Source organism: Bubalus bubalis, chromosome 12, assembly GCF_019923935.1.
Source record: "Bubalus bubalis isolate 160015118507 breed Murrah chromosome 12, NDDB_SH_1, whole genome shotgun sequence".
NCBI classification, from domain to species: domain Eukaryota; kingdom Metazoa; phylum Chordata; class Mammalia; order Artiodactyla; family Bovidae; genus Bubalus; species Bubalus bubalis.
The window spans coordinates 104,406,003-104,545,541 of record NC_059168.1 but is presented as its reverse complement, the minus strand read 5'-3'; the positions used below and the strand labels follow the sequence as shown (position 1 = coordinate 104,545,541).

The 139,539-nt window shown below is 65.0% G+C and overlaps 2 protein-coding genes across 4 annotated transcripts; both read right to left on the bottom strand.

Annotated features, from left to right (window-relative positions):
• Positions 1-15,863: 15,863 nt before the first annotated feature.
• Positions 15,864-17,223, bottom strand: LOC112578237 (protein app1-like). Its single transcript, XM_025262478.2, has 2 exons — positions 17,193-17,223; positions 15,864-16,909 (listed from the first exon to the last, which is right to left on the bottom strand). Exons 1-2 carry the CDS (start codon positions 17,221-17,223, stop codon positions 15,864-15,866), a joined length of 1,077 nt encoding a protein of 358 aa, XP_025118263.2.
• Positions 17,224-24,321: 7,098 nt separating this feature from the next.
• RXRA (retinoid X receptor alpha) lies at positions 24,322-117,819 on the bottom strand. Of its 3 annotated transcripts, none has more exons than XM_025262069.3 (10): positions 117,701-117,819; positions 52,478-52,743; positions 45,745-45,895; positions 45,022-45,201; positions 37,730-37,899; positions 34,383-34,512; positions 32,919-33,051; positions 30,831-30,922; positions 29,275-29,380; positions 24,322-27,638 (listed from the first exon to the last, which is right to left on the bottom strand). In XM_025262069.3, exons 1-10 carry the CDS (start codon positions 117,726-117,728, stop codon positions 27,491-27,493), a joined length of 1,404 nt encoding a protein of 467 aa, XP_025117854.2. In that variant the 5' UTR covers positions 117,729-117,819; the 3' UTR covers positions 24,322-27,490. The 3 variants fall into 3 exon arrangements, with proteins under 3 accessions (XP_025117854.2, XP_006062517.3, XP_006062516.3); XM_006062455.4 differs by lacking the exon at positions 117,701-117,819 and adding an exon at positions 108,722-108,857; XM_006062454.4 differs by lacking the exon at positions 117,701-117,819 and adding an exon at positions 77,364-77,562.
• Between the last annotated feature and the right edge of the window lie 21,720 nt (positions 117,820-139,539).

Sequence of the window (139,539 nt, the reverse complement as noted above, 5' to 3'; positions counted from 1 at the left end):
CCTCATGATCCAACCTCAGCCTCACTCTGGGTCCCCTGAACAAGGACTCGAGTTTCCAACATGAAACAGGAGCTCCATCTCCAGTGGGATTGCCAGGGCCGAGGTGGCTAGCCTAGAACCAACTGGCCGCCCAGGCCCCCGACTGGCTGGGCCAAGACTGAGGGAAACAGGGCTTCATTTGATCCAGGCCCCCCGCCCGCGCTACCGACTCACAGGCCCGGGGCAGCTCCACGCACCCCGACCCTCACCTCCACCTTCACGAAAGGGGCGCATCTGAGCTGTTTCCCCTGGACACCTGCACTGGTCAGACCGGGGGATGCTGACCAGGAGAGGCCCCCTGGGAGCCTCAAAGAGGCCACGGCCCGAGGGTGGAAGTGGACGGCAGCTCTGAGCCGCTGGGGGCACCAGGAACAGAGGCGTAGAGGATGGCCCCCAACCCAGGCAGATGTCTCCAGGGCCTCGGGCTTGCGCTGAAGGAGAAGGACGAGAGAACCGGGTAAGGAGCCGGCAGGGGAGCCTGCGGCGGGAGGGACTCCGGGGGGGTCAGGGGGCCGGGGAGGCGAGGTCCAGCCTGACCCTCGGCTGGAGAGCCGCCTTCGCGTTTGGACGCTGAGCTTTACCTCGTGCGTCTTCGGCGGAGGGGAGAGATGGTCAGATCGGGGTGAAGACAGAGGACAGATGGACCTCCGGCAGGAGGGGGTGACCCGCACCCTGCTACTGCTGGGTCGGGAGCCGGCCTCGCGTGGAGGTGGCCATGGGCGTGGAGAAGGACGGGCGGGACAGCGGCAGCCCCCAGGGCCCGCTCCCCGAGGGAGCCTGGACGGCCCAGGGCAGAGACCGCCTCGCTCTCTCGCCTGTGGAAGTGGAGGTCGGGCGCAGAGCAGACTTAGAGCCTGAACCTTAGGCCCTCCTCTGAAAACGTTTTTAATTTAAATGGAGAGGAGTGCTGAGTAACAGGCAATGGAAGCTGCTATTACAGGGAAGTTTGGGACGGTCTCCAGGCCAGTGACCTGCGTGAACAAGGGACCTTCTGGAGCCTGGGGTGGGGCCAGGGCCACACACCCGTGGGCGGGCACCAGACGGCGGGACAGCAGGCCCGCCCGTCTCAGCCTCCAACCTGCGGCCCAGCCGGCCTTTGCTTGGCTGGAGTTTTTATTGCCGAGTTGTTGTAAAGGTTTCTTTTCCTCCCTTGCTCCTGCAAAATTGATGGTCTTGCCCTCCAGACGGGCTTCAGGCAGAGAGCTGCGTCTGGGGGCGGGGGTGGCTCTGCGGCTGCCTGTTTGCCTCCCCGAGGAGAAGTCACAGGAGCTCAGCTGCGATAACAGAGGCAGGAGACGCGGGAAACACAGCAGCTGTGTGCTCCTGAAGCACGTGCCCGGCTTCCCTGGCGGCTCAGACTGTAGAGTCTGCCTGCAATGTGGGAGACCTGGGTTCGATCCCTGGGTTGGGAAGAACCCCTGGAGGAGGGAAAGGCAACCCACTCCAGTATTCTTGTCTGGAGAATCCCACAGACAGAGGAGCCCAGCGGGCTACAGTCCATGGGCTCACAGAGTTGGACACAACTGAGCGACCAACACTTACTTTGGGACTGAGGCCTCTCCTCTCTGCCCAGCGCTGCCCCTTTACAGAGGGTCACCCCCTCCACCCGCCCCCTCCCTCAAAGCCAGATGCTGACTCTCCTCCAGCCAAGCCCGGGGTACCCTGGCATATGAGTGCAGGCCCATCTCTTCCCCAGCTCCCCACCAGCCGTAGCCACTGACCACAGCCTCCGTCCCACCTCTACCCAACTCCACCAGCAGGCCCAGCCCAGCAGAGCCCTCCAGAGGTGGATGCCCAGTGGATGGACACGGCACTCAGCCCAGCTCCGAGGACACCGCTGCTGGGTCAGCCCCCATCACCCTGGCTCATAGCCACGTGCTAAGCCAAAACCTCTATGCCAGAGGAGGGGGCTCCTCTTTTATCCCCATTTGACGGACAAGGACACTGAGGCCGGGAAACCCAGGGACATGCCTGAGGTCAGGCGGCCAGAGGTGAAACGCATGTCCCTCTCTCTGAACACACATAAATAGCCTGCACAGGCCCCCAGGGCCCATTTAGCTCAGGACAGACGGCAGACAGGGAGACCTGGGTCCTGGCTCAACTCAGACACAAACAGAACCCGTCCTGCATATCAGACACGGGCTCCCGTCGAGGAGAAGAGCCAGGTGATTGAGGAAAGCAGCCTCAGGATGGTCCCCCAAGGGCTCTTGAGGAAAAGGACCAGGGCTGGGACCTGGCTGAGTCGAGGGGCCACTCGAGGGCCCGGTGACCAGGAGGACCCCGAGGAGTGAGTGTGTGACCCCTCAGGGGCCCGGGGACCAGGAAGACCCTGTGGAGTGAGTGTGTGACCCCTCGGGGGTCCGGGGACCAGGAAGACCCTGTGGAGTGAGTGTGTGACCCCTCGGGGGTCCGGGGACCAGGAAGACCCTGTGGAGTGAGTGTGTGACCCCTCGGGGGCCCAGGGACCGGGAGGATGCCATGGAGTGACTGTGTGACCCCTCGGGGGTCTGGAGACCGGGAGGATACCGTGGAATGGCTGCATAACCCCGGCCATGGCCACACACACTGGGAAGCCAGCCGCCCTCATCTCCCCAGCAGGACTCTGAACACCGGCACTTGACCCTCAGGTGACCAAGACGCTGTCTGAGTCCTGTCAATGCGAGGATGTGAGGGGAAGCTCTGGCCGCGGCCCCCACACTTCCAAGAGACGTCCAGGAGGCCCGGGGTGCTTGCGGTATCGGCCAGCAGGGTCCCAACCAGGAACACCCCAAACAGCCACCAGGCAGAGTGCAGGGGGCCCGCGAGGAGGCAGGCAGCTGGCCACAGGACGCCCAGGACAGCTGTGCAGTGTGTCTGCGGTCAGACCCAGGACCTTCTGGAGGGTGAGCCCGGCGAGGGACGCCATCCTTCACTGCGCTCTGCAAGCTTCTTCCCCCCACATGCACACACCTGTCCACACAGGCATCGAGACGCAATGCCCTGCCCCGGCCGCAGACCGGCAGATGGAGCTGCGGCTGACGCCTGCCCTCCTCTGGGCCTCAGGGTCCCCTTTGGTGCCCAGCAGGCCTCACGGGACCAGGCCCCCAGGAGCTGGTGTCAAAGCTCCTGCAGCAGGAGCCCACCTGGCCCCAGTGCCCCAGGCCAGGACCGCAGGGGCCAGGCCTCCAGCGGTGAGGACCACAGAGTCGGGAGGGAAGGGCCCATCACAGCAGCAGCCCAGGGGCAGGCCCACGTGCAGGGCACTCAGGCAGGCCTCATAGAATCCTCTTGACTCCCCCACCAGATGGATGCTCACATCAGAGATGAGTAGAAATGCTTGATGACAGAGAATTGCAGAGAACCAGGGCAAGCTTCCTGGAGGAGGCCACACCTGAGCTGGTCCCAACCCCACTTGACTCAGGACGGAGCTTCTTTCTCTAAGCCAGGGGTTCTCAAATGGGGGCATTTTGTCCCCCCCTCAAGGAACACTTGGCAATGGCTGGAGACATTTGTGGCTGTCATAGCTGGGGTGGAAAAAAAAACCTTACCAGAGTGAGCTGCCTGGAGCTCCCAGAGCTTAGATGACGGGCTGGGGTGGGCAGCCCAGGAGGGCCTCCTGGAGGAGGCTGAAGGAGGAGGCACTCAGCTGGAGAGGAAGGCGCATGGTCTGGGAGTTCTGAGTCCAGGGTCCCCTCAGCCTGGTCCACCCTAGGGGTCCCCGACCTCTCCAGGTGCCAGACCCTGGGCTGGGTGCTCACGGCTGTCAGGCCCTTAGATCCTTCCAGTAACCTGAGGAGGCCAGCGCTGCTAAGATCCCATTTCACAGAAGGAGAGACTGAGGCTCAGAGCTATGGGAGGCCTGCTCAGGGCCCTAGAGGTCACGGTGGCGTAGCTGAAAAACAGGTGCCCTCTCGGGGCCCCCAGGCCTGGCACCACCTCCCCTTGGTCAACACAGCCAGCGTTTGTGGAGAGCCCTGCACCAGCCAAGCCTTGGGCCGGGGCCCTGCCCCTGGCTCTCCCAAGAGACAAGACTTCTGTTTGTAAAACAGCGAAAGACCCTAAGGTCAGACTGCAGGGTCCATGTGCTGAACCCAGCAGAATCCAAAGGAGCAAGAAGCTCAGGAGGGCTTCCTGGAGGAAAGGGTGGGGTCAGGAATGGCCTCAGACTGCTCCCTGTGGAAGCCCCCGTCCCACGTTGCTGAGGCCACTTGGGGATAATGCAATCGGGATCTACCCCAGGCTGCACTCACATCCAGCCAGGAGGCCCCCATGCAGGCCGCCCCAGATGGCCCTGCCCCTCCCGCCAAGCTGGGGACAGAGCTGCATCCCGAGTCCACCTCAGGCCAGGCGCACCGAGCCTTCACTATCCTGGCGGACCCCTTGGCCCCTGGCGAGGCCCCTCTGTTGGTGCGTGGTTCTTGGGCTCCCAGGGTGCCTGTGTTTCCCGTGGGGGGATGAGTCCTTCAAGGGGCTCCGAGGAGGGTTTCTGATTAACTAGTTGGCGTCCTGTGTCACCCAGGGGCGAGCCAGCCTTGGTGCCCACCCAGGCAGAGAGACGCCTCAGCACCAGTGCCGTGGAGGGGTTTCGGGGTACCCGCTCCCAAGATCAGGAGCTTCAGTAAATACTCCAGCATCTGCCACGTCAGCTGCCCCCCACCAAGAGGACAGTTCACCTCCTGTACTTCCTTGCCGCCCCCCAGCTTCCCCCAAAGAGCTAACGCAGGAATCGGGTCTGTCACCCTGCAGCCAGACCCTGATGGTCATTATCTCATCCCCCCTCTCAGCCCGAGGTCGCACAGGCCAGCGCCTTCTGGGGACTGACCAGGCAGCAGGACTGCCCGACTGACCCCTTCCCAGTGCTCCCACCCCAGCCCAGACCACGGAAAGTCCAGCAGGGAGGCTCGGCCCGACGAGCGGGCAGCCCACTGCCAAAGGCCCGGCCGGCGGCGGGAGGGGGCAGAGAGCTCCCTGCTCAGCAGAACGCTAGCAGCTACTTTCCATGGAAAAAATGTCTTCAGACCCCCAGAGGCCGGGAGGCCCCAGCGCATGAGTCAAGGCTCTGCTGCACCACGGCTGAACCGCGGCCCAGACAGGCAGCCCCGCCCCGCCCCCACCCCGTCCTGAGCCAGGCTGTGCCCCACTCCAGTCACAGCATGGGTCCCCTCCAGGCTGAGCCCCACCCCCGGGCACTGTGGCCCCTGGGCCTCCAGACCGCCCAGCCCCAGCGCCCCGTGCAAGTCCCCCGCACCCCAGGATGCCCACCTCCTCCCCGCAAAGTGGGCCCCTCAGAGTGGGGCTGCTCGGGGGCGACCTGGAGGCTGGCCGCGGGCCCTGGGCCCTTGCCCTCGGGCCTGGCACCGTCGGCTGCCAGCAAATGCGGGTCGATTGGAATCTGCCTTCCTCCAGCCGGCGTCCGCCCAGCCTCACCGTCACCAGGCTTCCCTGCAAGGTTTCTTTCAAAACGCACTTGGGAGAGCAAATGCGGAGACGACAGCTAAGCCAGGCCACCGTGCAGACCCCGGCGGACTCGTGGGGGCCAGGGCATGTGCCCCTGGGGCTCTGCAAGTGGTGGGAGGCCCTTCCTCCCTGGGGGGCCCCACCTCTAGGGACCGAGGGCTCTGAGGCTGCGGCGACCTTGTCCTGAGGCCCAGGTTCTGTCAGGGTTGGGGAGTGTCCACGGAGCCCCTAGAATTGTGGAGAAGGGGGCCTTGTACCCTCTCTTGTGGAACCAGGGCCACATCAGCTCCTGCCGTGTTCCGGGACCCCTGGAGCCCCATCTGGAGGGGCAGGGCTCTCACCGGAGCAGCCCCAAGCAGGAGGGACGGGGTGGGTCTTCCTCACTCCCCCTCCAGCGCCCACGGTAGCTGGGAGTGGCGGACAGACACCGTGAGGGTCCCAGACGTCGGCCCCAAGCTGCAAGGCTGACTTTGCAAAGTGCGGGGGCCTGGGCTTGTCCGGGGGGGAGGGCCCTGAGGCCCAGGACACCCCCACAGCCCAGGGGACACTCCCGACATCGAGGCTGGAGGCCAGCAATGCCAGGATGTTTCTCCATCCCGGGCCAGCAGCCCTCCACTCTGGGCAGGGCTGAGACACACCGAACTGTTCCAAAGGGGCCCAGGGCCGTGTCACGCGGGCAGTCCCGTGTCCAGAGGTCCCTGGACGTCTTCAGATGCGGGACACTGTGCAGGGCTCCCTCTGACCTTGACCTCTCTCCCATTCACGGTCTCACTATGCCCTCCTCCTGCTCCCCTCCCGTCCCCCCGGGTCAGGCCACGGAGCTGAGGCCGGACAGCCCGGGACGCCCAGAGCGGCGGACCTCGGCCCCTGCCCCTGCGGCTCCTGCCTTTCTGCAAAGACCCCCGTGGGCCATCTGCTGTCCTGGCTCGCGGGCTGGGAGCTTGCTGGGACCGACTTCATGTGGTGTGTGTCCCAGAACCAGGGCGAGCTTCATTTTTTCCCACTGACGTCACCCGGCACGGTTTGAATCCGAAGTGACTTCGAAACCCTCGGAGACATAACTGCAGTTGTCTTTGCAAAGTGGAATCAGATGGTTTTTCCAAACCTCCCCAGCCCCTGCCTCCTCCCCAACTCCCTCTCACCCTCTCTCTCTTTTATTATGTTCCTTGGACGGCGGCCAGATGTTTCCTGCAACAGCAGCCCTCCAAAACGTTACAGAAAGAGCGCGCGGCTTCCTGCCGCTGGGGTGGAAGCAGCGACGTGGCAGGGCGGGGGCGGTGGCCAGGCTGCAGGCTGGGGGGAGGCGTCAGTCTCCAGCCAGGCCCCGGGTCCCAACCCACAGGGCACCGGGGGCAGCGCCCATCCCCGGACATAGGGCCTGGGCCAGGGCGGGGGCCAAGTGCAGGCCACGGCCTGGGAAAGAGCAGGGCGCTAAGACCAGGCTCTGGGCAGAGGCTGACCCAGGGGCGCTCCCAGCTCCATGTCTCCATGGCGCACGGGGACCTTCCTGCCCAGCAGCCTCTCCCAGGGCGGGCATCAGGGCCGGCCGCACCTGGACCAGCTCACCTGAACACAGGCGCACAGGCCCATGGGGCGGGCGGTGGGGCCTGGCAGGAGAGCCAGCGTCTGTCCCAGATGGAGGCAGAGGCCGAAAAGCATGGGAGCAGCAGCCTGGACGGATCCAGCGTTGGGGCCTGAGGCACGTCTGGGGGAACTGGCACACAGGGGCCCCCGGAGGGAAGGTCGGGCCTCCCTGATCTTCAGGCTGCCACCAGAGCCTTAGCACGGGCAGCTCAGAGCTTCCCCTGAGCTGGGAGGGCACCCAGAGGCGCAGCCCCGCTCAGCCCCCACCCCAGACAAGGCAGAACGCACACTTGTGCGCGCACACACACACACGGAAACCTGCACACACACGCGTGCGCACACACACACAGAAACCCGCACACACACGCGCGCACACACACATGGAAACCCGCACACACACACACACACACGGAAACCCGCACACACACACACACACACACACACGGAAACCCGCACACACACACACAGACACACACGGAAACCCGCACACATGTGTGCATGCACACACACACACGGAAACCCACACACACACAGAAACCCGCACACGCACACACAGACAAACACGGAAACCCGCACATATTTGTGCGTGCACACATACATGGAAACCCGCACACATGTGCGCACGCACACACACACACACAGAAACCCGCACACACACACATGCATACACACATGGAAACCCACACACACGCATGTGAGCGCACACACACACGGAAACCCACACACACGCACACACACACACAGAAACCCGCACACGTGCACACACACACATGGAAATCCACACACACACACACACGGAAACCCGCACACACGCACACACACACACAGAAACCCGCACACGCACACACAGACACACATGGAAACCCGCACACACGTGTGCGTGTGCACACACACGGAAACCTGCACACACGTGCGTGCACACACATGGAAGCCCACACACACATGTGCACACACACACGCGGAAACCCGCACATGCACACACACACGCGGAAACCCGCACGTGCACACACACACACACGGAAACACGCACGCGTGCACACACACACGGAAACCCACACACGCACACACAGACACACACGGAAACCCGCACACACAGGCACGGGCTCACACACACGGAAACCCGCACACAGTGCGCGCATGCACACACACACGGAAACCCGCACACACGGCGCGTGCAAACACACATGGAAACCCGCACACATGTGCGCGCACACACACACGGAAACCCGCACATACGTGCGTGTGTACACACACACACACGGAAACCCGCACACACACACACATGCACACACATGGAAACCCGCACACAAGCGTGCGCACACACACGGAAACCAGCACAAGCACATGCATGCACACGTGCGCATGGAAACCCGCACACACATGCATGTGTACACAAACGGAAACCCCACACAGACACACACGGAAACCAGCACACACATGCGCGTGTACACACACGGAACCCCACACACACACACACGGAAACCTGCACACACATGCGCATGTACGCACACGCATGTGCACACACACACACACGGAAACCCGCACACGCATGCACACACACTGAAACCCACACACGCGTGCACACACACTGAAACCCGCACACACATGCACGTGTACACACACACGGAAACACATACACACACACGGAAACCCGCACACACATGCACATGTACACACACACAGAAAGCCACACACGCACGCATGTGCACACACACACACATGGAGCCCGTCTTCTCTGCAGCCCCCCGTCATACTAGGTGCCTCCAGGTTCAGAATGGGGGGGTGTCAAGGCTGTGCCCCCACCCCAGTCAGCAGGATCCGCACCCAGGGAGGATCCCCCGCCACCAGAAACAGTTCGGTTCTCCCTGGGGAATGTAGGATGCCATGTGGATGCCCAGTGGGCAGAGCTGAGAGCATGGACAGGAGAGAGGAGTCAAGGTCAAAGGTCGAAGAGCCCCAACGTCTGAAGACGTCCTGCTGGGGCCTCTGGACACAAGACTGCCCACGTGACCCGGACGGGACAAGGGCCCCACCTGCCTCAGGGCCAGTCAACAGGGTGGCTGACCCTGCCCCCCAGGGCTCCAGACCACCCTAGGCTCCCAGGAGCCGCTGGAGGGACTCGCAGAACTCAGCCAGGCTGCCGTGCTCATGGTTAAGGGTTATTAGCCCAAACGGACAGAGAAAAACCAGCCCAGGGAGGGTCCGCGTGGGGCAGGTGCCAGGGACACCAGGCACCAGCCCCTCCCAGGGGACGTGTGACATCATGGGAGGGGTGCCAGCCAGGGAAGCCCCCCTGAACTTTGGTGCCCCGGTTCTCCTTGCAGGTGGGTCACGAAGACAAGCCTGGCTGTCCACGTAGGTGACTTTAGCTTCCAGCCCCTACAGAGGTCCGGTTGATACCGGGGACCCTGATGCACCCCCCCATAAACCCCATCATTTCACAGACTCCCTGGCATGGCCTGGAGCAGGTAGACAAAGATGCTTTTATCAGCAGGACGTCCCGAATGTCCAGAGGTCCCTCCCGGGAGCTGAGCCAGGGCCTGGCCTCCCTTGGGCATGCAGGGTGTGGGCAACCTGAGTCTGCTGAGTCTCAGCTCTTTACTGCACAGCGACCCTGACCCACCACGTGCCACCCGGGGAGGCAGTGTGCCCAAATGAGCCCAAGCTGAGGAGACGGAAAGGGAAAAAACCCGCCAGACACAGCAGGTGTGAGGGCAAGGATGTGCTGCTGAAACCTCATCTCCCGGGTGAAAATGAACCAGTGAAGTCGCTCAGTCATGTCCGACTCTTTGCGATTCCATGGACTGTGGCTACCAATTTCCTCCATCCATGGAATTTTCCAGGCAAGAGCACTGGAGTGGGTTGCCATTTCCTTCTCCAGGGGATCTTCCCAATCCCGGGATCGAACCTGGGTCTCCCGCATTGCTGGCAGATGCTTTACCGTCTGAGCCACTCAGGTGACAGGACAGAGGCAAATCCAGGCTCCCACGCAGCCCACCTCTCAGCAGAGGACCCGGGCCCATGTCTCAGGGGCCACATAAGAGGCCAGGGTTGACCACCCACAGGTTTTTCCCTCAACTTCCCGTGCCAGGAGCACCCTTCACAGTGGTCCCTGCCCCAACCACCCCAGGACCCCCGAGGAGAACGACAGGGACCGCTTCAGTGCCGGAACATGCACTGAGCCTCTGTGAGGGCGAAGGGTGATGCTCAAAAGCCCCAGGACGAAGCCCAGAAGCTCGATTCCAGACAACACAGGAGGGAGGCTTCAGGAAACGGGGGCCTTTCTGCTCCCCCCATCAAGTGGAGCCACAGAGCATCACCCCAGTGGACCCCCTCTCCCTACAGGAAGGAGAGCAGGGGGAATGTGGCTCTGTTCCCACAGAGCTGCCCCACACCGGTCACCTCTCCAGAGATCCCCCCATGAAGGCTCAATCTTTTGACTCTTTGCAGACACATTTGGAAGATTCACTTCTAAAGGTTTTCACAAACACGGCAGCTCTCCAGGCTGGTCCCTGGGGATAGCTGTGGGAGAGGCGGACTCAGAGCAGTCCTGCAAAGCAGCCTCAAAGGGACCCCAACAACAGCAAGAGAGATTTCAGTTAGACCTAAGGAAGACTGCCCGAGTGGGACCCAGGGTTGGCACCTGGTTAGCCAAGTTTCAGGAATCCCCACCTGCACCTCCTTCCCTGTGTGAAGCAAGAGGCACGTGCACCATGGCTCCATAAAGCAGAGGGAGGGCCAGGTAACACCGTCTCAGTGGCCACTGCTGTCTAAGACCTAGATAAGATTTATGTCTGGCCTATTACCCACCCTGGCTTCCCAGGTGACGCAGTAGTGAAGAATCTGCCTGTCTGTGCAGGAGACACAGGTTCCATCCCTGGGTGGGGAAGATCCCCTGGAGGAAATGGCTACCCACTCCAGTGTTCTTGCCTGGAGAATTCCATGGACAGAGGAGCCTGGGGAGCTGCAGCCCATGGGGTTGGAAAGGGCCAGACGCGACTGAGCACACAAGCCTCCTAGTAGCTGAACCTCTAGGCCTCAGGGTTTGTTACTAGAATATGGAAAAATATCTGCACTGGCCCAGAGGCAGAAAGAAGCGGATTTTTGTTTAATGTTTATTTATTTGGGTCTTAGCTGCACAGTGCAGGGTCTTGGTCCCTGATGAGGGACTGAACCCGGCGCCCTGCACTGGGAACATGGACTTACCCACCAGACCACCAGGGAAGTCCTGAAGTAAGAGGGTGTAAATCAGTGGTTCCTTTAGGAGAATCTGCTGGGAAGTCATTGAAAGTCCTTGATTTCTTCAGACCGTATCTGGGGAACCAGGAACGAAATTAGAAGATTCTTTCCCCTCCTTTGTACATGAAGAACTCCTCTTTACCCTCCCATGCCCAGCCCCAATGCCTCCTCCTCCTGGGAGTCCTCCAAGCCCCTCCCCACTGGCTGTTCCTCCCTCTGAGTTCCCACAGTCCTGTGACCCCTTCCTGGCACAGATCAGCCCTCACTGGCTGCCTGCATGCAGCCCCAGAGCGTGTTCTGGACTCCACTCTCCAGTACGCCAGCCTGGCTGCTTCTGGCTTTTGAGAGCTTGACGTCTGACTTACACAAGCGGGGAAGTGCTGAAAGTGTAAAATACCTACCAAATCTCAGACTTGATAGTAAATGAGTGTAAGATAGCTCATTAATAATTTTTAGATGGCTCGCATGTTGATATGATAATAGGTTGACACACCAGGTTAAATAAAATATATTAAATTTATAAAATTCACAGTTTTTAATGTGGCTACTAGAAAATTTCCAGCCACGTGTTACATTGTATGGGGCAGATGCCGCCCTCCCCAAGCCAGTCCAGGGCAGCGACTGCCGAGCAAATGAATAGATGGATGGGTACTCGGGGCTGACCGCCCTTGCCTTTGCCCTGGAGTCTCATGACCCAGGGACCCATGACCATCCTGTCGAAATACAGGCGTCGTGAGAAGACTACTGAATCACAGCTCCCCTCTCTGGAGTCTGCACCCAACCCCGGGTCACATGATGGGCCCCACTGGGCACCTGGCCCTGCACTGGGGTCGCGGGGCACCCCGGGCAGAAGAGGGGGCGCTCCAGGGAGCAAGGCCCATCTGAGGTCTGCAAGCTCGCCCTCCGCCATTCTCACAGGCAGCCCAGCGGGCGGTGCAGGCACAGGGAAGGCTGGGTGCCCGCCTCCCGCTCGGGGTGCGCGTCGTCCAGGCCAAGCTGGCCAGGGAAGCAGGAGGCCGGGCTGTCCTTCCCCAACTTCTCACCGAGGTCCGCCCTGACCGCGCCGTCCAGACAGGCTCCCCACCCACCTCTCACCCTGACTCCTCAGAGCCAGCTGAGACCCATGGCCCTGACCCCCAACCCGATGCAGGTGCTCGACCCCTTCTATGGCTCCTGTGTATCCGTGGCCTCCCTTCTCCCTCTGACTCACTCTGAACTGGGAAGGTGCCCACCTGAGCCTTTCTACAGGCCTCCGGGGACGAGCCTGGGGTGTCATGTTGGGGTCCAAGGTGGTCAAAATTCATCATCACTTCCCGCTGCACAGTCTGGTCACAGAGGGGCTCCCACTGGACAAGGTTCGGAAGCAGCTGGGGTCCCAAACACGCGTGGTCTTCTGCCCGTGGTCCCTGCACTCTGCACCCCCACTCCTCGCCAGCCAAGGCCCCCTCCCCAGCCCACTCCCCTCCACGGGCTGTGAGGGGATCACTGCCTTTGCACCTGGCCCTGAAATCTCCCTCTCCAGAACAGGAGGTGGGGAAGGCAAGCATTTGGGGGGAAGGAGGGCCCCTCGGCCAAGAGGAAATCAGAGATGCTGTTACTGGGCCCCGGCTGCGTCCAGCACAGTCCATTCGGGCAGCTCCGCTGGCTCAGGCACAGGGAGAGAGAGCAGAGCGGCGGCCCCTGTCCATCACAGAGCAGCGCTCTGCCGGATGCGCGCCGGAAGAGGGAGGGCTGGAGACGGTTGCCAGGGAGACGGCAGGGCTTAGCCAATCAGCCCCGGCCAACAGGCTTGGCGGTGGAGGGCGCTCGGTGGGGCAATGCTGCCCTCTGGTGGTGGACGGGGAAGATGATGGCCCGGCCCCATCTCTGCCATCAAGCCAGCTGGAGGCACCGGTGATGTTTCCCCTTCATTCCAGGTAAATGAAAGGCACCCAGGCCTTTGATGAAATGCATCTTTCCTTGATTCTGACTTAATTCAAAGTTACAATCCACAAAGTTCTGTGCACAAATAAAGGCTTTACTGAACTTGATCAATCAGTAAGTCATTTTGGTTTGATAAATGCTCAAGTTGCAGAATCGAGGAATTTTCCAAAATTGCTGCAGACGGTGACTGCAGCCATGAAGTTAAAAGATGCTTGCTCCTTGGAAAGAAAGCTATGACAAACCTAGACAGCCTATTAAAAAGCAGAGACATCATTTTGCCAACAAAGATCCACATAGCCAAAGCTGTGGTTTTTCCAGTAGTTATGCATGGATGTGAGAGTTGGACTGTAAAGAAAGCTGAGCACCGAAGAATTGATTTGGTGTTGGAGAAGACTCGAGGGAGTCCCTTGGACTGCAGAGATGAAACCAGTCAATCCTAAAGGAAATCAGTTCTGAATATTCATTGGAAGGACTGATGCTGAAGCTAAAACTCCAGTACTTAGGCCACCTGCTGCAAAGAGCCAACTCATTGGAAAAGACCCTGATGCTGGGAAAGACTGAAGGCAGGAGGAGAAGGGGGTGGCAGAGGATGAGATGGTTGGATGGCATCACCGATTCAGTGGACATGAGTTTGAGCAAGTTCCGGGAGAAAGGGAAGGGCAGGGAAGCCTGGCGTGCTGTGATCCATGGAGTTGCAGAGTCTACACAGCTCAGCGACTGTTCAACTACCTGGAATAGTTAGAGAGTGCCACCCACTGTTGACTCAGAGAGCTGCAACCCAGCTTTACCAGCGGTTGTAACTCTTCAAACAGAGGGGCCAGGGGTTTGGCGGGAGTGACTAGAGGAGTAGCAGAGGGTGTCCAAGAACTGGTGGGATTTCTAGAGCCCTAAGAGGTCCTGGTGGGTCCAACAGAAAGAAACCACCAAAGTCGGAGGGAGAGCAGCTGCAGCCAGCCAGCCCCACTCACACACGCTCCGCTGACCCGCTGATGCAGCTACACAGAGGCGGCTCTACCTGGCTGGTGGCCGCGCGGGCTCCAGGCTCCTAAAGCCGCGGCAGAACCAACACTTCACGCCTCTGAATCCTCAGCACGCGCCCCAGGCAGCGTCCACCGTTGGCTGCAGAGGACACACAGCTGGCCCTGGAGAGGAGCCGCTCAGAACAGACCGTCCATCAACTATCTGCTCTGAACTCATTTTCAGTTTTGTCTTGGCTTTTCTTTTAATCAATTTCTTTTTCTTTTAATCAAAGTGTCACTTATTTCTTATACCCAAAGGTCACCGAGTTTGAGCTCACTGGCAAATTCCTAGACCTTTTCCTTCAAACTGTCCTACCCAAGGCCCTCTAAGGCCTCAGGCTCCTCCAGAACCCGATATCCTGGACTTCTACACCCTGGATGGCCACCTGCAGCCCAGGAGGGCCCCACCTTCCATGCCCCCCAGGACATTCTGCTCGGGGGGCAGGGGTGAGGGGGAGCTGATGTGTGTGACTCCAGGGCCCACATTTGTATTCCCAGGGGTGGGGTAGGGGGAAAATAAGGCCCCAGACTGAGTTCCCCGGCTACACCAGCAGCAGGGCACCGGTCTCCTGGCCCCTGGCCTCACGCTGAGACTCTGATAGAGGCTCTGAAGACCCCACTACGGGTTCCATAAGGATACTCCAAGCTCCCCTCTCACACACAGCCCCATCCAGCCCTAGACATATCAGGAAACCTCACCTCTCTATTGGGAAAGTCTCTGGTCCTGAGACCTCCAGCCTGGGTTCTGCTGACCTAGAACTTGCTGGGGAGGGGTGGGGGTGATCTACTGGAAACCTGGAGCTCAGCCCACAAGGGGTAACACACAGTGGGGCCTGGGGGTGCCAAGCTGAGCACCCGCCATCCCCCACGTGTCCACAAACGCCAGGCCACCGGCCACCCGGCGAGCATCGGCTATGAGACTAGACTGGCCTCCGCCGCGGCCCAGCCCTCACCCAAGGTATCCAGGCTGCTCCTCTGTCAGCTGGCTTTGGGGCCTTTCTAATCAAAATACAAAAGCTGAGCTACCGGACGAAAACCTGCCCATGAGGCTCTGTAACTGGGGTCAGGCCCAACTCTGGGGGGCTCTCATTCCTGGGGAAGGGGCTCAGGCAGTACAACAGGGGCCTAGAGAGACCTTGGTGGGGCGGGGAGAGGTGGGAGAGACAGTCAGCCTCCAGGCCAGCCCTTCAGCCCCACCTCAACCCACCGCGGCCCCGCTAGGCTCCCCTCCCCTCCCGCCCTCCCTCGCTCCCCCCATCTCTCCTGAAAACGGGATGTTCAAGACAGGCTGCATGTGCAATCTCTTTAGAAAAGAGCGTCCTATTCACCACAGCTGGGCCATCTCACAAGAGGCCTTCAGTAAACACACTGGTTTCCAAAAGTTAGTGTTCATGCCACAGCTTGCGACATTTTTTTTCTTTTTACATATCCATGCTGCTTTAATTTTCTCCATAAACTCTTTTATTTCAGAATCATATTAGATTTACCAGATTTGCAAAGATAGCACAGGGAGTTCCCACAGACCCCTCAGCTAGCTCTCCCCAGTGCTAACATCTTACATTCATCTGGTATGTGTCGTGACTAAGGAACCAGTATGAAAACGTCATCATTAAAGGCAACAGTTCAGAGGCACAGCAGGGATGGCAGGGACGGCAGGGACGGCAGGGACGGCAGGGACGGCAGGTATGGCAGGGACGGCAGGGACGGCAGGTATGGCAGGGACGGCAGGTATGGCAGGGACAGCAGGGACGGCAGGTATGGCAGGGACAGCAGGGACGGCAGGGACAACAGGGACGGCAGGTATGGCAGGGACAGCAGGGACGGCAGGTATGGCAGGGACGGCAGGTACGGCAGGGACAACAGGGACGGCAGGTATGGCAGGGACAGCAGGGACGGCAGGTATGGCAGGGACGGCAGGGACGGCAGGTACGGCAGGGACAGCAGGGACAGCAGGCACGAAAGGGACGGCAGGGACGGCAGGGACAGCAGGGACAGCAGGCACGAAAGGGACGGCAGGGACGGCAGGGACGGCAGGGACAGCAGGCACGAAAGGGACGGCAGGGACGGCAGGGATGGCAGGGACGGCAGGGACAGCAGGTATGGCAGGGACGGCAGGGACGGCAGGCACGAAAGGGACGGCAGGGACGGCAGGGACAGCAGGGACGGCAGGGACGGCAGGGACAGCAGGAACGGCAGGTATGGCAGGGACGGCAGGGACGGCAGGTACGGCAGGGACAGCAGGGACAGCAGGCACGAAAGGGACGGCAGGGACGGCAGGGACAGCAGGGACAGCAGGCACGAAAGGGACGGCAGGGACGGCAGGGACAGCAGGCACGAAAGGGACGGCAGGCACGGCAGGGACGGCAGGGACGGCAGGGACAGCAGGGACAGCAGGCACGAAAGGGACGGCAGGGATGGCAGGGACGGCAGGCACGAAAGGGACGGCAGGGACGGCAGGGGCAGCAGGGACAGCAGGGACAGCAGGCACGAAAGGGACGGCAGGGATGGCAGGGACGGCAGGCACGAAAGGGACGGCAGGTACAGCAGGGACAGCAGGGACGGCAGGGACGGCAGGGACAGCAGGGACAGCAGGCACGAAAGGGACGGCAGGGACGGCAGGGACGGCAGGGACGGCAGGCACGGCAGGGGCAGCAGGGACGGCAGGTTGGCTCCAGGGCATCGCAGTACGTATCACAGGAAAGCCACTCACAGGAGAGTTTTGGTTCCCAGGGCGATAACGGTTCTGTTTACACAGCGCTGTAGTCGATCGGGGCTTCCCTGCTGGCTACAATAGTGTTATGTCTAAGGAAACAATGTACAAATCTCAATTTAAAATATTTCACTGCGAAAACATGCAAACCGCACCTGAGCCGCTGGTGGGACCCCATCTCCTCGCTGGTGGAGGCTGTTCCCTCTACACCGAGCGTCTGCCGTCTAGCGTGGCTCCCCCACGGATGACCTGCTGCGGCTCCTGCGTCAGCATCGCTGCTTCGCCTGCACTTGCTCGTTATGAGACGGCTTCTCCCCCGAACCCTCACGAGCCAACCCAGCCGGGTTCAGAGTTTCCTTCTGCAGCCCCCTCACCCCGCTCAGTCTTCACAGAATTGAAGAGATTAGGGCCCTCCTCTGGATGAGGCTTTGGCTTAAGGGAGTGTTGGGCCAGTTTGATCCTCTATCCAGACCACCCGAACTTTCTCCGTACCAGCAGGAAGGCTGTCTCTCTTTCTTACCATCCGTGTGATCCCTGGAGCAGCACTGTTAATTTCCTTCAAGCGCGCTCTTTGCCTTCACACCTTGGTTAGGTGTTTGGTGCAAGAGGCCTGGCTCCAGGCCCGTCTCAACTCTGACATGCCTTCCTCACTGAGCTCCACCATTTCTAGCTTTGATTTAAAGTGACAGATGAGCAGCTCTTCCTTTCCCTTGAACACTCGGGGGTCATGGTAGGTTCTTAATCGACCAAATGCCACTGCTCTTGCGTCTCGGGGAAAAGGGAGGCCGGATGAGAGGGGAGAGGCGGGGGATCGGCCGGTCGGTGGAGGCATCAGAACACACGTTTGTCAGTTCAGTTCACCGTCTTACGGGGGTGCAGCTCGTGGCTTCTCAGATAATGACAAGAGTAACACCAGAGGCCACAGGTCACCACAACGGATCTAACAATGATGAAAATGTTTGAAACACTGGGACAATTCCCAAAATGCAGCACAGACACACAAAACGAGCAACCGCTGTTGGGGAACAGGCACCAAGAGATTCGCTAGACTCGGGTCGCCACTGACTTGCGGTTTGTGAGAAGCACAGCTTCGGCAACAAAGGGAAGACAACAAAACGCGCTCTGCCTGTTCATGTCCACGACGTGAAAGGGTCAGTCACTCAGGCGTGTCCGGCTCTTTGCAGCCCCAGGGACTGGAGCCCGCCAGGCTCCTCTGTCCGTGGGATTCTGGCAAGAACACTGGAGCGGGTTGCCATTTCCTCCTCCAGGGGATCTTCCTGACTCCGGGATCGAACCCAGGTCTCCCACATGGCAGGCAGTGTCTCTACCAGCTGAGCCACCAGGGAAGCCTGATTTGTTCCACTCATCCTGCTTTCCCCCCAACATCCTCCTCTGACCCGGGACCCCACCCAACCCTGAGTTCTCACATCTCCGTGGGCTCCTCTGGGCCACAGTTTCTCAGACTTCCTGTGCTTTGATGACCTTGACAATTCTGAGGAGGATTGCTCAGGGATTCTGTGGAAGGTCCCTCAGCTGGGATTTCTCTGGTGGTTTTCTCATGGTGGGCCTTGATGGGGGGGTTTGGGAGGAAGACCCTGAGGGAGGTGCCCTATTCATGCCACTGTGCCGGGGTGCAGGCCGGCACCAGGACGCATCACCGCTGGCGCTGGCCTTGACCCCTGGCCGAGGTCGGGTTTGCCAGGCCGCACCCCTCCCCTGGACCGTTCCTCTCTGTCTCCCTCCCCCGGCAGCCTTCTTTACAAGGCGGTCACTGGGCACAGCTCGCATTCGAGGATGAGGGCTCGGGTTCCAGCTCGTGGAGGGGAGCACACACACAAACCCTCAGGGACTCTTCTGCAGGGAGAGTCGTCTCTCATCCACCACGTGTTTATTTATGCAGTCGTGTGTTTATGCGAGAACAGGCTCACGGGTATTCATGTTGTCCTTGGAGTCATACTCCAATCCGACGTTATTGTTTCTGTCCCAGCCCCGGGTGTCCCGGCCTCGTCCGCAGGGACCGTGCTGGTCACACCCTCTGTCCCCGACGACTGCTGGCGTGCTCCTGTGGTTAATGCATCCCTTCACTTTCACTTTCTAGCACAAGAAGATGCTCCTGGCTCATTCCGGCCGTGTCCGCCCAGCCCTGGCATGGTCCCCCGCAGGACCCCTGGTCCTTGCCTTCGAGAACGGTGTTAGAAACCAAGATCTGGGTGCCGGGGTGCTCAGGGAGCAATCCGGCACTCGCAGTGTCTCCCGGCTGACAAAGCAAGGAAACCGCGTGCACGCCACACGGGCTGTCACACGTGATCCCACGTGTTGCCACGCAGCCGTCTGTACTGAGCTAAACCTGAGTGCACGCTGGGTCTCCAGCTCTCATCCACCACCACGTGGGTCCCTCTCAGCCCAGCAGCGACACGCCAGGGCCCTCCACCCAGCTGCATGGTCGTCTCAGTGAAGACGAGCAGCACCAGAGAGCAGAGCCGTCCGCCTGCAACCCCAGAAACAGCTTCATCACCCCAGGAACAGGCTCCCACGGCAGCACCCTTCACGGCCAGTTTTACAGACCCCAAAGCTGCTAGCTCAGCCGCTGTTGCCTCCACTCCCTCAGGAAGGTTGCCCTGCCAGTCTGCAGGCCACCCTGGGATTCTCCTGACCTCCCAAGTAACTCTCTTTGCAGACAGTAAGGCTCACTGAGCAGAAAGGCCATGTGGTTTGGACAAGTACAGCGTCAGGCTCCCGCCAGAAGAGTTTCACTGCCCTAAAAGCCCTGCATCTCCCCCACTCGCAGCCCACTGGAACCGCAGACTTGTTTACCATCTCCAGAGTGACACCTTTTCCAGAATGCTGCATAAATGGAATCGTGTAGTTTCTCTCTCAGGCTTTTTCACTTAGCGATATGCATTTGTGATTCATCCGTGTCTTTTCGTGGCTGACAGCTCATTTCTTTTTATTGCTAAGAGTGTTCCACTGTCTGGAGGAACCTCAGTCTGCTTATCTATTCAGTTACTGAAGGACATCTTGGTTGCTTCCCATTGTCAGCAGTTATGAATAAAGCTGCTATAAAGGTCCGTGTGCCAGGTTGGGGGCGGACATACATTTTCAAATTGGCTGTATCAACACCTATAGCTGCGGTCACCAGGTGCTGCTGAACTTTGTAAGAAACTGCTTCCCAGAACATGCGACCTCCACTCTCAGGGTGCAAGGGAGGCCCCCCCATCTTGAGAGCCCTGTTGCGGCAGCCTCTCCCCATTCTGCACTCTCCAAGGGCCTTGGCAGCTAAGAGAAGAGCATGGGCCCCTCGCCTAGCCCGGGCCCTACCCCGCCTCCTGAGGGCTTGGCAACGGACGGAAGGGAAGTCCACAGGCACCTCCACCAGTCCCCACCAGCCCCTGGGGCCCCACCTGTCCTACTGGGCAGCCTGGAATCCAGGCAGGCGTCCGGGTGGGCTCACACCTGGCCCTCCCCGGCAGGCACCCGGGCCAGCTCAGGCAGGAGCGCCACCCGGACTTCAGGGGCCTGAGTCCCACTGCTGGAGCTGAAGGTGGGCCGCCACCTCTTCCCCTGGCCTGTTTCCTCCCCGAACAACGGGGCTGCTCATCGTCGGTGATCACGGCTCTGTTCCGCGCCTTCATGGCCCATACTCACTGTGGCTGTCCCCCGTCTGCAGAGGTGAGGCTGAGGCCCAGGAGGGAAACGCTCTGTCCACCCACGTCCAGCTGGGGGCGGACTCCGGGCCCAGTCTCCCGAGCCTCGGGCCTCCCAGATGGCCCCGGCAACCGCTGCACCGAGAGGAATAGGAGGACGGAGGCCCGACCTGGGGGGCAGCTCAGAGACCTTGGGCGCCCCAGGCAGAGTGGGCTTCCGAAGCTGGGTGGGCCCTAACCCGGGGGCAGGGGACCCAGCAAAGCCAAGCCCGGTGATCGTGCCCCTGCCTCCGCCACGAGCCCCTCGGGGCCGTGGGCCAGGATTCCCTAGACGCTCCTGACCCACGTGTGTCTCGGAAGCATGAGAACCAACAGCACTCCTCTGGCGGGACTGGGTTTTTTCCAGCCTCGCTCGTTGGGTGCCGAGCGCCGGTTCCCAGGCTGAGTTGGAGTCTGCAGCCAGCCCCCAGGTTAGGTCAGGGCCCAGGGGCCCTGGTGGGATAGAGAGCCTCTCAGGGTGGAGCTGAGGAAAATGACCCAGGAAGTGGCGACCTCAGGGTCTTTTCTGGATGACTGAGGTCTCGCCCACCTCGGGACAACAGCCCTGGGAGGTGGGGGTGTCTGTCCCTGCCGGGGGGACGGGGAAACTGAGGTCCAGAGAGGACAGGCCCGTAAGTGTGGTCCGTGAGTGTCCGTGAATGAATGAGGAACCAAGGCCCCCACAGCCCGGGATTCCCACCCCCACTGGAGGCTCTGACCTCCCTGGGACTTTCACCGTTAAGGGCATGAAACGCTGACCCTCCTGGTCCCCCGGCCTGGAACTGGCCCACAGCCCCGACCTCCTCCAGATGTGGCCCCAGACTAGAGGTGGAGGGCTCCAGACCCCACGCCTGCCAGGCCTGTTCCCCAGGTGACGGCCTTGTCGTCCCAGGAAAATGACCCAGGAAGTGGGGACCTCAGGGTCTTTTCTGGATGACTGAGGTCTCGCCCACCTCGGGACAACAGCCCTGGGAAGTGGGGGTGTCTGTCCCTGCCGGGGACGGGGAAACTGAGGTCCAGAGAGGACAGGGCCCGCCCACTCCCAGTCCGGGCTCAGCGCGCAGTGGGCTCGGCTGCCCAGCGGGGTGGCCCCACTCCGCCCCAACCCCGACCCTCTGACGTAATCGGACGGGGGCGTGGCCTGGGCCGCGGAGTTCCGAGGCTCCCGGCATTCCAGGGGCCGGGAGTGGGGCACCTGCCCTGCGGGACGCACCCGCGCGGCCTCTGCCCTGCGCGTCCAGCAGGGGGCACTGCTGCCTCGCACCGGGGGCCACCTGCGCGGACGCGTCTGTTCCCCGAGCTCCTCCAAACGGGGGTCGGGGGCTGGGCCGGCCCTGCTTCGGGCCCTGCCGTCCATCCGTCCTTCCGTCTCAGGACTCCTCCCCGGGGGTGCGGCCCCTCCAAGCTGCTCTGGGGCCCCCGCATCCTCAGATGGCTTCTGAGGCTGGAGGGCAGCTGGGTGAAATGGCCAGTCCACTCCAACTCTCTGAGCCCTCGAGATCGTCCCCGCCCAGGGACAGGAGGGATGGGAAGTCCGCGCCCAGCCAGGCCGGAGGGCAGCAGCAGCCCGCATTTCAGCTGGGGGTCAGCCCTCGGCACAGCAGAGGAGCCCCAAGCGCGGAGGCAGAGGAGACCGCGTGGGTATTAGGGGGCAGAGGACGAGAATTGCCCTGTGCTCCGTTTCCTGACGCCCTCCACGCTCCAGCCCTTCCTGCCTGAGGTCTCAGCCCCGCTGGCCGCCTCTGCTCAGTTCTCATCACTTGCTGCTGCCGGGCTCAGGCCCAGTGATGACCCCCTGCTTCTGCCCTCTGCGTCCCCTGCTGGGTGTCAGGGCCTCTCTGGGGGCTCACCCCCTCTTCCTAGGACTCCCTCCATTTCCCACACAGGCCCTTTCTCCAACCACACCGCTTGCCTGGCAACAGCAGGGCCCACTCTCTCCTGTCACCAGGCCCCAGCACCCAGCTTGGAACCTGCCATACGGGGATGCCTTGCACAGTCCCGTCCAAATGCCCAACCTCGCCTCTGAGGTACCCCAGCCCTGCTCGCTCAGCCCGTCATCACCGGATCCTGAGGCAGATAAACTTATCAAGCCCAGCATCTGTGGTCCAGGGGGACTGCCCTGGGCCGGGGTCACCATGGCAACTGAAGCAGCAGGGGGGCCAGGAGCCAGATTGCCTGGCAGTGGCCGTGGGCAGCTCAGGGCCTCCGCATGACTGGGGCCCTCCAGGGGCACAGCGCTTGGCAAGAGGTCGGGTGTGAGCCCTGCGCCCCGGACTCCTCCTCCTCTCGGACCCCTGCCCACTGGCTCCTCTGCTCTGCTCTTCCAGGATCGGCGCTCCAGCCCAGGGGTGCTACCTCGGGCCTGCATCCTGGACAACATGTGGGGGGCCCTCAGCCTGGGGAGGTCGTCTCAGCCATGGCCCTGCCCTGGTCTTCCCCAGAGACTCCAACAGCCCCTCAGGCCCTGCAGCCATCAGAGGCAGCCCTCCTCGGGGTCCACTTACTCCTGCCAGACGCCCCTGCAGGGTCTGCCCATGGAGACTGTGTCCAGAGCTGGGCCAGGGCCTGCTGAGGCCGGGGTCAATGGCCAGGGAGCCCCTGGGCCAGGGTCCCTCACTGGCGAGGCGACCGTCTGGTTCTCCAGGCCCCCGGGGCTGACTACACTTCCTAGACCAGAAGGGGTCCCCAAAGTGGTTATGTTTCGATTTTTATGACAGGAAACCAGAATGGGCTGGTCGCAGAGGTTCGTGGGGGTCTGTCTCCTATGCCCACCCTTCCAGGAGGTACAGGCTGAGCTTCGTGGGCAAGGCCACGCCTGACTCCGCGGGTAGCAGGCCGTGAGGGCTGGGTGTCAGCACCCCGGGCACCGCCTGCAGCCAGCCAGGGCCGGGACAACTGAGTTCGGGTGAGGCCGTGCGTGTCACACGTGCAGGGGCACATTTGTATGTGTGTAAACATGCAAGTCCCGTGCGTACTGTACGCCCACATACAGCGAGTCTTCTGGGGGGCCTGGCTCTCGGGCCGCAGGACTCATCAGGTTCACGCCCGCCCCCGGGAGCCACCTCCGCCCTCAGTACGACATGTCCGTCGCCACCAGGCAGGGCTGTGGGCCTCAGGGCTTCCAGCCCCAGGATGCCCCGGGCCCCAAGACGGTGCCGGCTGGACGGAGGTGCAGGAGAGGGTTCGGGCACCGCAGGCACGCTGCGGCCAGGCCCCGTCTAGCCCCCAGATGGCATGGAGACAAGTGGGAGCAGGTGGGTGCCACTACCTGCCCGTTAATGGGGCAGCCGGATGACACCACTCATCCTGGGGCCATGCGAACCGCCCGCCCGTCCGGGCTGATGCGGACCCAAGGGCCGAGCTCAGCCCACGCCCAGCGCCGAGAGGGCTGAGGGCACCCCTCTTGGGGGGCTTCTGGACGGAGCCCAGGCACGGAGGGGGTGAGTCACCCAAGAGCCCTGAGATGCAGAGCAGACCAGGAGGACGGGCCCAGGAGCCCCAGGTCAGGGTCCTGCTGCCGGTGCCTGGCCGCCACCCGAGTCGGAGGGCAGCTGGGGCGCCTGCTGCGGCCCTCAGGGTGGGGTGAAGGCGGCAGGCCCACCCCCTCCAGGGAAGCCGGAAGCCCCCCGCATGGCCGGCTTCCAGCCCCGTACAGGAAAGCCCCCCGAACAAAGGCAAGCTGAGGGGGTGTTTTTAAACGCTCATGTTTTGCTTGTTTCTCCTCTCACGTTTTGCTCCGAGTCTCTTCTCCACAATTCTGACACCATTGTTCGCCCGGCACCTGCGGCCGCGATGTTTTGAGAACAGTCCGTGGGGGGAAGTAATTTCACAGTCAGTCCCGGGAAGGCCAGCTGGCCACGGGGAGAGCGCAGAGCGAGGTGTGAACGTTACTCGGAAGGGGAGGAAAACCCTCGAGAGTTCCAGGCCCACCTTCCCGCCCGCAGCAGTGTTGTCCGAGGCCCGCGCGCCCGTCCGAAGTCCGAATGTCGACTCAGAGAGCCTCCACCTCTAGAAGCAGAAACAAAACAAGTCCCCCCTCCCCGCCACATCCTCCAAGTTATACATGAGGGATAAAATTACATTTGTACAAAAATAGATTTTTTTTCTACCTTTCCCGATGCTTTAAATGTCTCCTCTTTTTCTCCGTATGTCATCTCTGTGAGCTACACGTCCCGGCTAAGGCATTGCTAAGGACTGGCAACGGCTAAAGCTGTTTGCTCCAAAGCATCTTAAAATAGATGCGTCTCCTTGCCTCAAGGTATTCATTCGAACCCGGATTTCACCAAAGAAGGGGTCCTTACATACTTGCTTACAACAAGCAAATTTATAGGAAAATGGGGTCGGGGGGAGTCTTGATTAAAAATAAACAGAAAACGCTGGTAACTGGTCTGTGTGTCTGGATGGCGAGCAGGTCTGTGCACGCGGGGTCTCTACAGCACAGGTGTTGTCCACACACACCTGCGTGGGCAGGGACCAAATTCCATGGCGGGAGCAACATCAGCCCGTCACGCTCCGGCTGGACGTTCCGTCTGGCCCCAACCAGGGCCTCCGCGGAGCAGGGAGTGCAGCGTGGTCTCCAGCACTTGCCCCGGGGGGTCTGCCAGCCCAAACCCTCCTGGGACGCCCAGGGCCGGGGGCCGTCCTCCCCCCGGGGTGATGAGGGCCAGCGGCTGACGCGGGTGCCCTCTGCACGGACGTCCCCGAGTAGGCCAGCTTCCAAGGAAACGCCCAGTGGGGGACAAGCCAGAGGCTGGCCTGGCCAACAACTTCCGAACCTGAAAGGCAGTCGTCTTCGCTCCTTGGCCTCGGGAGCCCTGCCTGATGACCGAGCGGGAGGTGATGCTGGGGGGGGGGGGGGGGGGGCTCGTGCCGGAAGCATCCAGTGAGTGGGGACGGCACAGGATGGCCAACGAGCTGACGTTAGTGCTATCTTTAGAAAATTAAAGACTGTCCCACCAAAATAATAATTACCAAAAAAATCACCTTAATTGAACCAGATTGGTCTACTGAAGGTCTGGTTAAAGAAAATGTTTATCTACCGAATAACGTGCCATGTCCCCACCATCACCTTTTCAAACACAGCAAGGACGTTGCGCTGACAGCGCCCGAGGAGAAGGGGGGCGTGGCCCCAGGACGCCACGGGCCTGGCGACGGAAGAGGCCGGGGGCGGGTGCCGGGGCCCCGAGGCCAGACCCCACAGGGCCCCCTCCTGGGCTCCAGAGCGGTTCAGGGCAGCGGGGCGGGCTGGGCGTGGACGGGGTGTGTCCAGCTGCAGAAGGCACTGGGTGCGGGGTGGGGGGCAGACCTACAAACCCACCACCAGGGGGACCCCTGGGGGAGGACCACCAGGGTGCCTGCGTCACTCTGCTGACACCACCATGCCCCCAAAGGCGGCCAAGACTTCCGGGGGCACTGGGCAGGCCCCAGCTCGCCCCACCTCTGCCACAGAGGGCGGATGGGGCAGGTGCCGCGGCGGCTGGGGACGCATCTCCTGGGGGCGGGAATGGGGGGCCCCCAGAGAAAGGAGATGTCTGTGGCATCCTCCACACGGTTGGCCCAGGTGCCTCACGCTCAGCCTGGGCTGGACCCTGGAGGGCAAAGAATGGACACCCTCTTCCCCACAGAGGCCGGAAGGCCGGCCTGTCCTCACCCAGCCTTGGGGACACCCCCGCACCCCCCCAGGGAGACAGGCTTGGGGGAGCAGCCACAACGCCGACCCCCGACTCCTGCTCCGGGGCCGCTGACGGGGGCGGCAGGACCCCACGCACCCAGTTCCGGCCCCCCCAGCCGACAAACGCCGGGTTTCGGGGCGTGAGACGGAAAAACGGACCGGAGGGAGTGCGCGACGGTGCAGAGGCCTTCACCCTGAGAGACCCGGCCCAGGACCAGAGCGGATGCGGACGGACACACGATGACAGCCCCACCTCAGGGGCCCACGAGACGCCTGCCACCCAAGGGGCCTCCCTGCCCACAGTGCTGCAGGCCCCGGCCAGCTGTCCGCTCCCCGCAGCAGACTGCCCACAGGTCCCGCCAGCTCTGGACCCCGCCTGCCTCCCTCAGCGTGCACGGCCGATTGAGGACCCTCCTCCCCTCCCGTCACCGTGGGCCTCCTGGGTGGGCAGCAGGCCTCCGGTCCACTAGAGATGGGGCGCGCCCTGCAGGAGTGGGGGCCAGCCTCAGCCCTCTGCACAGGCTGGAAGGTTTGGAGGCGGCCTGGACAGGACCACGTGGGACAGGAGCTGAAACCAGGACAACGCAAAGACAGCACGCAGGTGGGGTGGGGTGCGCGGGTGTCCCTGCAGCCTTAGGCGACCCCCAAACCCAGCACAAAGGTCGGCTCCCAATCTGACCAGCCTGGGGAGCAGGTTGAAAGTCATCTTTGGAAAAAGGGGCTGCTCACCCTTCACTCTGAGGGACCAGAGCCCCTCCCGTCCTCCCAGGAGGCGGGTGGGGGTCTTTGGCAGCCCCCCCCCCACCTGTCCCCTCCTCCCAATCGCGGGTGTTGGGCGGGCAGGGCGCCAGCCAACACAGGAGGCAGAGGGATCCGTGCAAACAGAGGACCTCGCATGGGAGATTTCCAAACCCAGCGACCACAGAACGTGACGGAGCCCAGCCGCCCTCTGAACGCTGCGGCTCCAGGGGCGGCAGCGTGTACCCCGTGAGCCCGCCCGGGTTCCCCCCTCCCGGGGCTCACACCGGCTCCTGCCGCTCCGGCGGCCGCCCCGGGATGCCCGCTGCCGGGTCCAGACGAGTCGTGTGGAAAACGAGGAGGGCGGCCTGCAGCACAGACTCCGCAGCGGCGGGCCACGCCCCCAGGGCCAGGCGGGCAGAGGGCGGGGCGGGCCGGAACCGCGGGCCTAAGTCATCTGGTGTGGGGCCTCCAGCATCTCCATGAGGAAGGTGTCGATGGGCGTGTCCCCGATGAGCTTGAAGAAGAAGAGGTGCTCCAGGCACTTGAGGCCAATGGAGCGCAGGGCGGGCAGGCGCAGCAGCAGCTTGGCGAACCTGCGGATGGAGCCACGTGAGCGCCCGCGGCGCTCCCCAACCCGAGCCCCGTGGCCTGACCGCCTCACCGCCCCAGCCCCCGAGGCTGCCACGGCAGGGGACCTGCCTGAGCCAGGGCCCTTGAACGGGGAGGGGTCTCTCAGGCAGAGGATGGACGCAGAGCGGGGCCAGGGCCCAGGGGCAGAAGACCCCCAAGAGGACACCCCCAGGGCAGAGATTCAGAATAAAGGGCCGGTGGCCGGGCAGGGGCAGGGTGATCAGGGCTTCGAGGGGGACTTTAAAAGGCGGGGCAGGCTTTCTCCAAGGGCAGCAGGAGTCGCAGCAGGATTTTACGCGGGAAGAAAGGCTCTGACGGCAGATCTGAGCACCAGCAAAGCCCCTGGCCACCGGGCGACCCTCCCTGGGGATGAAGCCGCTCCTGAGCTGGGGGGCAAGTCTGAGCTCCAAGAGGCCTCCAGGGGGGCTCACGCCAGCACCCACCTCGCCCGGAAAGAGCTGCAGCACAGCAGCCCGATGTCGAACAGGGCGGGTGCAGGGAGGGGGAGGGGCTCCTCGGGCTGCGCCTGCCCCACTGCAGAGTCTCTGGGAAGGACGCTGGGCAGCAGAGGAGCAGGGGAGACTTGGTGGGGGGGGGGGGCGCCTGGAGCAGGGATGCCAGGCTCCTGCACTCTGTGCCAAGGACAGCTGCCGTGTGGGGACAGGGCCCAATGCCCCACCCGGACGTCCACATCCACCCCTCCCTGGACCCCAGTCCCCACCCCGGGTGCTTCCAGGCCTTCTCCACACGACCCTCGGGGGACCCTGGGACCTCACTAATTATTAACAATGTCTTATTTCAGGGGGAAAGCCCCGGGCTTGGCTGCAACACAACCCACGTTTTAAAGGCAAAAATGCAGCTCAGAGGCTGGAGCGGGGCCAAAGAACGCGCTGTTTTCTGCTGAGCTGGCGAGATGGGCCAGGGCGGGGAGCCAGGAAAAACAGGCGGGCCTGCCACCCCTCCTCCGGGAAGTTTCACTTTAAACCAGATGAGGCTGGTCAGACACTTAACCGTGTGTGTGCCGGCTGGCGAGGCAGGCGAGGGCAGAGCCAGGCCTGGGGTCCTGGGGCCCCACCCGCTCCGGGCAGACAGAGGCCGGTCCCGGAAGAGAGGAGGCAGGAACCTGGACAGCCGGTCTGCAGGCACCTTCTCCCAGAAATCCACTGTGCACCCGGCTCGGGGGACCCGGCAAGGAGGCAAAGCCAGCCCTCCCAGGCCCACGGTCGGCAGGGAGAGAGCCAGGCAGACTGTGCTCAGATCACAGCCATCTGCTCCGCACACGTTTGTAAAGCACCTACTATGTGCTGGCTTTCGTCCCTGCCGGGCAGAGCACAGCAGGGCCCTGCCTCGAGTGGTTTCCTCTGGCGGCAGAGGAAAGCACCGCCTTGGTTTACGCGCTCTAGAGCCACGCGTGCCTACTGTGCGGCAGCATAGGGCCCATCTGTCTGGTGGGGCTGCAGGGAACTGTGAGTGCGCGCCTGCTAGGGTAGAAGAGTGCCTGGGTCCCCCGCTGCCCTGGGTGGGGGAGGGCAGCTGCCCTCTAACCCACAGGAGTGTCTGAAGGGCTGGGGCAGGCCTGCCGCAGCCCCCGAGGCCCACCTTCCTGGCTGCTCGGGGTACTTGTGTTTGCAGTACGCCTCCAGGGACGCATAGACCTTCTCGCGAAGCGCCTCCACCTCGGCTGGGTTTGAGAGCCCCTTGGAGTCTGCAGGGGAGAAGGGGCCACAGGTCAGAGCCCGGCCCTGGGAAGTGGGGACCCAGAGCCCCGGCCCGGATGAGGCGGCCCCGTGCACGCACCCTGCCTGCTGCGTACCGGCCACTCGACCTTGGGCCTGTCCCCTAACCTCTCGCCACCCCACTACCCCATCAGGAAGGTGGAACAGGCCTGCTTCCCCCACCCCTGGTTACCACAGCAACCACGTCACCTCCAGAGGCCTCAGTGCACTGGGTCTCAGCCCCTCTGAGCCAATGTAGGCGCCAAACCTTCTCCTGTCTGAAACAGCCAAACCCACGCTGTGGGGGCCGAAGCCACCCTGAGCCCTGGGACCCTGGCAGCAGCAGCCTGGTCTGGAAGGGGCTCTGCCTGTGGACAGAGATGCCTGGGACCAGGGCCACCAAAACCCCAGGGCCCAGGGGTGAGGACTGAGGTGCACGGGCTGCCCTGGGTCATCTGGGCAGCAGTCACAGGCCTCCCTGAGGCAGTGAGAGCTCTCCAGTCGGGCAAAGCTAAGCCCCTCTCTGCTCCTTCGTCTTCGAAGTCACCCCGCAAACTGACACCTGACAAGCCTCTCTCCACTGACCCCCAACAGCAGCCCCCTTTGGGCACTGGGATTCGGGTCCCTGCCCTGAGTGCGGCCCCAGACAGGCATGGTCCACCCTGATGGTTTAGGGGGCAGAGGCTGGAGCCCTCCTGCTGCCCATCTGAAGCCAGGGCAGCCCTGGGGACAGGCCTGCTCTTGGGTGGCCTCTGAGCCCTAGGCCAGGGGCCCCCACACCAGCCCTGCCCCGGCTGTCTGACATGCCAGCAGGGGCACCGTGCCCAGCGTGAATGCCACAGTGGCCTGGGGTCCTGGGCACCTCGGGAAATGCAGACTCCTCTGCAGCTGGGCCCCCGGTCCCCCTATACCTGGGCCTGTGCCAGCTCTGGCCACCTCCCTTCTGCCCCTGGCAATCCCAAGTCTGGGCCCCAGCAGGTAAAGCAGTGCCGGCAGCCAAGTCACGCTCGACTTCAAGGGGCCCCACCGGGCAGGGCTGTGTTGCCAGGGTCATGGGCTCATGCACAGGCCTGGGGACAAATGCCCCTGGAAACGGGCTGTCTCCACTAGGGGACCCCATCTTCACCCCAGCCTGACCCTCAGCACTGGAGCCTACGGAGGGTAAGGACTCAGGAGCCCTGCCGCTGCCCCGCCCTCCCACCGCTAGCACTTCCCCAAGAAGGCTCAGAGCCCGCCCCTGCCCCGGTGCTCCCCCAGCACCCCCAGACCAGCCGGGCTCCAAATCTCTGGCAGCGGAGCCCATTGCAAGGGAGAGAGGCAGGCTCAGAGGAGGAGCAGGGGGCCGACACCGCCCTATCAGTGGGATGTGGGGCTGCGGTGGGCGCCCCGCTGCCTTGGCCCCTTGGGGGGCAGACACCAGGCCTGGACGGCAGGCAGTACCGGGGTTGAAGAGGACGATGGCGCGCAGGCAGCCCAGCTCCGTCTTGTCCATCTGCATGTCCCGCATCTTGGACACCAGCTCCGTCAGCACCCTGTGTGCGTGGGGGGAGGGGGGCAGGCAAACATCAACATCCAAGCCAGACCGTGCCCTTCCCGGGGCCCCCCAGAAACACCCCCAAAGGACTCTGTGCAGGCCTGGAGGGCAGCTGAGAAGGGTAAGGCGATTCAGATCGGGTAGGACAGTCCCTGCGCCCAGCCAGTCCCCTCCAGCCCCTAGCGGGGAGGGGGGCTCCTCTCCTCCAGCTCCAGGAGCTCAGCGTTGTGGGATTTTATTCCAGGAACCCGGAGACTAAAGGGGCACCGCGTGACAGCAGAGTGAGCCAGGGTCCTGGACGTCAGGGGCGAAGTCCACCGGCACACGTCCCTGCTTGGCTGCAGACCAGGCCAAGGCCCGGACGCACATCCCTGCCACTCCCTACGTCCGCGGAAAGGCGCCTCCCCAGCTCTTGGCTTTCCTGCTCCTGGCTCGCTGCCAGAGGGGGCTCCGTGCCACTTCCCATCACCAGGCACCTCCCGAGCACCTGGGCCCCCGGAGCTGTCAGCTGGGCGCAAGGCCGGGGAGGGACAGGCTTGCTAAAGAAGCCATCTGTGAGCAATACGATCCTCTGGAGAAGGAAATGGCAACCCACTCCAGTATTCCTGCCTGGAGAACCCCACAGACAGGGGAGCCTGGCGGGCTACAGTCCATGGGGTTGCACAGAGTCGGACACGGCTGAGCAGCTAAGTATGTAAGCAATAAACCCAGCACCCCACAGCCCCCTCTCCAAGTTTACTGAACAAAGACACGCCCTACATTGTCTGCATCAGGGCCTGCCCAGGGCGCCTGGTGCAGGCGGGTGGGGTGGAGCAGTCAGGAGCCGCCCCAGTTCTTCCTGCGCTGTCCCACGTGGCAGCATGCTCCGCATTTGTCCCCAGGGGGCTACAGTAGGGGTCTCTGCTGCTCCCCTCCCTCCCACTGTAAGGCTCTTGTACTCAGGGGCTCGGGCTTCCCCGGTGGCTCAGTTGGAAAAGAATCCGCCTGCAACGTGGGAGACCTGGGTTCGATCCCTGGGCTGGGAAGATTCCTGGAGAAGAGAAAGGCTCCCCACTCCAGTATTCTGGCCTGGAGAATTCCATAGACCGTATACAGTCCATGGAGTCGCGGAGTCAGACACAACTGAGCGACTCTCTTCACTCAGGGGCTCACCTGGGACCCTGCCCATTGCCTCCCCTCCCTGGGGTCCACTCACCCTGTGCTGAAGCCCCCCCTGCCCAAGGGACCCCCCCACGGCCCTCCCCAGCCCCTTCAGCTCTGGCTGGCTGAGCTGACACCCCGGTCTCCAGAAGGCCCAGGTGCTCTGACCTGGGCTCACAGGCAAAGCCAGCCAGGGATGGGAACAGGCATCCCAGTGACCCTGCCAGTGGAGACTTGACGAGTCGTGATTTTGGAGCCTGAGAAGAGTCGCCTGACCACCGCCCAGCACCGGCCGCCTGGGTGTGTGCCGAGAGAGGCGGGAGCAGAGAGCAGTGTCCCCACCGGGGACAGCCCGGAGCGGTGCTGGGACGTGGCCATGCGCCCGGGGCCAGGCCGCACGCAGGTTCATGGAACCACAACACGTAAGAGGAGTCCTCGCCAGCTCCCATGGAACAGCACCACCGTCTACTTCTGCTTTAAAGATGGGGCCGCTTTCCTTCCCACACACGGATGTGGAGGGAAAGACACCGCAGTGGGAGCTGGGGTACACGGGCGGCCCCAGGGATTTTAATCTTAGGGAAGTTGCTTAGTTGTTGTCCGACTCTTAGCGACCTCATGGACTGTAGCCCACCAGGCTCCTCCGTCCATGGGATTCTCCAGGCAAGAATACTGCAATGGGTTGCCATTCCCTTCTCCAGGGGATCTTCCCGACCCAGGGATCGAACCCGGGTCTCCCGTGCTGCGGGCATACACTTTACCCTCTGAGCCACCCGGGACTTAGTCCTGGGGCCCTTCTGCTGTCTCCACAAGCGTAACCTCCATGCACAGCACAGAGGCCACGCGGGGGGCCCCACCTGTCGAAAATGGCGCCCACGCCCGCGCTGTGGGCACTGTTGCGGTGTACGTGCAGCCCGGTGGCCAGGAGGATGCCATCCTTCACGGCGATGGAGCGGTGCGAGAAGGAGGCGATGAGCAGCTCGTTCCAGCCTGCGGGGGCGGGGGCACAGGGTCACCGTGGTCTCCAGGCCCCGCCCGCCTCCTCACCCCTAGGACCACCCTCCCCCACTGAGCAGGAGCAGGGACTCGTCCACCTGCAGGGCTCTGGGGCCCTACCCCACCCCACCCCGCCCCGCCCCGACCCCCACCAGGCCCCCCCGGAGGCAGCTCGCACCCTCTCAAGGCAGGGCCTCCATGGAACCCCGAGCCCGTGACCCTGCCACAGAAGGGTGGTTCCCGAGCACTGACCCTAAAGTCCTGCACAGAGCAGCTCCTGCAGCTGCTTCACCCGGGCCCTCCACACTCAGGTGCCCGGGAAGTCCCTCTCTCTACGCCACTGGTGCCAAAGAGTGCGAGGGAGCCCCCAGAGCCTCTTGGGCAGCCCCCAACGCAGACTCCCAGAGCTGACGTTTTGGGGGTGCCACAAAACAGTACATGATGGAACCCAGGAGTGTTGGAGCCAAAGGGAGACTGCCACTCTCTCTCTGAGAGTCCCTGGCACCCGCGGCATGGGCGCAGGGCTGAGGGAGGGCAGAGAAAAGACCCCGTGCGCATGCACTCCTGCAAACCGGACACGCGAGCCATCTCCAGAGCGTCGCTAGCGACCGTCTCAGACCCCAGCCCGGAGCCCACGGAGCACTCGGCAGTGGTGGCTGTGGCCGTCACCGCTGCCCCAGAGGCTCCGGGCTGGTGGCTGTGACCGTGTCACAACGGTGATCCTGTTCAGTCATGACTCAACCCCAGGAAGCTCGTATTGGCCTCACTTTACGCAGAGGAAAACTGAGAGCCCGGGAGACAAAAGGGCTGCCCGCTCAGTGCGAGGACCCAGGGCCCCGCCCCACCCCGCAGGTCGGCATCTTTTCCTGTCGGCTCTGGGGTTGAAGTCTGTGCCCCAGTCAGAGTGAAAGCTCTTCCAGGGACCGTCTCCCCTACCCCTGGGCCCATCGTGGACCGACACCCGCTGGCCAGACACCAGGGCTCAGGAGGCTGAGGAGGAGACCTCATCAAGGGGCAGAACCGGGCCCCCAGCAAGACTGCCCTCCTCTGAGGCCCCGTCCCCAGCCCTGTGTCCCCAGGCCTTCTCCCCAGCAGCCCCCCGGCCCTTCCCCAGCAGGGGCCCCCACCCCCCTCCCTATGCCCCGTGCCCCGTGCCTCTAGGACCCCACTGAGCAAGAGCAGGGCCCCGCCCCTCGCCCCGCCCCGCACCAGGCCCGCCCCTCAGGCCCCGCCCCTCGCCCCGCCCCGCACAAGGCCCGCCCCTCAGGCCCCGCCCATCGCCCCTGCCCACCCCTCGCCCCGCCCCCACCAGGCCCGCCGCTCACCTGCTCGCAGCAGGATGACCTGGTCGTCCAGGGGCAGCTCGGAGAAGTGCGGGATCCGCTTGGCCCACTCCACCAGCGTGAAGAGCTGCTTGTCAGCTGCTTGGCAGATGTTGGTGACGGGGTCGTTGGGCTGGGGAGGGGCACCGTGGTGAGCACCGTGCATTGAACAGAGCCCCTGATCAGGCCCCCACACGCCCGACCCAGCAGCGGGGGCTGACCAACGCCCCCACGACCCCCACGATCTCAGCCCCCGAACCCCAGCACAAAGGAATCGGCGAGCACGGCTGAGTGAAGGGTTCTGATGGGAGGTGACCCTGGAAGGTGTGGGTGGGCCCGGGGTCATCACAGAGCCCCTGCTGGGGGGGAGGACATGAGGGCCGAGGCCAAGGTCAAGGAGGGAAGAGCTGCCGGCAGACGTGGAAGAAGGGCCGGAGCCGGGGCCCGGGGCGCCGCCCCCACCCCCACGCCTCCGAGGGCCAGCCCTGCCGGTGCCCTGACTTAGCCCAGGGGCACAGATCTCAGACTTGGGCCTCGAGAAGCGTGAGGTGGTGAAATCTGGGCTGTTTTAGGCCCTCCGTTTGCTGTCACCGTGTCATGACCCATTCGGTCCCCACCGCGACCCTTGGGCCAATGCCGGGTGACCTCGTGTTGCGGACCAGGCGTGGGGAGGGCGTGGGCAGTGCCAGCTCCTCTGGTGGTGGTGCTTCCTCCTAAATTTGGACGTGGCAACACACGAGGGAGCACCCGAAGCCCTTCCGGAAAGTTCCGGTCAGAAGGGGCGTGCGTGCGTGCTCAGTCATGTAGTCGTGTCTGGCTCTTGAGACCCCATGGGCTGTAGCCCACCAGGCTCTTCTGTCCATGGGATTCTCCAGGCAAGAACACTGGAGTGGGTTGCCATTTCCTCCTCCAGGGCATCTTTCTGACCCAGGGATCGAACCCATGTCTTCTGCAGTGCAGGCGGATTCATTACCACTAAGCCACCTGGGAAGCCCCTAGCCAGAAGGGGACGCCCAGGCATCCTCACAAACGGGGGAGCCCCGGGCAGCCTCAGTGGCTCCAGGCTCCAGCCCACGGGGCTCCGATGGAGAACCCGCCAGGCCCTGGGGGGTGGGGCCGAGGCAGCGTAAGCGGAAGCGCCTCATTCCAGGAACCACGTGGGCCAGGCATTCCCCACCCCCCCCACCGACGGCGTGGGGAGGCTGGAGGAGCTTCCCTGATAGAAACCATGTGCCCTCCTGCGGCGCGCAGTCTAAACAATCCAGCCATGAAGGGCCGGCTGAGGGCTCTCTTGGGAGGCCTGTGACAGAGGGGCATGGAGGCCGGCGTGCAGAAGGAGTACCTGGGGCCGCGGGAGAAGCGGCTTCCAGGGCGCACAGCCAGTCAGGGGAAAGGGGTGGAAGGCACCAGCGCCCAGACGCCCCCAAAGTCACCGTCACACCGAGGCCCCAGGGGGCCAGCCCCACAGCATTCCCGCCTCCACCCAGGAGCACTCACCAGAAGCCCAGCACTCAGGGCGCCCAGACGCCACGTGCCCAAGCCCAGCACACCCTCTGGGCATCGCACACCCATCCCGGCCGCCGGATGACCGCAGCCACGAGCAGAGCCAGCCTGCACCGGGGACCCGGCTCACCCGAGCGACACACCCAGCGCCTAGCGAGCCAGAGCCTGGGGCCAGGCTCCAGTCCTCAGGGACTTTGCTCCGAGCCCTTCCAGCCCACAGCTGGGAGGCCAAGCTTGACGGCGGGGGTCCGGGGAGCTGCACTGAGGGGGGCAGAAGGCGTGGGGAAGACCGACAAGTCCCGGGCTGAAGCCCCAGAGGTCGGGCCTTCTCTAGTCACTAGCGGGAGCCCCCCCAAGCCCCCAAGGGGCCCAGCGCAGGCCTGGTGGAGTGGGCCAGGGCCTCGGAGGCAGGTGCCGGGTCATACCTAATAAGCTGGAGGCAAAGGTTACCTGCACCAGAGGTGCGGTGCTGGCCTGGAGGGAGGGGGTTCCCCCGGGGGAGGAGCTCGAACTCTACCAGGCTCCATCCTCTGAGCCTCATTCCCACAAAAAGACAAAACAGGCCTCATTCAACAGCAGTTTCCTGAGCTCTGGCCCCTTGCCGGAGAGGGCAGAGCCTTCCCTGTCCTAGGAATGGACCGCGGGGCCCCCAGGCTGGGACCTGAGGCTCCCCCGGGACAGACAGGTGTCCCTGGTCTGGGGGAAGGGGCTGAACGAGCCAGCCCCAGAGGGGGACCCAGGCCAATCCACCAGGAGCGGCCACAGCAGGGCAGAGCCCCCGCCAGCCAGCCCACCAGCCTGTCCCCTAAATCGCCCGCCTGTTCTGCATTCCCGGAGCACGCAGAGGGCAGACTCGTTTCCTCCCAGATGGTGTCCTCACTGGACAAGAGTAAAACCTGGCAGATGGCTGTCGATCCCTGACTTTTCCTTCAGGGTTTCTGCTCAATCGTGAGGCCCTTGCTGCCACTCTGGCTCCCCACTGGGACTAGAGAAGCCATCAGGTGGGGTCGGGCCACAGACCAGAGGGACTGTTGAGGGTCAAACTGGCGGCGGGCGGGGGGTGGTCACTGCACACAAGAGGCAACACGGCGGGGCAGCCAGCGTGGGGGTCTGAGAGGGGCTGCAGCCTGGGGTGCTCCATTGCAGGGGGACAAGGAAGCAGGGTGTCCTGAGACCGCAGGCAGGACGGGACCCCCACGCTCTGAGACTGGGGGGCCGTGAACAAGCACCTACGGGCGGCAGGGTCCTGTCCCTGACCGCAGCCGGGCACGGGGAACCGTCCGACGGCCAGGATGGAGAACAAACCACCACACTCGCCGCGCAGTGACCCCCAAGCGTCAGGGGCGCTGAGCCCCCATGATGGGGGCACAAGGCAGTCGAGAGGGAAAGGGCTCCCTGAGGAAAGCACACTTTGCAAGGCTGAAGCCGGAGGAGGAACGGTGGAAACCAAACGAGCAAGGGCCCTGGGGCGGGGGTGGGCGGGGCGTCCGGGCCACGTGAGGCAGGGACAGAACGGAGGGGAGAAGCCAGGAGGACCCCCGGGCCGCCCTGAACCCACACGGGAGACACAGATCATGCTAAGACCCAGTGTTGCCCACAGGCCTGGCTGCACGATGGGCCAGAGGTGACAGGAAGCTGGAAGGGAGCCGTAAAGTCCTGGGCTTTGAGCCCAACAACCGAAAACTCGCCCACCTGACTGGCAGCAGAGCCTCATGGAGGTGCAGGGGCATGGGCGGGTGACAGGGTCCCCCTCCAGGCAGGGGTGTGATGACGGGGCCCCTCCCAGGCGTGCTCCCAGGGCCTCCGTCCCCAGAGCAGAGCAGATGGACATGGGCGGGGGCGCTCACCGAGCTGGGGTTCAGCCCCACGTTCGCCTCCACGTAGGTCTCGGTCTTGGGCTCGACGGCCAGCTCGGCCTCCAGGATCTTCTCCACTGGCATGTCCTCGTTGGCGCTGCTGGTGGACTCCACCTCGCTCTCGCCCCGGTCCTTGCCCCGCTGCCGCTCCTCCTGCACGGCTGAGGCGGGGTAGGGGGTCACTGGTCAGCCCGCAGCTCCCGCGGCAGCCTCTGCCCCCGGGACCCAAGCAGCGCGCCTGCCAGCCAGCCAGGGCCAGGGAGAGCGAGGCTGCTCGGGGCCGGCCAGACCGCAGCCCCGTCTCTGCCCCAAGCCTGGCCTCCCGCTCCCGGGGCGGGGCTGTGCACTCTGAGAACAGAGCGCGCCGCCTCTCGCTAATTCATTCAACCACGGTTCACACCAGGACCACCCAGGGCCAAGGCAGACAGGGCCCCGCTCTCAGGAAGCCAACGGCTCAGCAGGGATCCCGAAGTGGAGTGAGAAGGGCTTTCATGGGCTATGGACGCAGGCACAGCCAGGATGGCTTCCCGGAAGAAGTGGCAGTGCAGTTGAAGAGACAGAAAGGCAGGGACGGCAGCTCAGGCAGGGGCAGGGCACGTGCCGAGGCAGAGGGGGTGTCCAGCATGAGGCTGGAGGACTGGGCAGATGGGGGCAGCCTGGTCTCTGGGAACCAGGGAGAGAGGGAAGGGTTTATTTCAACACGCCCCAAGGAGACCCACGCGGAGGAAGGCCGAGGGGACCAGGCACCCCACGCTGGGCGTTCACAGACCCTCGATCTCAGAGCCCATGTAGCTCAGGCCGCCCTCTCCTAAGAGGGGCTGAGACCTCCCTGAGGTCACCCCGCAGGCCAATGGGACACTGAGCCACAGCCCAGCTGTGGACCCCACCCAGAGCCCCGCAAAGCCCCGAGGGGCTCCTGCAGTCCTGGGCTGACCCCACCACCCCAACTCTGCTGGGGACAGCAAGGACCCCGGACCAGAGCAGCAGGGGGAGTCCCCAGCGGGGAGAAGCCTAGTCCAAGGCCAGAGGGGCTGCCACAGAGCCCAGCACCCTCACAGCGGAGCCCTGGGCGTATCGGGCAGAGCCCCACGGACGGCCAGACAGCCCTGGGGGACAGCAGGAGCACCAGGACTGGGCGGCACCCCCGCCCGCCAGCCCCATCCCACCCTCCCGTGGTCCTGCCCTGCTGAGCCAGAGCGGGCCCAGGCATCCCCTTGACACCCCAGGTGCCCTCAGCACCCACCTCAGACAGAGCTTCACAGGGGCCCTGGGGACCCCAGCACAGGGGGGAGCTTGTGCAAGCCCACTCCCGGGCGCCGTGGTGCACACATGGCCGCCGCGCTGTGCGGAAGGGCCTGCTCGCAGCCCCTCACCCCAGGGGCCAGGGGAGCCTCCGTTCTCGAGCCTGGGGTCCCCGGGCCCCACACAGCTCCGTAACAGCCCACGTCGAGCCCTCTCCACCACGCCGACCCCTCTCCACCACACCAGCCCCACCGACGACCGTTCGGAGATGCCAGGACCCAGCGGTGCCCTTCTCCGGGCCATGGGGCGTCCTGAGGGCCAGCCTGACCTCCTTCCTGCCTCCACAGACGGCTGCTCACAGCTGCCCCCCGCCAGGGGCTTCACTCTCCGAGCCCAAATGCTGACTCAAGTGAGGGACTTTCCGTTGGTGCAGCCGGACTCCAGACGGGCCGGCCGACGCTGCGGACCGGACCAGCTGGGCCACGGAGCCAGGCAGAAGGCTTCGGGCCAGAGCTTTTGCAAGCCTGGCGCTTCTGCAAAGTCTGACAGCTGGTGGGGCTGGGTGGGAAGCTCAAGCTGGCTGGCCTGGTCCCCGCTACCCCCACCCACAGCGGATGCTGGGCTGGGCCGGGCACCTCCTCAGGTCACCATCTGTGCAGGAGACTGGGTCACAGGCCAGAAGGGTGGACCCAGAGCGAGGCAGCCACACGGGCCCATCTGGACCACAGCCAAGTGATGGGAACTCAGAACCCTGGTGAGCAGTGTCCCCGAGACCCTGAGAGTAGGGTCCCTGGGGTCTGTGCTCTAGACAGAGCTGAGAGGCCCGTTTTACCAAGTGGGGAAACTGAGGCCCAGAGCACCCCTCATGGCTGAGCCCTCAGGAGAGCAGGCAGCTCAGGAGTCAGACCTGCTCTGCCTCGGGTGAGCCCCAAGCCTCTCTGGGCCCCAGCACCGCCCCCCACCCGCAGTGAGACTGACGACACCCGCCTCCTGGGGGTCCACAGGCACTGTCCTCCATCTGCTCATGACTCCCGCCCCACGCCCCCCACGCCGTGGCCCAGTTACAGGGATGCCCGCACTCGAGAAGGCCCTGGGCACAGGGGTGCCGACCGGGGGGCCTTGGGTGTGGGGCAGGGGGGGCAGAATTAAGTAGCAAAGCTCTGTGAGCACCCTCACTATAAATATTACGGTTTTACTTACAGACAGCGGCGGGAGGGGGGTGGCTAGGACTCTTGCTGGACCAGGTCAGCCGTCGTTTACACGTGGTTGGCGGGAGGCCTCAGGCAGGAGGGGCAGCCAAGACAGGGCCTTGTCCTCCTCCCAGCCCAGGGTGGGGGAGGGGGGCTGCATGGCGGGGGGTGGGGGGACGTTGCCATGAGAGCAGAGCTGGCAGGCCGCCTGCTGGGATCCCCAGGAAAACCCTGGGGCCAGCGCTCCCCAGCAGTCAAGCCAACGCCTGGAGGGGCGCTAAACACCCCAACACGGCCAGGGTCCCCGCAGTCAGCGACTCCGGCCTGGGACCCCTCTCTGGCACGGTGCTTGCTGCCGGCCCCCTGGGGAGCCGAGAGGTCGGAGGGGGCATCTGGGTAGGGGAACCCAGGCCTGCTGCCTCCTTCGCTTTGGGCACTTCCCCTGTCCCTTGCAGGACCCGAGGGGCAGGAAGGATGGGATTTCACCAGCAGCCCTGGCCCGGCTGCCCCTTCTCAAGGGCAGAGGGGGTGTCCCTGCCAGAGGCCACAGGGCAAGTTAGGTGCCTCCAGCTCAGAGGACCCGGCCCTCCTTCCCCTCAGTCTGCACACGAGAACGGTTATGTGCATATAATCACACATGCACACAGGCTCACACCCATACATGCACATCAGCACTCACACAGACTCACACGCACACACACACACGCACACACACACACACATGTGCACACAGGCTCACACAAAGACGCACACACGTGCACACAGGCTCACATGCACACCAGTACTCACACACACACACTCACATGCACCCACACAGGCACAAAAGCTCACACCCACACATGCACACACTCACACATGCACCCACACGGGCACACAGGCTCACACACAGGCGCACACACACATGCACACAGGCCTACACCCACGCACCTGCACCAGCACAGACTCACACGCACACGCACACACATGCACACACACACACATGCACGCACACACACGTGTACACAGATGCACACACACATGCACACAGGTTCACACCCACACATGCACACCAGCACTCACACAGACTCACATGCACACACACGCACACGCACACACACACACGTGCACACAGGCTCACACACAGACGCACACACACGTGCACACAGGCCTACACCCACGCACCCACACCAGCACTCACACAGACTCACATGCACACTCACAGACACACCCACACGTGTACACAGGCTCACATGCACACCAGCACACACGTGCACACACAGATTCACACACACGTGCACACAGGCTTGCACCCACACATGCACACCAGCACTCACACAGACTCACGTACACTCACACACTCACACACACACAGACGCACACACACACGTACCCATCTTGTGGCCGCCAGTTTCTCCCCCGCCCCCCATGCCCCCCACCACATCCCTCCCTTGGGGGAGCTTGCCAACACCCCCATGCACAGGTGAGGACACTGAGGCTGGGAGAAGCGAGGCCACGCGCCCCAGGGGACGGGGTGGGGGCCCGGCTGGGGCTCTCTCCGCAGTGACACCTAGTGCCACGCCCGCCTGCACACACACGTGCGCGCACACACACACCAGGCACCGTCTCCACACCCCTCGCTCAGAGCCAGCAAAGGGACGCAGGCAGGAAGCAGGGAGAGGCCTTCCCAAGGGAGGGGGCCGAGCAGGGAGGTGGGGCAGCGGGGCGGCCCCTGCAGCCTGGGGCTCTCACCCCAGACGGGGGCCGCGTCTCCCCCTCAGTCCGCGAAGCCCCGCGCACTGGCCTGTGCCCTCTTCAGACGGAAGTGCCCACAGGCCCTCGAGGGCGGCCGCACACCCAGCGGACAGGCCCAGCCCAGCTGGGGAGGCCTAGCCCGCGGGCACTTCCCACCCGGGGCCCCGGCCCTGCGGGCCCGACACGAAGCCGTCACCTGCCGCGTCACTCGCTAGCCAGCCCTCCCTGCGGTCAGCCAGTCAGGTGCCAGCCCCGAGCCTGCATCCCCACTGCACCAGAAGCGACCAGAAGCCTCTCACGTGGGTTGTGTCGTGTGGGGCCGGCTGGCATGGCTGCCCACCACCGGGCAGCACCTAGGAGGGCTCGGGCTGGCCCTGGGGGCCTACAGCGTACACGCTCCTGGACAGGGCTGGGGTGGCACGCTGGGCACCCATCGCAGGGCACTGCACTGCCCCAAGTCATGCTGCTAAAGCCCTGCCCCCGCTGGGGAGCCCTCCTGGCAGGGCTCACACCCCGGGGTGGGGGCAGAGAGGAAGGAGCCTGGCGTGCACCTCGCTGACCCATAGAGCCCTCTGCAGGGCCGGCACCGTGGCCACACAGGGTCTACCACTCACCCCTCCGGAGGGCAAGGCGGTGGGGCTGCCCCCGCAGCAGCGGGGGGCCAGACGACGCTGCACCCGCGGCCAGACGGAGCCGCCTCCCACCGCCCCGCGGCTCTCAGGCCAGCGAAGAGTTCAACGTTGTGTTGGGAGCACGAGGGGACCGTGTAGGAGGGTTTTTACTGCCTGCTCGTGACTTATAAATCCAGCAGGAGGCGAGGGGAGGTGGGTCCTGATGGAATCAGGTATTTATCTAATGGCCCATAAATCAGGCCTCGAGGGCCGCGGTGCCTCAGGACGGCGCCCAACGCTCCAGACTCATGCATCAGATGGAGAGCGCGGGCATACGGCCCTGCAGGCTCGGCCCCTGAGGCCTCCTCCCTGCCCCCGAGCCCCCTCCCTGGCCACCAGGCCCGCTTCCTACCCCCAAGGCCTCCTCCCTCCCTGGGGGAGCTGTGCGGACAGTCATGGCACCACGGGTGGGTGAGTGTACGTGACCAGCAGGGACCCCAAAGAGGCTCCGGGCACAGCAGGCGCCCCTAACAGCCACTAGTGGGCAAGCGCAGGGGGGTCAGAGCCGCTGGCCCCAGACCGGAGGCTGCAGCTGCATTGGGACAGGAGGCGCTGTCCCCACTCTCCCCAGACCTTGGGGGTCAGATCACTGGGGTGTCCCCCAGGCCCACAAGCAGAAAGCCTGAGACGACCTTAGGAGAAGGCCAGTGTTTACTGGACTGGACAGCCCTGGGGACCTGTGTTCGGTCACTCTGTGGGGCCCCCAGGTCTCGGCCTCTGCACATGCTGTCCCTGCCATCCAGACACGTGGTCTGCTGAACACCCCTCCACTCTTCAGGGGTCAGCTGGACACCTGTCCACCAAGTGCTGTCCAATGCCCACAGCAGGGCCGGGGCCTCCTCTGGGTTCCCACAGGCCCCAGGCTTCCCCAAAGGCCACACTGACCACTCCCAGGGGGCCCTTCCTGGCTGTGAGATGGTCACTTTCAATGGGCAGATGGCCACGGCTCACTGACCCACACCAAAGTGCAGACTGATCTGCCCACCACGTGCTTGCCCCCGCTCAAGTTTCCATCCTTCAGGAACAACACTGCACTCACCACCTCCAGGAAGCCCACCCTGACGACATGGGGCAGCCAGAGGAACTGGGGCCGGACACAGGCCTCCCCACACCAGGCATATGCTTCCTCTGGCCTCCTGCTGGCCTTGAGGAAGAAGGTCAGCACTGGAAGCCAGAGCCCGGTTCCAGCCCAACATGTGACTGTGGCCGAGCCCCAGACCCTCTGGGCCTCAGCTTCTCCACCCGCACACAGAAGGGGGGGCCAATGTCTCTATGGAACATGCGCCCTCATCAGGAAGGCTGGGTGGGCAGACCAAGGCCTAGGCCGGCCCCCCAGCTCACGCTGGAGCCCAGGAGGCACCGCTCTGCGGGGTCCATGGGCACACTGCCCCTCGCCAGCGCCGAAACTCCCAGCCCATCACTGCCTCTTGGCCTCAAGGCACAGATCCTGCAGGACCACTGGCCCAGCTGAGGTCTCGGGTTGTCAGCAAGAAGGCCTGGGGCCCAGGAGATAAACGAAGGAGATGGAGATTGCAGACTCCACAAGAGGGCAGTCCCCAGGGACGAGACAGCTGCCGGCTCCCCCATGGGATGGTGTGGGGGAGGGTGCGCACACACCAGCCTGTGGGGGCCATGGAGCAGATACAGTGCAGGAGGGACATGCAGACCCTCACCCCAGGGACAGAACCTCCCAGCCAGGAGCCCCCAAGCCTGGGCCAGGGAAACCAAGGCCCACAGACAGCACGGGGCTGTGAGGAGCCCGCCCCAAGCCCAGGCCCTGGCCAGCGGGACAGTTTCAGTGACCCCCTGGGAGCAGCCTTCCATGTTCCCTGCCCCACCGCCCGACACACACCTGCTGTCAACGAAACCCGGCCCCAGTCCCAAGGCCGAGAGGCCTGCAGCCCAAGTCTCTCTACTCTGAGGATCTGGGTCGCGAGGCACCCCCACCCCATCTGCGGGAGGAAGCAGAGCCCAGGACAACCCAGCGCCCAGCATGCTTCAGTTGTCCTGATGGTCTCCAGAGCTCCTTACCCGCGCCCCCCCAGCCCCAGGTCTCCTGGACCGTCCTACTGAGCCGCAACAAGCAGGCCCCAGGACCGGCCTGTACACTCCCTGGGGTTCGTTCCAGGTGGAGCCCCCACCTCCCACCGCAGCCCCCAAGAGCCCACGTGCTCAGCAGGGCCCACCAGGACCTCGGAGAGGTTCTGATGGATGCCTGTCGCCAGTGGGGCTGGGAACTGCCAGCAGGCAGGACCAAGGGTGTCCCTCCCGTAACCCCAGAGCCTGCTGCGAAACTGGTGCTCAGACAAGTCAGCGAGTGAGAGACCCCAGCCCCCAGGGATGAGTGCCAACGCAGCAGCGGCGGAGGCCTCTGGAGGGAGTGAGAGCCCCGTCATCAGAAGTATGCAAAGGAGCTGCGAGCAGGGAGGGCCGCGCGCCAGCAGCCTACCTTCGCGCTTCATGCCCATGGCCAGGCACTTCTGGTAGCGGCAGTACTGGCAGCGGTTGCGCTGCCGCTTGTCAATCAGGCAGTCCTTGTTGTCCCGGCAGGTGTAGGTCAGGTCCTTGCGCACCGTCCGCTTGAAGAAACCCTTGCAGCCCTCGCAGCTGTACACCCCGTAGTGCTTGCCTGCGGGCGGGGCGGCCGTGAGCGCCACGCGCGGCCTGCATGAGGGGCGCGCGGACTCGGACACAGGGCCCTCGCCCTCTCCAGGTCCGGGCCGGCGCCCCGAAGGACTCAGCCGACCTGCCAGCGGGGCTGCGGTGCTGCCGGGCTCGGGGGGGAGGCGTGCGAGGGGCCCTTGGCCCCGGGCACAGCACAGCGGCTCCCTGGCCGGCGTCTCCACTGGAGCCACCCGCCCCGCTCCCCGGCCACCATCTCCTGGACTTGGAAGCGCTAAGAGGTCCAGGGTGAGCGGCTGGGAGCTCCGGTGGCCCCTCGCTGGCAAAGCCGGGCTCCTGCCACCCCCCACCCCAGCACCCGCACGGGGTCCTGCAGCCCCGCCCCGCCCTTGGCCCCGCCCCGCCCCACCCCGCCCCTCCAGGGGGTCCTGCAGCCCCCGCCCCGCCCCTCCGGGGGGTCCTGCAGCCCCCGCCCCTCCGGGGGATCCTGCAGCCCCCGCCCCGCCCCTCCGGGGGGTCCGGCAACCCCGCCCAGCCCTCGGAGGCCCACCTGAGGAGCGGTCCCCGCAGATGGCACAGATGTGCTTGGTGAAGGACGCCATGTTCCCTGAGGGGTGGGCCGGCACTTTGAGGACACCATTGAGGCCCAGTGGGGGCTTGATGTCCTCGCTGCTGCTCACGGGGTTCATGGGCGAGCTGAGCTGCGGAGGGAAAGCGGGGTCGGCCCTGGCAGGCGCTGCAGGGCATCCGCGGGGCAAGGAAGGCACTGCCACGCCCCCCTCCACGGAGAGAGAAACCGGGGCTCGGAGGGGGCCTCGCTGACCCCCAGCCCTGTGGCCCAACAGGCCCAGCCCCACGGAGCCCGGCAGGATGTCCACCCGGTCGGCCTGGCCAGGCTAGAGGAGGCCGTCCTGCCCCCAGGGCCCCAGCTCCCACGGAACCCCAGGCTCGGAGGACCCGGCTTCCACCCCTATCCCTCGTCCGCCTAAGTGAGAACTGCCTGCCACCCCGGGTGCTGCCCCCAGCGGTCAGCCAGAGCTCTGGGACCCGCTGGTGTGGCCGGCGCTTTAGGGACCCCAACCCATGGATGGACACCGAAGCCTGACCCCAGAGAGGAGGGAGGGGAGAGGGAGGAGACAGGACCCCTACACACACACACACACACACACACACACACACACACCCTCACACACACACAGACACACACACACACAATCCTCACACACACAGCCTCACACACATCCTCACACACACACACACAATCCTCAAACACACACACACACACACGGACACACACACACACGGCATGGTGGCGGTCTCGGATCCTGCAACCCGAGGAGAGAGGGAGGAAACGGCACCCCTACACACACACACATCCTCCACCATCACACACACACACACACACACACACAATCCTTACACACACACCTCACACACACACATCCTCCGCCATCTCACACACACACACAATCCTCACACACTCACCTCACACACATACACACACAACCTCCACCATCACACACACAATCCTCACAAACACATCCTCCGCCATCACACACACACAATCTTCACACACACACACACACACACACCTCACACACACACCTCTCACACACACACATCCTCTGTCATCACACACACACACACAATCCTCACACACACCTCACACACACACATCCTCACACACACACCCCCTCCGCCCCTCCCATCACACACACACACACACACATCCTCACACACACACACATCCTCCGCCCCTCCCACCATCACGCACACACACACACAATCCTTACACACACACACACACATCCTCACCCACACACACACCCCCTCCGCCCCTCCCGCCATCCTGACGCTGCGCCAGGAGGAAGCGTGGGAAACTCACCGGTCACCGTGGCAACAGCTGCCGGCAGTGACACAGCAGTTTTGGTTCCGCTGCGCCCACCCCAGCTCTCCCCTCAGCGCCCAGGGCCCAGGGGTGCTTCCCACCGCACCCTGCAAGCCAGCGCACCCCACAGGCGCCAGGGCGCCAGCTGGCAGCCCCCCAGCACCCTCACTTCTGCAAAGCCCTGACCGAGGCGGAAGTCAGGTCCTGCAGCTCCTCTGGACGGACCGCGGCCGCTGCGCTGCCCCTGGGTCTCCCCGGGCTGGGCTCCTCCTGCACACGGGAGCCTCACCCCCTTTCCTCCCTGTGGGCCCCGATTCCCATCCCCCTCCTCCCAGGACAGGAGGAGCTGGTGCTCAACGTGCACAGAGCACTCGCTGAGCACCTGCGGGGGCTCTTCCAGCCCTGGACGTCTGGGCTCGCCTGCCCAGGTGGCCACCTGGTTCCTTGAGGACGCTGAAGCCCATGGGACTCAGGGGGCTGCAGGGAGGCCGGGAGGCCAGCTCCGGCCATGTGGGGCTGTCAGGACCCAAGGGGAGAGGTGAGGGGTGTCCAGAGGACCCCACTGCCTCCAAGAATACCCCCCACCCCCCAGCACAGTCTGCAGGCTTCAGGAGCATCTCCCAGAAGACGGTCAACTCAGCGGGGGCCCCAGCTATTTGCTGAGTGCCATCGGGCTGCGCCCCATGGGAAGCCCTGAGTGAGCGGGGAGAGCCGCCCACCCACCTCCAGAGTGGATGCAGCGGCGAGCCAGGGGCACACGGCTTTAAGGGGTGACGCAGGTGTGAGCTCGGGCCTCTGGGAGTCTGAGGGACTCCCTGCATGCTGCAGAAAGAGTGTCCAGGGCCCCAGGAACAGGCCAGCCCAGAGCCGCGAGACCGTCCACCGAGCACCCGGCCAGGCACCCAAGGCCACGGAGAACACCCCCTGCCCAGCCCGTGGGGCTTGCCAGGAGGTGGGGGGGTCGGCCACAGCTGACCATGAGGATTCTGCCTCCTCCGTTCCCTGAGTGACTTTGGGGGAGTTATCTAACCGCCCTGGGCCTGAGGCTTCTCGTGTAAAAACCAGAGAAACAGGAGTGCCTCCGTCCGAAAGTCGCCGTTGGGATGATAGAGCAATCTGGGGGCCAGGCTGACAGCAGAGCCCCTGAAGCCAGCTCGGGGCACAGCAAGCGGCCTCTGCACGAGCACCGGGGCCTCCGGGGCCGGCCCCAGGCCGGCTGGGCTGCAGATGACGGAAGGCAGCTCCCAGCCAGAGGGCGCCGCTAAGCACGTGCTTGGAGAAGGGCACACCAAAGGACTGCTGGGAAAAGGGCAGGAGACCGGGGTGGCCAGTCAGCAGCAGAGGCCAAGGGAGGGCCCCAGGGGCCCCGAGGACACCGTGTGGGCCAGAGGCTGGGCCCGAGGCCTCCCGCGGGCTGTGGGAGCCCGGCTACAACCCTGAACAGCTGGATCCGCTGGGCGGCACCCCAGAAAGGAACTCGGGCACTTCCTCTGTGGCTGTCCAAACCATGCTGGGTGGGTAGGGGCCACCTGTCCTGTCCCCCAGGCCCCCACAGGCAGGCCCTCGGGACCGGTGTCCACCCTCCATAACCTGAGGCGGGCCTTAGTACCAGGGACAGAGCCCTCAGGTACGGTCAGCGTCAGTGGCGGCTCCGCGGAGTGCCCAGGGTGGGGGCCCATCCCATTTCCCCTTTCACATCCTTGGCATTCACCTCAGTTTCCGCGGAGCCTTCAGGACTCACTGAGATAACCACCCGGCTCCATCGGGGCCCCAGATCTCCAGTCTCTTGCCGCCCCTCGTCCACGCCCACCACACCCTTCCTTTCCAGCCCTCGCGGGTGAGGCCAATCACCCCCGTCAGCATGGGGTGGGAGGCCCCTGGACCCCACCGGCCTCTGCCTACCCATCGAGGCTGGGGGCAAACCCCTACACGTGGCCTGGTGGACGTAGCTTCACGGCCGCGGTGCCCACAGCAAGGACAGGCAGGGCCCACGCGGGTCCTGCCCAGGGAGGCTCATCAGGGTGGCGAGGCCAGGGCGCCAAGGTGCCCATACATGCCCAGCACTGCAGGTGAGCTCTGGGCCGAGGTGGGGAACACCCCCTGGGCTGATGGAGCCCCTGAACCAGGGGAGAGGAGGGGCAGCTCAGCCCACGGTGCCCGCGGCCCGGCCCAGTTCTGCCCAGAGCCCCCAGCACCGCCCGCATCCACTTCCCTGCAGGGCGCGGTCGAGTCAGGGGCCATCCCCGCCAGCAGCAGGAGTCAGACCACCTCAGTGGTTCCGGCCCCATGACTCCGCGGTTGTGGTTTTGAGGCGGAGGTGGGGGGATGCCCCCCCGAACTCCACCCATACTTCCATGAATATGGGGAACCCCAAGTTTTTAAGACAAACTGCTGAAGCTTAGAAGCTGAACTCGGCTCCCGGGGAAGGAGTTATGGGGGGCAGGGTGGTGGGGACTGAGGCCTTCCCAGGAATGGTGGCCAGAGACTGATCCCAGGGCTCGGACCACGGCTAAACCACCTGCGGCCCGACTGACCTACAGAAGGACAGGCGGACAGCTGAGCAGTGGGTCGCGGTGAACGTCCGGGGACACACCCGCCCCCTCCACTCCCTGAGCCCCGGCATCAGGCTCGGGACCTGCGGCTCCTCGCTCACAAGCACCTGCACTCAAAGCGCCCATCGCGTGCCGGGAGCTCGCTGTGTGCCGGCGGCAGCAGAAGGGGACAGACAAGGCCACGAACCCCCACCCCCAGCACCGCCCCCCCAGACAGGCTAACCCCAAGGCTTGGGGGGCATCACCGCACCCCCCAGCACCGCCCCCCCAGACAGGCTAACCCCAAGGCTTGGGGGGCATCACCGCACCCCCCAGCACCGCCCCCCCAGACAGGCTAACCCCAAGGCTTGGGGGGCATCACCGCACCCCCCAGCACCGCCCCCCCAGACAGGCTAACCCCAAGGCTTGGGGGGCATCACCGCACCCCCCAGCACCGCCCCCCCAGACAGGCTAACCCCAAGGCTTGGGGGGCATCACCACACCCCTCAGCACCGCCCCCCCAGACAGGCTAACCCCAAGGCTTGGGGGGCATCACCGCACCCCCCAGCACCGCCCCCCCAGACAGGCTAACCCCAAGGCTTGGGGGCATCACCGCACCCCCCAGCACCACCCCCCCAGACAGGCTAACCCCAAGGCTTGGGGGGCATCACCGCACCCCCCAGCACCGCCCCCCCAGACAGGCTAACCCCAAGGCTTGGGGGGCATCACTGCACCCCCCAGCACCGCCCCCCCAGACAGGCTAACCCCAAGGCTTGGGGGCATCACCGCACCCCCCAGCACCGCCCCCCCAGACAGGCTAACCCCAAGGCTTGGGGGCATCACCGCACCCCCCAGCACCGCCCCCCCCAGACAGGCTAACCCCAAGGCTTGGGGGCATCACTGCACCCCCCAGCACCGGCCCCCCAGACAGGCTAACCCCAAGGCTTGGGGGCATCACTGACACCCTCGGGCCCTACCCCGCAGAGCCCCCACTCCAGACTCGCACCCAGGCTCCTCCGCACAGGAGCCCTGGAGGCGTGCAGGGCCGGTACCAGGCCAGGGGGCAGCAAGGAGCTTCGCAGGCCTGAGAGCCAGCAGGTGCTGCCTCTGGCCCGGTTCCCAGGGCACAGGTGCAGGCCGGGCCTCGTCTGCCTCTCGCTGAGCAGCAGGCACCCTGCAGCCAGCGAGGATCGGGGTGTGCTGGTTACGCTCCAAAGAACACGGCCAGGCCCGGGAAGCTGGGACCCCTCACGCCAACCCTCCAGCCTTCTGTCTGTTTCTGGAAGGCCTGGGAAGCTGGGACCCCTCGCACCAACCCTCCAGCCTTCTGTCTGTTTCTGGAAGGCCAGGGGACACAAGGGAGCACGGGCTCCCCAGGAACAAAGGGGCTGATAAGGGGCCTGGAAGAGCCAGAGGGGTGCTCCACCGAGACCAGCTCCGGACAGGCCCAGCCGACAGGCAGGGGGCAGGCTCCAGACCTCAAAGGCATGCCAGGAGTGGAGAGTCCTGGAGGCAGGGCCGCTCCCGAGCAGCAGGGAGCCCGCAGGACACGCTGACACCGTTAGCCACACGTCTCTGGGCAGGGGGGCCTGTGCTGGAGTCCCTCTCGAGACGGCTGTCCTGCCCCCCTCAGGGAGACAGCTCCCAGAGCTCCTGTCATAGGGCCCTCCTCTACTGGGGCCTCCTTGATGGACAGGCCTTCGTCCACAGGGGCCTCCTCTACTGGGGCCTCCTTGATGGGAGGGGCTTTCCTCTATGGGGGGCCTCCTCTACTGGGATGCGGGTGCCTTCCTCTACTGGTGGGCCCTCCTCTACAAGGGACCTCCCTCTATGGGGGCAGTGCTTTCTCTATGGGAGGCCTCTCTCTATGGGGAGCCTCCCTCTATGGGGGCCTCCTCTACTGGGGTGGGGGTGCCTTCCTTTATGGGGGGCCTCCCTCTGTGGGGTTGGCCTTTCTCTTCCGGGACCTTCCTCCACAAAGATGACAGCTGATCCCAGACATGAATGACACGCAGCAAAGGGGAACTCAGCTCTGTCAGGAAGGACAGTCTGAGCCCCAGAAACAAGGAGAACCCTTGGGATTCAAGCAGAACTCCCAGGCATTCAGCAAAAAATCCCACCAGGAGACCATCAGAGCCAGGAGACAAGATGAGCAGCTGGGGCCCTGGGCACCCCGGGCAGCTCTGTCGGGGTTCAGACAAGAAGCACCCACATTGGGCGGGTTGGTGGAGGTGGGTGGTGGACCAGGCCTCAGGGGTCCCCCAGACAAGAGCTGGCTCTGCCAGGTGCCAGCTGCCTCCTGATCTGGACACAACCCCAAAAGACAGACTGTTCCGAGAAGTATCTGAGCAAACTGGACCATGGAGACCACCAAGCCCAGGAGGTCATCTCTGAGACGGCTTCCAGAGACAGAAGGTTTAAGTGATGGCACCTGCTTCCCAGGGGCCATAGAAACTGAAAGTGAAGTCGCTCAGGAGCGCCTGACTCTTTGCGACCCCACAGACAGTAGCCTGCACTAGGCTCCCCCGTCCAGGGGATTTTCTAGGCAAGAGTACTGGAGGGGGTTGCCATTTCCTTCTCCAGGGAATCTTCCCGACCCAGGGATCGAACCCAGGTCTCCCGCACTATAGACAGCCGTTTTACTATCTGAGCCAACATAGAAGGTGCAGGTAAAGTCAGCCCCTGCCCCCTGGTCCGGGCCCCGCCCCCGGTCCGGGCCCCGCCCCTGGCCCGGGCCCCGCCCCTTAGTCCAGGCCCCGCCCCTTAGTCCAGGCCCCGCCCCTGGCCCAGGCCCCGCCCCTTAGTCCAGGCCCTGCCCCTGGCCCAGGCCCCAATCCCTGGTCCAGGCCCCTCCCCGCACTTACCTGGGGGCTGCCGGTGCCAAAGCCCAGGGTGGGTGTGGTGGGCACCGACATGGAGTGCGGGCCCATGGGGGAACTGATGACCGAGAAGGGCGGGCCCATGCCGTTGATGGGCGAGCTGAGGGTGCTGATGGGTGAGTGCAGCTGTCCCGGAGAGCCGAGCGAGGAGCCGATGCTGGGCCCCAGGGAGGGGTGCAGCGAGGGGGCGGCCATGGAGCTGCGCGCCGTGGGGGAGCTGAGGGAGGAGGAGTTCACCTGCGTGGAGAAGTCTGCAAGACAAGAAGCCACAGGAGGCCGGTCAGGAGCCCACAACGGCGACCCGCTACCCTCTGGGCCACGGCGACCACGCCAGGTTGTGAATGGCAAGGGACGGCCCTGGGCAGGGCCCCACCCGCCAGGGAGGCCAGGCCAGGCACGCCCGGAGCTCCCCTCCGGGCACCAGCCCCACCTGGCCCAACTCTGAGGTTCAGGCTGGGCCCGAGGCAGACGTAGGAAGGGCAGGCTGACAGCCTACCCGGGCAGGGAGGCCAGATGGCTGCCCCTCGAACCCGCAGCACCCCAAGCCCATCCACCTGGAATGCCCAGTGGTCTGGAGTTGCCAGCCTCTCTTCCCATCTACTCAAGGGGTCAAGGTGAAAGCTGACGTTTCCACCACACCCACTGTGCAGCAGAAACAGTCCATGTCCTTAGTGTGGATGAGCGAGTGAAGTTGCGAGGTAAACGGCAGGTCCCCTGACCCCATTTTACAGACGGGGAACTTCCGAGGCCCCGCGTGCTTCCAACTGCCCACGCACGGTGGGCCCAGCACACTGCACAGGCCTGCTCAGGGACCCAAGCAGCGGTGGCCGAGACACCACACCTCCAGGCCCTCTAACACATGGGGCCCTGGAGAGGTACACTTCCTGTGTGCCCGGGGCCTGGTGGCCTGTGGCCCGGGGGCGGGGAGCTTCCTAGTGGGCCTGGTGGAGGGGCCCTGGCGTGCGCCAGGCCTGGACACAGGCAGCCTACAGAGGCTGCAGTGAGAGACCCAGACCTCCCACACGCCAGTCTTTCATCCCAGGGTTTTCCAAGTCCCGTCAAGCACTAATTGGGCCTCCCTTCCCCACCCCGAGGGCTCAGCGAGAAGCTTCCACAGGAGGGAGGCTCTCCGGGGTGAAACTGCCGCCCGAGGGCCTGAGCAGACCACGGGAACTCAGAGAGGCCCAAACAAGGCCGCTGGAGCCAGAGCTGCATGCCACAGCAAACCCTGCCTCTGTCTGGCAGGGTCCCCTGAGCACACCAGGACCCCACCCCCCACGCCACCCGGGCCTCAGCCTTCCCATCTGAAAATTGGTCTCTGGGTCTTCCAGCCAGGCCTGTGGTGATCACACAAGCTTCTGGCAAGTCGAGCAGGCCAGGGGTGCAATGCAGTGACCCTCTCCAGGCACCCCCAGGTTGGGGGGACACTCTGCGTGGACCACCCAACAACCCCAGGAGGATTCGCGTGCCCGAACCTGAGAGCAGCCGTGCCCAGAGCGCCAGGCTCAGAGCAGGAAGAAGCCTTGTCTGGGCATTGCCCCCAAGTCCTCCCCCCACATCGGTCACCAGTACCAACAGTCCTGGGGTCACGCTGCAGGACACTACCACCTCCAGGCACGGCCAGGCAGGCCTGACTTTGGCCAGAGCCGAGCTCTCACCCAGGGCCTTCTGAACTTGTCCATGGAGGTGCTGGGCAGCCCACAGAGTGGGGTGGTCCTCCCCCCAGGCACACAGGAGGCTCTGCCAACCCTGAGGACCCCCTTCTCTGGGAGCTCTTACCCATTTCCTTCCCGCAGCCCCCAGCTTGCTGGGCACCCCGTCCCTCACTTGCCCTCTGAGGGAGGAGGGGCATGACAAGGGGGCCTTGAATTCCACGCCAAGGAGTAGGGGCCCATCTGCCACTGCACCAGCAAGACAGCCTCATCAAAAACCCTTGCCATTCACAGAAAGGAGCATAAACCGTTTCACTGAAAGTAAGAGCTTATGGAGTCCAGGTCCAGATGGCGGCACCTACTGGCATAGATGGGAACTGCAGTCCAGCCCTATGAGCCATTAAGCTTCCGGCACCCACATCTGGGGGCTTCTCTGACAGCTCAGCTGGTCAAGAATCCACCTGCAATGCGGGAGATCCCGCTTCCATTCCTGGGTCGGGAAGATCCCCTGGAGAAGGGAAAGGTTACCTACTCCAGTATTCCTGGGCTTCCCTTGTGGCTCAGCTGGTAAAGAATCTGCCCACAATGCAGGAGACCTGGGTTTGATTTCCGGGTCGGGAAGATCCCCTGGATAAGGGATAGGCTACCCACTCCAGCAGGACTTCCCTGGTGGCTCAGGCAGTAAAGCATCTGTCTACAATGAGGGAGACCTGGGTTCGATCCCTGGGTTGGGAAGATTCCCCTGGAGAAGGAAATGGCAATCCACTCCAGTACTACTGCCAGGAAAATCCCATGGACACAGGAGCCTGGTAGGCTACAGTCCATGGGGTTGCAGAGTCGGACACGACTGAACGACTTCACTACCCACTCCAGTATCCTGGCCTGGAGAATTCCACGGACTGTACAGTCCATGGGGTCGCAGAGAGTTGGACACGACAGAGCGACTTTCACACACGACCCACAAGACGATGCCTGCAACCTGTGTGTCCAGAGATCTTCCCCAGGGGTTGGCGAGAGCAGGCAGGCTGCAGGAAGGGAAGCAGACACGAGGTCTGGCTGCCCGCCCTTGACCTCAGTGAAGGCCCGTGACCTTGTCCACCCACCTGTGACAGACAAGCAAACGCGCAGCAGGCACGCTCCCCCAAACCTGCAGCTGCCCCCAGGCCCACGGTCACTGCTCTTTCCCCACGGCCCCTGGGATGCCCACTTCACCAGCCCTCGCCACCCCCTCCCTGCGTGAGAAACCCTGCCTCAGCCCACGCTGCAAGGTGCAGGCTACCACAGGCCCCTCCCCATCACTGAGTCCCAAGAAGCACCTTTCTGACCTCTGGGGGACGGGGGCGGGGGGAGCAAGATGGACATTACAACATCCATTTTGCAGGCATGGTCCCCAGAAAGCATAGCAGCTACCGCTGGGGCCACAGATCACGTGAGCGTTCCGACCTCCACATCAAGAAGCCCGAGGGCCTGGCCTCCTGAGGGGAGCCGCCCACTGTTCTCCTCTGGAAACGAGACGGGGGTCTGAAGCCAAGAGGGAGACATCACCCCGGGGTTCCTGCAGTTTCCCCACCTCCACTTGGCCAGCCTGGGGATATGGAGAGCTTCAGACTGGAGGAGAAGACAAAGGGGCTTCTCAGAGGTGGCTGCCCGTAAGGGGCGGAGTGCAGACGGCAGGGTCGGGGGGTCCCCTGCTGCTGGCCGGCCATGCCCGCGGGGCAGGGCCGCAGAGCTCCCCACTCCCACAGCTGCAGACACTTGCGGGTGTGAGCTGGGCCTGCCGGGCCTGAGCCGCTGGCTTGTTTGTTTGTTTGCTGCTCCCTGGCAGGAAGGGGCGGGAGAGGCAGGAGAAAGCTCTGGCCGGAAGGAAGGAGGGAAGTGGCCTGTTTGGCTGCCAGCTGCCAGGCGGCACCCCAAGTATGAGAACCGCGAGGAGGGGGAGCCAGGCGGTGGAAAACTGGGCAGGAGAGCCTGGCACCAGGAAGGGGGGCACTGGGAGAAAGAGGAGACGGGGGAGCAGCGGTCCTGGGTACAGCCCACCCCCCAGATGTGAAGGGAGGGCCTGGTTCCCCAGGCAGGCTCCCAGGCTCACGTGTACACCAACCGCTCCAGGCCAGGGGGCTCCGGCCCCGGGGAGGGGCCACCCCAGCCCAGGCCCACCTCGGCAACCCCCAAGGCCCCCAGACTCCCACTTAGGGCCCTTCCTGTTGACACACAACGCCCACAGTGGACACTTTCCTGGAGCCCGGGTGACAATGCCCTGGGTGTATCTTCTGGAGTCTTCTAGAGTCTCCTGGAGTCTGGCCAGGCAGGGAACATTAGAAAGAAAAGTGCCTGAACACCCCCTGCTCCACGTGTATGGAGCCTGTTTCTTCCGGGCCAGTACGTGTCCCACCCTCTGATAAGCAGTGGCTACGATAAGGGCTCTTCTTGAAGTCACACTTTGGACTTGCAGGGGCCTTGCCACCAGCGGTCACTACATGCCTATCTGATCCTGGGCTGCAGGGCTCAAGGCTCAGGCCCAGACCCCACCCTGGGAGCTGCTGACGCCCAACCCTCCCACCCACGAGGACCCAGGCCACTCCGGGGGAGGGACAAAGCCCAACTTCCGAATCTCCCTGCCCAGAACCTGGGCCGGGCCCAGGACCGCCCTCCGCTGACACCCTCCCAGCCCCTGCGGACCAGCAGCAATCCGTGAGACCAGGCCTCGGAAGGAGGCCGGGGCCTGGGAGTACACAGGGACCTCCAAGAAGAGGCAGGCAGCTCCGACCCGGGCAAAGGGACAGAAGAGCTGCCAGGTTCGGGTCAGGAAGGCCTGCCTGGCAGAGTGAGGGACCGACCTCCTTCTTGGCACAGAAAGCGTTTCAGGCCATAAAACTGATGCTAAACGCAAACATCTGAGGGCCAGAAACGGATGCCACGGGGCAGAGACGAAATGCCCAGAAGGCTCAGCGTCCAGAGCACAGCAGTGCCCACAGGGCCCCGGGGCAGGGGTGCAAGGTCACACTCAGCAAAGTCAGAAACTGTTCCCACGGTACAGGCACAGGCCACTTCTTGAGGTGGTGAGCTCCCCGTGGGAGCTGTATGCAAGCTCGGGCATGGCCGAGCAGGAGGCCCTGGGCTCCCTCTGGGGGCCGGGGGGCATTCCCCCAGCTGACAGCCCCCAACTGCATGGGCTCCCTCCTCCAGAAAGCCCTCCAGGACCCTCCTGCCTCCCTCCCCGCCCGGGCCCTCCAGAAGGAAGCCGGGGAACCCCCACCAACTCCCTTCCGGCCTCTGCCAGGGAAGGCGGGGGAGGCGACAGGAAATGCCAGCCCAAGGCGAGCCTCACAGCCTCGCGGCCAGTGGACCCCCAACCCTCGGAAAGCAGAGCTGGGGGGCTCCACCACTCTCCCAAACCTGCAGGGCCCAGCAGGGCAGGGTCCGAGCAGGCCCCAAGCTGGGGTCCAGAGCCCAGGCCGCATATCCTGGGGGCCAGGAGGGCACCAGGCCCGGCCAAGCAGGAAGCCCAGCAGAGGCAAGGGAGCGTGGGGAGGGGCCCCGGGCAGGAACTGGGCAGGGGGCAGAAACAGACGGGCACGGGGTGGGGCGGGCAAGAAGAGCCCCAGGGAGCCAGCCCCCGACCCGACCAGAACCAAGCCAGGCTCTGAGCACGGGTGTCCGCTCCCCCACCCCTGCCCGAGGACCACCCTCCCCCAGCCCCCCGGAACCGAAACCCTTGGCGGGGAGCTGGCAGGCCCTCCGGAGCTTCCTGGGACGCCCACCCCCAGCCCCCGCCTTCCGGAAGGACTGCTTCCCCTGGCACCCGCGGGAGGCAGAAGTGGCAGCCGTGGGGCCTGTGGCAGGACCACGGCGCGCCGGGGTTTGGGGGAGGCGGGGGGCAGGGAGGCAGGAAGGTCCACAGGCCCCACGGGGATGAGGCTCTCAGGAACGGGGGCAGTGTCCCTTCTATAAGTGGGCGCACCTGCTGTGCAGAGAGCCCCTGCAGGGCAGGGTTCCAGTCCGAGCCAGGGGCCTGCAGAGGGTGGGCCAGGAAACACGACCAGCCCATGGCCTCCGCCCCGGGGCTCAGGTGGCCTGGACTGCGGCTGCTCTGGGGTAACATGGCCCCTTCCCCAACAACGCCCCAAACCTCAGCTCCAGCGTGGAGGACACGGGTCACCTCGGCCTCCACCTCGGGGCCTCAGAGGAGGGCCGAGCCCAGCAGGCAGGCGGCCTCAGGGGCCCTAGGGAGGGGCCTCCCCACCGGCCAGAAGGGTCCCAGGCCCAGGAGGCCATCGACGTCAGGGGCCACACCAGAGCCCAGGGCAGCCCCGACCCTCCAGACCCCGGAGGAGACAGGCGCGGGGACACAGTGATCCAAGACACGCGTCTCCTTCACCCCTCGCCCACCACTCAGACACCCCCGACACCCGACAGGGCTCCACCCTAGCAGGCCGCGTGGAAGGCAGGCGGCTGCCAGCTGCTGCTTCCTGGCACTGCCCTTCCCAGCCTCTGTGACACCTGGGGGAGGGGGAGGAGAGGGCAGGCAGAGTGGACGCTGAGGGGCCAGCAGGACGCTGCTGAGTGAGGAGCAGACAGCACGACTGCACCGGTGTCAAGGCTGCGCCAGGGCCCAGAGGGGCCGCTGCGGACTCGGTGGACGGAAGCTCCAGCCTCATCGCCTCCATCGGCCTCACCACCACCACTGAGGCCAGCATCACCACCATCAGCACCACCACCCAAGGCACCACTTGCCCTGCCCCCCGAGGCGGCGGATGCTGACCCTGGGTGGCTTCTGCCACGAGTGACAAAGGGAAGACGCTTCGGGGTTCTGACGGCGGTCCTGAGCCGGCCGGGGCTGGCCAGGGGCAGGGGAGGAAGGGGAAGTGGTGGGCCCGCCCTCGCCGGCACACTGGCCCAGTCTGGGGGTACTGCGGTTGGGCCCAGTGGTGGCAGGTGCGGCTGGAGCCCGGCCGCCATGGTGGAAGTGGGGAGCACAAGCGGGAGGCAGGGGTGGGGCAGACGGGGCTCCCGGGGCTGGCCAGCCGGCACCTGGACCTCCAGGTCCACAAGAGAGCTCAGGCTAACAGTGCCAGGGCCCTAGGTGGGGCGCTCGGGCCAGGGTCTTGGCAGGAGGCTGCCCCCCAGCCCCACCCCCGGAAGCTCACAGTCCCAGGGGGCTGGGGTCCAGCCTGCATGCCAGGCCAAGCAAGAGCACCAACCCGGCCTGTCTGCGCCAGCTTCCCCCCAGTTCCTGCAGCACCCGGACAGGCACCCATGGAGGGCACTCCTTGGGGGCACCCTAGGGGCTGAGGGGCATGCTGAAGCTGGAGGGAGCACTGCTCCGGCTGAGTACCAGAGCCCCGTTCACCCTAACTTTCCATGGCTCGGGGAGCCGGGCTCGCCGGCGCAGGGAACACACCTGGCCAGATCCCCAGGATGCTGGGGCCAGACCACAGCAGAGCCCTGCAGCTCTGGCCCAGGCCCCTGGCTGCAAGACGCCCCCTCTGCCAGGGTGCTAAGACCACCACACAGGCTGCTCAGAGCCTTGGAATAACGGGTCATGCTGCACGGATACCACCCCCCACCCCTCCTGCACACTGCAGGTGCCCTGAAGGCTGGCTCCCGAAATGCCAGCTCGCCACCCTCCTGTCCCCTGCCCCCATGACTCCAGGGCCTCCTGGACCTCGGGGCTCTGCCGGTTCTTCAGCCAGGTGACCCCAGACGGACCAATCCCTAGGTCAGCCCAGCAGGCGGGCCTGTCCCCAGAGCCCTTGGTGAAGTTGGGGGTTGGGGGCGTTTAGGGTCAGGGCTGGCAATGACTGGATGGCGGCCATGGCATTCGGAGACCCCGCCCAGGGCCAGGCTCCTACCCGGGCACCATTTCTCCATCTGCCCAGCAAGGTGCCCACCCCACGGCACAGGCCACAGAGCCACCAGCTGGGGCCCACCCCGGAGATGGCTGGGGACGACGAGGATCCAGGTGACCTCAGTAACAGGGCCCCCCGCCCACCCTGGGGTCATTCCTCCTGCTCAGCGGCCAGACAGGAGCTGCCCCGGGGGGAGTCCAGGGAGGGGCCAAACCCGAACCCCCAGGCCTGCCGGAATCCCCGGGAGGAGGCACAGAAGCGGGGCGGGGAGCCATAGGGAGGGGGCCACGGGGCAGCTGAGGCTGTGCTCAGCCCCTCAGTCTGTCGAGGACTGTAGCCTGCCAGGTTCCTCTGTGCATGGGGATTCCTGGGCCAGAATACTGGAGTGGGCTGCCATTTCCTTCTCCAGGGGATCTTCCTGATGCAGGAACCAAACCTGCGTCTCCTGCACTGGCAGGCGGATTCTTTACCACGAGCACCATTGAACCTGCGTGCGACGCCGTCACCGCCGCGGCCTCTGCAAAGCGGAGATCCCCAAACACAGGGCCCGCTGGCGGACGGTAGCCTGTGCACCTCCCGCTCCTGCCCCCGCCCCTGCCTGAAATCAGAGCATCCTCGAGGCAAAGCTCAAGTCTGGGGAACAGCCCCGGTGGCCGCCCTGCCCTCTGGGAGCCTGGGGACTCGAGCAGCCCGTTGCCCCACCCGCGGGTGAAGAAGGGGCTGGGAGGGCGGGGTGCTCCCCTCCCAGCGCCAGAGCCAGCTCTCCCCCGGACGCCCAGCACCCCTCACTCTCACGCAGAGACCCCAGGCCAGCCCGGGAGGCCAGCCCCGAGTTTCAGGCAGGACCTGCTGCCGGCAGGGATGCCCACCGTGGGGACGACGAGCGCAGGCATCTGGGAGCACGCTCACCTCTCCGGGGCCCGGCAGGGGCTCCCAGGCACCACAGCCTCCCGTCCAGGCAGCACCCCTGAACCTTCCCCAGCACCTCCGGGGCGCCAGCCCGGACGGCGGAGGAGGGGACACGGGGAGTGGGGGAATTCCTGATGAAACCCCGCCTGCCCCATGGCCGTCTGGGGGGCAAGGGGGCCCCCCAAGCCCGCGGGCAGGCTGAGGCGGTTTCTCTTCAACAGGAAAAGAAGTGATGCTTGTTTCATTTTGAGCCACACCGCTCCGCAGGCTCAGGGGCCGCCACCCAGCTCTGTCGTGGAACGCGGGTGCCTCCACCCCCGGCCTGTCTGCTGCTCTGCATTTTCCGCAGCCCCGCGGCATCGGGGACACCCAGCAGATACTCAGGCCTCCTGTGCTGGATACGGGGGCAGCCGTCCCAGTGGCCCTCCCGCCCCAGGATGCCGGGCAGTCAGGGAGCAGGGCAGCTCCTCGGGGCCCGACGTGGGCTGGCCTCTACCGGGACGTCCCCAGCCCTCCCACCGCCCTCAAGCATTGCCATTTCTCGGCACCTCGGATGCTCGGCACCTCCAGAGCCACGCGAGGGGTGCGGCAGGGCCAAGCTTGAGACCTGGGGGTGCAGAGAGCCAGCTCGGCACCCAAGGGGCTCCTGGGGGGCTTCTGGAGACTCCACCACTGCAATGTGCTTTGAGCCTGGCCCCTCGGTGTCCTCCCAGGGCAGAGGCTCACCCCCACCCCCGACACTGACTCAGCCGGAGTCACCAGGCCAGTGCTTGTCATGAGCGGAGGCGCGGGCGGCAGGGCCTCTGCAGACGGAGGCAGGGCTGCTCCCGTGAGACAGACCGAGAACTGGAGCGGGGCTTCCCCGTCTCCGCCGCGGCGGGGGCACCTCCCGCCTGGGCCAGCACGGTGGCCCCCACATAGTCCAGCTCGTCACCCCACTCACCCCTGCTAAAAGCCTGGTGGGAGGCTCGCACGGACTGCACCTCGGCACCCCCTTGGGCTACGTCCCACTGAGCCGGCCCACCTGGGGCTCACGAGCTGGTAGGACTGTCCCCAAGCTGAGATCTGACCTCCACCCCGGCCACCCCTTGGGGACCTGCTGATGCCAGGCTGTTTCTCCAGTCCCCGCCCCAGGCCCCCAGCAAGTGCAGGGACAGGACCGGGGGGTCCCCACTCTGCACTGGGGGACCAAAGCCCTGGAGGCCCTAGAACCTCATCCCGTCCTCACAGAGGATCGAGCACCCTGACCTCACAGAGCACCCTGCCCTAATGCCTCGCTCCTGACGCACCTCGCGGGCCAGCGGCCAGGAGGCCGAGACCCTCCACAACCCGCAGAGGAGAAGCTGGCGGAAGCCCCCCGCAGTGAGGGTACGCAAGAGACACAGGGACAGGCCGCATCCGCACCCCATGAGCCTCGGCAACCTGCACAGCAGCGTCCAGCCCAGCCACCCAGCCCACGGGCCTCCAGGCAGGGGCGGACGGACCGGCTGGCAGCTGGAAAGCCTCCCTGGGCCTGGATGACCGTGACCTCCGTGAGGGCCCCATCAGCCCCTCTGTACAGACAGAGCCTCAAGCGGCCACGCTCGGATCTGGCCGCGGCAGGCCCCAGTGGCTGGCTCAGCGTGCCCTCCCCACCCTGCGGCAGCCCGCGCACTGGTCACTCGGCAGTAGGACCCCCGCGCCCTCAACCACCACCAGAGCCTCCCACGATGCCCACCACGCCCCTCAATCCCAAAGCCCACCCTCTCCTCGCCTCCCCAGCACCCCTGCCTTGCTCTGGGGCCCTGGGGCCGGGGCCTCTGGCCCTACACCCGCTGCCTCGGTGCCCCTTCCTGGCCTTCTTGGCCTCGCCAACAACCACAAACAGCCTCCAGGAGGGGCCAAGACCAGGGTTGACGGTGTGGGAGGGGGACCTGGGGACTGTACGTTTCCACCGCTGGTGCCTGCCCTCGGGACGCGGGCAGATAGCCTCCACGAGCTGCGAGCCCCGGGCAGCTCTGGACGGGAGGTGGGGGGCGGGGCTGCTGATCACCATCCAGCCAGATGGCTGACACGCACCCCCAGGGCAGCATCACGCCGAGGGGCCGCAGTGACCAGACCCTGGCCCAGGGCTGCTGGACTCCAGGAGGCCCAGCTTCCGGGGCGGGGCCACACCAAGGCCGGGGGCCGCAAGCCAGGCAGGGGTCTCCAGCTCTCACGGCTGCCCGCCCGCCTGCCTGCCCAGCACATGACACAGAGTAGCAGGGACCCAGAACCATGCCTCTGGAGGCTCCAAACCCATCCTGATTCCCCAAACCCACACGCCGTCCACAGAGCTTGTGGGTCCCCTCCGCCAAGGAGACGAGCAGCGTGCCTGCTGGACACTCAGAATGTCCGGCCCAGCCACCAAACACGATGACACCTTGTCACACGAGGGCTGCAACAGAAGTGCCCGCCACACACACACACACTCACTGCTTCTACGTAAGAACTCCGGACTAAGGGTCAACACATCCCACACCCTCTACGAGCACAGAGCCACCCAGGCCAGCCCAGGACATTTTCCGTGTGAAGGTGGCTTCACGTGACTTTGAATGTTCTGTCGCATCAAGAGACAAACCGACCTGGAAAATTCTCTTCCCTGCACCCACTTTACAGACAAGAAAACCACAGCCGCGCTGAAGAGGCCTGTCCAGGCCAGCCTGTCGGGCTGCCCAGTACTTGCCCTCGAGGGACAGCTGCTGGAGGGGTGTGGACACAGACCCCCACCAACGCCTCCAGATCAGGAAGGCAGAGCCCCCTGCTATGCAGGGCTGTCCGCTGCAGGACGCGGCCTTCGAGAAACCTTGGGCTCGGAGACCTGGACCTGGAGCCAGCCTTCGCAGTCACTCGGCAAGGGTGGGCGACGCCAGCCCCAGGACGCGTGCATGGCACCAGCACTCCTGGGTGCCCACCGCTGAAGTCCTGACTGCGCAGAACATGGGCAAGGCTTGTAAAGGGCAGGGGAGGGCAGGCAGCCCCCAGCCAAGGCAGCCCGGTACCCCGCTCTCCAGCAGGCTCTTGTTTCAGATGCCCACTCCAACACCGTGTGGCTGCCGGAGGCGGCCTGGAGCAGCCTCGCCTGGCACCCACCACCATCCAGGCCGGCGAGACACCCTAGACGTGGGGGCAGGACCCTGGCCAATCACAACAGCAGGGACTCAGGAGGCCTGGACAGGCAAAGTGCTCCTGGCTCCCCCGCGTGCCGCCAAGTCCCTTCCCTGAACCGCCGTGTGGCTCTGGGACAGTCACATCATGTCTCTGGACCTTGGCGCCCCCTCAAAACCGGGCACAGAGAAGCGAGTCCTTACAGGAGCACTGGCAAAGTGTGGCGAGTGACCACGGCGGGCCCTGGCACAGGGTGGGTGTGACAGAACAGAGCGCCTTGCAGCCAAAACAAAGGCAGGAGGCCGTGAGGTGGGCCAGGCGGGAACGGGTGCTGGCCCGCCCTGCACGATGCAGGGGCTGGGACCCCCTGGGATTCCAGCCTCCTCCAGGCCTCCCTGCCCACCCCACGGGAGCCGAGACACAGGGCGGAGCCAGGGCCAGGGCCAGCTGTCCATCCCAGGCCGGCCCTGGGCAGCCCAAACCCCACGGAGCTTCCTCGGCGGGTCCAGGGCCTCCCACAGCTAGACAAGCTCTGCCCGCCACGGCCTCAGTTTCCTCGTGTGAAGAAGGGCCAAGCCACACCCCAAGAGGCCTTCATCCAGGGAGCCTCGGGGCGAGGAGACACAAGAGGCGGTCCTCCTCTCCTCCCACCCAACACCTGCTGTGCAGACACCAGGGGAAGACTCAGGACCCGACGAGAAGCCCTGAGCACGCCCGGCTCCAGGCACGTGCTGGATGACCACGACGGGGCCCGGGAAGGTCACGGGCTGCGGGGACACGCCTGGCCCCCACCCAGCTGTCCTCACCTGCCCCTGCCTGGCCCAGACACCCGCCAGGAACGCCACACCCCTCAGGGGAGACCCTGGCCCCTCCCAGGCCCCCAGCGCCCCCCACCCACCCCAGCCTGGCCCTACCTGCCAGCCACCTGCGGTCCCCCACCCACCAGGCCAGGCCGCCTCCAGAAAGAGAGGCCAGCAGGTGCAGCCTCATAGCCAGGGCAGGCGAGAGGTCCCACCACGGGGGCGGCCGCACCGGCCCCCGGCCGGCCGGCCTGGGGTCCCGCGGCCCCTGGCGCTGCAGTGTGGAGGCGAGCTGGCCGCGGAAGCCTGGGAAGGGGCCCAGGAGGCCAGCGTCTCCGCCAGGCAGCTGGGAACTCGCCAGAGTGGCCAAGTTCCCCTTTCCCAGGACCGCCCGGCCCCCAACCCTCGCCCAGACACCTGTGACCACAGGCCACTCCCATTGGCCGAAGCACAGGCTGCTTAGAGGAGGACGGGGACCCCAGCCTCGTTTCCTCAATCTGAGCTCAGCCTCGGCCTGCACACAGCACCGTGCATGGGACCCGGGCCCAGCCAGGGGCCAGCAGAGGCCGAGGGCAAGGCCCGGGCCGCCGTTCAAACCTGCTCACGGCTGCCAGCTGCCGGGGTGCGGGCCGGCCAAGCGGGCTGGCTGAGCCCAGCGCCCGAGCTGCAGGCTGGCATGAGGATGCAGGGATGGGGCGACAGCTCCCGATGCGGGGCCGGCTGTTGCCCCCGGACACTCAACCCCCCGGGTGCACTGACCTAGCCGGGGCGCTGGAGCAAGCCGACACAGCCTTCATGAGGGCCACAGACCCCCGGCCACCGAACCTCAGGTCTCCACCTGGCCCAGCTGCTCGCCGGCAGCGAAGGTCATGCAGGAGGGGCAGCAGAGGCCCAGGCTGAGCCCAGGACGGGCCAGAGGGCCTGGAGAGGGCGATGGGTGGACAGCAGGACTCTGACTGCCGGGCGGCGGGGGGAGCCACAAGGCGCCCCCGGCCTGGAAAGCAGAGCCCTGGCAGGAGCAGCTGGGCCCCAGGTGGGGCTCTGCCCCCAAGAGGGGGGCAAGCAGGAAGTTGGGAAGGAAGGAAGCCATCGTGGCTCCCGGCCACCCTCCAGCCACACAACGGGGTCATTCTTCCGGGGCACAGAATGCCTTTTGTAGGCCAGCGGCCAGCGGCCCAGCCCCGGGGACGGCAGTGGCGGGAGGGGGCGGGGGGCGCGGGGGCTGCATCACAGGGCCCCCTGCTGCTCCCGCACAGGCGCGTGCAGGGTCCTCAGTCCCGGGCCCCCGCCCCCGGAGGCCTGAGGTCCAGCCAGCTGTACACATCCGGCCACACAGGCCGGCTGCCCCGGCGGCTCTGGCTGCACACGCTGCGTGCACACTGCCTGCTCTGCGGCAGCTGGTGGGCACACTGGCAGCCCTGCCTGCCCGTGGGCACATGGAAACCCTGCTGCCCATGTGGGGCCCAGGCAGCCTCCCTCCTCTCCCAGGACTCCTCCAGAAGGGCCGGGGTACCCCTGCCCAGGCTGACCCAGCAGCAGCCCCCTGCCCGCGTCTCCCGCGCACCCCACACCCTCGGGCACACGCTGGCCCCAACTGTAGTTTCCACCTGAAACCCAACCTACCGTGGGACCGGGTGGGAGGTGAGGGGTCCATCCCCATCCCACCCCACCCTGCCCGAAAAGGTCCATGCTCGTGGGAACCCAGCCAGGTGGGGGCTCGGCGAGGAAGAGGGGGCTCCCCGGGGTCAGAGGGGCAAGTGGAGACTCGAGGTCGCTCGGCCGTGGGGTGGGAGGTGGGGCGTCCCTTCCTACCTCGCCTGGCTCGGGCGTCTGCCAAGCGCACGTGGTGTGGTTTTCACGATAAGGACACAGACAGCCTCTGCGGAGGCGGGTTTTAGCAGGATCCTGGCCCAATGGGCCGAGGCTGCGGCCGCCCCTCCTCCGCATGGGCTGGGATTCCCCGCTTCGCTCCTCCTTGCGGCTCCCTGCTCGTCCGGTTCTGGACCTGGGAGCGCGCCGCGCTGAACTCGCCAGGTGGACGGGGGTGTGGCGGGGCCTGCCTGCCCGCGGCGAGGATCCCAGCCCAGCCCAGTCTAGGGGCAGGCCAGGCCAACTCAGCTGTGGCTGGTGGTCAACCGTGGCACTGCCTGACGGCCCGGCCGGGCAGCCGGGGTCCGGGACACCCAGGACGCGGCTGGGAGGCGCCTGTGACGTCCACAGGGCCCTCGCCCAACTGACTCAGTTCGTTTGCAGCCAACAAGCCCCGTCACGTGAACGCTACCTCCAGCCACCACCCCCAGGCCCGCTCACGCTCAGCCCCACAGGTGGCAGGCGGGGCCGCCTCTCAGAGTCACCGCAGACTCACTCCCAGCAGCGCCAGTCGAGCCCAGGGCACCGTCTGGCTGGCAGCTGGCCCCCACCCGCCACGCCCCTCAGCCCCAGACCGCAGCAGCAGCCCGCGCGTGGACAGTGCCCGCTCGTGGCCTCCCCCACCCAGTGCATCCCCCCACGCCCTCAGAGCAAGTGGGGCTGGCCAGGCGCTGGGCCGCCCCACGGGCTGGGGCCTCGGCCGTGATGCTCCCTGCACAGGTGACCCACCTGTGCAGAGACGCCCGCAGGGCTCTCGCAGGACCGGCGTTCACAGGGCTCGACTCTGGCCACCTCACCTCCGTGCGCACACACGAGCCACACCTGTGGGTCCCCTCGGCCTGCAAGTCTGAGCGGGCCCTGAGAGTCCCACCAACCAGGCCCTGCCCCTGGCCAGGCCCGGCCAAAGGCGCCCAGAGTGTGCGGGGCTGAGCCCAACCCCGAGCTGCAGTGCTTCTGGGTGGGCAGAAAAGGAGGGGCCCCGGGGAGCCGACCCACAGAGGCTGAACCAGCCGGGAGCAGCCCATGGCGCTCACGTCTCTTCCCCAGCCACGCTCATCAACATCACATCTGCGGCCTAGGCCGGCCACAGCGGGAGAGTCTGCCCCCCGGAGAGCAGAGCAAGCCACAGACCGCAGGCCCCCAGCCCCGAGCCCCAGGCTGCCCCCTGCTCAGCCTCGGCGTCCACCCAGATGTAGCTGGAGTGGGTCAGCAGGGGGCCTGAAAGGTCCCTCCCCTCGCCCCCAGCACCCCCACCCCGAGACCTACTGTTCCTTCCCAGCACTGGGGCCGGTCCTGACCTCGCTTCTGGGCCGCCCAGCTGGTCCAGCAACAGTGAGGACGTTCGTTGGTGCGGGGCTCGCCCCGGGGGCAGCCTCTCGCTCCCACCAGCTGTCCTAGACCTGCCTCGGTGCCCGCCTCCCGGCCTCCAGGAGGCCCCCCAGCCCCACTGCAGACCCCTGCCTCTCCCAGGCCTCTCACCCTGGCAGTCAAGGTGCTGGCAGCCAGAGGACGGGCCCTACCCAGGGGCCCCAGAGCCCAGGCAAAAACAAACACACACACCACCCAGCCCTCCGCTTCCTTCCTCCCCGCACGGCCAGTGGTGAGAACAGCAGGCAAGGGCCGGGGTGGGCGGAGGCGGCCGCACCAGGGCCACGCGGAGCCCCCAGCTGCCCCAGGCCCGGCCCGCGGCCCCTCCCTCTCGTTCACATCCTGGCGGGGGCAGGGCACGCAGGGGTGCAGCACAGAGACCAAGGCCCTCCGGGCCCAGCCTGGGGGTGGGGGCAGGGGCAGAGGACCCGCAGCTGCCACACCCGGCGGCGCGCGCAGAGGCTGGGTCTCTCCACCTGCAGCCCCCCCACCCGCCGCAGGACCACTTGCCTGTTCCTGTCCCCACTCCCAGGAAGCACCGCGGAACACCACGGAAGTCAGGGGCTTGGTGTGCAGGGAAGCCACCCCACAGCCCAGAACAGGGCCCCCAGCCCTTTGCTGACCGTTATCTTGGAAAAGATTCGCCAGAGGTCTCCACCCGTCACTGCCAGCAAGCCCAGCCCCATCTCCCTCCCGCAGACCCAGCCTGCCCCACACAGGCCTCAGCGCCCAGCACCCCAGCCCCCTCCAGTTGGTGTGGCCCTCCACCCCTCTCGGTCCCAGCCCTGGCCTTCGGAGTAGACACAATCATTCATTCCCCTTGCGTCTTCCTGCCAGGGACACCCCCTCCTGGAAGCCCTCCTCATGCCAGTGCAGGGAGCTCAGGACAGAGGCCCAGCCCTGTGGATGCCAGCTCAGGTCTAAGCCCCCGCCCCGGAGGACGGGCAGGGTCCCCACCCCAGGCGTACTGCCTTCTCAGGCCCCTGCCACCTCTGCCCTGCTCCAGCCCCGCGCCCCACCGCCCCCAAGACCTGGGAGACCAGCCCAGCCCACCAGCCACCCCTCACAGCGGTGCCCACTCCGGCCCTGGAAGGCGGGACTTCTCCAGGCCCAGACCTGGCTCCTTCTCCAGCCTGCACAGCCAGCCCCCCACCCACCATGGGCCCCGACTCTCACTCCTCCGGGGCTCCGCTGCTCTGCCGCCAAGCAGAAAAGAAGGGTGCTGACCCTCAGGAGGACGGGAACCCGTGAGGCTCTAAGTGCCCCCGCCCCGACTGAAGCACTGCAGGGCCCTCCTCTGGCCTCTGACCCCCAAGACCCGGGAGCCGGGGGCCGCAGGCGCTCAGCGGGACGCGGCCACGCCTGCCAGACAGGACGGGACATCCCCGGCACAGAGGACCAGGGCTTGGCCTGGAGGTGCTCTGGACACAGAACCCCTGGACCTCGGGCCTGGACGCCACGGCTGTCTGCCTCCCCACCTACCCTCCCCCAGCAGGTTCTAGGCCCACGCAGAGGGTGGGCATAGGGGGGTGGGGGCCACAGGGTCCCTCTCAGGCACGGCCTGGTCCACAGGCAGGAAAGCGCTGCCCCCTAGGCGTGCGGAGACCCCGCGCCCAGGACTGGGCCTGTCCCAGCTCCTCCAGGAGGCCACACGCAGCCCCCAGCCCCCCACCGCCCCCGGGGCCGCGGCCGGTTCCCAGGCCCGGCCGGCAGCGTGCCCCATCACGCCAGCCCGCAGCCCGGCCCCCACCACCCCCGCGCCCAGGCTCGGGGTGACTCACGGGGCTGGCACGCCGCCTCCGGCACCCCCCTGCGGGCAGCCGCCCTGAACACACACACACCTGTCCGGACTTGATGCCGCAGGCCGGCGGAGGGGCCTGGGAACTGCGGGCGGGGCCAGCCGGGCTCTGGGCCAGGAGGGGCCCCCGGGAGGGGCCTAGGAAAGCTGCACTCAGGCAGACGGCCAGGAACTGCAGCCCGACCCCAGAGACCCCACAGGCCCAGGAACCGCAGCCTGACCCCAGAGACCCCACGGGCCCAGGGGAGCGGTTCGGGGAAGGGCCTGGGAGCTGCACTCCTGCCCACCCCACGTCAGCGGCCCAGACGCCAGCGTGCCAACCGACCGACCAGGGAGGGCGCCAAGCCCTGCAAATCCAGGCCCGGACCACCACCCTCCCTCTGTGAGGCCAAGCGTCACCCTGGAGGCCGGGCAGGCCGATGGGCCCTGACAGGCCACGGATCTCAGGCTCTGGCAGGTGGCACTTGGAGAAGCCCACCACAAGGATGGGCTTCAGTTCAGTCGCTCAGTCGTGTCCGACTCTTTGGACTGCAGCACGCCAGGCCTCCCTGTCCATCACCGACCCCTGGGGCTTGCTCAAACTTGTCCATGAAGTCAGTGATGCCATCCAACCATCTCATCCTCTGTCGTCCCCTTCTCCTCCTGCCTTCAATCTTTCCCAGCGTCAGGGTCTTTTCCAATGAATCAACTCTTTGCATCAGGTGGCCAAAGTATTGGAGTTTCAGCTTCAGCACCAGTCTTTCCAATGAATATTCAAGACTGATTTCCTTTAGGATGGACTGGCTGGATCTCTTTGCAGTCCAAGGGAGTCTCAAGAGTCTTCCCTAACACCAGTTCGAAAGCGTCAGTTCTTCAGCACTTAGCCTTCTTTGTGGTCCAACTCACATCCATGGGGAGGGGGGTCTGAGCTGGGGCCTTACTTCTGTTGAGGCCAGGCCCGAGGTCTCAAACACCTATCAGGGCTGTCCTGTAACCTCCCAGAAACCAGAGGGGCCAAGAAGGGGTCATGACAGCAGGGAGCCAAGGCCCTGCCAGCTGTCAGGGGAGCGCGGCAAAGGCTTCCAAGGGGGCGGCCACACAGCAACTGCAGGGGCCAGAGCAGGCCTCCGACGCAGAAGGGCAGTGTCCACCCACGTCCATCCACCACCCCAGCAGGGCCCCCTCAGGCTTCCCTACTGCACCTCCACGGCCCCCCAGGAGCCCACCAGGCCAGGCGCCCACTTTGAGGTGGCCTTTGCCCCTCCGGCCCCCAGGCAAGGGTCAGCACTCCTGCACAGGAGGCAGGAAGCCCCGAGGCCCAGGGCCCGGCCAGTGCAGGTGAGCGGGGCAGGGTCTGCTGGGGAGACTAAGAGAGAGGGCCCATGGGACGGCGCAAAGGGGGTCCTGCTGTGTGGGGTGGGCGGGAGGCCTGGGACCCAGTCCTAGGACCCAGTCCCCCCCCTGGTGGCGGGATAGTGGCCGGCACTGCCCGCATTCGCTGACCGACTGCTGGACGGGCAATGTTGGCATGGGCCCTGCCAGAGGGAAGGCGCGGGGCATGGCTGCCCCTACTCACAGCAGAGGCAGACCCGCTGCCGGGCACAGGATGGCGCTGGACAGCCTGACACAGCCACAGGCAGGCGAGGCCTGGCTCTCCCTGCACTCGCCCAAGGAGGCTCCAGGGCGGCGCGGCCGGGCCCGCACGGACGCCTGCAGGCTGATGACGCACGGTCAGGCTGCGGTCCCGCTGGGGTCCAGAGCCCTGGCGGTGCCAGAACCCGCCTCCCTCAGCGAAGCCGGCTCCGGGCCGCCCCACAGAGCAGAGCGGGGCGAGCACGAGGGGGTCGGAGCACCCCACCTCCAGGTGCAGCACAGCTCCCCACGGGCCCGTGAACCACAGCTGAGCCCGCAGGGAGACAGGGAGAGCCACAGCACCCCGCCTGCCCCGGCCGGGAGGGCACGGGCTGCCATCCCCGGAGAGTGCCTTGTGTGTCCCCCGGCCACGGCTCCCCACCCGGCCACGGTCCTCACCCAGCCACGGTCCCCACCCAGCCACGGTCCCCACCCGGCCACGGTCCCCCACCACCATGATCCCCCCACAGGCCACAGTCTCCACCCAAGCCATGGTCCTCCCCTCGGCCACAGTCCCCCAGGCCACAGTCCCCCCCCAGCCATGGTCCCCCACCACCATGATCCCCCTACCACCATGATCCCCCCAGGTCACAGTCCCCACCTGGCCATGATCCCCCCAGGCCACGGTCCCCAAGGGCCACAGGACCTCCGGCCACGGTCCCCCCACCATCATGATCCCCCCACAGGCCACAGTCCCCGCCCAAGCCACGGTCCTCCCCTCGGCCACAGTCCCCCCGGCCACAGCTCCCCCCACAGGCCACAGTCCCCACCCAAGCCATGGTCCCCACCTGGCCACGGCTGCCCACCATCATGATCCCCCCACAGGCCACAATCCCTGCCCAAGCCACAGTCCTCCCCTCGGCCACGGTCCCCCAGGGCCACAGGACCTCCGGCCACGGTCCCCCCACCACCATGATCCCCCCACTGGCCACAGTCCCCACCCAAGCCATGGTCCTCCCCTCGGCCACAGTCCCTCTGGCCACAGCTCCCCCCACAGGCCACAGTCCCCCCTGGCCACAGTCCCCCCAGCCACGGTTCCCCCCACAGGCCACAGTCCCTGCCCAAGCCATGGTCCCCACCCGGCCACGGCTCCCCACCACCATGATCCCCCCACAGGCCATAGTCCCTGCCCAAGCCACCGTCCTCCCCTCGGCCACGGTCCTGCAGGGCCACAGGACCCCCGACCACGGTCCCCCCCAGGCCATGATTCTCCCCCCAGGCCATGATCCTCCCCCAAGGCCACGGTCCCCCCCGCCACAGTCCCCACCCGGCCACGATCCCCGCAATCATGGTCCCCCAGGGCCACAGGACCCCCGACCAAGGTCCCCCCAAGGCCATGATTCTCCCCCCAGGCCATGGCCCCCCGGGGAGTGCCACCTCTCCCTCGTCCACCTTCTGGAGACAGGAGTGGGCAGCCCCTCAGGAGGCAAGAGAGAGACTGCTTGGGGGCTAGAACTGCCCCCAACACAGCCAAGCCCTGGGTGGTCTGGCTCCCCACCCTGCCCCCTGCGACCCCAGCCCCTCCCCATGCAGAAGGCGCCCCTGAAGCAGCCCCGGGGGGCCCGCACCCCGCCGCCCCCCCAAACTCAGGGCCCTGCTCGCCCACACCCTCGGCCCCTCCCTGCCTCGCCCAGAAGGCATGGCGGCTGCCAACTTCCTGCCAGCGGCTCCGAACCCGCCGTCGGTGTAAGGCCTGCTCAGCACCCAGGGCGGCTGCGAGGGCAGCGTGCAGGAAGGACCGTGTGCGGGGGCGGGGGAGGCCGCGTGTGGGGAGGAACGCAGGCGGGGGAGGGCCGCAGGCCTTAAGCCCCGGGTGGCCGGGGCCCCTGCAGCCCTGAGGCAGCCCAGCCACACGGCGCCTCCCCAACACACCGCCCCCACCCAAGGGGCTGGGACACGGGTGGGTCTGGGAATCAGGGCCCATGACCCTGAAGACACACACACGCAGAGGGTCAGAAAAAGGAGGGACTCAGACTCCGGGGTGAACTTTTTAAATCTCAGGAGAACGGGGGGCTCCTCACACCCCCAAATCCAGCACAGGTTGGTAAGCTCTCACTCTGGGCCCCTGAACAAGGGCAATGCGTGTGTCTCACTGAGAGTGCATGGACCCCGGAGCTCGGGGCAAGCTCCAAGCGAGGCCTGCCTGCCCCACGGAGGGGCCCGCCCAGGGACCCGGCCCCGCTCTGGGCCTCCACCGATGGCCCTGCAGGCGGAGGGGCCGGGCTACCCCCGTTCTCACCTGCTCACTGGCCGGGCATCTCCAGGACAGGCCGTGACCCCCGTGCTGGGGAACACAGGGAGGGCGGCCAGTTAGCCCATCAGGGGCCCAGCGGCTGACCTCCCAGGCCAACGGAGAGCTGAGTGCCGACCCTGCTCAGGGCCCCAGGGAACTGGGCAGGACTCCCTGGCCCCGCAGCTCAGAAGCAGCCAGTTTGGGCTTCTGTCCTCAACCAGGTCAAGTCAGGCCGGGCCCCTGCCGCTCGCAGGGCTCATCCTAGGCCAGGGGCCGCGAGGCCACCAACAAGGACCCCACGGTTCAGGTTGGGAACAGCAGCAGCGGGCCTTCATGGGGTGGACAGGGGGCGCGAGGCAAGCACGCACAGGCCGCCCTGAACTCAGAGATGCGCATGGCTGTCCGCCCAGCAGCCAGCCTCAGGGGGGTGCAAGCATCCCACACCCGCCCCCACCAGGGACCCCTGGGGGCTCAGCACCCAAACCCCTCACTGGTCTCAAGCACAGGGAGCCCGGGACCCCCGGCAAGCTGTCTGGCCCCCATGGCCCACCCGCACACACCAACCAGGCAGGGGCACAACCAGTGTTTCCTGAGCCCCCCGTGCCCGGGAGCCCGCCCTGAGCACTTCGGAACATGCGTCTCATCCCACACGTTCAGAAACCCTACAGGCATTGCTGTCTTCTTGCAGAAGGGGAAGCGAGGCTTGGACACCAAGCTCAACCTGCCCGCGGCCACCCACTGGTCAGCGCAGGGGCAACGGGGGCCCGAGGCCGCTCGGGCACATGGGACAGGGGTGAGGGAGGCGAGCGGAGCCGGTCAGCAGAGGGACAGTCAAGGGGCGAAGGTGGGATCCTCTGTCCCACAGGGGATGGAGACACGGAGACGGGTGTCACACACACACACACACACACGTCAAGGCGTGTGCACACACACGCCGACACACGCCCTGCTGGGGGCCCAGAAGCCCCTGAACGCCCTCCGACCCCCAGCAATGCCCTCAGGGCAGTCAGCACAGCTGGGCAGCCGGGGGTGGGTGGGCAGGGGGGGCGGGGTGCTGTGCCTGGTGCAGAACCCTGGGCTCTGGGTCCAGAATCTCCTAGAAAATGCTCTCTCCTCCACCGGTCGTGGGAGGGCCGACCTCCCCCAAAGACCTCCTCCTCCTCCTCCTCCTCATCACCAGAGACCTGTTGAAAATCTGTATTCCGTTTTTACTTAGAAAATAATAAAGGCCGAGAGAGGCCGTTATCTGTCTGCAGGCGCAGGGCAAAGGCGGCCGGCGCACTAACCTTGGGCGAGCGGGACTCTGGCTGGTTTCCACTCTCTCTGCTTGGCTTTGGTAACAGAGTTGCAGGGCAGCTAGTTTATTCTCTTTAGTGGGGCCAGGGCGGGGTGAGGGGGTACTTTACAGAATCTTAGCAGTTCCCTTCATCAGCCACGTGCACAAACTCTCCCACTGAAAGCGCTCTCCAAGCCAAATGCAGATTCCATTTTCTCACGACATAGCCCACCCCTGAGCCCTTCAAAGGCTCCTGCACGTGGGCTGGAAGGGGCCCGAGAGGGCAGGGGGCTCCCTGCGCAGCCCCGCACCCACTCGCCATCCCAGCATGTCCTGGGCCGAAAGATGAGACAGCTGACCCGCCTTGCTCAGGCCCAAGCCTTAACGCCAGCCCATCCGGTGGTCCCCGGGCTGACCCCGAGATGAACCGGGCTTTCCTCTGGGCCGGGACCTGCCTGAAGGGCCCCCAGCCGCCTAGACTCAGCTCGCCTCTGCACCCCAACCCCAGGGCTCCAGAAAGGGCCGAGGCCCACCCGCAGACCCTTCACATTGGAGCTCGGTCGCTCAGTCATGTCCAACTCTTTCGTGATCCCATGGACTGCAGCACGCCAGGCTCCTCTCTCTGTGGGATTTCCCAGGCAAGAACCCTGCAGGGGGTTGTCACTCCCTTCAGGGGCTTTTCCGACCCAGGGACTGAACCCAAGACCCCTGGTGGCCCTGCACTGGCGGGAGGACTCCTCACCGCTGAGCCACCTGGGGAGCCTGGGGACCTCTCGGCTTCCCTTTAAGAAGCCTGCCACCCCCCAGATCAGGACTGAGCCAGGTGAGCCCCAGCTGCCGCTGTGATCCGGGAGAAGGACGTTCACCTGGGCACCCAGCACCCACCTCTAGCCCTGCTCCTTGCCAGCCCTCAGGGCGCCCTGGCCCGCCCCAATCTGGGTCTACCCCCAGGCATGGGAACCAGGTCATTTCCAGGAACACATCAGCTTTCTCGCCTCGAGGACATGCTGTTCCCTGGGCCTGAAACTCTGCCTGCACCTCTCCCCAATCCAGTTTAAATAAAACCCACCTCCAGGAAGCCCTCCTGATTTCTCCCAATCAGGGCAGTGGTGCCTTCTACAACACACCCTCAACAGGGCACTCCCCACCACAGGGTGCCCCCAGCCCCCAAAGTCCAGGAGGTCTGAGGGCGGGAGCTGCAGCCGGCTCATCAGGCAGCCCTGGGCCTGGCCTTACCCTGGTATACAGCCAGCACAAATAAAGACTAAATGGATAAGCGGAGTGGGGATGAGGGAGCTAGGAATGGGCTGACAGAAGCCGTGGGACTCACCATGGTCCTTAAGAACCAGCTGAGTAAGGACCAAGTTTCAAAGAGAAGGACCAACTTTCAAAGAGACCCTAAGGTGCTAACAAGCTGTGCAAACTGAAGCAGGCTGAACCACCTCTCTGAGCCTTTATTTCCTCTTCTGCAATAAGACATCACATAAGAAGAAAGCAGCCAGGAGGCCGTGACCATGAGGCTGGCCTGTCCCTGGCCATCCCCGAGGTGACGAGGTGAGCGCAGGTGTGCACACAACCTGCGGACCTGGGCTTGAGGCCTGCCTGCACGACCCACGGCCGGCCCAACCACGCTGGGTCTAAGCATCCTCGTCCTCAGAGAGGCCCCCTCTGGGTATGTATCACAGAGCCCTCCCGAGTGGGTGGCCTACCCACACAGCCTCTACTGTGCTGGGAACAGGTGGATAATCCAGGCCAGGCCCTGCCAGGGACAGCCAGGCCGCGCAGCCAGAGGACTCTCCGGAGCCCAGAGAGCCCAGCCGGTCAGGGACGTGACGGGAGGGAGGGCGCTGTCTGGGCACAGGCATCAAGGAGGGCTTCCTGTGGGAGGCACCACCCGCCTCCCTCCAGCTGTAACTTAGAGGACGCCCCCAGCTCCCGCCGCACACCAAGCCCTGGGCTCCCCACGCACAGCTGGGAGGACAGGACCCAACTGCATGCACGCCCACCGTGAGGACCGCCAGCCCTGCCAGAGTCCCAGGGAGGGCTACAGAGTCACACAGCGGACCCCTGGTGCCAAGTGTGCAGCCAGGGGCCAAGTGCACCCCACCTCCTGACCGAGCACCACAGCACACCACGTGGCCACTCGGCTCCAATGTTCTCGTCTGCAAAATGGGCTAACGATCTGTCCGGACGGGGTCGTCTGAGGACACCGACGCCGTGCTTGTGCACGGAGCAGATGTCACCCACAGTTCCGGGACACAGCAGGCCCTCGGGGGTCCCTGCACCCCCATCAGTCCCTCCCAGCCCCAGAGAAAGCGCTGAGCGCCACGGGCCGGAGCCCACAGAGTCCTCCCCAACCCCTCTGAAACGCCCACCTTACCAGGAAAGGTCTCAGGCATGGGTCTCCTGATGACCCGTCTCCACAGGCCCCTGGCTCAGCACCCGCCTCGCTGTGTGGCCCCAGCTCGGCCCCACACCCTCTCTGAGCGTTCACTTCCTCATCCAAAAGAGACGTGTCTCCAGGGCCCCTCCCCTGCTGGCAGGCAACAGGCCAACACCACAGCCGGGGAGAGGCCTGACCACAGGTTCCCAGAGCCCCAGCCCCACCCCGCGGGGGTCAGGGCTGGGGTCTGTGGTGGCGCCCGGCCGGGAAGGCGGGCCCGAGACCCTCTCCTCCTCCCCTTCACCCAGAGCCTGCAGGGTCCCCTCGGGGGATCAAGGAGTCTGGGCTGTGTGCCCGAGGCTGCACAGCTCAGCACGGCAGGGCCTGGACCCGCCGCTGGGCTGGGGGTGGACTTTCCCGCTGTATCATCTCCTCCTAGATGGACCCAGCAGAATCCTAGAAAAAATTGGGCAGCCTGGACACCAGCTCCCTGCCCACTGCTGTGTGCCCCCCAGCAGGTCACTTGGCCTCTCTGGGCCCCAGCTTCCTCCATAAGCAGTGAGCGTAAGAAAGCCCACCCGGGGAGGTCACAGGCAGGGCTCCGTGACTCCGGAAGCCTACTGCCTGCCGCACTGCGGATGGTCAATCAATCTGCGGTCCTCACAGGGCAGCCCCGGAGTCAAGCCTGAGGTCAGCAGAAGAAAAAGGGGGCCACCTGGCCCAACCTAAGGCTCCCCGCTCCTACCCGCTCCCAGAGGTGGGCCGCTCAGTAAAGGGCTCACAGCCCCACCCGGGGCAGTCTCTCGGGGGACACAGGGGCTTGGGCCCTTGGCCACAGCCCACTGCCACCAGACAGGCGTGTGCCTCCCAGGAGGGCAGATGCCCGCCCCCGCCTCCTGCCCAGCACACAGCCTCAGCGCAGCCTCGAGTTCTGGATTCGAATCCTGCCCTCCACTCCAACGCCTCCTGACTTCCATACAACAGGCAGGTCACCAGGATGACAAGAGCTCGCGCCCTCTGCCCTGCCCGGGTGGAGGTGGGGGAGCGGCGGTCTCTCCTGGTCTCCCGGGGGAGAGAACGGGGCGCCGGGCACCCCAAGAGAAGGGCCCGGCCGGGCCTGGAACCCGGCTCCTGACACCCGGTCCTGTGACGGCAGCAGGATGTTGGGAAACCCGCAAACACTTGTTTCAACACCGCGGCCACGTCAGCGGCCGGTTTCGACACGCAGCGGCGCCCGGGAGGCCTCGGCCTGCTCGTCCTCGGGGCGCATGGACCGGCTGGGCCATCGTGAAGGTACAGAGGCCGCCGCCACAGGCCCTCGCAGGTCCGCTCCGCCCCGAGCTTCGCGCAGCCCTGACCGACCTGGCGCTCGGGGAGAGCATGTCCCGGAGAGCGAGCGCGCCCCTCGGCTGGGGCCCCCCAGCAGTCCCGGGGCGCAAAGCCAGGTCGGGAGGACGTGGCCCGGCCCACCCAGGCTTCACAGTCAGCACGGGGTCCGGCCGAGCCTGCATGCGGCCACATGCCTTGGCTGAACATCGAGGGAAAAAGAGAGAAGCCCAGGGCAGCAGCTGCCACAAGGGCACCCCTGCTGCCCAGAAGGGACCTGCTGAGCCCGCCTCAGAGGGCACCGAGCCCCAGCGAGGGCAAGGCACCCAGGCCGCACCCGAAGGAGCAGTGCGGCGGGGACCCCCCCCCAACGGGCCCCCACCCGGCCGGCGGGAGGGGAGGCTGTGAGTTGGGGTGGGGGTCAGCATCGGGGGGAAATCCCTCTCCCTGTGCCCTGTGCCTCCGGGGCTGAGCGGGCACTCTGCCCACATGCCCAAGGGCCCAGCCCCTGCAGACCCCAGGAGCCTGTCCGCCCCCCAGCGCCGGGGACCAAGGGCCCCAGCACAGGCCCCACGGTGCAGGCCTGGCACGGCCTCGCCCTGGGCCCTCGGGACACATCCAGGACCAGTCGGGGGTGGGGGGGACACGGCAGCGCTCCCCCCACAGTGACTCCACCCTCACCCGGCCACCCGGTCTGGCAGTGCCCCTGGGCAGCATTGCCTCTCAGCACATGTGGCCCAGCAGCCGCCAGGCTCCCTCTGCAGAGCACGCCCTCCGGGGTCTCAACTCTGCCCGCCCTGCAGACTCGCCACACAGGGGGCTCCACAGGCCAGCACGTCCACCCAGGTGCCCCACCAGCCGCCAGCATGACGCCCAGCCGGCTCTCAGGGGCAGCTCAGGGGCAACCAGCAAGGACGATGGCTCTGAATCCCTAAAGGCTCACCGTGGCCGGCGGCGCCCACAGAGACGCAGACTTTCAAACCTGCACCCCTCATCAGGGGGCCCAGGCACCTTCTCAACACGGGGTGCTGCTCTAGATCCGGGGACACGGCAGATCGCCCACTGGGGGTACGGAGAGCAAACCCACACAGAAACGTGGATGGTAATCAGGGGACGCCCGGTCTGGACGCAGTGGCGGGCGAGGCCCGGAGGAGGCCCCTCGCCCCAAGGAGCGGGAATGCCAGCCAGAGGGCTCTCCTGTGGGGGAGCGCGGGGCCGGCCAGGGCTCAGGCTCCCCCAGGGCCCGCAGAGGATGGGTATCACCCCACATACCCTCGGAAGCCCCTGCAGACATTCCCTCCCTGTCCCCAGGCGAGATGACCAGGATGCCCTCCCCAAGTGCCCAGGAGCCCCACCCAGCACCCCGCTTCAGACCAGCAGGATCCAGACACCGAGAGGGACGAGGGACGCGCCATCCTTGGCAGGATGCAGCACTGTGGACACCGCGCTCGCCGCACGGGCAGACGTGGCTGTCTGCACAGGCCTGCACGCACGCACGACTGTCCTAAGAGGCAAGGGCAAGCCTCCAGGTTAAACGGGCCTCGCGCCTGGCCCCTGCCTCCCTTCCCACCTCTGAACCGCGAGGCTGCAGGAGACGGGGCCCGCCCAGCACGAGAGGGGATGGGACTTCCTGAGGTCGCTCAGCCGCCCCCGGCTGGACCTCGGAGCCAGGCCTGGAGTCCCGAAACCTCTGCAGCCCCTGAGGGGTTGGGGGTGCTTGGCAGCGGGAGTGGGGACCTCACAGGGATAGGACAACAGGGCCCCAGACACCACAGTCTCCCAGGCGCCCACACGTGTGCACCACCCACAGGACAGAGCCCCGTTTCACTCGGTAAAACAACCAGCCCTCTGCACCTTCTGCCACCAGGCCCTGACACCGAGAGGGGCTCGTCTAGCGCACCCCAGTACCCGGCGGTCCCCCAGGCAGGGGCCGACTGGCCTCGGGGTGGGGGGAGCCCCTGGACCTTGCGGGCAAACCCGTCAGAGCCCTGAGACAGACTGGCAGCTGTGCCCCCGTGCCCACAGGGGCCTCGCCTCCTCCGGGAGCCTGGTCGTGCCTCTGTCGAGCCCCCCGCTGACCGTCTGCTGAGCCCAGGGGGGCACCAGAAACTGGGAATCAAGAGCCCAGACTGAGCAGGGCCACACTGTCGGGTCGTCCTCCACGGGGAGGCGGCCGCTGCGGGGACAGGGGTTCCTGGAGACACGGCCGGGGGAGAGGGTTTCCATTTCAGGCCTCTGCCACCCGCACGTCGTGTAAGCGACGAAGGAGAAGGCGCCTCCGTGACTGAAGGACTGAGAACCAGGTGAGACGGTGGCTGCTCCCAGGCTGAAGGCCTGCGCTTCCTGCAACCGTGAACCCGTGACTCAGGCCAGCGAAGCTCCTGCCACCACCCCTCAGATGGCAGGAAGAGTCCCGAGAGGGCGGCGGAGACCCCAGCCCACCCCCACTGCAGCCGCACTTGGGCAGCCAGAGCGTGGAGCCCAGCCCACACGCTGGCACCTCCGCGGTGAGAGCGAGCCGGCCTGGTGAGCGACGGAAGACACCAGCCGGCGGGGAGGCTCGGTGCCGAGGCACTCCGGCAGGGTGGGCCCGCGGCTGATGTCGGGGAGCTGGAGCACCATTAGCTGAATCAGCAGCTCCTGCAGATCAGCAGGGCCGGCTGAGCGGGGCCCGGAGCCCAGTCCCTGGGCAACACCTGGCAAGGGAGAGGAGCCCAGAGGCAGCACACGGGCTCCCACGGGCCCACCGCGCAGGCGGGCACCCGAGGCCTGGAAGGCAGTCCTCGGGCAAGCTCAACAGTCCAGGGAACGCCGGGAAGGCCCACCGGGGGAAGCCCACCACACCCAGCCCCTCTGGTGGCCCACAGCTGGGCAGAACTCAAACTGCCCACACGTGGCTGCTCTGAGCCCCCCGCCCTGGACACCCGAAACCACCATCTGGCCACCCCTCCAGGGCACTGAGGCAGGGGGCAGACCTTGGTCCCGGGGCCGGGCGAGCAACTCTCCGCTCCGGCCTCAGCCGCCCCTGCGTCCAAGCAGGGACCCCCTGCCCTCCAGACCCCAAGACCACATCTCCTCCCAGGCACTGATTCTGGAGCAGGAAGACCAGCCCTGCCCAGCCCGCTCGTAGGGGACACTCGACGCCCCCCCCCCCCCCCACAGCAGGCCCTGCCACGCTGGCCCCAGGCAGGCCACAGGCCTCATGCTGCCCAAGGGGGCTCAGGCTGGAGGAGGGTCGGCGGCCCCGTCCCGGGAGCCGGCCGTAGGGGCCGCTCTGCCGCTGACACCAGGGGTAACAAGTTCCAGATGGGCTGGGGCAGGGGCGGGGGCGGGGACAGCCTGCTGAGGAAGCCCAACATCCGAGATAAGGCGGATTTCTGAGCCCCGGCCAAGCCCCTGCACCCAGGGGGCGGCCAGCCCTGCAGAGAAGAGCCCGCGCCCGCCCCGTGCATGTGGGTGTGTGCCAGGGACCACCCAGGCGGTGCCGGCTCCGGAGACTCCCCCCACAGGACCACGGACCCTCCCCGGCCACCTCCCCCCGGGGCTTGGCGTCTCGCAGCCTCAGTCTCCCTGTGCGACTGGTCACCACACGGCCCCCGAGGCCCAGCCCAAAAGACAGTGACCCAGTACCAGCCCGTTGGCCCCACCGGAGAGAAAGGGGTGCCAGAAGCAGGCACCAGACCCATCAGACAAAACCCCAGACGTTAAGACTCAGGCCAAGAAGGAACCACGCTCCTAGAAGTCACTCACCTGACCCTGACCCCTGACCCGCCACCTCCAGGCCACCCCTCAGGCTCACGCAGAGGGTCCAGCTTCATCAAGGCTGGGTGTTTGTGTGTGCCTCCCCCACCAGACAAGCCCCCCACCCACCCCCGGCATGGGACCCCTCCTCCAGCGTGGGCCTGACAGAGGCAGGATGGGTGGGGGGACCTGTGAACGGAGCAGTGAGTTCTGCCCTAAGCACCTTCCCTTCCGTCCACAGAGCCTGCTGACCCCTCCCCAAGCCCACGCTAGCCCCTCGACCCCCCACCCCGGGAGCACCAAGAGCAGATGTGAAACCGCCTCACCTGCCCCGCCCCAGGCCCTCTGAGGGACGGCAGGGCCCGCGTCCACACGTCCAGCAAAGCCACGGCCATGTCCCCCACAGCAGAGTCCCCAGCAAGGGGAAGAGGGCCCCGCCACGTTCAGCACAGGGCCCACCGTCCACACCGGGGCAACGTGAGGCCCGCAGAGGGGCCGGGACGCCCGGCCTCCCCCTGGGGCTGACACGCCGGCCAAAGCCCGTCCTCGGAGACCAGGTCGGCCCACCCTGAGCGCACTCAGGGCTGGGGACCCACATGCCCGTCACTGCCCAGGTGCCCCTGCCCTGGGGGCTGTCGGCCGGGGGCCAGCAGGCTCCCGTGTGTGACCCTGAGTCCCCGCCCCGTCTTTACAGCGGAGGTCCCCGAAAGGACCCTGGGAGACGACACACGCAGTGGGGGGCTTTCCTGCGGTCTGCGCACAGCTGGCTGTGGTAGGGGCCACCCCGCCTCCTCCGTCTCTGCACCCCGAGTCCGGCTACACGGCCCACCCGACGCTCACAGCCTTTACCATGGGAAGTGCCCCCCGATGCTGAGGGTGGCCCGCCCCCCCACAGGGTGACCACGGACGGGCACAGCCCTCTCCAGTCTCAGCCTCCTCCTGTGTAAGGGGATGGGGCGGAAGGAGGAAAGGAATCGGAGACCCTCATCTGTAATGTCCACAAGCCGGGCGGCGAGCCCAGAGCAGACGTCCCCGCCAGGACACACGGGTTCCCGCCCCACAGTGTCTGCACCAGAATCTGTGCAAGACGCTGTGCGCCTCGGAAACTCAGCTCAGCTTGAGATTTAGGGGGAAAGACCCGTCATGCCGTCCTGGTAGAAGAATCTAGAAAGTGGGAGGAGGGGGTTGGGAGAGGAGGGGCAGAGAAGACCCACTGCGGCCGGGGTGCACCCAGCAACCACCCCCACCTCGCCACCTGCCCGCTTTCCGGGGATGTGCTGTTCTCTTCTCAGGCCGCCAAGTTCTCAGGAAAGGCTTCTCCCCCTAAACTGCTAAAGTAAGTGGAAGTGGCAGGGCGTCATCGCCCGAGGTTTCCGCTAAGGGCGGCATGACTATGTTTACCCAAAACGCACACCACCTGCGTCTGCCCGAAAGCCGGGGCCCTGCCCGCCCCTGCATCTGCTGGCAGCGGGCGTCGCCCCGGGACCAGGAGGCCAGGGGCCCCCAGGACCCGGCATCCTCATGCCTCCGAGGGCTGGGCCGAGGTGGACGGGGCTGCGCCGAGTCAGCTGGGCGTCAGCGTCGTTCGGTCGCGCGGTCGTGTCCACCTCTTTGTGGCCCCATGGACTGCAGCCCGCCAGGCTCCTCTGTCCAAGGGATTTCCCGGCAGGAACACTGGGGCGGGTTGCCATCCCCCTCTCCAGGGTGTCTTCCTAACCCAGGGATCGAACCTGCGCCTTCTGCGTTGCAGGCGGGCTCTCTCCTGCTGAGCCCCCAGGGAATGCGCCTGGCCGAGCGGAACCGTGCCTGGTGCGGCCCAGGACATGGGCTCCCAGAGGTGTGCTCGCCGCAGCCTCGCCACACGACCCTCTGTGCCCGCGCACCGTCCACATCTTCCTGGGTGTAGCGCCAGCGAGTCACAGACGCCAGACCGCGGCCACAGGCACCCCCACAGGGCGAGGAGCGAGGAGCCCGCCGACACGCACCCAGTAGAGCGGCCGCGGGGCCCACCCCAGGCCCACTGGGGCCAGCGCTTAGATGGGAAACTAGTGAGCTGTGAAATTGGCTGATCACCTAAGTGGACACCTTCCACCTCTCCCCTCCGGCAGGGAGGAGGGTGGGCAGACGAGGCGGGAGTCCCCGGGGCCTACCGTGTGTCTCCCGCTGAGGGGCCCCTCTGAGGTCGCCCTGCCGCCCCTAGGCTGTGTGGGGGCAGGGGGCAGCAAGGTCCTGCTGCCCATTTGCCCGCAGCCACCACTCTCAGAACATCATCACCCCAGGAGGCTCCCCACCGCAGACACAGCCCTTCAGAAAACAAGCGCCCAGCACCCTGGGGGCTGACCATCCGTCCCCGACCCGCCATGAAGAAGGGGGTGGGGTGCCAGCTCTGTGGCCGCCCCTCCTCCTCTAAAGACAGCTCCCAGCCACAGACACCTCAGGCTCCCCCGAACACGGTGTGGGAAAGCCAGGCTGCAGCGGGAGCCAGGGCTGCTGGCGGAGGAGACCTCCCGCCCCCACCTCCCGCTTGGAACCCAGGAGCCAGCCACAGCCATGCCAGAGACAAGGGGCTCAACACAGACCCTGAGGCTCACCCCTGGGGACCTCCCATCTCTCCTGCTCGGGGACAACTCGCGTGACCCCAGGCCCAGCCCCGCACCCAGGCTTGGGTAGGGCCCCCCCCACCCTCCACCCCAGGGATGAAAGGTGGCTCTCAGTCAGCACACCCACGGAGGCCAGCTCCAGCTGGCGCTGGGCACACCCTGGAGACATGGCCAGCTCCACGGCCACCCTCTCAAGCCCAGCCGGGCAGGGCCGGGGGAGGTGGGGAGGCCCCTGCACGTGTCAGACCAGGAGGAAGCCCAAAGCACTTGGACTGAGAGCTTGTTCTGGAACCTTCCATCTCCACCTGGCCATGTGGGCAGTCGGTGGATCAACCCTGAGAACCTATGGGCCTGCTCCCAAACCAGGAACCTCCACCGTGCCCCAGATTTTAACCAGATCCATCAGGCACTTGCTCAGCAATTCAGTCGCTCAGTCGTGCCCGGCTCTTTGCAACCCCAAGGACCGCAGCACGCCGGGCGGGACTCAATTTACAGCCCCAGAAGCTCACCACCGACAGACAGAGGCAGACCCGGCGGCTCCCGGCTCCCGGTGCACCGCGGGGGCTAGAAGCGTCTCAGCCCCGTGGCCTCCTGGCCACGGCTGTCCCAGCCCCGCCAGGGCGGACTTGGGGTGGGGAGAGTGAGGGGCAGTGGGTGGCCATGCGGGGAGGGACCGCAGGGCCAGACGCCACAGGCCAGACCCTGAAACGGGCCTCGGCACACAAGGGCCTGCAGCCCAGAGCGTCACAGGCCCGGGGCAGCCGCCCGGCCCCGAGCGAGGCCTGCGTCTTCCCAGCCCTGTCACTGAGCTCTCCAAGCTCCCTCTTGGCTCCGAGACCAGGTGCCAGGCCCAGAGAAAGCTCCAGACGTAATTAGTCGAATGAATTAGCAGCACGGTCACTGCGTTACCCTGATGAGTCAGATGGCGCGGCATGTGGGAAAGTCGAGCCCGACACCGCGAGGCCGCGGGCTCCCATCAGACAAAACCCCAGCAGAGCCCAGGCGAGAGGCACTAGCCACGGCGGGCTCGAACGGAGCCAGGCCTTCCCAAACCCCCCACCCCGGGGTGTCTCCCCAACCCCAGACCAGGGCCAGCGTGGGGCTTGCCTGGGGCTCTGATGGCCCCTGGAGACGGGCAGACTCCCAGCCCAGGACCCCGTCCCCCAGCCGCCCAACAGCACAGCTCAGCGTCCACCTCAGTGCATGTGACCACCGTCCCCCCAGGCTGAGGTCCCAGGTCTTGGCCAGGCCGGGGGCAGCCCCCACACCCAGGATCCCCAGGCCTTGGATGGGGCTATTCCTTCCAGGAGGTGCTGGTCAGAACTCCCCCTGCCCCGGGTGGTTCCAGATCCCAGGCTGCCCCCTAGACAAAGCAGCCCCGTGGCTGAGGCGCCTGTTTGCAGGGCGGAGAGAGACCGCTCAGTGGGTTTGAGAGCGGCTCAGACCGGGGCCCGGGGCGGGCGCTACACCACGCGGCCCCACCGCCAGGCCCCTGGGGAAGGAAGCAGACGCAAGGATGCAGGCTTGAACTTGGGACTTCTGCAAGACCAGGGCCAAGCCGGGCTCACGGTCACAGCGCGGTCCCGTGACCAGCAGGCAGGGAGGGGAAGGAACAGCTGCTTCCTGCCAACTCCGCCCCAGCCCGACGACACGGAGTCTGCAGGCTGTCAGCGGCTCGGGCAGTGGCCGGATGCCGACCCTGTGCCCCACGGCCTGGGCAAGGCCACCGAGGGCGGCAAGTGGCTGTCAGCCCGGCCAGCAACCCTGGACCCCCCCGCCCAGGCAAGACGACGAAAGCAGGGGCTTTGGGCCAGAGCTGGGGGCTCCAGCCCAGATGGCGGGGCTGAAGGACAGAGCACGCCGCCCCGCCAGGCACCCGCCCCCTCCCCAGCTCCACCTCCACGCCCCTTTCCAGCCCGGGATCCCAGGGTCCCCAGACCTTCCGCCTGTCCCCCGGTGGGGGCAACAAGGCGTCTCAGAGCGTGAGCCCCTTTCCTTCACAGGCCAGGCCCACCAGAGCCCCCAGGTGGCCCTGCTCAGCCAGACATCCAGCCAGAGGCAGCCCACGAGGGAAACGGACAGGGCGCAGGCCCTCCAGAGCCTCGGCCGTATGTTTGGACGGGTGGACACAGAGGAGGGGCCACCTGCCTCCCACCCCCACAAGGGCCCCACCGTGGCCCGTCCAACCCCCGGCCACATGTACCTGCCCCCTGTGGGAATCCAGCCACAAATGCTGACTGGGTTTATTATTATTATTTATAGCAGAGGGAGCAAGGAGTCTATCTTAACCAACCAGTCCTCAGGAAAACTCAAATCCAGGCCCACTAATGGGGCTGGGAAGGCCAGGAAAAGGGACCACCCTCCCCAGCCCAGCACCCTCCAAACACAGCTGCATTGCGTCCCCTGAGAAGGTGTGGAGCCGGGAAGAGAACGAGGACGCAGACTTACAGAAGTCATTTTCCATGGGGCTGGGGGGCCAGGGGGCCAGGGGCTGGGGACTGGGGGGCTGGGGGCTGGGGTGCCGGGGGCTGGGTGCTGGGGGGCTGGGGGCCGGGTGCTGGGGAGCCAGGAGCCAGGGGCTGGGGGCCAGAAGTGTGGCGAGGCGGGGCCAGGTAAGTGGGTGCCAGGCAGGAGCACCAGGGAGCCAAGAGGGATGAGGGGGAGAGGAGCAAAGACCGAAGAGAAGGGCACTGGGGCTGGGGGGCTGGGCAGCCAGCTGCCCCTCGGCTCAGCAGCTGGCTGCTGGTGAACAATGACCACAAGGTTCCCTCCCCAAACGGAGCCCACGGGCACCCCGACACGGAGCCCACCGAAGCCGCCGGGCCCCGCAGCCCTCCCAGGCTCTGAACGGCCTCAGGCACCCACTGCCAGGACTCAGTTTCCGCGGGGGCATAGTGGGAACGACGGCTTCCAAGTCTGGTTCCAAGACACTCTTGCTCAGGAGGGCTGGGGACCCCCAGTCTGGACCCAACAGCATTGCCACGGCCTCCCTTCCTGTCCCGAGGACAGACAGGGCACCCCTGCCCAGCCCCCCGGTCTCCGCTGCTGGCCCCGCAGCCTCCTGGCCTCACCTGGAGCCTCTCTTTACCAGGAGCTGCTCACACGCCCTCTGCACCCAAGCCTGCTCCTGCTGAAGTGTGAGCCACCAGGCCATTCCAGCGTGGCCCCCAGGGGGCTCCCCCTGCACCCCTTATTTCCTTGTGGCTTCCTGGGCTCCAGAGGATCCTGGGGCCACTTCCTGAGCCCACGGCAGTGAACGGTGAATGCAGGGCCTGGTCTTCTGCCCACGTGCACATCACACTCACACGAAGACCAAGCTCAGACCTGCCGACACGCCAAGGCCAGCCCACGGCCTTGCGGACACCCCGGCCCCGGCCCCACCGCCCCATCCTGCGCACAGCAGGGCGGGACAGGGATACTCAGGGCAAACAGCACCCGCAAGGCCGCCTCCTGCAGAGGACGCGGCCTGGGCGCCCAGGAGCTCGAGTCAGACCCCACAAAGCCCTGTGGGGCCCGCCATGACCCCCCTTGCCCTCAGGTCTGGCCTCCCCGCAAGAACCCAGAACTCCTCTTTCGTCTCCTGGCCCCCACCCTCTGCCTTATCTAGACTGCAGGTTGCTGCCTCCTCCAGGAAGGCTTCCTCCAAGCTCTACCCCAGCCCAGGCAGATGGAGGCCCTTTCACCCTGGACAGCAGCTGCCCACGTCCTGCCCCTTACCCCAAGTCAGCCCTGAGCCCTCACCAACCTCCTGCTTGAAAGCAGCCGCTGACAGCGTGACGAGCCTCCTGTCCAGCCCATAGCCCAGCAGGCCGGGACACTCACAGGCGAGGACACGCAGGCTGGGCAGGACAGAACCCGGCAACCTGGTCTCTGACCTGGGAACGGGGTTACAGCTGGCTCCTTCCTCGGCCGGGGCCACTCTTATAAGTGACACACGGCCTCCCACGGGGACCCCTCTGAAGGACACGGTCCTTGGGTGGGCAGGCAACCAGAGTCTGTCCACAGAAATACACGTGGGGGTCACACCTCCCTCCCGTCACGCGCCCAAAGGATCTCACGCCCCCCACACTCCAGGCCCCCCACCCCAGCCCACCTCCCTGTGTTCCCCAGTATCGTGGACACCTGTGGCCACCCCGGGCTCCTCCTTGGCTGGCACTTCTCCCACTGACCGCTCCCTGCCCCAAGCTGCCCCACGTCTCGTACTCTGATAACTCAGGTCACAGGCTGCAGGAGCAAAACTGATCATTGTCCGGACAAAGCACCGTTTTCAGTCCATTTTCTAGGAACGCGCGCTCCGCCCCAAGCGTGGCCCTCACTGCTTACTTCTGGCACATGTCTGCGTCCTGGAAGGTCCCAGCTAACAGAAACCTGAGGTCTGCTGGGGAGAAGCACTCCTTCCCTCCACCCTGCTCAGGGTTGTGTCCCCCACAGCACCCCGAGCTCTCGGGGCCTGGCCTGCACGACCCCTGCACACAGACCCCCCCACTTCCAACCCCACCCCAGGAGCCGAGGAGGAAACTGAGGTGGGGGGGCGGGGGGTCCTGACGTCACACAGCTGCGCGACGAGGGCGGAGGGGAGGTCCTCCTCATGCAGGCTCCCCGCCCGGCCCCCAGAGCCCCCTCTCCCTGGAACAGGGCCAGGACGCAGGCAGGAGGATGCAGGCCAGTTTCTCCTTGGGGAGGAGGGAGCAGGCCCTCCACCAGGGGCAGGATCCAAACCCGTCCAACCGCCCCAGACGACTATCTCTCGATCGCATTTCTCAACCCAGCCCCGAGCGAGCAATTGCGACAGGCAGGCCCGGGGACCAGATAAGGAGGCGTGGGGGTGCGGGCTGGGGGCTGGGGGCAGACTTTTGCTTTGCTTTGTTGTGTCTTATTTCTGCCCCTGCTGCACCCTCTCCGTGCCCCAACCCTCCCCGAGGCTTTCTGGGGCTTCCTGAGATTCGGGGCCGCCTGCAGGGCGGGGAGGGAGGCAGGTGAGGGGCGGCCTCTCCCAGCCGCATGGGCACAGGTGCGGCCGCCCAAGCTGTGACCGCACCCCAGCAGGACCCTGGTAGACTCCACCCTTCCCGTGTGAAGCCCCGCGGGGTCTAGTCCAAGAACCAGTGAGCAGGAGCGTGTGCCCCTGCAGCGGACAGTCGGGGGCAGGGAGGCCCCAACCCCACCCCGCAGGCCCCCACTCTGCACAGGGGCCGCCCTCCTCGGCAGGGCTGTGTGCCCGGCACCCTCTCCTCCCCTTGGACCGACCTCCAGGGAGTCTTCCCATACCCAGTACCGTGAGTCCGGCCCAAGGCCAGGTCCAGGGACCCCAGGCCCCGCTGCCACGCGCTGACTTCCCACGTGAGCCAGGCCGATCCCAGCGCCGCACAGAGAACCAGCAACACAGCAGTACTTTATCCTGCCCACTTCAGCGACCAGGCAGCTGAGGCTCGGAGCGGGACGGGGGGGTGAAGGAGCTTGCCCACAGGCCCCCTGCTCCCAAGTCGGGTGACCCACAGAAGCCTGACACTGCCCCCAACTCGAGACAAGTCTAGCCAGCCCCACAGAGCTGGGATGGAGAAGCTGGGTGAAGACAGGCCCCTCCTAGAAGGCCCCCAGCCCTCCGGGGGAGGCAGGGGAAGGAGCAAAAGCCAGCGGGTCCACGCTTCCGGTCAGCGGGGAAAGGAGATGGCCTGAGCCAGTGACAGGTCTGGGGGACCCCGCTCTGGCTCCCCGTGGACACACGACCTCGCCCCTCTTCAGGGACGTCAAAGCCCAGCAGCCATCCCAGACCTCGCCCCCCTCCAACCTAACTGTGGTCAACCCCTGCCCCGCCCCGCCCCCACCACCGCCAAGGGCTTATCTGACACCTGGGAGCAGCCCAGCCTCTGCCCCTCTGGGACTAGATCGCAGCCAAGCTTTCCAAAAAATGCAGACTCCGGGGCAGAGCAGAGGCAGGGCGCTGGGAGGAATTCCCCACACAGCTACAGGTTGCACAACGGGCCAGGCCCCTACCTGCCTCCGCTGTGTTGCAAGGACCCGCCGCCCTTCAGGCTGGGGAACAGGGCGAGGGCGGAGGTGGCCCGGGCGGTGGGCAGGGGTCCAGGCCTCCCCGACCCCGGGCACTTGCCTCGGCCACGGAGGACCCTATGCAAACTTCCCCGGGCAGCCACCACCTGTCCCTTCTCTCTCGGGCTCTGCTGGCCCCCGCACTCTGGGCCTGCCCCCCCTCACCCCGCCGGAGAGGAGAAGCCCAAACAAGCAGAGATCAAAACCTAAACTAACAGGCAGCAGGGCCCGCGGCCGGCTGACCGTGAGAGCCCCTTGCCTTCCCCGCCTCCCAAGGCCAGATCAGGAAACGGGTGGGGGTGCCCGACGTCTCCCTGACCCACAGTGAGGGTCCCACTTGCCTTCATCATCTGTCCTTTGGTTGACAGGGTTCCCAGCACCCGCCTGGCCCAGCCCCCTGACCACTGCTCCCACTGACCCTGGGGACCCACAGCCCCCTGGGGACCTGGGCCTGCAGTTCCCCAGATGAGGAAGAGCCCGGGGGCAGAGACAGGGAGGGGGGAGCCAGGCACGGTGTCGGGGGGGTCATGCCTGCAGGGAGTGCGGCCCCAGCCGCCCGGAACCCCAGAGGCCGAGAGAGGACGCGCACCCCTCCTGCAATCACAGGTACCGGCACTGCTGGAACACAGACCCAGCTCTTGAGCTCCCTGCGGGCAGGGCAGCCAGCCCCAGGAATCCCCCTGGTCCGGACACCCCACAGCGCTGGGGCAGGCCCATGCTCATCGCCAGCCTGGGAGGCCCACGGGCACTGGAAGGGGAGTCGGAGTGCACAGGCCCAGGGGACGGGAGCCAAGATCAGGGACTCAGATAAGCATTGCCTGAGGAGCCAGGAGGGCCCGGGGCGCAGGGCGTGGCCTGACCCAGATCTGAGACTTTCAGCAACAGCAGAGCTCCCAAAGATCCAGATCTCCTGGGAACCACACATACCCGCCCCCACCACACACACGCGCGCGCACACACACGCACACAAGCACGCGCACACACGCACGCACACACACGCACACACACACGCACGCACGCGCACACACCCACACACGCACGCGCACACACACGCATGCACATACACACGCACGCATGCACACGCACTCACATGCATGCACACAGCTACAGGAAGGGCACCGGGAGCTCCTGGCCCAGCTGCACAGCAGCGTCACCAGGGGCCACTGGGGAGCCCAGCGTCAAGGCTGCCGACCTCCTTGGTCTGGGCCATGGTCCGGACACCACGGTTCTGAAAGCTCCCCTCTTTCAAAGGTGGGCAGCCCAGGGGGGACACCCTAACTGGGTCAGAGCTATAGCTAACTCAGCCCCACACTTCACCGAGCCCACAGGCCTTCTCACGCCAGGCCGACAGCTCAGGAGGGCAGACACAGTAACCCGTGGCGGCACCTGGCTACAAATTCCGCAGAAGTAACCAGGAACACGGCCTTGTCACTCAGCTCCTGGAGACAGAGCTCAGTTCCACTAGTTGTGGACAATGGCAGAGCCCAGGTCAGAACGGCCCGGCATGCGCCTCCACCCCACGGTCCCCCGCCCCCCACGGCCACAGCTTCCCGAGGCCCCCAGCCCCCAGGGCCGCACCTTCCCGAGACCCCAGGCGGCCACGGCAGCCGACCAGGGAGGCCTGCGGGCAAGGCCAGCCTGAGTCCCTGCTCCGGGGCCTCGAGATCTCTGCTCCCCGAACGGCAGGCCCCAACCCGCCCCCCGTGGTCCCTTGGGGACCATCCACCTGCTGCACATGCAGCTTTCTCAGGGTGTCCCCGGTGAGGCTTAGAGAGGCGATTGGCACTGCCCCTGAGTCCTGCCAGCCCCGTCAGGGAGAGGTCAGGAAGCCCAGGTTACAGACGGCTCGGCTCACCCAGCCCTGGACACCAACGGCCCTCCGAAGGTACCAGGAGGCTTCTGGGACAAAAGGCCCTTCCTTGCCCGAGGCCAGGCATCACTGCCGGACAGAGGGCACCTCAACCCTCCCGCCCTGGGGAGGGGCAGGGGGACAAGGCAGATGACCCTCGGGTCTGGAGGAGACGGGCTGTGTCCAGCCCACGCCTTCGGGAGGACTGGCACATGGACACACTGGGGCACACAGCCTCCCAGAAGCAGACGGAGCCCCCCGGCCATCAGAGCCCTTCCGCACACAGGGGAAGGTTTGCTGAGGGCGGGCAGTGCCCTGGGCAGCCACGTGAATGGACGCCACCCTGACGCCGCCATGCGTGCCCAGAGGCACACACACACACACCAGGCCCCCTCCAGCTCGGTCCGCCCGGCCCGGGCCTCCCACACCCAGGGCTGTCAGAAATTCCGCCTTGTGGGGACATTCACGAGCACCGTTCCAGCAGCCTTTAAATCATCTAAGAAAATAAACACAGCTCCTCCCCAGCTGAGCTCGCTTCCTGGGGCCCCAAAACTCCAGGTGCAGCCCGCCGCCCCCCCCCCCAAGAGACATCCCCCAAGGCGGCAGGCACCCTGCTCTCCAGGAGGACCGTGCCTGATGCAAGGGCCCTGTCCACCCCACCACGGCGTGCAGGCGAGGCTGAGGACCGACGGGGAGCCGCCCCGAGCCGGCCCCTCCCTCAGCCCCTCGGACGACCCCACGACACCCACACCCCAACTCTGTCTCGCCGGGGTAACTGCCGCTGAGCCGGGCGGGAGCCGCCGACGCAGCCAGGGCACGCGGCGCCCAGCGCCCGCCGGCAGCCGGGGATCAGCGCCGGCCCCGCCAAAGGAAAACACGGAGGCCCAGCAGAGGGAGGCTGGAGGCTGGGTGGTCCAGACGCGCCGCCCCTCACGGTCTGCTCCTGGCGGGCGGCCACCTCTGCCCGCCAGTGGGCGGGTGCAGTGAGGAGGAGCCAGGCAGCGCTGCCCAGCGCCGGGCCTCCATCCGCGGGCCTTGGAGGGGACCCCTGCTGCCACCCTGGGGCCTGAGACACACCCGCGGGCCTCGACGCAGCCCCACAAACCCGTGGGTCCCGGTGAGCGACCACCTGGCTGGACCCCCCAGCCCAGCCCCTGCCCACCCGGAGCGGCACTGTCCACCCACGTCCAGGCTCCCCGACGGCCTGGGAGGCCTGGGGGCTCACCGATCCTGGTTCGCCAAGCACCCAGCACACGCCTGGGCAGACCCAAGCCCAGAGCTGTCCCCACAGCACCCAAGCCCCTCGCGTCACTCACGAGACCCTCGAGACCGCCAGGGCTCCCCCCGCCCCCATGTCAGGCCTGACCTCAGCCCCTGGGTGTGCCCATCCTGACCCGCAAACACACGGAGCCAGAGTCTGCACCCCCCAGCCCCACACACAGACCAGGACGACCCTGCCAACACACACCAGACACACACACACCCCACCAACACATGCCAGACACATAACCCCTCATCAACACACACCAAACATACACCCCCCACCAACATGTGCCAGACACACACACACACACACACCCCACACACATACAAACCAACACACCAAACACACACGCCCCACAGACACACACCACACACCCCCTCATCAACACACACCAAACACACACACCCCTGACCAACACACGCCAGACACACCCCCACCAACACTCCCCACCAACACACACCAAACACACACCTCCACCAACACACGCCAGACACACACATCCCACCACCAACACACACCAGACACACACCCCCCACCAACATGTGCCAGACACGCGCACACACACACATACCCCACCAACACACGCCAGACACACTCCCCCACCAGCACACGCCAGACACACACACACCCCCTCATCAACACACACCAAACACACACATCCCCCACCAACACACACCAGATACACAGCCCCACCAACACATGCCAAACAAACACACACACCTCCACCAACACACTCCAGACACACAGCCCCCCACCAACACGCGCCAGACACACACACACCCCACCAATGCACGCCAGACACACACCCCCTCATCAACACACACCAAACACACACCCCTCACCAACACACGCCAAACACACACACCTCCACCAACAGACACCAAATACACACCCCACACCAACATGTGTCAGACACACCCCCAACACTCCCCACCAACACACACCAAACACACACATCCCCCACCAACACACACCAGATACACAGCCCCACCAACCCCACACTAACACATGCCAGCCACAGACCCCACCAACACGTGTCAGACACCCTCACCAACACACACACACACACACACACACACACACACACCCCCAACAAACACCCCCTCATCAACACACACCAAACACACACACCCCCGACCAACACACACCACACACCCTCCTGCCAACACACACCAAACACACACACCCCCAACCAACACATGCCAGACACACCCCCACCAACACACACCAAACACACACATCCCCCAGCAACACACGTCAGACACACACCCTCACCCACACAGACAAAACACACACACACACCCACCAACACGTGCCAGACACACACACCCCCAACCAACACATGCCAGACACACACCCCCTCACCAACACACACCAAATACACATCCCCCTAACCAACACACATCAGACACACCCCCACCAACATACGCCAGACACACACACACCAACACACGCCAAACACACACACCCCCACCAAACACACCAGGCACACACCCCCACCAACACACACCAGACACACACCCACCCCACAAACACACGCCAGAGACACACACCCCACCACCAACACACGCCAAACACACACATGCCATCACCAACACAGGCCAGATGCCCCCGCCTGGCCAGCACCACCGCCCCCACGAATTTCTGAGGCCCCCCGGCACACCCACCCTGACAAACCCCGCTGGACACCGGTCACCCCTCATTCGGATGGTTAAAAATTCATTCACGGCAGCAGATTGGTTATTACATCTCGGCCTTAATTAAAGAGGGCCGCACAGCGGCATTTTAAACAGCAATGTCACTTTCTAATTGACAAGGCTCCATTATCGAGAGAAAGACTCAGACGGGCCTGAAACGGAGCCAGCGCCCCGCCTCCACCCTCCCGGGGTGGGGGATGATGGTTCGGCTTCAATTTTTAATCCACTGATGAAATATTCACAGGCCAGGGAGGGGATCACGTTTCCCGGGGCGTCGGATCCCTGCCCCGCTGGGGGCTCCCGTGCTGGGAGGGAGCCAAGTTTGGGGTGACGCGGTCAGGTCAGGGCGGGGGCTGGACACCTGCCCGCGCACAGTCAGCTCCGTCCCATCGCCTGGCCACGCACGCCTCCCTGCCCAGTGCCCTGCCCTGGGCCCACAGACCCCGACAAGGGTGAGGCCCCGGAGGGGAGCAAGGGACCCGAGGCCACCAGCAGCTTCCCCGACCTCCTGTTTCCAGCCCTGCCTTGTCTGGACCTCCACGGCTGGCCCGTGCCCAGAAGAGTCAGCTCCGTCCCCAGAGCCATCACTTCCTAAGGGGACCACAGAGAGCAGCCTCCGCCGCCAGCATCTGCTCACGAGCCGGCAGGCGGACCTCACGGGGCAGACGCTCCTCCCGACCGCTGCATCGGCTGCCCCCGCTTTACAGGCGGGGACGCTGAGGCAGGAGGCCCTGCCGGCCCTCGCGGGGCGTCTGCCCACCCTGACCCGGGAGCAGGGAAAGGCCCGCTGAGAACACGGATGAGGACAGAGGGGACCCGGGACCCTCAGCCCCCCTGCAACACGGCCCCAGGTGCTGTGGGGCGGGCGCGGAGCCTGGCCCACCTCCCTCCCGCCTGCCTCCCGACCCAGGAGGAAAACATCCGGGGTGAGCCGCCACCCGGGGTGGGAGGGACAGTCCATGAGGCCCCACACAGCCAGCCAGGCGCCCACATGGCGACCCCGGCTGCAGGTCTGGGAGCGTCCATCAGCTGCGTGCCCGCTGGGCCTCCAAGGAGGAAGACCCTGTGTGGAAACTGCCGGCCTCCAAGGAGCAGGAGCCCATGGCAGGTGCCCCCGGGGGCCCAGGCCACCCACCAGCCGCCAGGGGCCTCTGCTCCGCCCAGGTGCGAGGGCATGACGGGCAGCCACCTCCACAGACGAGGGGCTTGAGGCTCAGAGGGGCCAGGGGCCAGGGCCAGGGCGGGCAAGTGGGGCAGGCCAGGGTGTCTGACTCCAGCGGCATGTCTGACTCTCCACCCCGCAGCGCCTGCCCCCAAGGCTCCCGGCGGCCCCTGCTCTCCCCCGCCGTCCACCACCCCACCCCCGCCGCAGCGGGCAGCGTCCACACATCCTGCTGTGCGAGCTGACACTGACCAGCTGCCCAGCCGGCCCGGACAGGTCGTTTAATCACAGCCTGCGATCAGCACGGCATCTCCTGGTATCGCTGGGCAGGCACACCCGCCCGGCCATCTGGACACCCACCCCTCCTGACCCCGGACCCGTGCATACCCTGGGCGGAGGCGTGTGCCCGGGGAGGGCAGCAGGGTCCCTGCCAACAAGAAAATAGGAGAGAATGGAGAGTATGATCATTTATACACCAGATTTTGAGCAGGGCAGGAGGGGGCAAGCGTTCCTGGCAGGACGCTGGCATGAATTCCCCCCAATCCACAGAGCCAGCCTCAGTACCCTTCCCAGACCCCCAGAAGGCCGCGAGTCCCTGTCTGCTGGCTCCTCCTCCACCAGGCGTGCACCCCAGCCCCAAGCCCACCGAGCCCTCCCCCAGCAGGGTCGCCCCTGCCAGAGCCGTCCTGCCCAGGTGTGCAGACACAGCCACATCGGCAGGGGGCAGCCCCAGGTCCAGACCCCTCTCCTGGGAGAGCCCCCATGCGGGCCCTCCGGGACTGGAGCAGGGCTCAGGGGACCCCCATCCCCGCCGTGAGCCCAGGGCCGACGCGAGCCCCCTCGTCAGCCCCCCTCAGCACGGGCACTGCCCGGAGACGCTCTGCCCGCGGGCGCAAAACGGCGGCTCCCAGGCACGCTGGCGGAGCCGGAGTCTGGGGCAAGCCGGAGTCTGGGGCAAAGCCGGAGTCCGGGGCGAGGCCGGGCTGAGGTCCCCAAGGCTGGGGGTTGGCAGGCATTTCAGGGCCACTCTCGGGATTCCGCTCTCCCCACCCAGGTCCCAGCTGCCCCCCAGCCCGGCCATCAAGCGTCCAGGCCCAGCAGGACGCCTCCCAGGGATGGACTCTGGGACAGGGCAGGGGTACAGACGTGCAGAAGCGCCCCCCTCGCAGGAAGGCAGGCCCACAGCCAAGACGGGGCCAGCCAGCAGCACCGGGCTCCCCCAGCCCTTGACCCACTGACCTGCGGCGGGGACCCCTAGAGTGCCCTGTGCTCAGGGAGCATCCCCGCCCCCCCGGGGAGCGTGCTGCCCAGCACCCGCCCACCGGCCGATGCCGAGCTCCCCGCATCTGCCAAGGCCGCGCCGACGCCCCGCCACCTGCCCCCACCCTCAAGCCCCGGGGTTGTGCTGACCAAACGCCGCCCTGAGGACACCCCAGGCTCTGACCGCAGGCCCCAGGTTCCCAGGCTCCGTCCCCAGCTCGGGTGCCTGTGCTCCCAGGCCCTCCCGCCTCCATGAGACCCCGTGTGGCCCAACCGACCGCCTGCGGCTCCAGCACCCCCCCACCACGACCCCACAAACAGCACCACCGCTCAGACGCAAACCTCAGGGCACCCCCTTCCCAGAGTGCACCCCGGTTCCCAGCACCCCCAGTCCTGGCCTGTGGGATATGGCTCTAACCGCAGCCTAGCCCCACCGCGCCCCCACCTCTAAGACTACCACCTCTCGGGGGCTCGGGACCCCACCCTGACCCCAGGCCCCATCTCTGCAGCAGCAGGGATTCCCATGGCTGCCCCCCTGCCCACCACACTGCCATCAACCCGTGCCCCTGCGCTGATCCCCTCCCCGGGCCGGCCTCGCCCCCACCCTGGGGCCCCTGGACGGCTGCCCCGAGCCCCCACCAGCGCCTCCTGGCCACCAGTCTCGTCCAACAGCACGTCTCCAGAATCACCCCACGTACCCAGGACGCGACCATCGTCACCGCAGGCCCCGCACTCCTCTGGACGTGGGGGTGGGGCAGTCAGAGGGGAGCCCAGCTCCGAGCCGCCCCCCCGGGGGCCCTGCGTTCGGTGGACACCCCAACACCGCGAGGGCCGCCCCCCGCCCCCCAGTGCCCGTCCATCGGGGCGGAGGCACCGGGCTCCATGCGGGGGGCGCAGACAAAGGCAGGCCGGCCACCCCAAGCCCACGGTTCACCTCGGTCAACACCACGGCCAGCCGGGGCGTCCTCCGCCCAGCAATTTACATTTTTATCAAATTACACGGGAAAATTAGAAACATTATTACTTCCCTCGGCCCTTAACTCTTTCTCCTCTCTGCAGCAGCACGGTCCATCTCTGGGGGACACCCCAGCCCCCACCCCAGCTCCACCTGCCCGTCGCCTCCCAGTGCCAGCCCCAGTCCCCCCCCAGCTCGCGGGGATCCCCCCAAAGCACAGAGCCTCCCCCACGGCCAAGGTCCTCTTGCAGGGCCCTGGTTCTTCTCCCCTGCCCCCCAGCGCTGCGTCGGGCAGAGCGCCTCCCCCAGGCCCGGTCCTCCCATCCTGTGACCCGGGGTCTCGGCTGTCACCACCCCCCCGCCCCGTGCCCACGTGGGAGGCCCCCCGAGCTCCCACCACCCCAGCTCTGCAAGCTCACCTGGGGAGGACGCGGGGAGTGGGGGTGGCAGCCCCCAGAAGCCCCCATCCCCGCCCTCAGCCACGTTCCTCCTGCACTCCCTGTGTGAAGACCCGCAGGGAGTTGAGGGGGCACAGCCCCTGGGACCCCCGCAGACGCAGAACTCGGGCCCCAGTCGAGGGTCGGGACGGGGGCCCCTCCAGCGAACCACGTGCAGACGCAGAGCCTCAGAAGAAAGGGCAGACTCGAGGGCAGAGGATGACGGTGGGGGCAGCCAGGACTGTGGCGACCGCCCAGGGTCTGCGGGGGCGACCCCCACGCGGGGCGGGGAGGGGCTGTCGGGGAGGGAGGTTTCAGGGCAGGCACAGCACGTGCTCCAATGTTCCAGCAGCAGGAAGCGGAGCGGGAAGGCTGGTCCCGCGGGAGCACGGACGCGTGCCAGCCCTGGAGCTGCGGCTTCACCCCAAGGACCACGCGCAGCGGGGGAGGGACGGCAGAACGACAGCGCGACTGGTCGGGCGTTCCGGGACGGGTGAGTGAGCGCCGCAAGCAAGCACCAGCCCCGCGACCCACGCCCACCTGCAGCCACCCCCTGCTCCCCACACAGTCCCTACGCGGCAGGCGGGGGTAAGACACGCCAGATGCACAAGGCAAGGGCCGTGGGTGTGGAGGGGCCCCTCCCGGGGGGGTCATCTGGGAGGGCTTCCTGTAGGAAGGGGCGTCCGGGCGCCGCCTGCGAGCAGGTGCGGCAGCACCGTGGCCGGCCCGCCTCTGCGCCAGGAGGTGACCCAGATCCAGTCACGAATGAACGGGGCTGGGGGTGAGCCTCCAACGCTTCTCCACTTCCCGGCCGTGCACAGAGGTGGCAGGGGAGCAGGCACAGAGGGGAGCACGGCCCGCGATTAACAACCCCCACAAAAGGCCGCGTCCATTCTGGCCCCAGGGCTGGGCAGGAAGGGCCCCGAGCCCACCAGGTGCCCCCACTGCTGCTGGCCCAGGGGACACGGAGCCTCCATCTGCACACCTGGCTCCTTCCCTGGGCACACGCTCAGGTCGTGCCAACATCGGCTCTGAGACACCCCAGGGGGAGAGGCTGTGCCCCCCGACAGGCAAGGAGATGCTGCCCGAGGCCCTGAGCCTGGGCGCTCACGATGGCCCCTGGGGCCACCCACTCCCGTTTTCCAGGCAGAGGGGCCCCCGAACACCACCAGGCAAAGGGCCCTCCCATTCAAGCAGCCGAAGCAACAGGCTCTGTGAACACTAGACCCTGGCCCTCCACGCGGCCAGGGCCCCAGGAGGTGGCCCCAACCCCGCACTCGCCGTCTGACCATCGGCCAGCACTGATGGGGGGGCTCCGAGGCCACACTCCTTCCAGGGGATGAGACTCTGGCACCGTGACAGTGAGGAGAGAGGACCTAACCCAGGGGGGCTTCCTGGAGGAAGGACACACCTGCAGACACCTGACGGAGCAGGAAGGTGGGCAGGACCCGGAGGACGGGGCAGGCATGGCTCCTGAGGACCAAGGGACCCGGGGCGGGGGGCGGGGGGTCACAGGAGAGCAGAGCCAGGCAGCAGCAGAGCCACGTGCTGCGGGCACTGGGGAGCCACAGAGGGTGGTGCCCAGGGGAAGGGCAGTCCAGCCGGGCCGGAAGGGGCGGCAGCGCAGGGCCCCAGGGCCCAGAGCCGACTCCAGCCCCACCCCATCCTCCGCTGGGAACCCAGACAGGAACCCGGGGCTCGACTTCCCACCTTCGCAAAAGAAATCTGGGCCATGGGTGCCCCAGGCTGGGGTTTTTTTGTCGAGAAATCCGGTCTCCCCCACCTCCACCCGACCCTGTGGCTGCTGAGTCAGGAGCCCGGGGCGGGGGAGGGGGGGCCAAATCACAGCCCCTTCCAGCAGCAGCGTGGGCAGGAAGCAAGATCGCTGAAGCCCAGCTCCCGCCCCCAGGCCCAGCCCGGCCCGCGGGACCAGCACCCCTGCCACGGGACCACAGCATCCTCTCTGCCCGTCAGCACAGGAAGGGACCCACTCGGGGCTGGGGACACCGAGGCCTGGGGCAGGACAGGCTGGGTGCATGTGTGGTTGGCCAGATCCCCTCCTGGGGCACAGAGCAGACGCGGGCTCGGGCCTGGGGACGGTTTCGAGGTGGAGGGGCGCGGGAATCAGGCTGCAGGGACGAAGAACTGGGGGAGGGCAGGGCAGGCCCGCCCGGCAGCGGGAACGGCGAGAGCGAAGGCTCAGAGGTGCAGATGTACAGCGCACACGGCAAGCAGGGACCCTTCGGGGCTCCGCTCTGCGGGGGGCACCTCCCTGACCAGGCCTGACCACCCACCCACCCTTCCGGCCACGGGCCCGTGAGTGTCACGGGCGGGAGTACAGAAGGGCGAGAGGGCGCCAGGGACGTCACATCTGCTGACCGAGCCCCCGCCCCCCCACCCGCGTTTGGGGAGGAAATGCTCTTTCCCACAGTTTCGAAAGATCCTCTTTGCTTGAAGGAAGAGAGGCACCCAGAATCACACCATTCCACGGCCTGGGCCGTGCTCGCTGGGGGTGCGGGTTGCGGGGCGCGGCGGGCCCCCCGAGCCCGGCCACCAGGGAGCCGCCCACCAGAACACACGCCCCTGCCCAGGCCACTAGGGGGCAAGGCCAGTGAGGACGGGACAAAGCATGAAGTGTGCCCCCCCACGTCCGCATCAAGGTGGCACCCGGCAAGGGGGCTTCCTTCCTGGTCCTGGGGGGTTCCTGGGCCCCAGAAGAGTCTGCAACCGCCCCTTCCAGGAAAACTCTTCCCTCCTAGGGGGGCGAATTCCCACGTCTCCCCCTACAGCCCAGCCCGCCGCTGGGTGCCGCGGGCACTGTAGGGCAGGCCTCCACAGTGAGGACTCCTCTCCCCAACCTGCAGACGAGGACTCCGAGGGTCAGAGCAGCCCCCAGAGCTGCAGGTTCACCCCTACGACCACCCCCAAGTGTCACCAGGCCCCTCCACAGAGAACAAAGCCCAGGCTCAGACAGACACACTGCTCCAGGTCACCCAGCTGCAAAGGGCCGAATGGGCACCCAGACGAGGCTCAGGACGGCTGCCCCCGCAGGGCCACCCAGCCCGCACGTGGCTTCCCCAGGCTCCTGGGAGGAGTCCCTCCTCCCAGCAGTGACAAGGCAGCCCCGCCAGCCAGATACCCTCTGCGCACGCCGCCTCTGCAGGGCGGGGTGCGTAGAAATCTTGTGTTCTCCAAGGAAGAGGTGTCCCCCACCCGCCTCAGCCATAGGATTCAATGTTCTAGCCTCTGACGAAGGGACTCCCCACGGTCTAGGCACCCACCTGCCAGCAGCAGCGGGCACCTCCTGGAGGGGGCCAGCCACATCCCTCAGCCCGGAAGGAAGGCCACCTCCTGCAGGACAGCAGCCACCAGGGAGGCCAGCTGAGCCAGCCAGAGCATGATGGGCCAGAACAAGGCCGGGCCGGTTCCTCCCTGGGAGCCTCCACGGGCCCCTTGGGTCAGAATCCCAGACCTACCAGGTGGGTCTGGGCACTGTTGCCCAAGCCCACCCAGGAAGCCCACCCAGCACCTTCGGAGTGGCAGAGGGTCCGGGCACGAGTGGGCTCAGCAGCAGCGCCCAGGCTCACCCAGCTGCTTGGCACCTGCATGACTGCCAACAGATGGAGCAGCGGGCACGGAGCGGGCCCCCCGGGCACAGAGCGGGACGGGGCTGGGCCCGAGTGTCCTCCGTCCATCCCACTCACAGCCCTTCCTGACCATACCGCCCTGCGTCCTCAGGCGCCCGACTGGGGTCTCGCCCAGACTTGCTGGTCCATCTCTGACGTGGACACTGGAGGGCTGGTGAGATGGACGTGCCTCTGTGTCCCCGTCCCGGCCTTCCGTTCTGACCCCACGGCCCCCTACTAGTCCCACAGCGAGCCCTGGATAAACCCTGCCACCCTGGCCTGTCCGGCCCTCCCCTCCACACGGAAGGCCTGGGGCCGACAGCACGATGCAGGGTGCCCAGCCCGGGCTCCTCAGTCTCCTGCTGTGCAGAATGCTCGGGACTGGTGGCCCCACACCCGCAACCCGAGAGGCCTCAAGGGTCCTCCGAGCCCGCCCGCACCCGTAGACAGGGGGTGCGGCAGGCTGGGCACAGGCCGGCCCCAGGCCAGGGGCTGGACTGCAGCCCACAAGCTCTCCACCTGAGCCCCAGGCCCACCCAGGACTGACCCAGGAGGCCAGCACCCACCCCCGAATGCCAGATGCCAGCACAAGGCCCAGCTTCACCCACGTAGGCAGGCCAGGGCCCCCTCCCCCAGGCTGGGTGGTAAGCCCCCCAACCCGGGGTTCCCACGTCCCCACACCCATCGCAGAAAGACCTCAGCTGGCCAGAACCTCCAACGCCTCCCCTGCCACCCCACAGCAGGCTGCTCCCTCAGTGAGTCGGGCCTGGGCCCAACAGATGCAGTCTGCAGGAAGCCAAGTCCAGGCCTGCCCTAGGCACACCCTGCCCAGCCAGGTCCGAGGCAGACACACTGCTCACCTGGGTGTCCCCAGCCCACTCCGCCCAGCAGACACGCCCACGCTGATCACCCTTCCTCCTCAGTCACGGCCACCCCCAACCTCAACTTCCAGCAGAGAACCAAGGCAGGGAGTCAAGACACGGGCCCGTGAGCCCAGGGGCACACCCACGGCCACGGCCCACTCCCCACGACGGGCCCCCGGGGATGGGAAGAGGCCTCCTCGCATGACTACCTGGGGAGAAACGAGCTCCCCGCCACCAGGCGTGTGCGAGCCACGCAGCTGAGCCAGGGTCTCGCACACTCACACTTGGCTTCCCGAGGCCCCAGGGCCGCGCCAGGAAGCCGGGTGGAGACTGGAGGGCGGGGGCCTATCTAACCCAGCGTTTCTAAAAAGAGCCAACGGGGAAGTAAAAATAGGAAATAAAAATAAAATTGCTCCAGCCAGCCCTGGTTGTTTGTGTAGGAAACAAGGCATCTCCCAGCCCGGCAGGGCGTCCACGCTGCGCCCCTCCTGGACGAGGAATGTCTCCCCCCACCCAGCCTCCAGCCACCCCAGGAGGCCAGCTCTGCGCCCTGCGCAGGGAAGGCCCAAGAGGGGTCCTGAGAGCCAGGTTCAGATCTCAGCGCTGCCGCTGACCGGCCAGGTGACCCCGGGCGAGGGGCTGAGGCCCTGTGGGCCTCGGACGCAGACCCCCACCCCGCCCACGGCTCCGGCCCACCACCTCCTTCTGCCGGGAACCCCCCCACCCGGGACCCTCACCATCAGCAGAGCTCACCATAAGCGGACGCGAGGGGCCGGCCTGGCTCTCGGAGCAGCTCAGACCTGTGTCCTCGTGCGCACGACGCGAGGAAGGCTTCCACGCCCCCCTTCCCTGCGGCACCTGCAGGGCTGGCGTCAGGCTCACTCGCACTAAAGTGTGCGTGACTGACCCTGGCTTCAAGGCCGGCCCGTTCTCCCAGGGTGCAGGATCGCTCGGAGGAGAAGACAGCCCAGCCAGAGGGCACGAGAAGGGGGCTGGGGCTCCCTCATCTCACCGCCCCCAACTCTGGCAGGGCAGGGACCCTCCACCACCCGCCTCGTCCAGGGAGGCCCTCCCTTGCTGGGTCAGGCTCATCGACCGTCTGAGCCTGCCCGGGGCGCCCGCTGAAAGGGCAGGTGAGCACTGCTGACCGTGGTCGCCACAGCGCGGGCCCACGGCAGCGGGACAGGGGCTGCGGAGGAGCCCCTGCCCACCGCAGGCCTTTTCAGAGCATCCTCGTCCCTCCTGGGGTCCCTTTCGCCCCCACCCCTGGGTGTAACCTTCATCTGACCCCTCCCCCACGCCTGGAACCAGGGGGAGCTCCAGGGGGCTAGCCAAGGAGACTGGGGGTGACATTGGCGGTCTGACCCAGGACCCACTGGCCAGAGACCCCCCTCCGCACAGCCCCGTGGTCTTCCTCCAGCATACATCTGCCCACAGACCCCCGTCCCCCAGTCCTCCCCGTCGGGGCCTCCCCATCCCCCAGCCCTCGGGAGAAACCCCAGTATCCTGCACAGCGCACTTGTCCCTCGGGCCCCCTGCCCCTCAGACCGGCCCGTCTTGCCACACACACCCCGGGCACTGCCCACGCCTGCCGCTCAGCTGGGCTCCCAGCCCTCAGGGCCCACAAGGACTGTGGGTGCATCTCCAGGCCGGACATGCCCATGTGGGCACACGCGATCCACTCAGGCACACAGAGGCTCACACGTGCGCTCTGGCCCCAGAACCCGGCCACAGGGGTGATCCGACCCTGTCTCTGTGCTCCACGGGGTCCTGGCTCCAAGTCCCCAAGGAGGGTCTGGGCAGAATGGGGTCCCTGAGGACAGGGGGGCCCAAACACATGCCACTCGCAGTCTTGGCCTCTCTGTCCAGCAGCCACTGACTCCAGACCCCTGAGCAGGCCGGAGCATGCGAGGCGGGGGTCCCATGAGTGGGAACAGAGGATGACCGGGCAGACCCCGGGGCCCCCTGGCCTCTCAGTCCTGAGGGCCAAGTCCAAGGGACCCACGGCCAGCAGGGACCCACCCAATACGGGCACGTGAGCCGAGGGCCACCAGGCTCCAAGCAGGGCGTCCAGACGGCTGGGACACGCCGGCAGCGACAGCAGGGAGGGGGGCGCCCATGCGCACGCGTGTGTGTGGGGCCTGCACCAGGAGGGGCCGAGGGTAAGCGGGGAGGCAGGCCCAGGCAGGCCACCTCCAGAACCCCGGAGGGTCTCCCTACAAGGCCCACTTGCTACCCCAAGGCCATGATCTGCCTGCCCCGTGTCCAGCCCCAGGGGCCGGGGGTCCCTGGCTGCCCCCGCGATAACGACTCTGTAGCTTATCAGCCCCTTCCAGGACCAGCGTAGGCGCGAGAGCCATTCCACGCCCCCGTCAGCCGGCCATGAGAGTGCCCCACTGCCCAAAGGGGAGACACGGGGACTGTCCACAGCAGGCAGCTGGCAGCAATGAGCTGCGGGCAGGGCGACACAGAGACACACAGGAGCCGGCCTGTCTCCCAAGGAACGCAGCCAGTGAGGGCCTGGGAGGTGTGACCTTGCCCCATGACCCTGGGACTGCGGGCGGGAAGGGTGCCAGCCGGGGTCAGAGGGGCGGCACCTGGACTGGGGGCTGGCCAACCAAGAACCAGAACTGCCCACGGTCCTGCACCCAGACCGCGCCTGGGCAGAGGAGGCCTGTGCCCCGAACTAGCCACAGAGCTGGGAGGAAGTCAGCAGGCACCGAACACCCCGTGGGAGCCCAGCTCAGGCCAGGGGCTGTGCCCGGACACCTGCCCGCCCTTCCAGCCTGTGAGGGAGGCCCAGAAAGGCCTCGGATGCTCTCGGACACCCCGGGCTCTGCGGTGCACTTGGCCTGCGGATTCTCACGTCCCCCTGGGCGCCCATTTGCAATGGTGGCCCACGGCACGAGCTCCAGCCCGCCCAGCCGCCTGGGTCCAGGCAGTAGCGGCCAGGTGCCAGGCTGCACCCACACCAAAGTCCTAACGCCCCCAAACCCGCCCCCGCTACGATCTCCTCAGTGGGTAAAGGGCACAGCCCCTCTTACGCTCAGGGCCAAAGCCCCGGACCGCTTCTGCCTAGGTCACCAGGCCCCTGCCCTGCCCACCGGCCCCTCCTCACACACAACCCAGATGCCACCCCCCTAGCCCAGGACCCTCCAACGGCTCCACCTCCTGGGACAAAAGTTCAGAGGCTTCTCTGGGCTCTCTGATTCCATCTCTACCCTTCCCCCTGGCTGGTTCAGCTCCAGCCACACAGGAGATGCAAGCAGCTCTGGGGGGGAGGCCTCAGACACGTTAGTCAGACAAACTAAGGCGCAAACCTGAGGATGCAGAAGCTGGCGTCTCCCAGGCAAACTCCTGTGCGTCCTTCACGACCCCCTCCAGAGAGCCCGACCCAGTGACACCAGGGCAAACCGGTGATGCTTCTGCTGCGCCCGCGCTGCCTCCTGCGGTCCTCCCACACCCCACTCAGGCCATACCCTCCCTGACAGCAAAGGCAGGCGTGACCACGCCTGTCAACCACGAGCGACCGACCCTGCCACGCTTTATCAGCCCCACTTTACGGAGAAGGCCCAGAGGGGATTTCAGACTCTGGTCTAAAGTGACAGATGGTGGTGCCGGGGCCCACCCAGTCCCTCGGACCCCGAGCACCACTCGCCAGCCCGGGGGCTGGGCCTCACACAGCCCTGCCACGCCAGCGACCCCAGGAGCCAAGCGTCCGCAGACAGCCAGCCAGTCAGACGGACGGAGGGACAGACAGACGACGGCAGGCAGGAGGGAGGTTAGCTCTGAACCTCTCGCCCCACCGGCCAGGTTTCAACAAGACAGCCTCAGCTGCAGAGGAAGGAACCAGGTCTCAACACAGGGCATCGCCTGGGGCTGAGGGCCCCCCACGCTGCATCCGGGCACTGGGTCCAAGGGAAACCCGGGTTCTGTCCAGCAGCGGGAGGCGGCGGCCTCTGCGGCACTCAGAGCGGACGTGGGGGGACAGGAACACACACCGCCCCGGCCCTGGCCTCAGGCTCCCTCGAGGGCTGCTCCACGCCCAGGAGAAGGCCCCGGGGTGGACAGACACGCACAGCAGGGCTCCCCTCCCCTGGGAGTCGGGACGGACCCCCAGAGGGGCATCCAACGAGGACGACTCTGAGTCTCAAGTGGAGGGAGCAGGCAGATGTGTTTTCGGAAAACACTAACTCAGCCCACAAACACTTTCCGAGGCCACAGCGGCACCTGCCGCTCTGCGTTTAGCAGCAAACGAGGCCTCCGGCCAAGCCCACCGAGGTCTCGGGGTCCCCCTGCCCCAGGAGCAAGAGCCCGCCCGACCGGTGGTGTCAGCCAAGGGTCCCAGCGGGGAGCAGCACTTCCATCTCCGATGCGGCCCAACATCCTTCCTTCCATTTCACCAACGAGGAAACCGAGATAAACAGGGAGGAAGTAACACGCTCCAAGTCACAAAGTTCACGCGGCAAGGCCGGGGCGGGCAGGCCAGGGGGCTCTGAGCAACCCCTGGCCGTCGCTGGCACCCACCTTCTGTCCAGGGAGACAGACGAGGGAAGCGGGGAGGCCCTGGCTCTCCTCCCCACGTCCGAGACCCTCCAGCTGGACCCTGGAAGGTCGTGGCCCACCCAGCCTCCGTCTGAGCCCAGAGTGGCCTGGCACCCGGCACCGAAGGCCCCCACCTCCTGCCCTCCCACCCCCCCGCCCCGACCTTGATCCTGGGCAGAAAGTCCGGGAGCAGGGGTGGGGCAGGGGCGGCTCTGCCACCTCCCGTGGACTCTGGCCCCAATCAGAGCTCTTTTTCCTCAATCCAGGCGAGGAGGGGGTAAGTGAGGAGCCATCAGGCAGACCAGCGCTCCCGCAGGAGGCTCCATGTGGGGGGCGGGGGCACCCTGGCGATGGACCAGGGATGGAGGACAGACAGGCGACGGAGGAAAGGACCTCCAGCTGCTCCACGTGGAGAGGGGCCCAGCTCCGGCCACCCCCTTCCCCAGGAGCCGGGGCTGGTGTAAGCTCACGAGGAGGGCCAGCGTGGTCACGTTCCAGACCAGCACGTTCCAGGCCCAGGCAGCAGAGGGGACGTCAGGTCAGCAGGAACGGGCCCAGAGGGGCTGCCTGCTGCCAGGTGCCGGCCAGGCCCATTCCCGGCCTCCCCTCCTTCCAAGGTTAATTATTCCTAGAGCAGCTGACCACACCCCCCATGCTCCTTGGCGCCTCACCAGCAGATGGGCCACCCAGCCAGAGGCCAGCGGAGGAGCCTGGCTGTGCCGTCAGATCCTTCTGAAACCTGCCAGGGTGGGTCCTGACCCACCGCCCACCCAGCAAACTCTAGCTTATCCCTTAAAGCCTAACAACATCACCTCCTCTTTGCAGCCTCCCTGACTTCCCCAGGCAGTGAGAGGTGAGGCAACTGAGACCTGGAAAGGTGACTGGCCAGCCCAGGGACACCCGGCCTCCCCGCTCAGAGCTGACACTCGTTCTCACCGATCAGCTCCGAACACGAAAAAGCCAGAAAGCAGAATGAGTGGCGCTGAATGCATGGGAAGGGGGTGAGGGTCACAGGATCCTGAGCAGTGGGGGGCATCCCACGGAGGATGCGCATCCCATGGATGCACCAGCCCCACGGAGAATCCCAGGGCACAGGGTACGAACTGGCCTCAGGGCACCCGCAGGCCCCACCCAACCTCCATCTGCAACGCTCCAGACCCCCCCTCATGCTGCTCACCCCCAAACGGCCTCACCAGCACACCCCAGGTGAGAACCAGAGCTGGGCAGCTGGGCCCGCCGGGAGTGACCGTCCGGCCAACCCTCAGCCGACTTCCCAGCTCCCACAGCCCCGGGCCTGCCCCCTCAGCAGGGAGAGGACGGGGGCCATTTCCTGAGGAGCGGTCCCCAGCTCAGGGGAAGGAGGCTAAGGGCGAGAGACCGACAATTCCAGCAGCCAGAGGGCCCCAGGGAAACCACGGCAGGGGAGACGAGATCTGCCCGGACATGCAGCGAGCTGGCCAGAGAGCAAACTGGACTGTCCACACGGCCTGGGCTGCAGCCCTGCGGGACACGGGCTCTCCTGACCCATGCAGGTGGGGTGGGGGCGACCACCTGCCCACCCAGGTGTGGCAACCACAGAGGGGCTTAGGGATCCCCAAGAGCTCAATCAGGCATCTCCAGGAAGCGGCAACCTCTGCTGAGGGCACCCCAAAGCTGCTCCAGACAAAGCTGGGTCACGGGGGTGCACAGCAGGCGTGTCCCCAAGAAGGAGGCCCACCACCGCTCGGACCCCAGCGTTGGCCTTCTTCTGGGCCCTCATCAGCCAGGGCACCTTAGGCACATCCCTCAAGCTCCCCAAGTCTGAAAGCCCCATCCCCAAAACGTGGACCGCAGGGCCCCTCCGCTTGAGGGGCAGCTCAGCCAGGTCACCACCGTGCGACCACTGCTGCCCAGTAACCCCAGCACCCGGCCTGGCCTCTCAGGGCCCAACGGCCGGCAAGGTGGGTGCTCTGGACAAGAGGCCGGGATTCTCCGGAGAGCGGGGCCAGGCTGGCCCACCAGCCCCGGACAAGGCCCTGGGGGCGCCCTCCAAGCTGCGGGGTGAGCGGCCACAACAGCAGCTGCTGGTGACCTCCACCCCCTCCTCAACCCCCAGCACGTTCCTGGGCGGCGTGGGGCCATGCGTGCTCCCGGCCAGCCCTCCGCTGCTTCTCCCAGGCAACGCTGTCACCCCACGCCCAAGCCCAGCACCCCGTCCCAGCACCCACCGCCCTGCGTCCTGCGCACACACACATGAGGGGGCGACTGGGGACGGCCTGGCTGGAGCTGACCGGGGACAGCACGCAGCTTCTGGAGGACACAGGCCCATAGACGGGCACGGAAGGGACTGGGACAGGGACCCCCAGGTGGGGGCTCGGGGCCAGCCGCCCAACTGGTGCCCACTCCCAAGGCCCGAGCAGAAGGCAGCCGTCCGTCAGGGGCCCGTGAGCGCAGCGACTCCGGCCACCTGGGCTGTCACCACCCGACCTCTGCCCAGGGCCAGCGCGGACACTTAAGCTAAATTGGTCAATTACGGGCCACTTAGACCCGTCCTGGGGCTCCCGGCCTCCCTCTGCTCAGCTCGGCAGCACCAGGAAGCCGGTTGAATCAGTAACCTCATTACAGCCCCGCAGCCACACCCGGGGCCAGCTTTGAACTCCGCGGGGCGGATCCGTGGCTGCTGCAGGGTTTACACGCGGCTGGCCCAGGCCCAGCTCGCTCCCCCCTCCATCCCCTCCCCTCCGCGCCAGAGGCTCCAGACTCAAGACAGCCGCAGCCTCCACGAGGACCCGTCACAGCAGCCCCGTGCCCCGCGCCCAGCCAGGGAGACTGAGGCCCAGCCAGAGACCGTGCAGCTCGGATAAGCCCGCACGAGGGCCTGGGTCCTCTCCTGGGCCCATGCGCAAGGAAGGCACAGCTAACTCCAGCCCAGGGGCCCAGCCTGAGCCCCCAGGAAGCCACGTGGGGTCCCCAACCCCGGCCCAGGCTCGGGCCCACTCACAGGGGCACCGGCCACGTCGGGCTCCAAGCCCACCCAGGACCCTCCCCACTCCAGCCCCTGCCTGCCGCCGGCTCACCCTCTGCACAGAGCTGGCGGCCTAATCCCGATCCCCCACGGCCCCGGGGCCCCTCCCTGTCCCAGGGTCAACCAGCCGCCTCTCACACAGTAGCGCCTCTCCCAGCTTAGGCCACACAGGCCCGGGGGCCAGGCCTCTGGGCGCTGGTCTCAGCTGACCGTGCTCCATAGGGCCCACCCCCACACCTGTTGCAAGCCCGCCTCCCCGCCAGAGTCCGCGCCAGAACCGGCTCCAGCAGGAAGCCTGGCCACCCCCACCGCTCACGCCCAGCTCTGCGAGGCGGCGGGGCCCGGCCAGCACCGGGCAGGTGCTCCCCGGGCGCTGAGTGGACCAGAGCCAGCCAGCAGGCCCGAGGCCTTCTAAGGAAGACCTCATGAGGACTGTGCTGGATCCAGCTGGGGAGGCCGGGCCTGGGTGCGTGTGTGCACACGCATGTGCAGCTGTTCATATACATGGATGCGTGTACGCCTCTGCACCTTTGTGCATGGACGCATGGGGCGTGCAGTCACGAGCACGTGTGTGTGTGTGTGTGTGTGTGTGTGTTCGGGGTGGGGAACATGGCGATAAGTGAGGCCCCGCCCTGCCCTGGGGACCAGGTGTGGCTGCCCCCCCCAGCACCCACTGGGGCCCTCAGGGATTTACTGCGGACAGCTCCGCCCTGGGGGGAGGACCCCAGGCCACAGGGGTCCTGAGGCTGCGCCTCGAGCTGTGACCCAGCCCATGGTTCTCCACCCTCGGCTCTGGCCCTACCCCCAGCCAGGGACAACCCGGGAGGAGGACCTTCCAGGGAGAACGGGAGAGGAGGGTAGTGAAGCTTCAACCCCCGTCAGGTCTCCCAGAACAGAACGCTCACTCGAGGGCCCGGGACACCTAACAGGGCTCCCGGGGAAGCAGGACAGGGCACAGATGCAGGGCCCACCAGGCAGGTGGTTTCTGAAGACGCCCCTTGAGAATCAGGCGGTCGGGGCCCGTCCCAGGACACGGGCCCGACCGGAGCTGAGAAAAGGCAGGCAGAACTGCCCAGAGGCGAGCCCAGCCCGACGGCCCCCACAGCTCCACGGGCCCGTCCCTGAGAGGACGTCACGGGGCTAGAAACCCAGGCCCGGGGACGCAGCGGGCACCCAGGGGATGGCACCACTGTGTCCTCAGGTGGGCAGCACAGGGCTCTGGACGTGTCATACGGGGCATTCAGAGACATGGGGCAGATGGGGCTACGGATGAAAGGGGAACCTGCGCAGGCCCCGGGCTCACCTGCCCGCTCGCGTGGGACGCAGGAACACACAGACGACGCGGGACAGCCGGCAGGTGGGCCGGGCGGCCGGGGCGCGGCACACAGGGCCGCGGCGCGCGCGTCCCCACTCTCCCCTGCGTCGGCCCGGGCCAATTTTATTTAGCTGCTTTCTGCTCCATTTCACGCTCATTCCGCTGCTGAGCTAGACAATTGCTCTGTAACTCTAGGGTGCAATTTCCCAGTCTGTGAGGCGCTGGGGCACGACTGCTCGAACATCCCGCACCAGGCTCTCAGTGGGCGCGCAAGCCAGGCCCTCGCCCACCCCCTCCCAGGGGCCGGGGAGCAGGGCCCCAGCCGGCTGCGGGAGCCCAGACCAGGCGCCTCGCCAGTGCTCCGAGCGTGGAGGACGGGGCGGGGCCGCCCCCTTTCCCGCGTCTGCTGCGGCCGCAGCAGCACCTACGCCTCTGCTTCATGGTCCTGTTTTGCTCCATCACTGGACACCCAGGCCCCCTGACCCCCGTCATCAACCCAGACAGGGCACACAGGGAGGCTCTGACCACAGGCCGCACCTCTGAAGGAGGCCGTCAGGGAGACACAATCGACTGCCTTCCCCTGCATCCAGCAAGGGCCGGCGCGCGCGTCCATTTTACAGATGAACGGTTGAGGCTCAGATAGGCCGGCAGGCAGGACACACACACAGGCAGCAAGGACGGGGGACCCGATCTCCAGAGGCCTGGCCACCAGCCCACAAGAAGACACAGCCCCCCAGGAAGGGGCAGCTCCAGGGTCCCCGGGATACACCAGGTCACTCGAGAGGGTGCAGGTCGGGGAAGCAAGGGACAGAGGAGCCTGCGGACGGGAGAGTGAATCCGGAGCTGTCCCGGCATGAGTAGGGCAGGCGGGGAGAGGGAAGGGGACTGGCCCTGCCCCCTGACCGCAGCGTCCAGGACACAGACCTGCTCAGTGCACGCCAGGGCAAAAGGCTCGAGGGGCGCCCACCGGCGGACACCAGCCCCACCAGGCACCAGGGCCCACGAGGGTCCAGGCCCCTGCCCGTACCTGAGCCTGCCAGCAGCCGGCTCCCATGGGAACAGACCGGTAGGCTGGGCACCTCAAGCCCCTGGCCACTAGGGCCGGCTACCATGAACCCTGACAAAACCAGGGGCAGGTGGAAGAGGGAAGGAGGGTCAGGTCTGGTCCTGGGCCAGCTCACGGGCCTCCGCCCTGGCCTGTGCACAGCGGCTGAGTCAAGCCCGGGAGCTCTCTGCTCCTACGGGACGCGCCAAGCTCGAGACCACCACCCGCTGCGGAAACAGGCCAACTGTGGAAAGAGCCCAGGCAAGCCAGGAAGGTGGAACTCTGCAGGCGGCTTCCGCAGGCTCTGGGCGGGCCTTCGGGGCCTTCGCCCCCGCACACACACACCACCCCCCAAGTCTGTCCCACCCCGACTCGCCAAGGGCCCTGTCCTGATGCCGGATGCCACGCACACCCGCCCCATTCTGCACGCACAGCGATTCCACAACCAGCCCCTGGGGCCTCCTCTCCCACGACGACAGACAAGGACCACCACCGGAAACCCGCCCCAGAGCCACACGGAGGCGGGGGCCAGGGCAGGGGAGGCCAGGGAGGGCAGGCGGAGGGCCTCCTGGAGGAGGCGCAGCTCCCTGCAGGCCCTGAAGGACAGGCACAGCTGGACGAGCTGGTAGAGCTGGAGCCGGCCCCCAGCGGCCACCCCGGTGTGCGCACGGCTGCCCGTTCAGCTCTGCCAAGCCCCAGCTCAGAGCCGCCCGGCCCGCCCCCCGTGGCCCTTCCCGAGGGTCCCCAGCGCGTCCCACCGCGTCCAGGCAGAGTGGGTAAGGGCTAGAGGCACTGGGCCCAGGCGCAGCGGACAGACGTCCAAGTCCAGGCCGGCAAGGCGACGGCCACAGCCACGGCCAAGCCCATCCAAGGGCTGTTTTTCTCACCCTGACACTTCCCCCATCAACACACAGAGCCCCCTCTGGAGTTTACCAAAACAAACGCCCCAACAGTCCCAGGGGCCAGGCCAAGACGGGACTGCCTCGGCAGGCCGGCCTCCAAGCCCGGCCTCCGCAGAGTCACGTGACCCTGTTATTTCGGGAGGCCCGAGAATGTGCTCTATTTTGGGTCCCGAGGGCTCTGATGTTACCAGATGCCCCTCATCCGGGATCCAAGTTCTCCCAGGTCCCCAAGAGCTGCCCAGAGAGCGATCAGTGGACCTACTGTGCTGTTACTGCGCCCCCCACCCATCCCCAGGCAAACGGGCCATGAGCAGCCAGGAGTCCGGGGTCTGAGGCCTCGAGACCGCAGACTCAGCCTTGCAGCCCCACCGGCCAGGCTGGTGCCAGCACAGGCCTTCTCTCACTAGCAGAGGCGCTGGTCAGCCGTGGGCAGCAGGGGCTGCCGTGGACAAGTTCTTGGGCCCAGATCCGTACCTCGGGCTCGTCCCTGCCCTGCCCTGCCCTCACGGGGAGGCTTGGCAGCTGGGAGACTCCCGGGCAGGTAAGAGCAAGGACCCAGGCCCGCCACACCCCAGGCAGTAGGTACTGGAAGGACCAGGCCCTCTGCCCGAGGCCCCGAAAGTGGACGGACAACCGTTAAGGGGCAATGCCGCCTACCCAACTGCTCCAGATCTGCCCTGGGCAGCCAGCCACGCCTGGACAGGCCGGGCCTTCCGACACTCACCCCCCACGAGGGATTAGGCCGTGTTGACAAAAGGGCTTAGGCAAGTAGCCGCTTAAATGGACCTTCAACTCCACTGGACTTCAGAGCTGGTCACAAGCTTAGAAAAAAAATAAAGTGTAATCAGAGTCCAGGGCTGTCTGCTCAGGCCTGGGGCATGGGCTGCCTGGGAGGCCGCAGGCCAGGTCAGAGAGAAGCCCCCACCCCCAGCCTCCTTGCCGCGGCGGGAGGGCTGGGGGGAACATGACACCCGTCCAGGTTCCTGGGACACAACTTTTCCTCCCTGTGGGGACTCCAGCACAGCCAGCCTGCGGCCGGGGCCCTCCAGGGGCCCACTCCTAGGACCCTGCCAGCATGTCAGGGACGGGGACCCGTCCGGCTCCACGCACCCAGGCAGGGCCCTGCCTCATCGGGGGGCCTGGGAGAAGAGCAAAGACAGAGTTGAGCGCTCCTGTCCCAGGGGGCGCCTCTGTGTGTGTGTACACATATGTGTAAGACTTTAATAGGCGACAGGAGAGGTTGTTGGCCTACATAGGACCCCCCACCCCCAGCCAGGCCCAGCAGCAGCGAGTCAGAATCAACTCAGCTTTCAATCCATACACACGGCACCACCACGGGCTGGGGCTTCAAACCCCAAACCATCACTTTGTAGCCGCTGGTCTCAACCGGTTGTCTCATCCGCAAAATGGACGTGCGTGCCCGCCCTGGAGGCTCTGAGGAGGAAGGAGAGCGCCCAGCCTGGCGCCTGCGGAGGTCTGGACTGCGCAGGGTCACGGAAAGAGTCTTCTTGGACCCGGCGAACTTGGAAGCCCACCCCGGTCACCATGTCACACGCCCCTCTGCGCGCCTGCCAGGAGTGCTCAGACCCTCACCCAGCCATCCCGGGAAGCCCGGCCGGCTCCACGCGGCTCCCCTCCACCTCCCCATCTCAACAAACGTCCCCGCAGCTGCGCCACGTTCTGGCGGCCAACCGGGTGGCCAAACTGCACCCCAGGCTGCCAGGGGGTGGGCAGGCAGGAGCGGCAACAGACCGCGGGTTTCATTCATAATCAGCTGTTTTAATTTCCATTCAGCACAAATCCTTCACCCAGCCTGACAGCCCGGCTGCCGGCCCCACCGCCAAATTAATATCCTTCCCGGGCTCATTTATAAAGTCTCCCCACCCCCTCCCCCTCCCCTGCCTCTCACTGGTTCCCAAACCCGCGTTAGGACAGTGGGCTGGGGGCACCTGGCCATGCCCCCTCCTCCTTTGTGGGGCCAGAACTGGAGCTGGAGAGTGGTCCAGGGCAAGGGAGCCACTGGGCGCGATGGCAGCGGGAGGACAGGGAAGCCGGCCCTCAGACCCTCCAGGGTGTCCACCCCAAGTGCAGGGCCAGCTCCAGGGAACGCCAGGAGAACACTCGCGTGCGCCAGAGTGAGGGTCCCCGTTTCTGGAAGGGGGCCTCCCCGGGTTTGATGGTCCCGGTCTTAAGGCCCTTCGGCGACCCTGCCCACTGGCGCCCGGGCGGCTCTGGGGGAGGAGGGGTCCCGAGCGTTCCAGGGCCGGCGGCCTGCTGGACTCCGCAGCCCGGGCGGCGGCGCAGAGGCCGTCCCGATGCCAGGGCGGCCGGAGGCTGGGAGCGCACAAGTTGCGCCACCCCGCTGGAGCTGGGCGCCCGGGCGGGGGGCGCCAGCTAACGCCGGGCGGGGCCGGGAGTCCCCCCCGCCCCGGTCCAGCCGACCGGCCGCCCCTCCGGCCCCGCTGCCCGCCCGCTGCCCGCTCCAAGTCGGCGGCCCGCCGCGGCCCGCGAGCTGCCCGCCGCCCTCGCCCGCTCCGCGCCCAGCCGGCCCGGGGAAAAGTTACCCGGCCCACCCGCTCCCGGCCCCGCGCCCCAACTCCGCGCGGGCCGGCCGGGGGGCGCGGGGCCGGGCGGGGCGGGCCGGGGGCCCCGCGCGCGCCGGGGACGCGCCCCGCCGCCGCCCGCGATCACTCACCGAGCGGCAGGAAATGTTTGGTGTCCATGTCTGCGGCGACCTCGCGGCGGCCCCCGGCGCGGCCGGCCGGGCCCGGGCGGCGGGAGCCGGCGGCGGCGGCGGCGGCGGCGGCGCGCGGAGGCCGCGGCGCGGCGAGTTGTTGCAAAAGTCGCCCAACAATGTAAACTACTTGTGCCGCGCGCCCCCGCCGCGCGCGCGCCCGCCCGCGCCCCCGCCGCGCGCGCCCGCGCCCCGCTCCGACCGCGGCGGCGCCGGCGGGGGGGCGGCGGGGGGCCCGCGACGGGCGCGGACTCGGCGCAGCGCCGCCACCCTCCCGCCCGGCCTGCGCGCGCTCCCAGCCCCGCCCGCCCGGAGCGCGCCCCCCGCCGGCCCCCCGCCCCCACCCGCCCTCCCGGAGCGCACCCGCCCTGCGCCCCTCTGCCGTCCGGAGCGCGCCCAGCCCCGCCCGCCCGGAGCGCACCCCCCTCCGCCCCCCCCGCCCCCTGCGCGCCCCCCCCTCCGCCGTCCGGAGCGCGCCCCCTTCCCCCGCGCCGCCCGCCCCGCCGCCGAGTTGCAGGCGAGGGAGCGCGGTGCAAACTTGCAAGTTTTCCTCCGCCAGGGGTTCCCGGGAGTCGCTCGGGGGCAGCGGCGCGGGGGCGGGGGGGGCGCGGGCGGGGCGGGAGCAGAATTCCCTCCCCGGCCTGCCACCCCCCCCCCAAAAAAAAAAAAAGCCACCGGGCGGAGCAGGCGGACAGCGGCCGGGCCATTGTCTGGGCGGCCACACAAAGCGGCCAGCCGCGCGGCGCGCAGAGCCTGCCTGGCGCCTGGGGAAACTGAGGCCCCGGGCGGCACAGGCTCGGCTCCGGCGTCTAGTGTGGGGTTTCATTTTCTGGAGCCCCCATCCGGCCCCCACTCCCACACTCCGGGCGCCCCCAGCCCCGCCCCCACGGACGGCCAGCTAGGCTCCCCCCACCCCGGGAAGGGGGGCTGGGTGGGAAGGGGGCGCCCCGGCTTCTGGGAGCACCAGGCTGGGTACCAGGCGCGGCAAGCTGGGTGCTGACTCTGTGGCCAGGTGGCTATTTTTACGCCTTGGACAGTTCTCTGCCCTGACTTTTAAATTCATGACGTGTTTGTTTAAAAGCCAAAGGACGGATGCCCGTCCTGACAGCTCGGGGCAGCTGGAGTTGGGGCTCCTGTGTGAGTTACCTGCGTGGACCTGGGTCTCCTGACCCCGGCCCCACCCCAGGCCCGCTGCCCTGCTAGGTCCACTCCCCGAGGCGCTTCCCCACGACACCCGGGCCGCACATGTGGCCCCTGGGCCAGGGGCGCTGATGGGAGGGCCCAGTCGGCGGCTCAGGGACAGACACAGCCCTGGGCTACAGGGGGGCCCTCCTGCCTCGGGCACCATTGCCACCTATGTGACCTCCAGCCTGCCTCTCCAGCCCCCTTCTGGGCTTCACTTTCCCCTCTGTGCAATGGGCACACAACAGGACCGCCTCCCCATGGACAGCCAGGGGCTGGATCCCACAAGGCCACTGAGACCTGTCCTGCTGCAGAGAGAGGCCCCTGGGCCACTGGGAGCATCCTGGGCTGGGGGGGTCAGGTAAGTGCTGGTTGGGGAGCCCTCCCTCCCCCGGCACAACCACAGGCCATGGCCCAGGCTTGCCCTGTCCCCCTGGCTCCTGTCTGATCCCTGCCTGCCTTCCTCCCCTACTCGAGAAAGTCTGGTTTTTGCTGGCTCCTGAGCCCCCTGCCCATCTGCCCTTGCCTCCAGCCGTGGCCGGTGTAAGACTGGTCCTCGTCACTGTCGTCCCAGCAAACCCACTCCCCTCTTCGCCCCACTGGGCACCCACTTCTAAAGCCTGTTTCCCTCCGCCAGGGCTGGGGGCGGGCAAGCATGCAGGATGAGCAGGAGCGAACACGGGTGCTGACACGTCTGGGGTGCACGCCGCGTGCCAGCCCCCGTCTTCGGGCCTGTCTCCATTGCCCCTGGCACGGCCTTCCCTCTGTGCACCATCAGTGGCCCGTCTGAACTCCATCCTCCCGGCCTGTCCTCCTGACCTGAGTCAGACCTCGCCACTGCCGCCGGAGATGAAGAGGCCCTCGCCGCTCGGGAGAGGAGACCACCCAGTACCATGGCACCCACTTCTTGGCTGGGCAGTGGGCACCACTAGCCTACCTGACTGAGGAGGACAGCCAAGGCCGGGAGAGATGACGGCGTGGAGCACCGTCACTCTGCCGCGAGGATGAAGCCAGCGTTTTGGGAACGTCTGGGCCAGCGAGGGTGTGGACCCACACAGGCCCCCAGCCCCGGTGGCCTCTGTGCAGCGCTGCCTTTGCGCCACGTCCCATGCAGACAGCCAGCCATGCTCTGCGAGCGGGGCCAGGGTGCCAAAGAGACGTGAACTGTTCCTGCGTCCATTGCCGTGGGTCGGTCACTCATTCGACAAACATCTCTTCAGCCCTTGCCAAGGGGCGAGACCGTGTGCTCCAGTCTAGGTAGTCAGGCGGAGGTGTGGTCCCAGGTGAACAGGCATGGGCTGGCTCCCAGTTCTTCCTATTCCCAGCCGTGTGACCTGGCCAGGTCCCTCCTTCCCTGTGCCTCAGTCTCCTCTTCTGTAGAGTGGGCACGGTCACTCTGTGCCACTGAGTCACGGGAAGACTGAATGAGATGAGGCAGGGAGAGTCACGTAATCACGTGGACCACAGCCTTGTCTAACTCAATGAAACTATGAGCCGGGCCGTGTAGGGCCACCCAAGATGGATGGGTCATGGTGGAGAATTCTGACAAAATGTGGTCCACTGGAGAAGGGAATGGCAAACCGCTTCAGTATTCTTGCCTTAAGAACCCCACGAACAGAGGATGAGATGGTGGGATGGCATCACGGACTCAATGGACATGAGTTTGAGCAAGCTCCGGGAGTCGGTGATGGACAGGGAGGGATGGCGTGCTGCAGTTCCAAAGAGTCGGACGCGACTGAGCGACTGAACTGAACTGAGGGAGAGTCTGGCCCCAGGAGAAGGAGCTTAGTCCTGAGAGTTCCTCCCACTGCAGTTATCAATATGATTATGAGATGATGAAGTGGGCACTCTGGGAGCCCCAGCACAGGATGGGGAACCTAAGAGGCACCCACAAGGGGGTGGGAAGTGGTGGACAGGCCGGAAGTGTTAGGACAGTGACCGAAGGGCCAGGACGTGTCAGGCCAGGGGCCCACAGCTTCTGGGCATGACTGTTTCTTGGGCTGGGTTTGAAGAAGGGAGGTTTTCATCGGATCGAGACAGGGCTGAGGGCACTCCAGACAGAAGGACCAGCATAAGTTCTCGCCCGGGGTGGGGAGGTAGCCAGCCTGTTGAAGGAACAGCCTTCAACAGCCTTGGCAGGCAGGTCGGAACACGCCGGGCGCTCATAGGCAAGCTGGTCCTAGAGGCCTCGAAGCCTGAGTTCGAGCACCTGAAGTCGCCTGCCTGTGACAGAAGACTTCCTGGGCTTTCCAGTCCTCCCCCAGCCCCTTGCCCCAGGAAACTCAGAGACTCCGTTTGGAACTACTGGCGCCTGGAGCCAGGGAGACAGGCACAGGCGAGCTTCCACGTGGGTTCCTCGGGGCCTCTGTTCCCAGGAGAGACCTCCGACGGTGTCTCCAAGCCCCAGCCTCAGCAGGACCCCCGGAGACCGCGGGGGCAGTGGAGCGCGCGTGTCCGGAGTCCCACAGCTGCCACGCAGCTCTCAGCCTCATCTTGCCCTTGGCAGGGGGCCGGGAGTGGGGTGCAAGGGTGCTGCAGGAGCTGGCGGGCTTGGAAGGGGAGGGGAGCGGCCGCGGAGGGAGGCAAACACCCAGCCTCCTTGATGGAAAATGTGCTTGCCCTTGTTATTTCTGGTCCTCGCTCCCCCCTCGAGCGGGGGCTCTTTGGTGCAAACGATCCCACAGGGCCCCGCCCGGGACGGTGGCTGCCCCATTTGGAGTCTCCAGGTCCCAGCTAACCATGGAAAAAACCGCCCCCAGCCTTCCCGCCGTGTGTTTCTGCAGCCAAAAGTATTTTTATAGTAATATCCATCTATTTACAACCTGGGATCTGAGAGGGTTTTGTTTTTTGTTTGGGTTTTTTTTTTTTCTTTTTTTTTTTTTCCCTCCCTGAAGGATGCTTTTTAAGGTGCTTTGGCCTACTCCCGGTGCCTGTCTCAGCTCAGGCTTGTAAACAGTCTCCAGAATCACTTGGTGAATAGTATTTTTAAAGGCCACTGTCTGCCAGGCAGGGCCCAGGAGACTGGCGTCTGGGTGGACGGCTCCCGACAGTTCCTGGGGCACCGGGGCGCACCTTGGCTGCTTCTGGGGCCTTCCCTCCAAGGAGGGTCCATGTGATCCTGGGCTAATGACCAGCAGGATCTCACAGACGGGGTGGGGCCCTGACCCCCATAAACAGGGCAGGGGCTCAGGCACCCCAGCCTGTTCTCAAATCCCCCACCTGGAGGGCACTCTCTTACCTCCTGTGGGGGCGACCCTCTCTGTCGCTGGTGATAGCTGACTCAAGCTGGCAGGTGAGGAGGAAGCCCAGAGGGGCAGAGGGGCAACCGAGCTCGCCCAACAAGGTGGACAGAGCTGTTCCGAGTCCCGCCCTGTCTCTGCATCGTGTGGGAGAGCTCGGGAAAGCCACTGGTCTGCACTCAGCCTGTCCTGCCTAGTGGGGAGAAGCGAGCGGACCGGGTGGAGGGACATGGTGGAGGAGGAGACGCCTTCTGCGAAGCCTCATCGCCCTGCAGGCTCTTGACCACTCCCGTCCACAGCAGTGGCCAGCCCTGCACAGCCAGACAAGCACGGCCGGACAGAGGTTAGGCTTCATCCCCATCAGATGCTCTGAAGGCAGGCTGCTCCCCTCCATCGTGTGGGAGCCTCATCCCAATCCTCTGGAAGCTGAAAGGCGGTTTGGCCAAACCAGTCCGTGTGATACAGGCCTAAGGGGATGGAGCTAACTTTGTAGAGAAAGACTGGGGTTTCAGGGCAGCTCCCCACAAGGGCTGGCGGGATCCTTCCATGCTAGGTCACTTCCATCGTGTCCAATTCTGCGACCCCAGGGACCATAGCCCGCCAGGCTCCTCTGTCCGTGGGATTCTCCGGGCAAGAAGACTGGAGTGGGTTGCCATGCCCTCCTCCAGGGGATCTTCCTGATCCAGGGATCAAACCCATGTCTCCTACGTCTCCTGCATTGGCGGGCAGGTTCTTTACCGGTAGCGCCACCTGGGAACCCCCGGAATCCTTCCAGAGGTCTCCAAAGAGATGGCCCCTCCAAACCCCAAGGGCACTTGGAAGGAGTCACAGATGCCCAGGCGGGGGGCAGAAGGAGTGAGGGGCAGCTTGCAGGGGTCCAGAGAGTTCCGAGTCAGCAGAGGAAGATGCTGCTGTTTCCTGGGGTCATGAAGCCCCAGCCACCCCGTCTGCCAACTCCGGCCCCAAAGACAGATTCCTGTTCCCCCGGTTCACCAGAGGCTATACAAAAACCCAGGGGAGCGAAGACTGGCTCCAGGTCATGCAGCAGCCCCAGCACCAAGGCCAACAGATTCACAATAAGGGTTAATGTTCGGACACCCACCCCCGCTTAGGGACAACCACTCACTCGGGCTTCCAGCGAACTGCCCCATCTCCCTGCTTCTCACAGGTGTGCAGATGCTAAGACCAGGTGCAGAGAGAAGGGATAGGCAGCAGAGTTGGAAACCTGGGTGCCAGGGTGGGTACCAGGAGTGGGGAGGCTGTGCCTGGCTCAGCCACCGGCTCTCCCATGGCCCTCTCTGAACCTCAGTTTCTTCTTTAAGATGGAAGAAAAGAGCCAGCTAACCATAGAGATTTTTTTTATTTTTAACGTGAAATGAGACCATCAACAGGGAAATCAGTGTTGATGGATCCCAGGAGCAGAGGAGAAGGGCTCAGGCCGAGAGGCGCATCCTGGGGTGCCGACCCCGTCCCAGGCCTGGCTCCGAAGATGGCACGCCCCTCCCTGACTCCTCTTCCTCATGCCGTCTCCAGACGCCGCCCACCAAGCAAGAAGATAATGTGTTTTACCGGGAGCATTTATTATCGACAATTGCTCCATAAATCTCCCTCTATACACATACATATACATAAGAGGCGGATAAATACGCAGGGCAGAGCTGCCGTGCGCAATCTCCCTGATGTAGTCAACTTGCCCCCATAAAGATAACGGGAAATGATTCATAATATTTATTTGACAGACATGATATGAACCGTAATAGCCTGTTGGGATTAAAAATATCCGTACGTCTCTGTCACCCACCAATGTGGTTTAAATATTATATATGTGGCCACTGCAGCAACCGGGAGAAGGGAGCGGTTATTGATGGCAGCCGTGAAGGGGAGTTGCGGTGCGCTGCGGGATGGGAGCGTGGCGACGGAGTTCGCCTGGGGCTCCTCGTGCCTGCGTCCAGAGAAGCTAGCCCGGGAAACATTTCCCCGCACCTGGCTTACCCGCAGACCACCCGCCAGCCGGGCCACAGTTGCCCTCAGCCAGCGGCATCCCAGGAGGGCCTGGCTGCAGCTCGGGGTCCAAGGAAGCGGCCACCCAGCGGAGGGCAGAGCCCTGCCACCCCACGCCCAGCAGGTTAAAAACCCTTTCCTGCTCCCCATCGCCCTCGGGATAAAGTCCAAACTCATAAGAAAACCGGCCAGGCCCTCCCTTCCTGCCCTGAGTCATCTCCCTCCTGCCGGCACCCAGCCCTGCCCACAAAGCTGCCCGATCCTGGGCAGACGGCAGCTCTGGACCGCTGTCCACACCAGCCACTCCACATTCCATCGAAGGCCCGGCCCCACCGTGGCCCCTGTGGGCAGCTGGCTGACAGCTCCCAACACGCACGCCCCAAAGCCGGGTGAGCCTCCTCTGCTGCACCAATAGCCCACACCCTCCCAGTGCTTCCGGGAGTCGTTTCCTGGATGTCCCCACCGGCCTGAGAGCCCGTCGAGGCTGGGGACCTGGGCGTGGGACCACCAACTTTCCATTGCCCTACCTGGGACATCGTGGGAGCTCACGATACTCATGGAGGGGGGGCAAGGAAGGAAGTATGGTGTTGTTTTCACAGGGCTGGCTTCCTCTCTGAGCCTGTGGATGGGCTCTCAGGGTCCCTATTTACATCCCAGAACTTTTGTACTTACGAAAACACCCTTTCCCTTTCGGGGCCTCAGCTTGCCCATCAGTACAATGGGTCTCCAGTCCCTGAGTCAGGAATGTTCTCTGAGAAAGCCTTTTAGGGTTTGCTTTGGGGAAAACCCAGAGACAGCACTGAGAAAATCTCCAGGGGATTTGAACTCCCTCCTCCATCACTCCCAGCTTGTCCTATCCTTCCTGGTCCCGCCACCAGCCCCAGAGCCCCCTTCAGGGCACCCCCATCCTCAGGTCGATGATGACTATTGGCGTTTGTTTCTCCCACTGAAGAGGGTCCATGCCCCCCAGAGGAGCCATGTCTGAGCTAAAAAAAAAAAAAAAAACTGCCCAGAGAAAAGGGGCTGCCCTGGAAACGCAGTCGCCCAGGAGGATAGTCAGACTTAGCTGCCTACAGGGGGCCAGCCTCAGCATCCCGCCTCCCCGGGATGCGCAGCATCACCCTCACAGGCAGGACGGGAAGGTGAGCCCCGGCCCACACACTGTCGACGAGCCAAAGGAGACGGCGCTCCTCCTCGGCCACGGGCGTGGACCTCCACTCACCGCCCCTGGGGACACCCGCTCCTGGTGGGCCCCTGTCGGCCACTTTGCCCGCCTCCTGCTTCCAGGCGGTGCTGGCCACGTGTGGGACATGCCGGGCACCTCCACCACCGCATTCCCAGGACAGGGGTCTCTGCTTTGTCCTGGACCGCCCCACCTCGCCCCCAGAGTGCCCAGACCCTGCATGCATGGGCTGCCCTCACCTCGCCTGGCCACTCCGCCCTCGCCTCCCCCTGGGACGTGAGCGTGGAGTTCCCACCTTCCCTGGGGTGAAGGAGACGCAGGATGGGGGGTGGAAACCTGGCAGTCACGGGCCCCCTGCACGGCCTGGACAGCTGCCCAGGTCCAGGAGCTGCAAGTGGGCTTAGCGGCAAGGCCCTTTCCTGCAAGGCCTTTGCTGTGGAGGGCACGGGGGCAAGGCAGGGGCGGGGCCATGCACTGGTTCAGTCCCCTTCCCCTGAGAGGCCAGCCCGACTCTGCAGAGCCACAGACCCTCGAGTCAAGAGGGGACCCCCAGCGGGGGGCAAAGACAGGGCTGATCCTGGGCGCCCAGGGTGGTCTGAAGGAGTCAAGTCACAGATAGCCCGCCCTGGATGAGCCACGAGGAAACCACTGGGGTGACCCGGTCATCAAGCCACACCCAGCCCAGCCTCCAGGGTCACCGCCAGGGTCATCTCACACCCCAGGTCCTCCAGGGGCTCTGCCCAGGGGAGGTCCCAGCATTGCCCGGTTTAAGCCTCGTGGCCAGACGTTTCCAGATCGTCCCGGCGTTTATATGCGGGTTTCTGTTGTCACAGGAGACTGGGCCTCTCGGCAGGGACAAGCCCGTTTCAGCCGAGTCTGCCCACACCTTGCCCACAGCTGGGGATTCGGCCACGGCTGGGTCCCTGGAGCTGAGCTGGGTGAGGGCCCGTCCCCATGAGCTATGCCCTGCTGGCTCGGCCCCTGGCTCTCAGGACTTAAGCGCTCGCTCAGGAGGGCAGAGGGGCCTCCCAGCGGGCCCTCAGGGCCACTCAGAGCTGCCTGGGAGGCCACACAGACACCAGCAAAGGCAAGCTCACACCTTGCCAGCTGCACACCTGCCACCCTGGGCAGAGAAGGAGAGTCACGGCACCTGGGGAAGCCGCGGTCCCCACACAGCACCACCCAAGCCTGTGTCAGGCTGTCTGCAAGAGCCGGCCGGCCCGGCTAGCCCCGCGAGTACCTGGCACGCAGCAGCCCGCCCGCTGGCCCTCTCGGCTCACCCAGCTCAGAGAAACTTTAGCCGCCCGGGGACACTGTCACCCTGATAGCCTGACCGGTGTCACTCACTGGGGTTCAGACTCAGGGGTGCCCCTGACGGCTCATCCTCCGTGCCGGCTGGCCATCCTCTCCCCAGCCTCGGCTTCCTCCGCTGTAACATAAGCCTGCCTCCCGCAACCCGCTGGTGAGTGATTCCCCAAGCCCTGCCCCGGGCATGCCCCAGCCGCCAGCGCCTCTGCGGTGCCCAGAGCTGAGCTGGCTGCGCTCCATCCTAAGGAAACAAAACTCAGGAGATGGAGTGAGGAAAGGGAGGCCCCGTGGCCATCCAGAAGGTGGGCAGCCTTGACAGACACCAGCGATCGTCTCTTAAATAATACAGGATCAGCCCCGAAAGAACACACTCGCGTGCTGGAGATAAAAATGCTGGTGGTGGGAAAAGACTCCGATTATAAACGCATCCACAAAATCAGGAAAGAAGCCCCTTGCCCCGTTTGCTGCTGGTGGGGAGCCAGGTGCTTACCCACCCTCCTTTGTAATGTTCTTCATTTTTCTATTATGAGTCTTTATCACATTTAAAATCAGAAAGAAAAAGAAATAGAGTTAACAAAAGCCTGTCTGAATGCATCTGAAACTTGACTCCTGTTGCTGAAGTGACAGGTCCCGTCTCCAGCTCAGAACACCCCAGCCCACCCCCGGGCCTGTGCCGCCCCCCACCCCCGCCCTGTGCCGTCCCCCACCCCTGCCCTGTGTCGCCCCCCACTTCCGCCCCGTGCTGCCCCCAACTCCCGAGACAGCCTCCTGAGCCCCGGAAGCCAGGGGTCTCATCTCCTCTCTAAGCTCACCTGCCTCCTACCCTCCTCACTGTGGGGACCCCCCCAGTCCCCCCTACCGGGCCACCCGCACCCCCCGCCCTGCACCCACCCCAGGCGGCCCCTCCTCCACCCACATCCAGCCGGAAGCACCCGCGTCCACGTTGTGCCGATAAGGATACGCTCCCACTCGCCAGATCGGCTGCGAGGTTATGTATCTGATCTGCCCGCCTTGTCACTGGGCCAGGTGGGAGTAATAACACACTTAATTTCACAAGCACAGAAGGCTGCGTGTAAGTGGGCAAAATATTTGGACCACAGAGTGACAAGTGAGATCATTTCAGTGGTTTTAAAGGCTGACGCAGAAGCCACTTGGCTTTTGTTCCTGGCTGTCTGTTGCCAACACAGCTGAATGGCTGGCTTCATCCAAGACATCCTGAGCTGCAGGACGGAGCCCTGGGCCCCAGCACCCCACAAACGGCACCCTCGCTCAGCGGTGCCTCCTGGGAGTCAGCGGTCAAGGGTCAAAGGGGACCGGCAGCAAGGAAGGGAACAGCCGGTGGTCCGGGCCCCCTTTCCCTCCATCTGCAGGTGGCACCGTGGGGTGACACAGGCTCAGGTGGGCCAGACACTTAGACCGGAGAGCGGACGCGACAGGAAGCCCAGGAGAAACGCAGACGAGGGCTCAGAGAGCCAGCAGGGCTCCTGGGCTCTCTGACCAGGCGTCAGGGCTCGGGGTCTGCAGGGACCTGGATGTGGGGCAGTTCTGGGGGGACAGGAGAGGGCAGAGCCTCCTGTTGGGGAGGTCGGATGGCTGGGGGCAACCACAGGGGCTGGTGGGTGGGGCTCAGCATGCTCGGCGGTGCTCAGCAGGGAGCGGTGATTCTGCCCCAGCAAGTTGGGTTTGAAAGGCCCTCCATCTCTGTGGACAGAGTGGGCGGGAGCCCAGGGAGGGGGCTTTGGGCCTGGGGGACCGCCCTCCTGACTGTGAGCTCCTTCAGGAGCACGCTCATTCTCACACGGAGACAAATGCCACGGTGGGCCCTGTTCTGCAGGGGAGCCAGTTCGGGATGCTGTGACTTGCTTTCCATCATGGCTCCCCAGGGGGAACTCCCCAGCCGCGGTCCAGGCTGGTCTGTAGCTGGAGCCTGATTCCCAGAGGGAGAAGCTGATCAACCTGGCTGGTGGAGCAGGTTGCAGGCTCCCACCCCCACCTACCCCAGGTCCCCTCCCCCTCCACCTACCCCAGGTCCCCCCCCATCCCACCCCGGGTCCCCTCCCGCCCCCATCCCACCCCAGGTCCCCTCCTGCCCCAGTCTACCCCAGGTCCCCCCCTCATCCCACTCTGAGCCCTCCCTGTGCCCCAGTCTACCCCGGGTCCACCCCCGTCCCCACCCCACCCCGGGTCCCCCCCAGCCCCCATCCCACCCCAGATCCCCTCCCACCCCCAGTCTACCCCAGGTCAGCCCAGCTGCAGGGCCCCCGCTGCCCTGGTGGCAAGACAGCCTGTGGCCTCACCCTGCCCCGACCCCCTCCAGAGGACTGGCAAGTCAAGTGTGCCAGGCAGGATTCAGGAAGCCCCCAGACCATCTGATCCCTGGGAGGTCTTCTCCCCCTCCCGCAATTTTACACACAGGACCCTGGGGCCCAGAAGAAGGGAGGGGCTCGCCCAAGGCCGGCTGCCAGGACTTGGACCCTCAGACGCTTCCAGCAGGCCCTGGAGCTGTGGGGGCTCAGCCCTCTACGCTCCAGCAGGCCTCAGGGATCAGCCCCTCTCTGGGGTCCCTGCTGCCTGCCCTCCCTGAATGTGAGCTCTTCATCACGCCCGCAGCCCCCAGGAGCGGCTTTGTCTGGACGCCGCGTGACAGCCAGAGCTGAGCGGAGGACTAACAGGATTTCTCAGCCCTGTCACTCCAGCGATCACCCCCTTCGGCCATCTGAAGACGAATTAGTGTTGACTCCCCTCCCTCCGCCCAGACGGCCAGCCCTGAGCTGCTCCCGGTGTGTCTGCATCTTCCAGTCAAGCTCAGAGCTAAGCTGGATTTCAGGCTCCGTGGGCCCAGCTCCCTGGACAGACAGCTCTCTTGTGAGCCAGGCCGCCCTCTGCCCGGCTACTGGGAGCCTGTGGGGTGGGCGTGCAGAGAGGACTGGGCCTTCTAAGCCGCCCGCGGTTGGATCCCTGGTGTAACAGCTCACACGTCCTTGGGGCCCAGCACCTGGGCTGCTCTGTCCCTGTTTCGTCCCCACTAAGGTAAGGGCCTCAGAACCTTCCTAGTGGGCCCTTGAAAGAGTCAGAGATGCAGCCTGCAGAGTGTCAGGCCCATAGTAGGTGGCAATACCTGCTAAGTGTCCCTGCTGTGCCTGGACCCGTGATGCCTACAAAGGGTGCTGGTTAGCTGAGTCTCTTTCTAGTGGACCCTCTAATGGACACTGGGTTTTCTGGGTCCCATGAGGAAAGGTACTCATTGGAACTGCCTCCAGAAGAGTCTAGGATGTCTGTCTGGGGTGCCAAGCCGTCCCGGGTCAGCACCTGGATGGCCAACAAGGCTGCACTGGCCTCGACTGGCCCAGGGGACACCCTTTAGGGTGCTGATGGCTTCAGCCCTAAGGAGCGACCTTAGGGTCTCTGTCACCTGCGTTCTCCAGGGACGCTCCCGGCCGGGGTGGGAAGACCTGTGGCACGTCCTGTGCGGCCTGGCAGACCTGGGCTCTGACTGTTCTCTGAGCCTCAGTTTCCTCAGCTGTAAAATGGGAACCAGTAATGGCACCAACCCCACCCCCTCGGGCGGTCTTGGGGTCAAAGAATGGGCAGAGCACATGATGAACACATCTGCTTTAAAAGTAAATAAATGAAACTCGACTGTAGGAAGACGAAACAGAGGCTCCCAGAGGCTCCCCAAATTATCCTCGTGGCTGGTTCTCTCCTGTAAGCAGTGTGCCCACACTTCTGAGCCGCACCTCCACCATCTGGCTGGCCTGCCATCCTCGCTGGCGTGTTTTCAAGAGGAGGCGGCCCCGCTGGAGCGGGGGGTCCGGCCCCACCCCGACAGCACTGCCAGCTGGAAGCGAGAGCACAGCACCACTGCCGGCCCGGAGCGCGTGCAGCCGGCCCGGCGCCGTCATCTCTCTGGGCATCGGGGGACCTGGGTCGGATCTCCTGCCCCTCCCAAGATCAGCCCCGTGACTGGAGCCTGGACGAGACCCCAGCACACCCAAACCTCCTTTCCATCCTTAATGGGGTGACAGTCTCTGCCAGGATGGCAGCGAGGAGACCGGAGCACGGCACATTGGGCGGTCGCCGTGATTATCAGGCTTCCAGCAGCGACCCGCCACCTACACAAGGAGAGAGACAGATTTCTAAGTTCATAGAAGGAGGGACCATTGGCAATCGCGAGGGCCAAGCATGAAGTCGGAGGTCCAGAGAGATGAACGGATGCCAGTTTGACCTGGACCTGGAGCGATGGCACAAGGGGAACGCAAGGCAGGCGGTGCCGCTGGAAGAGCAGGGATGGACAGACGGCCCGGGCAGAGGCGGGCGGGATGGCTGGGAGAGGCAGAGCGGTGAGTCTGAGATGGGCGGGCGGCGGAGCCCTCAGGAGGGTCCAGGCAGCCCACCGCCCTTTCCGCAACAGGCCAAGGAGTCTGCTGCCTCATGGGCTGGTTTCTGTCCTCCTGTCCAGAAATGAAATTATAGGTCTGACTCCTGGATCCATCCTGTTCTCTCTAGATATCTGGAACAAAGCTGCTGTCTAACAATGACCCCACGTATCAAAGGTCATGGGATGCAACTAAAGCAGTTCTTAGAGGAATTCATGATTTTAAATAATTATATTAGAAAAGAAGGAAGACCTGAAATCAATGACCTAAGGTTTCCCCTTAGGATGATAGACTAAATCCAAAGTAAACAGAATGAGGGATAAAGAAAGATAACAACAGAAAATCACAACATAGAAATAAAGCACAGAGAAAACTGATGAAGCCAAAAACTGGGTCTTTGAACACATCCAGAAACTGACAAGCCCCACCTAGGATGATCAAGAAAACAGGGAGCGCACGAAGATAACCAGTGTTAAAAGGTCAGCAGTATCCAAGTGAAAAGGGAGTTACTACTACAGGTCCTACAGATACTGATAACATAAAAGAGAACTTTGTGTATACAATTTGATACCCAAAAATATGACAGTGTAGGGGAAATGGGCATATTTCTTAGAACAGACAGCATACCAAAGTTGACAGAAGGAATAGAAAATCTGATCAATCCTCCAGCTAGTAAAGAAATTCAGTTGATCAGTTCAGTTCAGTTCAGTCACTCAGTCGTGTCTGACTCTTTGCGACCCCATGAATCGCAGCACGCCATGCCTCCCTGTCCATCACCATCTCCCGGAGTTCACTCAAACTCATGTCCATCGAGTCGGTGATGCCATCCAGCCATCTCATCCTCTGTCGTCCCCTTCTCCTCCTGCCCCCAATCCCTCCCAGCATCAGAGTCTTTTCCAATGAGTCAACTCTTCACATGAGGTGGCCAAAGTACTGGAGTTTCAGCTTTAGCATCATTCCCTCCAAAGAACACCCAGGACTGATCTCCTTTAGAATGGACTGGTTGGCGCTCCTTGCAGTCCAAGGGACTCTCAAGAGTCTTCTCCAACACCACAGTTCAAAACCATCAATTCTTCGGTGCTCAGCTTTCTTCACAGTCCAACTCTCACATCCATACATGACCACTGGAAAAACCATAGCCTTGACTAGACGGACCTTTGTTGGCAAAGTAATGTCTCTGCTTTTGAATATGCTATCTAGCTTGGTCATAACTTTCTTTCCAAGCGTCTTTTAATTTCATGGCTGCAGTCACCATCTGCAGTGATTTTGGAAATAACCCCAAAACTCCTGGCCCAGATGGGTTTCGTTGATGCATTCTAGCAATTATTCAAATCTTACATCAAATGTTCAATAAAAATATTTTTCAAAGATTTAATCAAATATCAAAATGTTAACAAATTAAATCCAGCCACATTTAAAAAGAGATACTACCTCATTGAGGTAATAGCTCAATCCCTGAGACTTATCTCAGAAATACATTGTTGGTTCAATGTTTGGAAAACAATAGAATTCGTGATATTAACAGGCTAGTGGAGGAAAATCATATTATTTCAAAAGAAAACATGATTACTTCAAAAGATTCAGAAAAAGCACTTGACAAAATTCACTACTCATTCATTATAAAAACTCTCAGTTAACTAGGCATAGTCAGACGCCTCCTCAAGCTGACGGAGGGAATCGGCCACTTGTAGCCAACATCACCCTCAGCAGTGAGAAGCTGGCTCGCTTCCCCGGGTCTGGGAACAGAGCTGTTTTCTTGCTGCCCCCGTTCAACCTGGCGCTGGCAGCCTGACACTGCTATGAGCCAAGATGGGAGAAAGGAAAGGCAAAGCTCAGAAAAGGGGCAAAACCGTGCCCGTTTGCAGATGATGGGATTATTTACGTAGAAGACTCCCAGAAATGTACAAAACAACCATGAGAACCAATAAACGAATTTAGTGAAGTCGCAGGATACAAAGTTAATATAAAAACATCTACCATACTCACACGTTAGCAGCAAATAATGGAAAAATAAAGTCTTGAAAATTCCGCTTAGGATAGCACAAAAAAGGAAAGTGCTCAGGAATAAATCTAGCAACGTTTGTCCAAGATTTTTACATTAAAAAAATCACAAAACAGTGCTGAGGGAAGAAAATAAAAATCTAAATAAATGGAAGGATGTACCATGTTCATGGATTGTAAGGCTGAATACTGGATAAGATATATTTCCCTGCGATGGTTTGACACAATCCCAGTCAAAATTTCATTGGTTTCTGTAGAAGTTGACCACTAACCAGAGTCGGAGCATCGGGACGCTGGCACCCCTTGCCCTCCCTCCCCCCTCCCTGCCCCTCTCTCCCTCAGGGCAGCCCGTCAACGGGCCAGGACCCCCAGCGAGCCCCCTAGAAGCAGGGCCTGGCGGGAGCACACGCCAGGCTGAGGTCAGCACGGGAACCGCCGGGAGCTGCCTGGGTGGCCCCCTCCAGTCAGGCTTGTCCTTCAGGGCCGTCCTGCCCTTGGGGTGGACAGGCTTGGGGCCGCAGGTGGGGCCCCACCAGGGAGCTCTCAGCTCACACTGCGCCAGGGTCTGTCCAGGCCCACCCAGGGCCTTCTGTCTGGGACTTTTCACAGCTCTGTAAGCACTAGCTTCAAAATACACCTGCCTTCCCCCTTGCTGAGAAATTAGCGTGAACTTTCTTTGTCTGAAGTGGACCCTGTAGCAGGGCGAGGTCCCCGGCAGGGACTCAGATGTGTGGCACCAAGCCAAGCAGCCGCCCGCAGACACATGTTCATCCAGGAAGTGGCTGAGAACCGGAACCAGCCAGTCCCAGGCGGCTACTGCCGCCTTACACGCTGCCCCCACATGGAGCAGCTCGCGACATTCTCTTCGTTTGGTTTGAAGATTGTGTGGGTCAGGAACCCCTTTGGGGGTCAGCCAGGCAGCTCTCCTGCTCCAGGGAACACTGGCGGGCTTGCGTGGCGGCCTTCAGCTGACAGCCGGGCTGGTCCGCGCGGCTTTATTCGCAGTCTGGCCCCTCCCTGCGTGACTGGAGGGCTGGGCTCAGGGGGACTGCCGCCCAGTCCACCTTTCCAGTGGGGTGCCCGCAGGGCAGCTAGACTTATGCATGGCCGAGGGTTCCCGGAATGTCCTAGCAGGTCTGCGGGGCAGGAGGGCTGCAAAACGTCATCTGACCTAGACTTGGGAGTCACATGGCATCGTTTCCGCAGAGCTGTCTTGGTTAAGCAAGCCGTGGGGTCCAGATTCAAGAGAAGAGGATTTGACTCCACTTCCCTGTGGGGGAGAGATTACCTTGAAAGGACTCTGTGGTTAAGAATGTTTCCTTGGTTGGCGGGTAGTCAGCGCATAAGAATGGTGTTTTATCATCTCCATCCCACCGTCCCCATGACCACCACCATCGTCACCTTCATCCCCATGACCGCTATCAGCGTCTTCATCTTCTTTACCCCACCATCGCCATCAACAACCACCACCATCGTCCCCGCCCGCATCCCCCCTTTACCGTCTTCACAGCATCATCACCCTCCAGACCTGTGCTCGTGCCTCTCTAAGGCTCAGGCCGTTACGATCCCCGTGGAACAGACGGAGAAACCCAGGCACAGAGCACTTTGCTCACGCTGACCCGGTAGAAGGGAGTCCCCACGAAATACACGCGTTTCAAGCGCCTAAAGTCATGGAGGGTGAAAAGAAGGCAGCTCCCCAGGATGCAGGTGGGTCTGCATCACCCCCGCCCACACGCGCTGCCTGTGAAGCCAGCTCCCCCGTCTACCCAGAGCTCCCGCCGAGGTCAGCCCACACGGCCTCACCACAGACTTGTGGGGGAAGCTCTGTCACCCCCAGACTAGAGTCAGGGCAGCCGGAGCGCAGAGAGGCCCAGTCTCCTGCTCCCAACATTCTCTCTCCTCTGCCGCAGCTGCCTAAGCTCAGGAAATGGGCGGAAGTGGGTATGCTGAGCAGACATTGGCGGTTCTGTCTACACTAATCAAGTTAATTGGATAATTGCCACTTCATGGTGTTTGGTGTTGACACAACCTTGAACTTGGCTTTTTTACAGAAGGTTTCTTCGGAGCCTCTCCGGGAGGCCCCACTGGCTGGTGAATAAAGCCTCCTGCTCTGCAGGCCAGGGGCGCCGGGGGCTCCTTCTCCAGCCTCTGGGGCTGAGGGGAGGAACTGGCAGACAAGAAAGGCTAAACAACTGTCTCAGGTCACGAAGCCAACCGTGGATGAGGTGACAAGAGAAGCCCCCGTCTGCCCAGCGCCTCCCGCTCTGACAGCTAAATCGCCCCAAAGAGGCGAGTGTGATTTCATTCTGTTCCATCTGCAGGAGGGAATCAATGTTTGCTAAATGAAAAGGAAAAAGATCGGCAGGAGGAAAATGCATGTTCAACTTTTAATAGGGTGTCCCTGACGATGGCAGGGCCAGAGGAGACTGGCAGGCCACCGGCTGCAGGCGCGGCTGTGCTGGGGACACGGTCTCTGTGGCCAGGAGCCGGGGGCGGCGGGGCACACTGGGAAGGGGCACACGTTTCACAGCCCTCCGCCAAGCCTGGGGTGGCGGCGGCCTTTGAGGGGGCTTTATCTGGAGGTCCCCTAATGGGCCAAGATGGGGGCCCACTGGGTGAGCAGGAGGAGCCCTCTCTGCTGGGGGCGGATCTGGGAAAGTCGCGGGCTTCCTGCAGAGTCCATGCCCGGCTCGGGCTATGCCGCTTGGCACAGAAGAGCCCGGGGGACTGGGATGAGGGTTCCTAAGGCAGGAAGGACACTGCCCGCTCAGGACCCCCGTGTGCGCTGCAGAGACCTGTGCCAGGCGCCTGTCAGGGCCACGCGGCTTGGCCAGGGCCTGCTTCCAGTCCTTTCTCGACTCTGGTGTTTATTTAGGGAGAAGGTGTTGAGTATCTCCTGAGCAGTGGGCACCCAGCCTGGTGCTGGAGATCCAGGGGTGACCAGGGCAGAGCCTGTCCGCGGGGTTCTGGTCTGGTGATACAGGGAGAGATGAGAGTGTTAGGCAAGGGCAGGGGAGTGATGGGCCAGGGGTGGGGCACCACCCTGGCCTAATCCACCCAGGGGGCTACAGGGGGCTCCCAAGGTAGGGGTGCAACATAAGTCTCATAGGAAGCATGTTTCCGGCTGAAGGAGCCGGGAGAGGGAGCCAGGGAGGCCGAAGAACGGACCAGACTCCCCGGGTCCAGCTCCAGGTAAGAGGGGTGAGCCCTGGGCCGGAGGGGTCATGCCCAGGGGCCGCCTCTGCCCTCTCTGCCCGGGAACCCTCCGGGGACTCAGACAGGCATCCATGTCAAGGCTTTGCACGGCAGGGAGTGGGCACAGATCGCAGGCCTCTTGAAGAAAGCAAACACAGAGCCAGGTGCAGGGATCAGGCGCGGACCCTGCAAATGTGACGATCACGCACCCTCAGCCCCCGGCCCCCCTGGCATCGATACACCTTCAGTTCCCCCACGATTTCTCTTAACCCGTTTCCTTTCCGACCACCCGGTAGCCCTCTCGACTGCAATCACCAGGCTTAGCTGACCCTGACCTTATCGGGACCGTCCGGCCACCCTTTGCCGCCCATCCGTCTCCCGATGCCGTCATTTTGATTCGGTTCTTGGTGACTTTTTGGAGCTTTCGTTGCTGTTGTTCTGTGGGGTTTGGGGTTTGTCTTTTGAGGCTTTTAGGCCGCGCCATGTGGCTTGCAGGATGTCAGCTTCCCGACCAGGGAACCCGCGCCCTGGGCAGTGAAGGCGCGGAGTCCTAACCGCTGCGCCACCAGCAAGGTCCGTCCTCCGCAGCCTTAGGTGTGCAGTGAGCTTACATTTCCTGGGGACTTGCGGCTGCACTGCTGTCCCCGCCAGCTCCCCAGCCAATGGCAGCTCAGCTCAGGGCTCAGGACCCTGAGGTGTGACTTCCTTGTCTTGAGCAGACCTCGGTGTCGTCTTGCAGAGCAACAGAGCTCACAAGAAGAGCGTTTGGAAGGAATCAGGCTGGCGTGGGTGCGGCGGGCGGGGCGGGGGTGCATTCTGAACCAGTCTGAGGGGGACGGATAACCGACAGAGAGATGGGCTGGAGCCGGCTGTGACCACAGCCACCCCCCCGCAAGCCGCCCCAGCGATGATTCAGGGAGAGGCATCTGGGAACTATCGAGCGCAGTGCACACGTGATCGGGGCGAGATGCTGTCACGCGACGCCATCTGCCCCTCGTGACTTCTGTCTGTACTGGTCCTTCTCAGTGTGCGTTTTTAAGTCATTTCCTTGGTGACTCAGATGGTAAAGAATCTGCCTGCAGTGCAGGAGACCCGGGTTCGATCCCTGCGCTGGGAAGATCCCCTGGAGAAGAGAACAGCCTACCCACTCCAGCATTCTTGCCTGGAGGATTCCATGGACAGGGGAGCCTGGTGGGCTACAGTCCATGGGGTTGCAAAAGAGTCGGGCATGACGGAGCGACCAATGTAACACTTTCTAAACAAACAAATAAACAAGTAATTCCTTTGGGAAAGTCTGGAGAATGTAGAAAGCTAAACGATAAGAGGCAAAATTAAAACACCAATAATCCCAGCATGAAGAAATAATCATTATTGGTACTTTGGCTTTTCCCACTAGTCTTTTTTTTCCCTCTGTGAATCAGTTCAGTTCAGTTGCTCAGTTGTTTCCGACTCTTTGCAACCCCATGGACTACAGCACGTCAGGCCTCCCTGTCCACCACCAACTCCCAGAGTTTACTCAAACTCATGTCCATCGAGTCAGTGATGCCATCCAACCATCTCATCCTCTGTCGTCCCCTTCTCCATCTGCCTTCAATCTTTCCCAGCACCAGGGTCTTTTCCAGTGAGTCAGTTTTCCAATCAGGCGGCCAAAGTATTGGAGTTTCAGCTTCAACATCAGTCCTTCCAATGAATATTCAGGACTGATTTCCTTTAGGACTGGTTGGATCTCCTTGCAGTCCAAGGGGCTCTCAAGAGTCTTCTCCAACACCACAGTCCAAAAGCATCAATTCTTCGGTGCTCAGCTTTCTTCACAGTCCAACTTTCACATCCATACGTGACCACAGGAAAAACCATAGCCTTGACTAGACGGACTTTGTTGGCAAAGTAATGTCTCTGCTTTTCAATATGCTATCTAGATTGGTCATAACTTTTTTTCCAAGGAGTAAGCGTCTTTTAATTTCATGGCTGCAGTCACCATCTGCAGTGATTTTGGAGCCCAAGAAATAAAGTCTGTCACTGTTTCCATTGTTTCCCCATCTATTTGCCATGAAGTGATGGGACCAGATGCCATGATCTTAGTTTTCCTAATGTTGAGCTTTAAGCCAACTTTTTCACTCTCCTCTTTCACTTTCTGTGAATATATATACATTAAACCTAGAGATCATACTATATTTACTATTTTGTGCTCTTGTTTTTCTATTAAAATTATATCATAGACATTTTCTTGTCTCATTGAATACTCAAGTTATCATTTATAATGGTGACGTCGGGGCCTGGCAGGCAAATTTAGATTAATTTATTCAACTCTTTCTAGAATCAAGGGCATCTGGTGAATGACCTCTGTACCTGTGTGCGTGTTAAGTCGCTTCAGTCAGGCTCTGTGTGACCCCACGGACCGCAGCCCGCCAGGCTCCCCTGTGCATGGGATTCTCCAGGCAAGAAGACTGGAGTGGGTGGCCGTGCCCTCCTCCAGGGGATCTTCTTGATATCTTCAGTTGTTCCCAACTCCCCGCGCCCTGGAGGAGCACTCACTGCCAGGCTGAACACCTGCCGCCCAGTGGCCGTGAATCCAGCCCTGGCCCCTGGTCCAGCTGTGCCCACGTAGCCTGGTGAGCCAGGAAGGGACCAGCACCCACTATGTTCTTAGATAATTTTTGTGTCTTCTTGGAGTTTTAATGAAAGGCGTGTGAACACTGCCTCCTGGCCTCATTGTCTACAGTACTGAGCACCAACTCAGTGGACATGAGTGTGAGCAGGCCTGGGAGACGGTGAAGGACAGGGAAGCCTGGCACACTGCAGTCCATGGGGTTGCAATAAGTCAGACGTGACTGAGTGACTGAAGCCCAGCAATACCGATGGGAACTCTGCCTCCCCTTGCAAAGAGATGGACTTTCCCGGAAGAGCGGGAGGAGCTTGCTGGCTGTCCTTTGCCCATTCTCCCCTTCAGAGGCACGTCAGTTAGGGGGCCTCTTGTTGCTGCTCTCAGGCAGAGGAATTTGAGGACTGCTTACAAACCAGAGTTTGCAAAAGCGAGAGAAACTGCAAGATGCTGGCCCCAAGAGCCAGGATAGGAAGCAGGGACTGTCCCCACCCTAGGCTTGGAGAAGCAAGGGGGACAGGTGGGGGTGGTGACCTGAACCCAGAGGCAGAGAGGGCTTGGGATGGGGGCACCTGGCAGGCACTGGCCTCCTGGAGAGAAATCAACACCCTGACCAGAATTGCTACACCCCTCTGAAGCTGGTTTACCCTGGTAGCTGAGGTTGTGAAGAGTCTGCCTGGAATGCAGGAGACCGGGGTTCGATCCCTGGGTTGGAA

Bases quoted from the DNA above. Each gene is read 5' to 3' on its own strand.
- RXRA (XM_025262069.3), bottom strand. From the start codon at position 117,728: ATGGACACCAAACATTTCCTGCCGCTCG. The intron at 34,513-37,729 runs GTGAGCGCCCCC...GCCCCTCCCCAG, and splicing joins TGGGGCTGAACCCCAGCTCG to CCCAACGACCCCGTCACCAA. The intron at 30,923-32,918 runs GTGGGGCCCCCC...CCACGCACACAG, and splicing joins GTGGGCGCCATTTTCGACAG to GGTGCTGACGGAGCTGGTGT.
- LOC112578237 (XM_025262478.2), bottom strand. From the start codon at position 17,223: ATGCTGACGCAGGAGCCGCAGCAGGTCATCC. The intron at 16,910-17,192 runs GTGGGGGAGCCA...GATGCCCTGGAG, and splicing joins GGAGCCGCAGCAGGTCATCC to CCAACCTGCCGTCCCTGCTG.